This window comes from Cupressus sempervirens, unplaced genomic scaffold (genome assembly GCF_028749045.1).
Source record: "Cupressus sempervirens isolate cs-2001-9-10 unplaced genomic scaffold, ASM2874904v1 CseChr00c100012_05, whole genome shotgun sequence".
In the NCBI taxonomy this organism is placed as follows: Eukaryota; Viridiplantae; Streptophyta; class Pinopsida; order Cupressales; family Cupressaceae; genus Cupressus; species Cupressus sempervirens.
The window spans coordinates 1,025,686-1,169,864 of NW_028322204.1; the positions used below are offsets into that span (position 1 = coordinate 1,025,686).

General features: G+C 35.0%; 1 protein-coding gene across 1 annotated transcript; it reads right to left on the bottom strand.

The window, feature by feature from the left end:
• Nucleotides 1–10,508: 10,508 nt before the first annotated feature.
• On the bottom strand, nt 10,509–110,303 carry LOC149527900 (serine acetyltransferase 2-like). Its single transcript, XM_089812037.1, has 9 exons — nt 109,639–110,303; nt 58,340–58,537; nt 58,120–58,179; nt 41,271–41,366; nt 41,091–41,115; nt 40,569–40,663; nt 12,042–12,208; nt 10,964–11,037; nt 10,509–10,823 (listed from the first exon to the last, which is right to left on the bottom strand). Exons 1-9 carry the CDS (start codon nt 110,134–110,136, stop codon nt 10,759–10,761), a joined length of 1,278 nt encoding a protein of 425 aa, XP_089668163.1. The 5' UTR covers nt 110,137–110,303; the 3' UTR covers nt 10,509–10,758.
• Nucleotides 110,304–144,179: the final 33,876 nt, after the last annotated feature.

Consider the following 144,179-nt stretch of genomic DNA (forward strand, 5'->3'; position numbering starts at 1 on the left):
TCAGCATTCATGCTAACATAAGTTAGGTGAAAACTCACTTGAGACATACATTTACATGTTATGAAAATATGTGTTTCATTTTAAAAGTCCATTAAGTGGTAATTTTAAAGATGCATATGCAATGTGTTAGAAAAACCCCAAATGCATTAAGATATTTAAAATAAACTTATACATGCAACAAAATATGTAAATGGGTTAGAATTTCCCACTTATATTGATTTAATCAATTGTAAATATGCAAATACATATTGAAAAACCCGCTTAACACATTAAAATGTATTATTGCATTGAAAAAAAATCATTTAAATTAATGCTAGGACTTATATTTTATTGGAAGTGGGCTTTCATATAGTGATTTGCATATTAATGTATGCAATGACTAATAAAAACCCCACTTTTAAACATTTAAGTTGTCTTATGTAGTTAAATTTAATATTCAATTATAGTTTTCAATAAAGTAACATGAAAAATAGATCTGAAATAGGCTAATTTCATAAAACATTAAAAACTATGGTCAAATCAACTCGGAATGGGTTGAAATTCTAAAATGGATAACAAAATGCACTTTAAATATTAAATATAATTTTATATCATGCTTTCACCAATAAAAATCCCACTTTTATGAAGTTATTTAATCAAGATATATGATTGTCCTGAAAAAACTTCACTTTTTTTCCTTATAACTTGAGCTTGACAACTCCAATTTCAACCTAAGTTAGCTCGAAATGAGTAGAATTCCAAAGGTTATTCAACTAAGGATAAAACAAGACTAAAAACTATTTGCAACATAGAGAAAAATGAAGAAAGGACACAGAGGTTTGTCAAAAATTGAGCATTTACAATCAAAGAAAAAAAAAACTCTTACTAGCAAATAATTGGGATTCAACTCAACAAAAACCTTCAAAAGAAACACATAGATAGAGCAACACAAATAAGATAAGATAAGATAAAATTATTAATGTTCATGAAAAACCAAAACGGTTTATGGGACTAAGCATACAAACAGAAGAGCCAGCCAAGCAAAGGCACCAAACGGTGACTGAAAATGAACAAAGCAACAAGAAGAAAGAAAGACAAGGTAAGGACTAAGGGTCCTTCATTTTCACAAAGAAATCCGTAATAGAGAGGTACATCCGTGGACAATCCATAGTCTTCGGATATCATGAAGAACCCCTATAGGACTGATGTTGCCTGTAGAGACTAGTACAATGTCTGACAGATCTGAAATGTGAAGTAGTGGAAGGCCTTTTCAAACCCCGTGGAGGAGACAAGGGAGAGAAAAAGGTGGTAATGAGTTGATTAGAAGTCCATCTCTGATGAAAGGAATGTAGGGTACTCTCTCAAAGATGGGTGGCCTCCTGAAGATAAAGTGTTAAACACCGCTGATCAATATAATTGAAGAACATTGAGAGAGAAGAACAGTCTTTGAAAAGGCAATAGAATCTCCCTCTGATCTCATAGTAATGAGGACAACGAAATATGAAGTGAGTCTCGGTCTCAACCTCCATCAGAGTGCATAACTGGCATAATCGATCAGCCTGATCCATATGGTGATCAGTTCAAGCCCTGAGACGATGAGAACCAACCCTAAAAGAGCCCAAAAAGAACCATAATGCATGATTCCAATGCCGATAAAGATAGCTAGGGCGAACAACAATACCATCCTGAAAAAAAAGAAAATGCCCAGCATAGAAGGCCATCTTAGGTCGCAAACCACCCAGGAGATGACACCAAGTAGTGGTAATATACTGCCTATAGATAACCTGTCTGACATGCTCATTCAACTCCTAACGAGAGGGAAGAAGATGAGCCAGGGCATCCAGCGAAAATTGATAGGGAGGAAGACAATCAATCTCAATCCCGATCGAACCCAACAAAGAGGTGGCCTGAGCTTACCAACATCTTGATCTAGTAGAAGTGTCAGATCTCATAATCTCCACCAAAGAACAATATGCCAAAAAAGAGTATCTATGTCGATCAGCACCTGTCTCCATAAAACCATGAAGTCGATGAAGAAACCAAATCAAGTCAAAAATAATGGCAAGTTTGAGAGGATGAGCACCAAACTCGGCTAAAACAATGTTGTGAGGGGTGAATCTGTGACACCTAATGATACGACACAACAAGAGTGTCTGGACCCACTCAATAGAAGCCCAATCAGAAGCAATAAGAGAAGGTCCCCAAACCACAAAACCATAGAGGACTATCGGATGGACCAAGGAGTCAAAAAGTGACAACTTGGACAAAATATCCTGAAAATGATGCCTGAAGCATTGTCTCTCCAGCAAAGTCAGGGAGCCCATACCCTTACTGACTTTGGACTAAATGGCAGGTGTCAAACTGAAACGTGGTCCTGAGAACTTCACACCAAGATACATGTAAGAGGGAGTAATCTCAACCTCCTTCCCCTGGAAGAAGAAATGGAGATGAGAGGTCTTTAAACAGTTAAAGACCATAACCCGTGTCTTAGATAAATTGAAAAGTTTTCACTGAGTACAGAAAGAAGAAAGAGTATCAAGGAGTCTCTATAAGCTATTGGGAGAAGAGGCCAAGAGAATGACATCATCAACAAAGAGGAGAATAGAGATCAGAACCTAATGTAAATAACACCCATCTCCTAGTTGAGAGGATTTCATAAGGAAATCCTCCAACTCATCAATATACAAGCCAAACAGTGTAGGGGAAAGAGGACAACCCTGCTTCTTGCCAATGGTGCTCTGAATCGGATCAGAAAAATCCTCTGGAGTTCTGAGCCTACCAATAACCTTCTCATAAAGTCTCAAAATAGCAATCTGTAACATATATGAACATAACCTATAGAGCACAATTCAAGGATAACGAATTGTCTTTATTACACTTTATTGATGCATTAAAACTAAGAGGATGCACCTACGAATCCATAAGAAAATCACATAGGGTTGCCCCAATTTTGTGAAGTAGAAATTGAAGACAACTAACTAAATGATACATGCAAGAAAAACCTCAAAATTCTTAAAATTTCTAGGGTTTTCCAATTTGTCGAGTTTTTGCCCAGTTTGAATGCCAAGTCCAAGTCCATCCTTGTGGATAAACAAGAAAAGATCTTCCACTCAATCAATTTCTAATAATAAAATAAGAAGGAAAATTAAATACGCTATACAACCATAATTCAAGGTAGCCAATGATTCATATTCTATATTGAATTGCATTATAAATTATTGAAAGACAAAATGTAAGGTCCCTCCTCGTATGTACTTATCAAATATGAATTTCTTTGTTAAATCCGTTATAAGAGATTAGAATGGATATGAAGTAATGTTTTATGTTTTAGATGTCCTAATGAAAATTGAGATCAGTTGATACATTCATGTTTTAAACACTCAATGATTTGAGAACTACTACGTTATCTCAACTGTTTAAACATTAAATTTCACTAACGATGATATGAGGTGTTTCACCTTATGATGACAATATTAATTATGGTACCTTGATGATTAGTTTATATGCATATTGACTGTGTAGTACAATAAATAAATGCAACATTGGGAATATGATTAATACTTTAATTGTGCAATTTTTAATGGTTACATATATGAGCAGAAATGAGATAAAGGTTATTTAAATGAAAGATTGATGTGATTATTCAGATGAGTTTTAAATGTATACATGTGATTTTTCTCAAACTACTGATGTGTGAAATGAGTGTGCAGGATTATTAGCCAGGAAATCTAATAGAGAACCAGTAATCGACCCTATGTACTATTTTTGAAACCTAGGGTTGAGTCTAATTAAAGATGCAGACCCCGTTGTTTCATATTTTATTTGTATCATAATTGGAATGTGTGTATCATTATGTAATCAAAAAGTGTTTATTGTTACGCAACAATGATCTTATCGTGTCATTTGACACTCGTAATTCATATATGTATATTAGCATGATATTTAGGGTTAGCCAAATAACTCAATAATCTGAGATGGACTAGGTTAGTAACCTAACACTAATTAGTTGGTAATTAGGGTTTAGTGGTAAGATTGAATTCCTAAAGTTTTTAGAAAGTCTAAATATTTCAAAAAAATTAATAGGTCCTAAAATGGTCCTAGAGGTCAAATTTAATGAAAACTAAGTGCCTAGGGGGTATATGTATGTGTTGGGGGCATTTTACACCCCTCTAGATCCTTTTTTTAACTTTTGTGACCACCCAAATATCTCATTTTTCCTTTAGTGCGAAAATTTGAATTTCACCATGAGTTTGACAAGATTACACTCCACCATAAAGGTTTTCATAATGATAGGATTAAGTGAGAAAACTCTAGAAGGCCTTAGTCAAGTCTGGAGTTATTGCCATTTTTTAGGTGGTTGACTTAGGAGCCTATTTAGTTGCAAATTTGAGAGTTGAAGAGTGTTCACCCAATCTCTACTTTTAGAGAGAGTAAAGCTGAGATTGAAGGAGGAAGAAGGGATAGCTCTTCTCAAAAATTGTGTTTGTCATAACCATTTGTGAAGGTAGGAATCCTTCAAATTTGTGTCTTTATGATGTATTTTCATTGCTTAAGTAGGTTTTCTATATGTGTGTGTATTCGTATGTATGATGAACACATGTAAGGGCTAGGATTGTGATGGGTTTCTTAATTGTTTTCTTTTCATGTTTTACATTTTGTTTTATGAGGGAAACTGTAAGGGTTGTGTTAGCATTCCTCACCCTCAGATAGGGCAAAACTGGCCATGTACTGGAGGAGGGCTTCAGTTGGACTCCAGGTCATGCACGGTCTCTCCTCATAATGAGGAGAGGGAGAGAGTAAGGTGATACAGGCCCCTATTCATTAGTACAAACCATTTTGTGTTTTGGAAATTGAGAAGTGAAAGAACATATGTTCTTGAGATTATAGCCTCAGAAGGGGCATCTGTTATGGTGTTGTGACTGACTTCTCCTACCCTAGAAAAATCCATCGTCTCTCTAGTCTAGTTCGATAATGAACCTGTTGTGCAAACTTGGGATGGGAGTATTGGGTTTTATGTGTCATTGTGTTAAATTTGTTTGTCTCTTGGTCATTTTTTGGTTCTCCATGGTTACCTTGATGTAATTTGCAGATTTTGTAGTGGCTACATTAATATGGAGCCAAACAGGAATTCAGAGTTTGGTGTTTCAATTCAAATGTTTGGGAGACTTCTCCTTGGGATAATGTTCTTGTTGTAAAAAGTTATTGTTAACTTTATTTATGAAATGATTATGATATCAGATTTTCTTCCCTAGTTCTTTTTCGATGGAGTCCTTGAATCGGGTTTTTAATAAAACGATAGTTCTTTATATGAGAAAAGTTCCACTAAGTTTTATAATGTTTCAATAGTTTTGCCATTGTAACTTTGGTCTTTAAATGAAAATAAAAGACATGGTTGTTCAAATATTGATTTACATTATAGTTTTTTTTTTAAAATATCCCTTGTATAAATGATGAGAAAACCAAAGGATTTCATCTTAAGTATATGTTGTGTGAACTTTCAATATGAGTTGAAGTGTGAATTAAATCGAGAACATAGTCCTTGGATTAACCTACATTGGATATGATAAATTTCTTAATATACATGTCAATAAATCATTAGGTTTAAATATAAGTTAGAATACATTCTTTTTACCTCTCAAGTTGCCCTTAGAATTATTGAAAATGGTCCTAATATCATCACTAGGAAGTTGAGATTAAAACCATGTAACTTTTGCCTTTTAGAAAAAAAAAAATTAAAAAGTACTAAAAATGAGAATCTAGATAATACATAGGAGCATTTCAAATCTAAAAAGGTAACAAGGAATACTCCCTAGATACCTTTACCATTTAACATTTATCCTTATTCAAACAATTTATATTATTGACAAATAGAGTAAATTCATAATTCTAATGTCTTCATTCTTATCCTAAGCTCACCTATATTGCTTTACCCATAACTATTTACCCACTTCCCATGTTTGAAAAACCCTCTCACTGACATCATCTCCCCTCTTCAAGTTGGTTGTATCATGTGTCAGGGAAGAGCAAAGTGAATTTAAAACTTTAAATGAGATCCAAGAAGAAATTTTGAAATTGTCCAATCTATGCCAACATTTGTGATTTGACTTAGACATGTATGGTGATGCGTGGGCTCCACTTCACTTTCCTCCTCTCCAGTGTTGGACGCAGGCCTCCAAAAGACTAAGGGAAATCAAGTCAACTAGTTTTATGAATGGCAAATCCCATAAATCAAATATGTTTTATTTTCAAAACTCCAACTTCTTATCCACGTGTTCCCTTTTTGCAATTTGACTTTGGGCAATGTCTGGCAGGGTTAGGCCAATGTGCCTTGACCTTGGGGGCCGCCCATGACCTTGGGAAGAGGGAAAGGCAAGTGGCCAAGTGGCCAAGGGGGAGATGAGGAGTTAAGAAAGAGAGGTTAAGTTTGATTGGTCCTTGAGGATGAGGTTAGGTGTGTAGGTTTAGAGGGTAGTTAGTAATTGTAAATCAGATTTAGTAGATAGCCTTAAGATAAAGAAAGCATGTTAGTATTTAATAAAGTTAATAATAGCTAGTTAGCGGTTAGTCTTTATTTGCATATTGTTTTGAATTAGTAAATAGGATATTTATGACATTTGGTAAAGTGACTATAAATTACTCATAATTTAGTACTATTATTTGTTATAGGAAGTTTCATAAATAGTAATAAGGAATTTAGGGATATATAGACTTATAATTAGTATCATTAGGTAATGTTAGTGCTTATTAATAAAATTCATGTTATATATTTTAAATGAAGCTTAGTATATTCAATTTTTATTATTATTATAGTCTAATGGTTAGTGAGCTTGTTGTAGTATAACGAGTAATCAATGCTCCTTGGTGATTAGGATTGCTTGGTAAATTAATATATACACACATGTATAAGAGATAATGGAAAGGGTCATGTGTGAATTTATACTTGTAGTTAGGTAACTAAAATTTCCTATTAGGGGATTAGTATACTTGATAGTATATAGCACTGTCTTAGTGGTAAGTAATGAATAGGAATGAAATGATTTGATTAGAAATTTAACATTTAGTAGTTTGGTTTTGGAGTTCAGTTATTTTTGTGATGAATTTAGTATTAGAAGATACGCATCTAAATTTAATTAGAATTTATACTCGGAAGGTTGTTAGTGGAAAGTCTATAATAAAGGATAAGATGTGCCATGAGTTAGACTTGACTAGATAACTTGATAAGATGAGTCAGAATATGATAGAAGATAGAGTTAGATGTTGTAAATAGTTTAATGATAAATAATTAATGTCCTTCGTTAATCCTACATAATTTATGATGGTATTTGAAACAAAGTATTAATATGTTATGACAAATTAACTTTTAAAAATGCAGAATTAGACTCTCCTAAGATTAATCTAGTATAGTGTAATAAGGGATAGCATCATAGTCAACTTAAGATCTTGAAAACCCTAAATGCATTTTGGGCTTGATGTCATACCTTTGCAACTCCTACCTAATGTTTAATCGATCGACTCATTCGACCCGAACTAAATGTTCCTGTAGTGTTACGACTTAGGGTTTCGAACCCGTGCCATGTGTTTGAATACTGACCATATATCCCTGTGAAATGTAATCAAAAAATTCAAATGGTTTTTTAACTCTAGAGCAAAAGAATGAAGTCCCCTATGAGTACTACTACTCACCTTTATCCTAATCGAGATTATAATAAGAGAACGAAACCCTTGAGCTCTTTAAACTAATTGTGAAACCATATAACTCGAAACTAATTTTGTCGTCATCTTTTCACAACATATTCAATGTTAGCATATTTTAAATGTAGTTTTTACTACTAATAAAAAGAAATTTGATGCAGGAGCATCCAATGGTGTAAGGGCAATCCTGTATCACCCAAAAAAAAAATGCTTCGAGATAATTTCTGTTTAATGTGTTTTTATTTTTAGATACCCATTTGAGTCAAATAAAGGTTCCAACTCTCACAGTTCCACCATTAGTTTTCTGGGTTAGAGTTTTAAGCACCTTGGGATACATGTAAATGCAAAAAATGGGTTATTTTGTAATATAACCAAAATTATGATGAGTTAGAGGGTGTAATTTGAAGAGATGATTATACTTGTAATTTAAAGCACTCCAGAAAAAGAATCAGATCAAAAGACTTTACAATTAGAAAGTTATTGCAGTTTTAAGTTTCCTGGAGACCTCCTAAGAGCGCTTCAAAGTCAGATATGGGACACTAAATGGCCTTGTACGGGGCCAAAAAATGGGGGACAAGCAAAGCTCGTTCATAAGGTTGTATAGCGCTTCGAGAGCTTTCTGAAAATTTAAACGGTTCATCAATCAGAGTCTCGGTTCAAAAGTTATGCCTCCCAAAAGTTGGACTACTATTTCTGGATTCTTCTAATTTTACACTGACTTCTAGCGTGACTTCTGGAACCTTTTGTTTTGGCGATGGATGCCAACTAGCATATTCTAGAATGTATTCCTAACCCTAAATGAATTGGGGTCTATTAAGAACATTTCTAGCATTGTAAAGGCGGTTCTTAGTGGAGTTAGAGAGGTGGTGTTATGTGAAAGATTTCTTTCTACAGAATCATACTATAGTAAGCCTATAGGGCATTTATCATTGATAATAATATTTTCCTTTTCCTGTGTGTTCATTTTGGTATTTGGTTGTGTCTCCACTAAAATTGTTGGTGTGTTTTTGCCTTGATTTTTGGGCATGACACAAAAATATGTTTATTAATTGCATTATTATTCAGAGCCTGCTTAAGATGCTCAAGTCAATTCAATCTTACGGATAGATGGGCTATTGGCAAAGTACTCTCCGAGTTGCAAAAACTGGCAGAGTGTTCTGACCTGGCGAGTTTTTATGACTTTTATTGGTGCCAAAGACTTTGCATATTTTTTGGCAAGAACTTGTTGAGTACTTGCTAAGTTTTTGTTAAAAACTCGGCCGTAGTTTAATAACAGTAGCTAAAGGCAAAAAATGACCCAAATCAATTTCATTTCTCGTTTCTTCACTTGTATTTTGTTGAGAGGGGAAAAGTCTTCCAAACACTTGCAAATTGATTTCGATCGATTTGAAGCTGACTTGAGATGGGTTTGAAACACGTGCAGTGGGTTTGAAGTGGAGATTTTAAAGAGGGTGACATCAATGATGAAGAGGCGGGCTGTAGAGGAAGGCATGGTTTTGGTTTAACGCTGGATACTATTGAATTAAATGACTAGTCACTACTAGTGCCAAGAGACTCTATAGGAGGAACTATATCTAGAATTGACGATAAGCCACAACCTAAGTTGGACATACCGAGCAAGAAGGCAATCATGGCTAGTGTAGACTTCTACGATTAGATCCTCTAGGTCTACCTCTCCCTTAATTTTTATTAGAACTGCGAAGAGGAAGATGTCATTGGAATGATGTATTTAGTTTTAATTTTACATAACTTATTTACTATCTTGCTTCCAGCCACTTCCTCAAGAGAACATGATTTATTGACTCATTGGATGTATCTTCTCATTGAATTTTTCAAAAAAAATACATTTCTAATTAAATTTAGGCAATTTTTAAGTTGAGTTTTTTCTGAAAGCCGGTTGAGTTATCCTTGAATTTGTTTTTCGGACCTTGGCGAGTTTTCCAACTATGGTCCTTAGAATGACAAGGTGTTTGAGATTCAATCTTCTAAAATTCCTAAGATGCGAAGGCGAACTTGTGGATTCCCAAGATTTTATTTCAAGTGAGATCATGCTGGTGATGCCATATACATCATCATGGATTGCTGACAAATCTTCACCCAAAAATACTCCACAAGCTTACTTATTCATGGCTTCGAAATTGATGGCCCTGCTGCTTAGGAGAAACAAATCTCTGCTCTGGTAAAGCATGTCAATATCTACATTTCAGACCAATTGTTCTTTGGAGAGTCCACCACAAGAACTTTAATGTGCGCATTTCCAGATCTGTACACTATTTAACTTCTCCCATTTCCATTTCCATTAACCACTTGAAACTGAACTGTTTCATCGTCTATTTCAATTGTAATGGGTGAACATTTCTTTTTATGTTCATGGACTCTCTATCGGTACTGCCACTGTATAAACCTTTCGGAGTAATAAATAATCCTTGGGTTATAGTAAAATCTGAACAATCATCTCAATGATGAATATGGATGAACAATCATATAAACTGAACTAAAAGGTCACTTTGTTGACCAATTTGTATACTATTTTCAGTCAATAAATCCAATCTTTTAGGGATACAGTTTCTTCATTTTAACCTTTTCTATCTTAGTCCATTCCTAACCTAACACTTCGGTTATGTTTTGTAAATCCTTTTGTAGATAGCTTTCATTAGCATGTGAACACAAATGTACTTAGATAGAAGAGTATTGATTCCTCTAACAAGAAATCAATTGCTACTACCATATACTAGACAATGTGGGAATAAGATATCACTTTTCAAAACTAAAGAGTCTTCACAAGAATTAGGAATAGAAAACACAAGTTATACAGACAGATTGGATGACAAAATATGTGATAAGTAATACATGAGTTTTATTCAATGCAAATGTGGCAGCTCATACAGCAAATATTCGACTGAAGGACAATAAAAAGATTACATGTCTATATTATAGTAAATTTAGCTCGTAGCACAAAAATCACAATGGTGTGTTGTGTTACAAAGTTAATTCTTTTGTTATGAAATGGTACAAAAATGTAATCCATAAAATACAAATTTGAAAATACACTCACGTAGTCCAAAAACTACTAAGAGCTTTAAACACCTAAATTCCAGCACCACCATAAAGTGAATCCTCTGCCACAAGTTTGCAAAATCCTTTGGTTGCATCTGCAGTTAGAGAATTATTCCTATAGTGCATTAGTCTCAATGAAATAGATTCATGTTTTGAATTTTTCTATCCCCACTTACAAATCTTGTATCCATATAAATCACATTGTTTGACGAGACTTAAAAGTTTTTAAATATACCATGTTTCATTGTAAGAGATGGATTTTGTTCATCCAAGAAACCTATCACTTTTGCCGGAGTACCTGCAACCATACTGCAACCAGAACAATGTGCCAGTTAAAAGGCAAGATGACTTCCATTTCTGAATGCATATTTAGGCAAAATACAAAAATTCCCAAAAATCATATTTTAGAGATCCATTCTAAAACCTTGCAGCCTAAATAAGAAAACCAATAGTGGCAAATGCAATTAGAAGAAAATATCATCAAATAGGACAGGAAAGTTTTCCTACAAGATAAACCATTTGCCTTTTGTAAGGAGGGTCAAAATGCATTCTTAAGATCTCAAAAATTTAAAGGAATACCCCAATGAGTTTCAAACTTCTGAGTCACATCATCTAGTAAGTCATAAGAGACAATTATAATCTTGATGTGAATTAGGGCAAAGGACCCAGTAGTTGGGCAGTGTTCAATACTTGTGAGCATCAGACATTAAAGGAGCATTTCTTTTTTGACTTGAAGGCTCTTAGTTGAGATTCAAAGCTAAATGGTCCCTTTCATTGCTAATATTTAAATTAAATGTACCACAATAAAAAGAGCAGCACAATATATGATACCACGTGGATGAAAACAAAAAACAAGAGTCAATGCACAAGTTATGATCTAACATAAATTTATTTGTATTTTATGATAACTTAGCAAACATGGTGATATGGCACATCTTTACCCAAACCTTCACTTGCCAAGTATAAAAAGTGAATCATTTGAATCACCACATATTAACTTAATTATTTGAGAGGTAGAAAGTTAGCCCTAACAAATTCTGCGTCCTTGGCTCTAATTTATTTTTTCTAATGCCAAATATAACCATTCAACAAGAAAGTGAAAATTTGTTTCAAGTTCAATATAAGACAAATAAATACCACCTTCAATACAGAATATAACCAGTTGTGAAAAGGGGCATTGATCTTTCATTGGTTCAAATTAATAAGATGAAGGCCTTATTGTCTTCACATATTAGAAACATCACAACAAAAAGCAAAAAGGAAAACCACTATGTAAGCAAATGATTTATAAACAAGAGGGATGAAACTATTGCCTATGAGGGGGGACGTCCTTTAGGACCAGAGATCCAGCAGCCACCATAGCGCCATTGCCAACAGTTATATTTCCTAAAATTGTGGCACCAGCTCCAATAAGAACTCCACTTCCAATTTTGGGATGTCGATCACCAACTTCCTTTCCTGTTCCTCCCAAAGTTACACCCTAAAAATTATTGCAGATAACAAAGTTACAGAAAATCACGATATTTAAATAAATTTTGAGAGAAAACTGATCAACTAAAGGAATTGACTTAACAAAATTATTCTGCACATTCTTCCCACATAGGACCAGGCATATCCAGAGCTTCAACAAGTTTGTCTATAAAAGATCACTACTATTATCTTTAGTTATATTGCATCAAGTTACTCTGACTATATGTGCTGTTCTAGATTATTTAAGAAACGGAAGGAACCATTCTTGATAAAGAAGAGTTCATAACATGCCTTGAGGCCCATATAATCTTCAATTATCTACTCTAATTACAACCTAAATGCAAGATTAGATTCATCTATAGAATGTATAGAATCTCTCTCGGAGAAGGGTTTATTACCAAAGTTGGCATGCAAAGTACGAATGGAATTTGATAACAATCAAGTTAACAAACTAGTAGATTACTGATAGGAAGTTTTAAGAAAAAACAAGAGCATCATTGAGTCTTGACCACCAAGGAAGAGAGTACGATAATATTGAAAGTAATCGTGAGAAATATGGTAAAGTCCTATATGAAGATCAAAAAAGAATGAACCTTTTAATCTTTAACCAGTAGCAAATAAATAGCTATTTTAATTTTAAATAAAGAATCATAGATGAGACAAACAAAATGAAGTGCCAAAGTTCCTGAGTTGGGAGGAAATGGAGCCTAAGACATCAAGGGATGCTAAGAGATATGAAACCAAAATGTAATTCTATAATAAAATATTATACAAACTGTATATAGTTGAAAGTAAATCAAGCATTTTTCAGACACCTGTGACATGAAATGAATATTTGCTCAGGATGCTTTAAGTTAGAAGGCTTGACATCCACAAAAAGGAGAACGGAAAATTACCATTCTACCTGAAAAAATGTGCATTCACTTGAAGACTACATAAAAAAAAAAATGACTTCCATTATAACTAGTGGAAGGCACTACTAAAACAAATGAATAATAATCGAGATAGAAAACACCTGATATGAAATTGAATTCTTGACTCACTTGAAGTCTCTCACAATTCAGTAACTCTCTGCCGATGCATTTAAATAAGTTGAAATTTTGAGCCAGTAAAGTTCACTGCTCAACCGCTTGATCAATATTCTGACAGTCTCAAACAATAAGGAAATTCATGGAGCCCATACCACAATTTGCCTACTTCGTATGTTTGCACAATAATCATATTCTACCTAAATTTGATTTTGTTGTCCCAAGCTCATAGTTTAATGTCTCCTTTTTAAGGATAATTGGTCTATGAACAATTAGTTTGTTTACAAGTTTTCCCTTAGTCTAATTGGTGGGCAAAGGAGACTATGAAATTCTTGGAGAATGCCAACTTATTTAGAATGGAATTTCGACAATGGAAATGACTTCAAGAGGCAGAGGAGTCCAATGGTTCTTTATGGATGCAGTTTCAACATTCTGGGAGTGTTTTACAGTTCTTGGAGATTTCCAATCCTTGGAAGATCTAACATTTTCAAAAACCTTGGGATGTGTGGACAAAAATAACTAAATAAAAAAATTGGAAAAAGCATTGAAAAGGGCAAAAAGAGTTTTATCATTTTTACAAAAAGCAGTAAAAATGCCATAAAGGAGGTTGAAATTGAGAAGAAGGGTTTGATTGGATATTGTATTTGTTTTTCTCTGAACTTGAGTTCTCATATTTCTTGAGGGCAGAAACCCTCTTGGAATACAATTTCGTGGACTGAAGCTCTCCTAACTGGATTGAGTGATTTTGTCCAAAGATATTGTGTTTTAAAGAAAAAAACCCTAATAAACCATTGAAGCATTTTTATTATCAGTTGTGTTTTAATGTACAATTTTTATGTTTTCTGACAAATTTGGTGCGCAAGTTATTTTGCATACTTTGAGAGTTTCCTTTTGCAGGACATCTCCTACCTTGCTGGCCAGACCTTCCCTAGAGGGGTGTACAGCTGCTAGAAACATATTTTGACTGGGAAAACAATTTTTAACTCGATGTTATATTTTTTTGACAATGATTTATGGGAGCTGTACACTTTGGAATTTACTGCACCAAGTTCATTTTCAGACCTACATATGACTAAAAACAGGACATCTCATTCCTTGCTAGCTGTACCTTCCTCCAGGGTTGTACTGATGATATATTTTTCTGCCAGCCTAATCCACTTTCTATCAGCTATTTGGTGGTTTGCTAATGATTTATGGGAGCCGTACAGTTTGGAACTTACTGTACCAAGTTCATTTTCAGACCTATATATGACTAAAAACAGGATATCTCATTCCTTGCTGGCTGTACCTTCCTTAGAGGGTTATACTGCTGCTAGAAACATATTTTGACTCAAAAAACAATTTTTAACTTGATGTTATATATTTTTGCCAGCCTAGGTTTGCAGGTTGTATGCTTCTATCAGGTATTTGGTGGATTGATAATGATTTGTGAGAGCCATACACTTTGGAACTTACTGTATCAAATTCATTTTTTAGACCTATATGACCAAAAATCATATTAGCTTGATATTATTGGTGAATATTGATGTCTGGGTGAATTTTAATGACATTTGTATCTGCTGAATCAGCAATCATAACACTCAATTTCAGACCTGTAACTAATCTGATTTTAATCACAATACGATTTTCAATTACTTTTCTAGCATTTAGGTATATTTTGTGGATACTTGGAAATGTTTTCAGTTGGAGACCAATTGTGATGTGTTCAATGCATCAAGTGGCTACTGTTGTAAGGACGGCATTTCTTGTGAATTGTCAAAAGTGCATCAGTCTAGTTTTGCAACAGTAGTGATCTGAGCAGCAGAACAGAGAGATATCAGATCTACAACACTCTCTTATGTCATCTTCCTGAGCTAATTGATAATTTCAAGTCTTCATTTGGTGGGAAATGACTTTATAATGAGCTTCATAATTATAGAAACATGTTGTACTGACAAAAACAGCAACACAACTTACAGTTATAGTCCAGTTTTGATCTGAAATTGATTATCAAATTGTTAGGACATCTTCTACATGTTTCTTGGGTGTGCATGATGAAGTTTGATGTGCCTTTCCAATAGTTTGCAAGTGGGTGCTTTAGTATGCTTCCTTTCAGAGTGTTCTATGCATTACCACAGTGTTTCAGTTCTATTCTGTTAAAATACAGCAGCAACAAGATGATATCAGACCTCCAACATTACACTTCATCCTTTCAAGGTATTTTGTTGTTGTTTAATTGACAGGCTGATTATTTTATGTTATTATTATCAACAAGGTTTGCACTTTGCACCCTTTACCAAGCTATTAACTCAGAAACCTGTTGAAACATGGGTTGGTCTCACGGAGTGCAGGCTCTGATGTTTGAGACCAACCTTCAGAGAGAGCTGGTTCCCTCCAGTACTTCACCTAATCTACAGAAATCTGGGAAAAGTGACGAAAGTGCTTACACTAAAACTCAAAACTCTAAATAGGTGATGCACCACATACTTCTTAGGCTTGTTATCACTATTTCTTGCACACAAATAATCAAGTACTCAACTATTTTTCTACACAATTTACTTTTTTAGCATACTTTCTGCATCAATGTTTCATAAGGACTGTGTTCTCATAATTTTGTGAAGGATATGTAGTTTCTCACAAGAGTGAACTGTTTGTATTCATAACACAACTTTAACCTGCAAAGTGCACGTGTTTTCTATTTTAAGGTGCTGGGATTCGACAATATTTCAAGGACTTATGAAAATCACAAGAAATGACCATCTACAATCATAATACACAAGAAAAACAGAAAGATGAGAAGTTAGATTCACTGTTTCATTGATATGAAAGGCGCTGCAACAGAAGTACATAGTCTGAAAATGCTTGAAAAAAAAAAAAAAATGCTACTTCAGTCACAAAAATGACTGGTTGAGAGTGACAAAGTGTTGGCTAAAGATTTTATACGTCACTAACTACGACTTACAAAATTGTGACTTTAGGCAACATTTCATGAAATTTCTCTCTCCTCTCAGTAACAGGGGAGGCTGCCTTCTTACCATAGGTGGCTTTAATAGGAACTTAACTAAAAGTACAAAAAGGATGGTTCTCTTGATCAATTCCTCTTTTTTCAGGAATGATTTGCCTACAACTCTAACTTTCCAACTTAACAAAAAGTGTCTTATTGCTACGATAATACTAGTGATCCTGGAATTGACATAAGAACAACACCAAGGGCAGGAGTTTACTTTTTATATTTTGTGAAACAAAAACAGGAACCCAAAGTCTCTTGCACTTGTCTTGAATGAAGATTCAAACAGAATAACTAGTAAGGCACAAAGTCTCTTACTAGATACCCTCAAATTCAATAACAACACTTACAATTGAAGCCCAAAGTCTTCAACTCTAAGTGATTACAGCCACTGCTATCTATTACAATTTGCCCTCTGGCAGCACAAAGTCTTCAAAAGTTCAAACTGGCTTTGAATGCAATAGGCAGCGCAAAGTCTGCATGATTGAATTCAAGTCCCTCTTGATCAAAGCTCCAAAACTCACAATCAATATCCAGAAAATGTCGTCACATAACACCTTGAATCAACACAAAGTTTGAAAACAAGTTGCCTCTTTTTATTGATAGCAATTTAGATTTACATCCAAGCACAAAGTCTTAGAGTGCACAATACAAATTGGCAGAATTTTCTTACCTTGCCAAAAGATGATTATTTACAATGAGCTCTCTACTTTATATAGGAAAATAGGAGAGAGAGGTAGAGGGAAATGGGGAAATCCTCAACCACCTTGACTTATTCTCTAACAAACTTCTAAATAACTAATTTGACTTATTCAAAGTTTGCATGCCTAATGCAGTTGCAACTTGACTACATGAGTTGATTGTACAAGGACATGTTACGTGTACTTACAACATAATTGCTCTTTGACATGTAATCCTCCTCCTGCTATTCTACTTAAAGCATATGAAAATCTGATTTGAAGTGTTCACATGGTATCAACCAGCTCTCCAAACTTCTGCAGGGACTTGCGTACAACTGCAACATCTAGTTCACCATTGTGTTGCGAGATTATTGTAACCTTCCTGAGTATTAGAAATCTCCATTTGATTTTGCAGATTTTTCAATGAATACTTCCAGCTTGCAATTGTATCTAGCACACTGATGTTTAAGTCTTTCACTTCAAGCTGTAAGCAGATGACCTCTGTGAACTCTGTGAGAACATCTTCTTGATTCTTGAATTCGTTATCTTCAGTGATGATTTTGCATGATAGCCCTCTAAATGCCTCTTTGATCATGCTTTCTTGGTTAGTTATCCTGGCTATTGTTGCCTTTGCATCTTTTACAAATCTTTGTAGAACTTTCTCTTTGTTGGTCATCACATGTGCATAATCATGGTACATTTCAACAAACGTGATAACTTCATGTTACATCCCAATTTTTGACCTAGCTTGAAATATAGACGTTGAAGTTCACATGAAGTCAATTGGTAGTTTAATTTGATATAATCTGGCAAAATGGTAAGATAGTTAGTCATTATGATTTCAAGTGAAGATGATATGTTAGTTATTCGTTAATCGCAAATTCATGGAATTAAGACGAAAGGTTAACTAATATGATTATTTATGATTTATAATTTAATTACACAGAAATTCCTTGCAGGGAGCTTGTTGAAGGGGTGGAAGCATTATCAGAAAAGAATTAGGCAAGGCATCACCATCATTGGACAGACAGGTAGAGGACGAAGCGATTTGTAACAGGACTCATCTCTAGAACTGCATGAGCTGTTAATAATTAATTAAATTTAACTAATTAAGTTTAAATATAAACATATTCTTAAAAGAATTTAAATTACCTTTTGTCGTATTATTTTAATAATAGTTTATACATGTGCATTTGTATATTAAAATATTTTGGCATCTTTATATGTTAATAAATTAATAGAATGATGTTTTAAAAAATACTTATAAGATTTTTAATAAATTTTCGAATTATAATAATATTAATAAAACCTTTTCACTTTTGTTCCAACGTTTTCATATTTCCAATTGATGGAAAATTCAAATCGCGTGGAGTCTTGTAACGGCAAAAGATGTAAAGCCGATCAAATCTTTTATATTGCCTTTGTCGTTTTCGAATGGAGGCAACCATATTCCCGTCTGCTCTTGCTTTCCGCCATAGTCTCAGAGTTCAGTCTTCATTAATCCGAGTTTGACAAATCCTTGAAGGTATTCTGCCGTGAGTTATTCAGTCAACCTTTCTGCCCCAAACAACCATCACCTGCAGCACCATTCTAAATAGCCACGATACCAAATATCTGAACATACGTGAATCAATCCAGCACATCTCTGAGCGACGAAAATACTGTAGATATTAGAAGAATTTACCAGTCTAGGTGCACAGTAATCAGAGCCAAGTAAGGGTGTAATAAAATCGAATTCACTTCCTTTCACTCACGTTTTGCATCTTTTTCTCATTTTGAGTCAAGTTGATACAATTTGCATAGATTGGAGTCTTGTTGTTTCTTTTTTTGTGCTCAGAAAAAAATAGAATAATGCCAACAGAGCTTGATTACTTTACCATTTATTAGAAAGATGATCTTTTGATAGAAGCAAATTAAAGAAGTAGTGAACTTATGATTCCATCTTAAACATTGTCAGATTGTTACCAAATTCCATCACTTAATTCAATTATACCTTTCAATAAGGATTATGTTTTTAACAAACCTTGTCATTAATCTGTAGTTTGTATCATGAAATGCTCTGTTCTCGAACAAGTAAAAGCAGTAATAATGATCATGCAGAATCATAATCTTATGAATAAGATGCAACGAGTTCAGGCACCGAGGAATCACCGATCTAAAGATCTGTTAATGGTTAGTGAATGCAATGAGTTGTTCTTTTCTAATTTGCAAGTTGGATATAATATGAGTTCATCTGCTGTATCTGTGTGTATTGAGAATTTTTTTTTCAAGGATATAGATATTGAAAATTGGTTGAAGATATAAGCGTAGGAGACAAGTAAGAATGTTGCCGAATTTAGAATGGCCAATCGTGTTTTTCTCTCTAATGCAACTGTTGAATCAAGAATGTTCAATGTGTCTCTTTTTCATTAATACAATTGCAGACTGAATCGAGATGGTCAATAAAAGAATTCTTGTTCTTGGAAAACTGTCTTAAACCATAAATGTTTCTTTATTCATAAGAGAGTATTAAACATGTATAAAAGATATGGTTATTCAGTTCAGAATGTATTACAAACATATCATACCCTGCAAGAGTGAATTTATTAATATTAAACAAGCACCTGGAAATCACGAGCTTGGAGGCCTGATGAGGTTAAGGGGGCATGAGGAAAAACTCATCAACAATAAGAACCAGTAATATCAGTTATGACATTTTAATATATATCATTTAATATGAATTAATAATAGCTCATGCATATTCCTGTTATGATGATCTCCTGCTGCCAAGTCGTATGGCGTGTTATATATAATGATGCCCAGTGAATGGTAAGATGTTCCCTGTCAATTCTAGGTAGGGAGGGCCTTTCTCATTAGAGATCATGTGGGGATATATATATTGTGGTCCGAGGTTGGGTGGTAAAGCCCCTGGCAATGTTTCACCTCTCTCAAGATATGCGTCAAACAAAGATAAGCCATGAAATCGATTGTTTATCGGAAACAGGTATTATCATTTTTGTTTATGAGAAGGTAAGATTAAATTGAGGTATTTCATTGTTATCATCATTTTACTTCATATAAATGAATATTGAATATAAGTAATTATCTAATCTTGAGAAATTGTCACAGATAAGCAATCGAAAGGAAAAGAAATTTGAAACCCTAATTGATTGCGTAACAATTGGAACCTTAATTGATATGGTGGTATTGGATGCCCTAACTGAATCCGTGGTATCGAAAACCTTACTTGAATCCGTGGTTGTGAAAGCCCTAAATTAAATCCGTCATCGCGGAAACCCTAGATAAAATCCGTTGTCGCAGAAGCCCTAAATTGAATCCGTGGTCGCAAAAGCCCTAAGTGGTAAAGCAGTACCAGAAGCCCTAAATAAACCGATAGTAATTGATGCCCTAATTGGTAAGATGATATGTGATGCCCTAATTTAAGTTATATTGGTATTTAGTGGTATTCATCAAATGATTTTTTTTGAGTTAGCAGTCGATTTGAGAAATTGCTATAGTATATTTGTGGACTAACCCGGGTGGTTGCAGAAGCATACTTAGATGAATTTCAGTTTCAGTTTTTCCGAGATATGTGATTTTAATTTTTGAAGTAATTTCATTAAAAGGTATTTCAAGTATTTAGTTAAGAAATTTTGTTTAACTGACTTTAACGGTAATCTTCTTCACATGAACATGAATGATGTAATTGCCTTCTTATGAAATCGAAGTTAAAACTGTATTCTATGCTTACGATATATGTTAAATTTAGACCCGAGAAAACCGGTTGTTACACTTCATAGTCATACAAGACGTCCAAATCAATCTCCATCATGTTGTTCCAAGCACCACGATTCTGTCTAGCAACTCAAGTTGATGATTGAGTGACTTGAGAATGTCATTCAATCCAGCAGTAGTCTCTTTCCCTTTTGCTGGTGTAACTTCTCTTGACATTGCCGAACAGTGTGCCTATGCAACTATCACATGTAAGTTCCACAATGTATGAACATCGTCATATGAAAGGTCCATAGCAAATTTGGGTGTGTAAGAACACAGATTCGTGCAAGCTATGTATAGGGAAAGGACATGGAATGGTTAGAGATGGCAAATGAGCAAATGAGTCAAACTTAGAATGACTGAAAAATGACTAGAATAGCCAAAAACAGGTTTTTTTTTAGTGGATTGCATATGTGGACAGTGAGCTTTAAAATGTGCAAATGAGGAGTAAAGTGTAATGAAATGGAAACATAGAATGTTTTAATAGGCATAAGTCATGCTATGTATCCGGCAAGCATGTGGGAAATTATTTTTCAACCATAGGGCAGCCATATGAAGGTTCAAGGAATGCATATTGGTGGAACTTGCGCTTGCATTATCATGAGGGGAAAAGAAGGATTCCTTCCATATTAGAACGGGATTTTATCCCCGACTGCATATGCAAGTAAATGGGACCTTGCATATGCAACTTGAAGAAGAAGATGGAAGAAAAAGACGCAGCAATATAGATACAAAAGCATGCAAATCTGAAAATGTTAATTAAAAGACTGCAATAAGAAAAACAAGAAGACCAAAATGCCTTGAGGAAAAATAATAAGGAATCATACCCTTTTATCAAGAGGCAAGAGAAAAATTCGTTTTAAACACTTATGAAAATTTTGAAAATGCAATCAAAGAGATTTCTTGGATTTAGAAAGATTGTAAGATGAAGTGTTAATTAGACTTCGAATCTTGACTTGATCCTTGCAAGAGATGAGTCAAAATTTGTAGCTTGCCAAGTATAGGAAGTTAGAGCAAAAACTTGCATCATTTTAGCAACCGTTTTGACCAAGCAATGTGCAACATGTAAAGAATTTGGAAAATGACATCCAAAGCATATCAAGTGATTTAAGAGACTTGAATGCACGCTAGGAAGGATAGGAAATGCTATCAAACTTACCTTAACCCAAACACTTGTTCTTTTAATGGTGCAAATTGCTCAACACTAGGGCATTTTTGAGCAAAAATATGCCCTAAATTGATTGAGAAATAAAGAAAACACTCAACAAACTCCCTCTTTGAGTAGCCCAATGTGTTCTTTGAGTGATTTTAGGCAAAAACGACCCATAGATCATCAAAAGCGACCAAGAAATGCTCAAGATACGAGATTTGAACGCTGGAAAACCCCTTTTTGGAGAAAAACACCCCAAAAAGTGAAGTTTTGAGAGCCAAAAAATGTGTTTTTGAGCTAAAAATCACCACTTTAAGGTGTTTGATCAAAAAGCCTCATATTATGAAGTAAAACGCACTTTTTTGTTGCATTTACATGTTTTAAAAACATATGCAATGGCTGAAAAATCGCCCACGTGAGCTTTTGATTAATAGATTAGTGCAAAACACACTTTTGGGAGGCATTTACATGATTTAAAAGACATGTAATTGGGTTAAAAATCACCACTTTGCCTTAGTGGACTTTAAAGACACAAAAACATGTTTTAAGTTGCATGTATTTGAGCTAAAAATCGCCACCATGCTTTAGTGGAAATATGTCATTAAAAATGTATTTTTCATGACCATTTATATGTATTTTAGATATATGGAGTTGGCCTAAAAATCACCACATTAGCTTGGTGAGGTTTTTAAAACATGAAAACATGTTTTAAAATGCATGTAGTTGGGCCAAAGAATGCCTTTGGCTTAGGCTAAGTGAAATGGGTTTTTAAAAATTATATACACATGCAATTGGGTCCAAAATCACCATTTTTATCTAAGTTAAGTGAAAACTCACTTTAGACATGCATTTACATGTTATAAAAACATGCTATTTGGTTTTAGAAGTCTAGTAAGTGGTAATTTTAAAAGATGTATATGCAATGGGTTAGAAAAACCCCATTTAAATGCATTAATATAATTAAAATAAACTTATACACGCAACAATATATGTATATGGGTTAGATTTTCCCAGTTACATTAATTAAATAAGTTTAAAATATGTAAATACATATTTAAAACCCACTTAACACATTAAAATGTGTTATTGCATATAAAAAGTCCATTGAATTTAATGTTGGGACTTATAATTTATTGGGAGTGGATTTTCATGAAGTATTTTGCATGTGGATGTATGCAATATGTAATAAAAATCTCACTTTTGTGCACTTAAGTTGTCTTATGAATTTATATTTAATATTTAACTATAGTTTTTAATAAAGTAACATGAAAAATAGACTTGAAATAGGCTATTTTCATAAAACATAATAACTATTGTCAAATCAACTCACAATGAGTTGAAATTTTTAAATGGACCACATAATCCACTTTAAGTATTAAATATAATTTGATATCGTACAATTACCAACAAAAAGCCCACTTTTATGAGGTTTTTAATAAAAATATGTAGTTGACCTGAAAACTCCCACTTTTTCCCTTATAACTTGAGCTAGACAACTCCGATTTGGACCTAAGTTAGCTCGAATCGAGCGGAATTCCATAGGTTATTCACCTACAACAAAAACAAAGGCAAAAACTATTTACAACACAAAGAAAAGACGTAAAATTTTACCAAAAATTGAGAGTTTGCAGTGCGAGAAGAAAAAATCTTACCAACAAACAATTAGGGATAATCTCGACGAAAAACCTTCAAAAGAACACATAGACAAGACTACACAAAGAACAATTTGGAGATATTGAATTAATTTCATGATGCCTCATCAATGCGTTAAAACAAAGAGGACGTACCTACAAATCCATGAGAAAATTTCATAGGGTTGCCTCAATTTTGTGATGTCAAAATTGAGGACAAAACAAAGCAATATATCTACTCAAAGAGCTTCAAACGGCTACAATCTTAGCAAAAACAAGTAAGAACTCCCCTAATCCGAACCTAGGAGTCTTATTTATCCCAATCCAACATAGAAGAGAAAGTAGGGCAGAAACAAAAGAAATTAATGGCCCTAGCTTCCTTCTTGCTAACTGTTTAACTTTATTTGGCATAGGAAAAGGTCTCTATCTTGTTTGACTACTGAAAAAACTCCAAAGTGGCATTGAGGATGTCGTCCTTGACTTGTCCCAGCTCTATCCATCTTCTAGCTTCTTGTTTAGCTAATCCCCATGTTTGCAAGATGTCTAATTGTGTCTTGAAATAAGCTCTTAACTTCTCATTCAATCGTCCAACCACCCTCGCTTGGTCATTACTCTATTTGAAATTGTCAAAACCTCTTTAATCTCTGTAAGTTGTTAATATAGTTGCTACAATTGCCCTAAACTAATATTAATCACCTCAAAGAAAATTTCCTCACATAAAAATAGGACATGAGTTAATGCTTAGAAGAGGGTGTAGGAGGTCATTTAGGGCTATATTTTATCAAATGTATAATCATCAGGGTCCATCTTGACCATCATGGTTTTAATCATTACAAGTTCTAGCTGTTGGCAACATGTAGCTACCTTAAAACATCAAATTTTAGAAACTTAGGTATGATTATCTAGTTACTTCTTTAATTGATTTTACTTATGGATAGTACCTTCTCCATAGCAGTGTGACAATAAAATTCATTCTTTGATTGTGACTTGGGTTGTGCACCCTATTATGAAAAGAATTGTCATCTTATTTTCATACCTAGAACATCACTTCTGAAGAGAATTCTTTACATGCTTATAGAACTGTTCTTCATTTCAGACGATATCATTCTCTATATGGAGGTCTCTTCATACCTTTATCCACATAAGAATTGTCAATTGTCACTTTCATGATTATTTACCCATTATCATTATGCCTCTTGAACTGTGGTGTTGTGCTTTGAACTTTGTGACCTAACCATGAATGATTAACATCTTGTCTTGAATATTTGTATTTTCACTCAGCTTGATCATTATTGCTGCTTTTGGACAATCATTGTTGTGAGAATTTGCCTAAGGCAAGAGTGAAATGTCAAGATCCAGAAGCTCAAGAGATAGCACAAGAGAGACAAGATATGATCAAATGAATGGATATCAGATGACTGGATATAAGATAATTAGATATGAGATGAATACACACTAGAAGTGCCTGTATATAAAGGCCACTAGAATGACTAAGAGTCAGCAAAGAGATAAGGATTATAACTTAGCATATGTCCACGAAAGGTGGATTATCCTCCATTGAGCACAGGAGTTTGTGTGATGATGAGAGGATAAGTTTACATAGGTGTGTCTCATAAAGAGAGGTTATAGACACCATGTGCTCTAATAAGTTGCTAACTCCTATGCTGTCAACAACACAACTCATATGTCTATGCATATTCCTAAGTTTCTACATGACAACTAATATGCTAAAGCATTAACCTAAGTAAATTTAAGTAAAGTGTAATAATAATTAATTATTTAAACTAACAACTCCCTTAAGTGAAACTTAGGGGAATGCACTTAACCTCACAAAGCTAAATGCAAGATGCAATGTGGGTCCCAGCTATTAGGCCATGTTAGGTACCCATGTACAAATGCAATGCAATATAATCTCTCATAAAACAGAGAAAGAGGGAAAACCTCATGAAAAAAACCTCCTCCAAAAAGAGAGATGAAGAAATACAAGATGCATGCAAGGATGGAGTAATCAAGACCCCCCTAGTATGACATACATCATGCATGTACAAGCATATATCCCCCATAAGAAAAAATACATGATTGTATCCCCCATATTGAATAATCTCCTACAAGGATGTCATGAAGACAAAAAAGTATCCAATGCCTACAAATGACATTTCTCCCTCTAGGAAGAAGATACACCAAGTATAGGTGCAAGTATACTTCCCATTCTGGATAGGAAGATGGATGAGGAATCCATAAGTAGTATGCTATGGATGATGCCTCTGAAGTCTACTCGTATGTTGACAAGTCCTTGATGAATGTAGATGCCACAAGCCAATCTGGTGGATGCCCAAAAGAAGGTGGCAAACAAGGTAATATGTCCATGTATGGAAGTGAATCAAACTCCAAAGACAAGGAATCATCCTTATAGAAAGATATGGGAAGAGAAGCAATGTAGCCTCCCCTCAATGATGAATGCACACCCATAAAAGAAGCTCCTTGATGATTGAAGAAGCTACACCATGAAAACTCAATGATGTTCCTCCTTGTAGGAAGAAGTCGTGCCATAGGTGTAGTAGAGAATGCTCCCCAACTAGTAGGAAGAATCCTCAAAAGATATGATGTCTGAGGAAACTGAAATACAATCTCCAAAGTCTAATATGTCTCCTTTGAAGTAAAAGAGTCCTCCAACTGCTGAAAAGAAGTGTCCACAATCATGTCAATCTCAAAAGAAAGATCAAGTGGTTGAGGGTCAAAGTGTTTCCTCGTAACAAGTGAAGAAGAATTCTCTTCAACAAAGAGAAGATGGATGTCATCAATAATGTCTCCCACATCTTCAATGTAAGACTCCACAAACAACATTGCAATGTTTGGAAGGAAGTCATCCCATGAAGCTGAAATAGGAAGACAAGGTGTTTCCTACTACATTGAATTAGGAGCATCTGTGGCTAGAACTAGATCAGTAGAAGCAACAGGAACATCAGGAGGTATGAACTCAACTGGAGTTGTAGCTACCACACCTGGAGTGACTGGAGGTAGAATGTCCTCTGGTAATGAAGGGACTCGTGGATCTCCATATGCTTCCCAAAGACACATCCAAACGTCATGAGGACTACTTGCCTTACTAAGAGGAGCAAAAGATTCCTTACTCATACTGTTATACATAAAGCAAAGGAGAAGAAAAATATGTCCCCAATTAGTATTAGGTGGAAATATCTTCAAATATAGAGAAGGAAAAACTTCCTCATGTTCTCTTAGATGATCAATCATCAAAGCACTCCATTTCTAATAGTTCCTTTTTGTCAATTTGAATCTTAAACCAAAGTGACACTTTTGTCATGACTCCATGAGATCAAATAATGTATGCACCCCCAAAATGCAAAAAAAAAGAAATCAAATAAACCCCCCCAATGCATGATTTGGCACTTTATATTTAGTACGATTACAATAGCCACTCGCCAATTTAGGGCGTAAGTGGACTTTTGATTTTGATGGTTACAACAAAAAATATGAAGCTATATCGGACTCAACAAGATAAGACACAAGACCTCTCAAGGATTTAATTAATTACAAGTGCCAATAGGCCAAATGACACCAAAACTTGAAAGTACTATGTCTACTCAAAATTACTCCAAATTGATACCAGATCTGGAAAGTAGACAAAAAATCATGCACTTTCAAAAAAAATAGCACCTAAATATGTGTCCATATGAGCCCGAACAAAGCCTTTGAAGTTGTAAAAATCGGAATTGGCAATTTTCAGAAAAATTTAGGAACAGAGATCACAAACAACTTGTACCAATGTGTAGATCACAAAATTCTACCCCAAAACAAAGAAATTGCTTGAAATAAGGAGTTCGTATGAGGGAGATATCGCTATTTGAAAATCACCTCTGTAATTATTTTTCTTGAATCGCCATCGTCACACCTCCAAAAATCAAATGACTATAAATTTCACCTTAGATGTTCGATTTTGATGAAACAAAAGTCGATTTGGGGGTTTTTTGACCTTCTGAAGGTGATGCCAACATCTGATTTGCATCATCAAGCTCCAATCTTGACCTGCAAAAAAAACTCCAATGGCTATGCAATGAAACTCCTATGGCTTTCGTACCATGTAAGAATTTGCCTTAGGGCAAAATAACGCCAAGATCAAGAAACTCAAGCACTAGCACAAGAGAGACTAATGATGATCAAACGAGAATCTCAATAATGATCAAGATGATAATGGATATCAAATGATTGGATATAAGATAACTGGATATGAGATGAATACACACTAGAAGTGTCTGTATATAAAGGTAACTAGAATGACTAGGAGTCGGCAAAGAGATAAGGATTACAACTCAGCACTTGTCCACCAAAGGTAGATTATCCTCCACTAAGCACAAGAGTTTGTGCGATGATGAGAGGATAAGTTTACATAGGTGTATCTCATAAAGAGATGTTGTAGACACCATGTGCTCTGATAAGGTGCTAACTCCTGTGTTGTCAACAAGACAACTCATATGTCTATGCATATTCCTAAGTGTCTATATGACAACTAATATGCTAAAGCATTAACCTAAGTAAACTTAAGTAAAGTGTAATAATAATTAATTATTTACACTAACAATTGTCAACAAGGACTATAATTTCAATTTAGGCAAACTTCTTGTACTTGAACTTTGTGAACCATGAATAATTTATAGCTTGTCTTGAATATTTTCTCAGAATAATGTCACAATATCTTTATTATTTATTATTTGAAGGTCAATATTTCAACTTGCATAAATATTAGATAGTTTCTAATTTACGATTGTTTCTTTATAGAAACATCATCTTTGTAATCCTATAAATGATCATTTGATCATTCATTTAATTCATTCGAATATTTACCATAACATATTTGTATCTTCACTCAGCTTGATCATTATCACTTCTTTTGGATAATCCTTGTCAACATGGACTGTTATTTCAATTTGGAAAACCTCTCACAAACAGTGGAGGACCATCATCATAACTTGAAGACATTACTTGTCATCTCCCTCCTCCATGTTTGTTCGGGACTGTCATTCTCGTTGAAGAGTCTGCCTGTCCTCTCAAAACTGTGCATAGAGGTCTCCTAGTACTCTTTTACCTTTCATAATAAATGCGTCTAACCACTGTCTCACTGTCACTTTGGATGCTACTGTCACAAAGTATTCTCTACCTCTTGTCTTTTCTTATCAGTCCTTTTCATTCTGTAACTGCAATACACCTATCCTAATGTCTGCATAATTGACTCCTTATGGGCTGACTGTAATTACTCATGATGCTTGCATTTTGATAATTCTTATAACTGAACTTCTTGTTCTTAGCATATTTCTTTACAAAAATTGTCCTCTTTCACCATTACTAGCAAAGCCTTACGAATGACTTTGTCATTGTTACACTGTTCTCAATTGATCACCACTCCGTCTCAACCTAGAAAATCTGTACTTTTATGGCTTGATGCTCTTCTTCAAGGTTCCATTGTGTCACTCTTATCAATTTCCATTTAAGCTTGCAAGGACAGCAGCTGCTCTTCTTCTTTGTCCTGAAAATGACTTCCTAGATCTCAATTCTTCTGTTTTGACTCTATGCATCAAGGAAACCGATTGACAAGTTCGTTTTATCTTATAACATCTCTTATTTGCCTTGCCATCTGCCCTTTGGAACATAAAAATAATGAATGTGCCTCTAAACTCTGCTTCTTATTCTTGCTTTCTTGTGATTTTTTTCTCTCTTGTCCTCTTTAGTGGTGCAGTACTCCTCTTTGTACTGTCTCTTGTATTTATTATCATATGTGAATATCACTATCTCCAACAACAATAGCACCGTCCTTTCACTGTTACAACAGTGTTTCACATTATGGATGACTTGTATCCTTTACCTTTCTTCACAAACTAAGCATGAAGTGTGATTATTCTGTGTTTGGTGACTGTTATAAGGCCCTCATCTTCTTGTTCATGGTTATTGCTTTTCTATAAGCTATCCTTCTTTTGTCTGAGATCTGTCCTTTGATTGCCATCTATGGAACTATCCTTGCTTCCACTGTCATGCATGGTTTGTAGAGCCTACACCATCTTCCCTTTTGCTGTCCTTTTAGGAAGTGTGACCACTCCTTTGGTGCTCTTGTGGTTTTACCGTTTTCTAGAACAATGTCATAACTTAGTGATTGTCTTTTATGTGCATGATCATTGTCCTTTGGCATGCTTGTCCAAAAAATTTGCATGGACTGTCATCTTTCCTTTGCGATCTCACCAACCTATGCTCTCTTGTGACGGTCCTTATGAGGAACCTGTTTTTTTTCCCTCTGGCCCATACAAACTGTGACATAGACTGTCATCATTCCTAAGCTTGACATGTCCCACTTAGACTTGTAAAATCTGCCACTATACGTGTTTGGTTTTCCTTCTATTCACCACAGCTCTGTCCCAACCCTTATCCTTCTTGTCTGAGATTTTACTAGGACTGTCTTGTATGTCATTACACTTCACAAAATGGCCATTAGAAAAATTAACAGGAGGGCTGTCGTCCGTGAGTTCACGAGAATTTTTATGACTTTCAAAATGCCACTTGAACTGTTGAAGACCATGCTGCTTCCTCTTATCCACATCCACCCTGAATATTTTTTCATGTGACTCGTGTCTATTGCTGGCCTGAATCTTTTCTGTCAGTGAAAAAAGTTTTCAATGATTGATGGAGAATGCTCAACAAACTGAAGCATTTTTGACAGGGTTATAGATTATGAGACTGACATCTGTCAACAACATCAACATATGAAATTCAAATAAAAATGTGAACCCAGGCTCATTGTATAAGATGGAACTGATCACTATGTACTTGAAGGAAACCCTGTACTGCAATTTCACTTGTTAACTTCTGACTGTTTTCGAAGGAAACCCTATACTGCAACTTCACTTGTTTTTTTTTCAATAACCAAGGGGGTGTCTCCATTACCTGCCTAGCAGACCATTTTTGGGGCGAGCGGAGCAAAACTAGTCCCCCTTAACATTGCAACTTCACTTGTTAACTTCTGACTGTCTTCAAAAAGGCTCCAGGCTTTGGATGCTAACTTCTACTCCAAATGATGATCTGTATGATGAAAAAGCTCTCCTTGACAATGTTAAGGCATCTAGCACGATAAAATTTACCTGTTAAAATAAGAGAACCCAGGCAATGGCTGCAGTGTGGGTGCAATGAATGAAACTCTTCCAACCACATCAACGTAGATGAAATGCTAGAAAATAACAGTGTAGCCAAGCCAAAAAAAAGTCTCCAGAATCTCTTTAATCTCTGAAACATTGGCAAAACCCTTGAATCTTCTCCTCTTCCAAGCCACATGTTCTTCATGAAGCTTCCTCTAACTCTTCAACTTGGTGGATTCTCCAACAGTAAGATATTCTTCGTGCAAAAATGAGGAAAATTTAACCCCAACCCTATATTTATGCTGCAACGTGGAAGAGCTTTCTATGGAAGATAATGCCAGTTTTCCCTTTTTCATTTTTTCCCCTTTGCACCTAAACCTTGAGAAAAGCCTTTCGTGAAAGATGACTCATTAACCATTTTTTCCCTTAATACCTTTAACTCTCCTAAAATATATATTTTGGAAAGGAATGACAAAACATGTGAAAATTTACATGGATTTATTTGGGGTTGTTGTGGCAGTATTATTAATCATCAGTTCTTTAAATCGACAATCATAGTTCCTACATGATGATTGAAAATCTTTCAAGCTAACTTTGTTATACCCTGGACGGTAGCACCCCAAATTGTTTCTTTCCTTTCTTTGATGTATTTTCTCAACCCACTGAACCAGTGGATGTAATCTATTTGCTCAACCCATTGAACAAATGGAAGTGTTGTATTCACTCACCGCTGAATAAGTGGAAGTGCTAGTGTTTACTTTTCAGTGCATCCATATCACACTCCACTAAAGAAGTCAGATTGGTCAACCTGCCAGCTAGTGTGTGTTGTCCTGCATTTGTCACCACAAAATGTAGGTAACAGTACGAAAAAATTTCAACTTAGTTTTGCATTTCTCTGAGATTAGTTCATTATTTAATTGGTTAGTATTGATCATTCAATTGACTCCAATCTACATAATGAACTCTTTTACTAAAGACTTTTGTCAAGTGTTTTTCATTTTTCTTTTTCTTAAGCCTATGCTTGATTTTTGAATCCTTCAATGTCCTTTTTCTCGTTTCCAAGTGTGTTCGTTTTGGTCTTTTGGTTTGTTCAAACCCTTGCTTTCGGTTTTCCTTTCGATTCGGTATATCTTAGGGCTCAATCGGACTTGGTAGTCAAAAGATATGACCATTTAGTGCCCAAAAGGTGGACTCTCTAGATGCAATTGCATAATTTAAAATATCATGCTATATTTTAATGTTGACTTTCACTTATTGAAAAATATAACATAAATTCACTTTATGTTATGTTTTTAAGTTACTTTATCACTTATATTTATCACTTAAGTGACCATAGAGAACTTTATGTTATATTTTAATAGTGAGTTGCTCTTTTTAAAAAGATTACTTAAATGACTTTATTAACTATATAGTTTGATTTATTTTTGAATTACTTTATGTTTTATTTAAAACATCTAAGTTAAATATTGCTTTTTGAAATAATATTTGGACATGATATATTAATTATATAGTGTAATTGATATGCAACTTTCAAACCCATTTACATGTAAAGAGCCTCCAAGAGTGCGGTTTGCACTAGAAAGATACTTTAAAACACATTTTTAAAACATGTAATAGACCTCCAAGAATGCAATTTGCATAAACTTGGTCTTTTTCATGTAAATGCATGAGAGTGTGATTTTGTTTCCAAGGGTAAAATTGCTCAATGCATATTACATATTGCATTTTTTAAAACCTGCAAAAGGTCCAGAGAGTGATTTTGTTTCTTGACTTCTAAAGCAAGTTTTTAAAACATTCAAACTCTCATAGAAAGTGTGATTTGCATAAAAGAGTCATTCATATGCATTTTAAAACATGCAAAGACTTCCCTAGAGTGCGATTTGCATAAAGGGCCCAAATAGGTGCATTTTGAAACATGTAAAGCCTCCTAGAGAATGTGATTTTGCATTCCATCACATGTTATTACACTTTGAAACCACAATTTTCTTCAAGAGCAAAAACGTCCATTTTTTGTCTCTTCAAGGGAACGTTTTTGCCAAGAATGTCCAGATTTGCTCATTTCATGGCATGAAATCCATGCAATAAGGGGCGATTTTGCATTTCTATGCCTTTCCACGCATTAGGCATTTGCATTCCTTGCAAAATTGTTACATTTGATTGCTTTTGGAGACCGCGTTTTCGGAAAAAATGTCCAGATTTTGGAGTTTTGAGATCACATTTTGGGCTCAATAGGAGGCGTTTTGGCATTTTAATCCATAACATTGCTCTTGAAAGTCGCATTTTTGCATTCCCTTGCAAAAAGAATTTTATTGTTGCATCTTGAGACCATGTTTTTTATCAAAAACTTCCAAAAAACAAGGTATTTGCAAAAAGGTCTTGCATATTTAGGGATTGAAGAGCATGTTTTTGGCACCCACATCCAAAAACACCTCATATATTGCTCATACAAAGCCATCATTTACAAACTTTGAAAAGATCAAGAGAGTTGTTTGAAGATTCGAATTTGAAGGAGAACATTCTTTCAAACCTATTAGTATTCCACATTTGGCTCTTTGATCACCAAGTAAGTTAAAATTCTCATTCTTTTCTATTTCCTTGCATATTTTGGTTCATCCTTGTACATTTGTCCAAATATATGCCATGTATTTTGCAAATCCTCTTTAAATAAGATGAAAACCTTCATTTTCAAGTGCTTGGAATTTCCCCAAATTCCAGTTTCAAATTTGTATAGGAAATCAACTTGGTATTTGTCATGTTTGAGTCAAAAACCAAATGTATGTTTTTGTTTTGTGCTTGGTTTTGTTTGTTGTTTGATTGCTATATTGTTTTTCGAAGAGCTTAAGGTTCATTCCCAAGAATCCAAAATCGTTTTTCACCATTCCATTTTCCACCTTTTCATGCAAGTGCATCACACCATTTCCTATTCCACCAACACATGCCAAAGCACATTGCATCCTTTGCAAATACATTCATTTCATTTACATGTCATCTCATTCTCCATTCGCATTTACATGCAACTACCTTCATACCCACTTATATGTAATTCCATCCTCCGAACCTAATTATATGTTTACATCAAATCATGATTACATGTAATTGCATCCGAAGAATCCGACTTTGGTAGGTTACCCTTTAAATACCAAAGTCATCATTTGCACATTACTTCATTCATCTAGCTTACATCCTTGAAGCATTCGCATAACGCTTGTCCTTACCCATGTGCATTCCATCTTCCTAAGTTCCATTTTCGTCCACTGCATGTACTTTCCAGATCTCTTTCAAGTCATTGCATAAGTTCCATGAGTATTTAATGAATACTTCAAACTCACTATTCTTTAGAGAAGCATATTTGCCAATATCCTCATGGAGTCCATATCTTCTATTGATGTATTCACCCTTTGGAATTTTCATGTTGCAGCACAAGACAATTGGAAAAATAGAATTGCATATTTGAAATAGAGAAAGAAGTAACTTTCAGCTTAATTTTACCAAGTAATAGATGCAATTTTATACAATAGCTTGACCCGCTAACATTCCTAAATGACTACTAATTAGATTGACAACAAACTACTTAATGGCTGACAACACACATAAACTTGACAGCTAACTGGAACTTATGGACACCCAAGTCAAACACATCTATAACTAATTGATTCAAACTAAAACTCTATGACTCACACCTAAACTGAACTTATGTTGCCAGCAATTCAAATAAGGTTTTCTACATGTGCAACAATCATTTATTTACTACTGGAACATTACCTCCAACACCCCCACTTAATGTGACAACTAAAGAAAACATTATGTAGAAATTATACTTTGAAAATAGTTCATAGACCAATAAGACTTTCTCAAGTTGCTCCCAACACCAATCCACACATTTGTGTCTCATAACCCCAATGAGGTATAGTTTCTCTGATCCGTTAGCACCTCAAACAATTGGGCATCTTACTAGCCTCTACTACATCCTTTCCTATTTTTAGAGCATAGACTTCTTGAAAATAAAACAACTTCTTTATTTTCAATGATGTCATCATCACTAACAACGTTAGGTGATTCAACATGAACAACTATATTTGTTGATTCTTTAATTTTACCTTTAAGGTCATTTGCATGAGTTCTACAATTGATTGCAATATGCCCTACCTGTTTACAATAGAAACATCCAGGTTCATTCTTACCGTACATTCTCTTTCCCATATTGTTCTTTGAGTATAATGCATGAATGAGTTGAGAATTTTCTCTTGAATCCCCTGCAATTGTTCTCTTTTCTCCAACCAAGAGTGCTGAAAGCACATCTTCTAAAGTCTGACAAGACATTTGACTGAGAGTAAAAACAACATTGCTACATTTCGAAGGCAAACTATTTACCAAGATAGCTTTAGCATCATCTTTATCAATTACAACACCAACTTCAGCTAGTTGTTTGATTAGAGATCTCAGATTACCAATGTGGTTAGACATAGTGATTTCATTTGAAATTTTAAAATCTGAATATCTGCAACTTTAAAGAAAAATTTGCAATTGTTGCTTTTGCTCCAAACAACTTAGTTAGTCCATCCCAAATTTGTTTAGATGATTTCTCTAAATCAACATGATGTAGTTCTGAATCTGAAAGAGCAAGACCAATAATAGACTTGGCTTTCTCATCTTTGCTTTCCCAATAAATCTTCTTTTTAGCATCTATAGGTACTATTTCAGTGCCATTAACTATGTCCCACAAACTTTTATTCATCAATTGCATTTGCATTTTCACTTCACCAATTTTTTCTAGAGGCGTATCAATTTTCAGAATTTCTAAAATAAAAATATGAAGATACCTTTCAATGTTGCACAACAACAAAATCTGCAATAGCACCAGACTTACATTCTCACAGCAGCAACTTCTTTTGAGATGGAGATGACTCTGATACCAAATTGGAAAAATAGAACAACATATTTGAAACAAAGAAAGAAAGAACTTTCAGTTTAATTTTATTGGAAAATAGATGCGATTTTATAGCTTGACCCACTAACATTCCTAAATGACTGCTAATTAGATTGACAAACAAACTACTTCATGATTGACAACACACACATATAAACTTGACAACTAATTGGAACTTATGGACACCTAACTCAAACACATCTACAACTAATTATTGATTCAAACTAAAACTCTATAACTCACACCTAAACTAAACTTACATTGCTAGCAACTCAAATAACATTGGCCACATGTGCAATAGTCATTTATTTAATACTGTTGGAACATGAACTCCAACAAGGACATGCCCGCAATTACAAAATCCAAAGGAAAGATGAAGTACCAGTGTGACAAGGAGTTAGATCATGCAACTGCATCTTAGGTTTCATCACCTCTGGATCAAGTTTCTGATATAGAGATTGGACACATTGACATGGTTGATTTCTTGCAAAGGGTTGAAACTCCTTCAAATAGAGAGATGAAACACATCAAAAGAATTAACATTCATTTGGTGTCTACTTTCCCTATGGCTTCCATAGAACTAGAATTCATCTTGGGATGTGCTCGGCATTTCAGTCCTAAGTCCAAAACAATCAAGGATGCAGATGGTAACGTCGATGTCAACTTGGATCCCAAGGTTATTGAACAGATCTTTCGAGTTCCTTAGAGTGCAAAATGCGTAGATTTGTCAAAAGAGATGTCTTTGGAGTTATGGAATGAGAAGAAATCAGATTACCAAAGGTACATGAACGCATATTGGTTGGATGTTAGAAGCAATAACTTTATAAGATGGCCCAAAACAATTCATAGATCTAATTTCAAGCCACAATGTAAAGATTTGATTACTCTCAGTATAGTATGTGGTCTCAAATAGTCTAGTGACTTTAAACCATGGATGTACAAGTTCATGTTTCAAATATTTGATAATGACGAACCCATTTTTTTGGGAGATCTTATTAGTATGGCACTATGTGAGCAGTTGCTCAATGTGGCGACATCAACGCCATTTTACATGAATTCATACCTGGTCTACATTGTTGCATCTATGTGATCCTTCTCAAAACTTTCAACTAAAGAGGATCGGCTTCAAGTTCCAATTTGGAGCTATTACGATCAAATCACATTGACACAAAGAAAGTACCACTATAGGAGAGTCCAAGATGCATTTTTTGGACAATTCAGGTGTCAATTTGATAAACATCTGGTAATCAAGAGAGTATCAGATGAAGCCTGGAATAGGGTAAATCAATTTGGTGCTCTCTTTTTGCAGTTTCCAACTTTCACTTGCTAGAGAGTTGGCTATGTCAAAGGAGAACCATATATTCTGCTAAGATATGCTACTCATAAAGTCATTCTGATGGAGTTGGCCAAACAGCTGATTGAGGTGCAGACATAGCAGATTACTCAACACAGGCCAGGATTCGGCCTCACTACAGCCAAGCCCTTGGTGATTGGTCAGTATATGATTAATTCAGTTTACAAGGCGAAAAGTATGGAGGTAGAACTTCAGCTTATCACAATGAAGAAGTTCAAAGCTAGGTATGATTTTCATTACCAAGGAATGCACTCAAAGATCAAAAGAGCATTCACCCATGTTCATCATATTAAGGACATATGGATCGATTTGCGCATAGAGTTGGATATCATGAAGATGGTTTATTGCAGGCTCACATTGCAACAAATCATTGATCTTAACATAATTAAGATCCCACCCAATTTTCATGTTGAAGATGATGGCAACATTCTTAATCTAGAATATCATCAAGGTGGTTTTGACAAGCAGTGTCATTTTCCCATGCAGTGGCAACAAAAAGAAAGTGCTTATATCTTTGATAGATTTGAATCAATGTAACACCAGTACTGGGGTACGTCGGGATGAGTTTCCGAGATAGAGGGAAAATGGGCCTCATTTTCGAGATTGCAGGGAGACGGTGGCAAGGGGAAGATGGGCAGGGAGGGGTGTTGTATAGTATACATATAGAACTTGAAATGCTTGTTATGAGATGATGTTTTAGTAGAGCATACCAAATTAAAATACTTGAACATAGCAAAATTGCAACATGAACTAGGACCATTGAACATTCAACATAGTAACATACTACATACTCAATAGTAACATTCAAAAATCAAAATTCAAATAGAAATCCAAGTCCCCATTCGAGTAGCATGGTTGCGGAATGGCGGAAATGGGGGTATTCAGGTACGTGAGTACCCGGTGCGGAGACATTTCAAGGACAAGTACTCTGAGGTTTGGGAGGGGGGTGCGAGTCCTCGTGTAACACTAATTTCAATCCATCTTAGTTAATACTAACAAGTGGCTGAAAATCAATCGCCTCGAGAATATATCCTAAGCTCGGGGTAGATTGTGATAGCTTTGGACCAATTGGAAAGACAACTCTGGTAGAGATTTCAAACAAAGATGGTGCATTCCCTTAGTTCAAGCTAAATCTCTCAAGTTCAAGCTTAAAGGCAAAAATGGATTGAAATACTCAAGGTCCATCCATTCTAGAAACACCTTTTTTGGATGATATAGACAATTTCGTGGATTCATTCTCCACTGTTGTTATATCTACTATTCCCGTTTTAGAAGTGAACATGTCAACATTCCCTATCTCTTCGACGGCTCCTATTCTCACAACTGAATAGTATGAAAATTTGGGAAATGTGTTTGAAGATTTCCCAACTCTCACGGAGGATCAAGTTTCCCAACTTGATACTTCAATGGCTAATTTTGATTTGTTCACGACAGAATCTTCTCAATAGGCACCTATGAATTGAGTCGTGCATACTGAACCATGCACTGTCACAATGGAAATAAAATTAGGATGAATGTCTGTAATGGCCACTGTCCTTGTTTCATCAAAAGAAGGTTTCAGTTTTCCTGCATGGTTAGGTAAGATCACCATGAAAAGAAGAAAGGTTGGCGTACCTCTAGACAATCTTCCTGTCAAGAAAAATAAGTCTAAATCTTTGAAGGACAAGATTGTTTTAAGGATTATGGTAGCTTTTGAAAAGATTTAAGTATGCAAAGATTGTTGAACCTTTGGTAGATAAACCAACTAAAGAACTTAATCGTTCACTAAAATTGAACTTGGTAAACAATCACAACTGAGTTGTCTATAGGATGCTCAAGATGCACGCTTGCCAATGTGTCAAAAAGCAACCAGGAGGTTTGGGAGAAGAAGAATCAACTTAAGCAAGAAGTTGATCGTCTTAATGAAGTCATTCCCCAGTAGTCTTCACAACACGCAGGCACCAAATCTCAAACACCTCAAGAAAAACGAATAATTGAAGCAATAAAGACTTGGTTTGGAGAGGTTGTCTCTGAAAGAGTTCAAGCTAGTTGAGAATGAATCTGCATTCAAGAAACTATTGGGCAGTTTAATCTATCACGCCGCCACTAGAACTGATCTCAGCTTTGAAGTAAGTTGCATATCCCACTTCATGACAACTCCTTCAATTCATTGGGCTGCAATAAAGCGCATCCCGCACTATCCTAAGGGCAATTCATATTTCAGTATCCTCAATAGACGATCCGAGACTCATCGATTACACAGATTTGGATTGGGGAGGTTCTACTAATGATTGAAAGTCCACTTCTGCTATAACTTTAGTTTGGGCACAGGTGCTATCACTTGGACCAGCAAGAAGCAACAAGTTGTATTTCTCTCCTAGACGGAAGCTGAATATCGAGGAACAGTCAAAGCAGCTTGTAACATAGTTTGGCTTCAAAAGATGCTTTCAAACATTCACATGTCTCAAGTACACCCTTCACCCATCTTCTACGACAATCAAGGGGTGCTCAAACTAGCCAAAAATCAAATCTTTCATGAGCAAACCAAGCAAAATGACCTTCATTGTCATTTCATTTGCCAGCTGGTTAAAGATGTATTGTAGATTTGTAGTATGTTCCTAAAATGGACTAGACTGCAAATATTCTCACCGAGTTCCTACCTCCAGATAAGTTTGTTAAGTTCAGGGAATTCCTTGATGTAGTAGAAAGATTGACCATTAAGGGCAGGTATTAGAATAATATCTTTGTAGATGTCTTTCTATTTTCTTTCAATAGTCAATATTGTAAATCTTGTACATATTAGAATGTTTCTAATTCTTACAATTGTTTCATTATGGAAACATCGTGTCTTTGTAAACCATAAATGAACGTCTTGTTCATTCATTAATTTATCCAAAATTTTACCAATTACCTGTGTAATAGTCCTCATCTTCCCATACTTGTTTGTCAGTTAGCTCTTTCAATTTTCCATCAATAGCCTTATTTTATCTTTAAAACCCATTTTCCTTCTACCTTTCTTCTCACTACCCATTAATGACACTTTCACTACAAAGAGCTTCACATTAGAGCATAGGATATTGATTTATTAGATTAAAAAATGCTCAATTAGCACAGGTTTCTATCAAAAAATTCCAAATACCCTGTTCCATTAGAGAGATGGAACTTCAAGGTCAGACATTTATAATTTAGCTACTGATGCCAAGCTACCAAATTTTGTTAATTGTCAGATACTTTCCAAGCATGAGCCACACTCTTACTCTTCAGATTCTTTTAAGTCTCTGTCAAAGTCGGATCATGTAACTTTGGCTTTATGCATAGGATGTAGGACAGGTATGAAAGATACCTGCAAAGAAAATCACCTATCATGAATATTATCTGTGATTCTGTCCTCATTGATACGTCAATCACCAAACGAATGCTTTTTTAAATGTATTTATTGTTATACTTATAATTCCAATACTAGTTCATATAAGTATACCATAAATGAAACAAAATACACTTCAAGTTTCTGTGACTTTGTTGACTTGAATCTCATATAAGCACTTTGTGCTTAACTAATCCAAAGATTGTCAGTCTATTGCATGAAAAATGATTGACATGATCTTTATATATCATTAACTGACCTCTTAATTTAAATGCTAAAATATCCTGATTTGCAAAATACAGATAACAAGAACAGGTTCATCAACTAGAAACAAAACATTTAAAAACTAAAAGATCAAAGGAGCTATGTCTTGTAGAAAATTCACCTGCAACATTGAAACTCTGTCTCCAATAACAGCAGTTTCACCAATGACTATGCCCGTGCCATGATCGAGTAATATACCCTTGCCGATACGAGCAGCTGAACAGAAATCAAGTGATACTTCCTAAGTTATATGAATCTGCATGCATCAAATTCTCCTACCAATGTTATAAAAAATTAAAAGCTTATCAAGACAAGGACAAAGAAGAATGAACAAAGACAGGAAAAGAACCATTTATGACAATCATATCATTGTTTTTAAGTTATTTAATATTTATTATTATGAATTTAAGTGGAATTCCAATGTGGTGAAGAATTTAACAATTTGCATCAGTTCTTATTTATTTTTTCCTAGTAGGCCATCATCATGAAGGTTTTCAACTAAAAATTACATCCTGTCCATTGATTGGCACTAAAAACTAGTTCAGGTTCAACTATGTACAATCCTGAATATCATATAAAACCAGAAAAATGACTATATCCTTATTCGACTTGATCTTAAAGGGCATGTTATTTGGTAGCATACCTGGATGCATATCCACAGCAAAGACCTGGAGATCAAATGAAGAATTATTGAGATAAAAAAGGAGAAACTATTTTATTTTCTCTAAACCTACAGACCAGGAGAATAAAAATATTTGACTGCTCTCTCTCATTAAATTTCTAAAACTGTAATTATGTCTGCCTTCCTTGAACAAAGAATGACCTCACTGATGCGGCTTTGCAAAGCCAAAGCTAATACTCGTTGACCACGATTCCACAATGCATGTGCAACACGATATGATTGTAAAGCATGATAACCCTGCAAAGCAAGTACAAATCAAGAAGATTATCAACACAATGTGATTGTAAAGCATGATAACCCTGCAAAGCAAGTACAAATCAAGAAGATTATGTAATAAGTCTTTATGGAGCAAAGAAAGGTCTACATAAAGTAGTATTCATCATACATATAAGAAAAAATCAAGTTCTACTGTTGACAGGTCTACATAATGTAGTATAAAAATAAAGTTAGACTGCGAATAAAGGAATTTCTATTTGTATTCTATTGCGAAATAAAAAACATACAGTATGGTCTCTGTTAGAAGGAATCTTATATGCTCAAGAAATTAACTCTTCTCTTAGTTTCTTGAAGCATCAATTGGAAAAGTAGATCTTTGAGGACAACTCGAAATCTATGTTCCATAGTGTTTCAGGGAAGATGGGGGATGCATTTCCGGAACGTTTCCTAAAGGGCCAAACATAGGGGGACAGCAGGGGAAGACAATGTACAAATATATATAGATAGATAGATAGATAGATAGATATATAGAGAGAGAGAGAGATTGTTTTTTCTAGTGGTGGTGAAAATCGCTCTGCAACCCCGTACAGGTCTGCAAGGTTGGAGTGTGTGCGGGCTTGCTGGCCTAATTTGGGGGCATCACATGTCCTTTGGTCTTCCTTTTGTTTTTGCCTAAGTATTCTCCTTGTTTTTTGTCTGGTTTCATTGTTCATCTCCATTCTCTATGGTTTCTTTTTTCTCTTTTCTTTGCTAGTTTGTAAACGGGGTACTCAGCCTTGGCTCTGGCTCGCTCATGTGAGTCAGGGTTAATGGGTAATAATGTCGATGAAACTCCTTCCCTGCAAGGAGAGATTGAAGCACCCAATAATGTTGGAATGCAATGTGATCAGGATACTCCTTGCAATGATAAAGATGCAAGGGTCGCGGGGGTTTCTGAAAATGATGGAAAATCCAACCCTTAAAGCAGTAATGATACCAGCGAAAAGCCCTCATATAAGGCAGTGTTGGCCGAGGAATCTATACCTTTGTGCCCAGTTTCTACAAACTTTAATGGCATTTTTGAAAGAAAGTTTGTCTTTCCAAAGAAGCCATAGAATTTCACCAGTTAGCACAAACCAAAATTTGTTCTGATAGAAATCAAAAGACTCAACATAACCAGCAAGAATCTCACTCCATGACAGCCCAAGTTTTTTATTCCAATCAATAGGAAAACCAATAAAAATGGACCAGACTTTCTTGGCATAGATGCACTCAAAAAATAAATGTTCAAAATTCTCAGTTTTATTCGAAGTAACAAGACTCAGACCCAGCTTTGACTCGGCAAGGGCAATTCGACTCGTGACCCAGCTTGGACTCAGTCATGACTTGGCAGTGACTCGGCAAGTCAGGGTATATTAATAGAAATATTAAATATTTGATGACTTGGTGGGTCAAGGTCAAGGATCATTTTGACCTGGCAAGGGTAACCTAACTCACCGACCCGGGGAACTCGCGTGACTTGCGGTGAGTCTCATTACTATGGTTTTATTACACGTACCACAAGTAACAGGTTCAACATTAATGGAAGAAAGCACAAACCCAACTGCAAGTTTTTTAAGTAAAAGAAGCCATCTAAAATGAACAATTTTTTCTCTCACAAGGACTTTTTATAAAAATAATCAAAAAAGAAATCCCAGTTAGAAAAGGGACACTCAAACCCTAACACTGAGACACCCATGTGAGAACAAAGTGATCATTCTTAAGCATTCCATATATTTGTTTTATAGAAGAGTCTTTAAGCAGAGTACCATCATCACACTCAACAATTTTGCTATAATCTTCACAATTCATGATTTTACCAATTCTCTCTCTATTAATCACTTTGCATAATAGGGTAAAAGTTTATTTTTGAGAGACAAGAATGTTAAATTTGGAGGAAATCTCATCCAATGATGCAAGCTGATTATTGACAAACAAATCACAGATGGTAGAAATGCCCATTTTATCCCATTTTTTTCAAGAATAACTTTGGGTTAAACCCAGTGGCTTATTATTCAAATACAGTCCCCACCAAATAGATCTGTCAACAACAATATAATTAGGAGGGCCACCTACAACATTCCTTAAAGAGATAAATTCCCTCACTTGAGACCAAGCATTCCATATTAAAAGATGCCCCACTGAGTTTAATCTCAAACTCATCCATTTTTACATAATGTCACAAATCTCTATTTGTTTGGAGATCCCTAAAAGCAGGTTCATGAAGCTGATATATGATGGATCCGTGCTGATTCATAAGTATGATGTGAAAGCTGCCAAATATATTAACCAGTATCAGAGTTTTCTCACACAAGAGGAGATAGATGACCTTAGCAAACTAATGAAGAAGTGTCATCTCAATTCAGATAACAATAGGGGGGACTCCAGCCATCAATACCAGAACATGGCCTACCAGAATAGACTCATTAACCCAGGGGGTTCAAGTATAAATGTTGGCTCTGCAATCTGCCCAACAGAAAGAGGCTGGAAATAAAGTTAGCACACTCATACAGTTTTTTTGTGAAGGCTATAAATATCTTTTTGTAATGTAAAAACAAACGTTTTAGAATCTTTTTTAGGCCTGAAAGGCAACTGGTAATCTCTCTTGTAGTCTCCTCCCCAGTTTTGTTAGTGTTTATATCTGTGGGGGAGCTGGTTTCTTTCTTCTTGCCTTCTCTTTGGACACTCTTTCTTTGTTCCTTCTGCTTAAACTATTTTAATATAAAATATATATATATATATATAAAGATATTGTAGACAAAGAGGGAGGGAGGGAGGCAGGGAGAGAGAGAAGCATCAATAATTGATAACCAAAAGACAATATGCAAATAAATCATGAATTCAGGAGTTACAACAATACTATAACAACATAGTTGATAATAGCAGCAGTATAAATAAGATTACTAGCATTATAACAATAGTCTCAAACATCAAAACCATAGTCTATCAATACAAATCTCCAAATCAAAATGTCTCAAACATGTATCAATTTGAATTGTTTTTTACTCTAATAATTAAATATTTAAAAGACATTGAATTAATATTAACTAAAATATATTTTTATATAATATATAAGTTTTTAACATATTTTTATTTAATACATAATATTTTTTTTTTTATGGGTTATGGGCCATTAAGCTTGAGTAATCTCGAACACAAGACCTCCTAGATGAAAGGCTCACAAGTTACCATTATGTTGTAGGCTCTTGCCTAATATGTAATATGTTTACTATAATGAATCTGCAAAATATTACATTACAAATTAGATTATTTATTATCTTTTTATATTTATTATTTACTATATAAAATTTGATATATTTATTTTTATGTATATTATAAATTTAAACATATTTAATTATAAATTTTATTGCTGAATTTTTCCCATGCCAAACTTCACTTGAATTTCATCGTCTAGGAACACCAATTTGAACCTTGTAGCCTCCCCACATTTTCATTTTGGCACAAAGAATTTACAAAAAAAGAGTTTTGTATTTATTTTTAATGTCAAAAAATCATTGAATGTGTAGGGAACACTTTTTCATTTTGGGGATGGATAGGGGACACTTTGGGCATCTCTTAGGTATTTTGGGGAAGGATAGTCATCCCCAAACGTTAGGGAATATTTTTTGTCATTATCTGCATTTTATTGAAATTAGAGACAATTGGGGGATGTTTCATTTTTGTCCCACTATCCCCAAAACATTTTGGGGAAGGGGACAGGGACAAGTCCTCTAGGGATAGGAAACACATCCCCACTTAACATAAATCAAAATTAAAAAATAACAAAAATCAAATGGTTTAACACTTCAAGGTATGCATTCATTATCAAAGTAGTGAAGCATTTTACATGGGGATATGGAGACTTTTTATTTTTTGTAGATGTGACATGTATTTAATGTGCATTTTACATGAGGATATGGAGACTTTTTACTTTCAATAGATGTGACATGTATTTATTGCACAAGAGATCAGCCTACTACATACTAGTTAGTTAATCTTGTGGATCATGCAATAATGTATGTATTTTAACATATGCTCAAGAAAGAAGGTTGATGGGATGAGAAAGGAAAAAAATTGTAAGGGATTACTAAATGGGGCTAGGACAACTAACAAGAAGGAAAATAGGGCTTATAATTCACAAGTCTATGCAATGAAAATTTCCATGCATGGTTAAGCTTCCATCCACTAACTCTATTCAGTTAAAGATATAAGATTTCCACAATCCATAGAATATTGCAATTGATTCTAAGTTAGATAGTGTTGGAGTTTTTTCATTGACAATTTAGATCACAGTCCATCATCCACAATTTTTTATCTCCATGAGCTCTCAATTATCATCCTGACGATGGATCAAGGAGTACAATCCAAATTGTTGATAAAAAAACTCAAACAAAATCTATCCCAGAAACAATTGCAATATTCTATTTAGTTACTTCAAATGTTTTTATTACGAAGTAATTGGAAAATATTTGCTTGTTATTAATAGTGATCAAGAGATAAATTTATACAAGAGATTGAACGATGTTTCCTTAAGAAACAATCGTAAAGAATAGAAACATTCTATTCTAGAAACAAAAAACTAAATATTAGAAACATTCTAATATTTACAGAAGATTACAATAGATAACCATTAGATACTAAACAAAGATAATAGAAACTATCTATTATCGTAATACCCTCCCCTAATGGTTAATCTATCCAGAGCACGAAGCTGTCAACAAGCGTAAAATGCAGATTCTATCTGCTCAAGAGGCTACGTATTGTTCGATGTGTGTTGCGAACCAGGTTGTTTAAATAGGGCAGCTAAGCACTTCCGACATTCAACCTTCATGTGCCCAAACTTGTGGCAATAGTTGCATTGAATGTTTTTCTTCCAGGAGCCTTTTGAATCAGTAGTAGAGGATGTCTGTTGAGAACACTGTTGATGGTACTTTGGATAATGCTCCAAAACTTTGCAGAGGAGCATAATGCTCCAAAACAAACCACAAAAAGCCATGATTTTTAGGAGAAAATCAAAAAAATCGAACATGATTTTTGGGGTGAAAAATTAATCAAAACCCAACATGATTTTTGAGGTGAAAAATCAATCAAACCCAACATAGTTTTTTAGGTAAAAAATCAATCAAGACCCAACATGATTTTGGAGGTAAAAAATCAATCAAAACCTAACATGATTTTTGAGGTGAAAACTCAATCAAGATTCAAAACCCAACATGATTTTTGAGGTCAAAAATCAAACAAAACCTAACAATACAAAGCTTTTTTTTAGGAAAAACAGTAAAACTCAACAGATAATTTTTGAGGAAAAATTTACAAACCCAACAGAGGAATCCTACACAGCTTTGGGAATTACAGAATCATAAATTTTTAAGGGAAAATTCGAAGAAACCCTAAGGAATTTTTTTTTTAGAGAAAAAAATGAAAACCCATCAAAAAAAAAAAGAAAAATAAAAATGCAAACCCACCAAAAATTTGAAGGGAGGCAAAACAAGAGACTTTGCATGATAAAGCAGCACATGCAAACAACATGCAAGTACATGCAACCCTCAAAAGTAGAGACCCAAAAAAATTTGAAGGGTGACCCACAAGAGAGCTCGAAAAACCCAAAAAGAATATGTTGTCAATTTCTGGATCAACTGGCTTGAAAATTGACGCACCCAGAAAAAATAGACAACCCAGTTGAGATCTCAAAAAACTCACCAAGAATCTATAACAAAAATATGATCCAATACAAAAGATTAGGGTTTTGAACAAAAACAACTCTGCTGCAAAAAAAACAACAAAAAATGTGTGAAAAAATAGATAGATCTAGACAGAAATGGGTTGCAGAACCGAACCAAAAGTCGGTAGATTCAAATCTCTCAAAACAGAAACCCTAGTCAATTTATCAAGAGAGTTGGAAGCAAATATGCATGTAAATAGTTTCAAAAATAAAGGGCAGATAATTTCAACCAAGAAATTATAATTATTTTCGAAAAAATTTAGAGTATTGGCTCCAATACCATATTACAAAGTAATTGGAAAAAATTTGCTTGTTATTAACAGTGATCAAGAGATCAATTTATACAAGAGACTAAATGATGTTTCCTTAAGAAACAATCGTAAAGAATAGAAACATTCTATTCTAGAAACAAAAAACTAATTATTAGAAACATTCTAATATTTATAGAAGATTACAATAGATAACCATTAGATACAAAACAGAGATAATAGAAACTATCTATTATCGTAATAGTTTTTTGATCCCCATTACTCAATTAAGCAACTCTTGAAGCAAGCATCTTCAAAACTACCTTGCAAGAATGTGTTGATGTTTTGTAGCTTCACTCAGATAAATTACATCAAGATATGTATATATGATATATATATATATATATATATATATATATATATATATATATATATATATAAGAGTTTAATTATGATAATGAACATGTTCCACGAAGCGACGTGTCTATTTTCTCACTCTCTTATATTTAAAGGGAGGTTGCAATTGGAAAACACATACCAAACATAATGACAGTGCAAACACAATTGAAGCGATCCCAATAAAACATGGTATCAAAGCCAAGTTGAGAGATAAATAAATTGGTGGTGGAACAAAGATTATAGGACTTGCATCAAGTTCTTCAAAGTCAGTGTTGGCAAAGTTCTACATGAAATCTGATAGCTTCTATTTACCCCTTCTCTATTGCTTTTCGGTGGCTCTTTGGCATAAGAAATTCCGTAGTGGAAAATGGGAGTGGAAATATTTTTAGTAGATGTCGATATCTTAAATTGCATGGAATATTAACTTCGAGAGCTAATATTAATTTGGGGAATTTAGCTTCAATCTAAAAATATTGATATCCAATGAAGTCTCTGTTCTATTTAGTGAAGATTAATATGGATTTTGGGAATTGACTGAAATTCTGTGCGGCATCTCATAAAGAGTGGAGATTCCAAATCGGCATATTCATATATATTTGGATATACTCCATTACATCCCTGTGGTGTGTAAACACTATCACACTAGCCAATTGGGTCTGCAAATTAAGAAGACTCCTTGATTCAAACAAAATGAGAATATTTATCATTGTGAAAACCATATGTGGAGGACGGATCCATTTATAACATATTGATTCATCTATCCTTTGAGGCATCAGGTTTTGATTTATATATTGGTCGTCATATGCAATACTAAAAGAAAATATATCACAACAGCGACATTTATCGTCAATAGGAAGGATCCACAAAGATTTGTCTTATAAGTTGACAACAAGAATAAGTGAGTTGGAGGTCATCGGTTTCAACATTTGGTTCAATGTCATTACACCGGTGATGGTTATCATTGGAAGTTGACATCGAGAGTTCTTATATTTGCAAGAAATTCATATCATACATTAAATGGAGGGAACAATGATAATTGGTTATCAATAGTAATAGCGTGATAACTTTGTGGAACATGAATTTAAAGAAACACGATACATATTAAGACTCAAACATCTGAAAGTTTACATGAACACCAGTCATATCGATGGTTCTTTAGAAGCAAATTAAACTCAATGAATGAATGAAGAGGTGCATCAGGAAAAAATGGAAGAGCCACATCCTTTTACATGAATCTCATCACTCTGCTAAAGAGGAAACATTAACCACATGGAGACAGAACCCTGTGTATTTGTAGAAGTATTCGCAATTAATATATTGGTAGAAGTGTATTCGTAGTTAATATATTAACTCAAACACAAGTATGCGGTAAGTGAGCTTGGAGTACTTAGGTGCAATTTGTTCTGCAGGAGTTAATATTACGATAATAGATAGTTTCTATTATTTCTGTTTAGAATCTAATGGTTATCTATTATAATCTTCTGTAAATATTAGACTATTTCTAATATTTAGTTTTTTGTTTCTAGAATAGAATGTTTCTATTCTTTACAATTGTTTCTGAAGGAAACATCATTCAGTCTCTTGTATAAATTGATCTCTTGATCACTGTTAATAACAAGCAAATATTTTCCAATTACTTTGTAATATGATATCACAGCCAATACTCTAAATTTTTTTGAAAATAATTATAATTTCTTGGTTGAAATTATCTGCCTTTTATTTTCAAAATTAATTTTCATGCATATTTGCTTCCAACTCTCTTTATAATCTGACTAGAGTTTCCATTCTGAGAGATCTAAATCCACCAACTTCTAGTTCGGTTCTGCAACCCATTTCTATCTAGATCCATCTATTTTTTCTGCACATTTCTGCCATTTTTTGAAGTTTTTTTGCAGCAAGGTCGTTTTTGTTCAAAACCCTAATTTATTTACCAGATCAAAAAACATTTTACAGATTCATGGTGAGTTTTTTGAGATCTCAGCTGGGTTATCTATTTTTTTTGGGTGCCTCAATTTTCAAGCCAACCGATCTAGAAACCGACAATATATTATTTCTAGGTTTTTCGAGCTCTCTTTTAGGTCACGTTTCAAATTTTTTGGGTCTCTACTTTTTGAGGGTTGCATGTACTTGCATGTTTGTTGCATGTACTTGCATGTTGTTTGCTTGTGTTGCTTTACCATTCAAAGTCTTGTGTTTTGCCTCCCTTAAAAATTTTGGTGGGTTTTCATAATTTTTGTCCTCAAAAACAAATTTTTTATAGGTTTTCATATTTTTCTCCCTAAAAATATTCTTATGGGTTTCTATAAATTTTCCCTTCAAATTTTCTAACTCTGTAATTCGCAAAGTTGTGTGGGATTCTTTTGTGGGTTTGTAATTTTTGCCTCGAAATTTATTTTTTGGGTTTTACCGTTTTTCTTAAAAAAATGAAGCTTTATATTTGTCAGGTTTTGATTGTTTTCTCACCTCAAAAATCATGTTGGGTTTTGATTGATTTTTCACCTCAAAAATTATGTTGGGTTTTGATTGATTTTTAACCTCAAAAATCATGTTGGTTTTTTATTGATTTTTCACCCCAAAAATCATGTTCGGTTTTTTTTATTTTCTCCTAACAGTCATGGATTTTTGTGGTTTGTTTTGGAGCATTATGCTCATCTGCAATGTTTTGGAACATTATCCAAAGTACCATCAGCAGACATCCTCTGCTCCAAATTCAGAAGGCTCCCTAAAGAAAAACATTCAATGCAACTGTTGCCACAAGTTTGCTCACATGAAGGTAGAATGTCAGAAGCACTTTGCTGCCCTATCTAAGCAATCTAGTTCGCAGCCCACAGTGAACAATGCGGAGCACCTTGAGCATACATAATCTGTCTTTTACGCTTTTTGACAGCTTCGTGCTCTGGATAAATTAACCATTAAGAGAGGGTATTACAATAATAGAGAGTTTTTATTATCTCTGTTTAGTATCTAATGGTTATCTATTGTAATCTTCTATAAATATTAGAATGTTTCTAATATTTAGTTTTCTGATTCTAGAATAGAATGCGGAATAGAATGTTTCTAATATTTAGTTTTCCAAATTCAGAAGGCTCCCTAAAGAAAAACATTCAATGCAACTGTTGCCACAAGTTTGCTCACATGAAGGTAGAATGTCAGAAGCACTTTGCTGCCCTATCTAAGCAATCTAGTTCGCAGCCCACAGTGAACAATGCGGAGCACCTTGAGCATACATAATCTGTCTTTTACGCTTTTTGACAGCTTCGTGCTCTGGATAAATTAACCATTAAGAGAGGGTATTACAATAATAGAGAGTTTTTATTATCTCTGTTTAGTATCTAATGGTTATCTATTGTAATCTTCTATAAATATTAGAATGTTTCTAATATTTAGTTTTCTGATTCTAGAATAGAATGTTTCTATTCTTTACGATTGTTTCTTAAAGAAACATCGTTCAGTCTCTTCTATAAATTGATCTCTTGATCACTGTTAATAACAAGCAAATATTTTTCAATTACTTCATGTTAGAACCTCTACCTTGCTACTTTGCTCTCCATGTCAGATTGACCCCTTTGTTTCATTATGGGCATTCAATGTTCTTATGGTGGGTTTGTGTAAGGGACCTCCTTTGGCATATGCTAGCTCTTTGTGATTCCATTTCGGAGGCCAAACTTATATTAATTTTGACGGCTCCATGTTATACATATCAAATTAGTGGCAGGATCAATGTTTATGGTAGTATGTTAGTTCTGCCTCATTAGTATGAAGAGTACTGTCTCTTTTTCTATTTTCTATTTCAAATTAATTCTCCATTGACAGGTTACATAATTAATGAGTTACTCTTTTTAATATGAGTTTCTATACAATGTATCACATCTGAGTGCTCTGAGGTACTTATATGACTCTTCCATGAGATCCTTACAAACCGTGTGATGCACATCGAACCTATGACAGCCCGAGAAATATTGACAATTCCTAATGTCAGTGTGCAGTATTATTACAAAAGGAACCAAAAAGAAAGTGATTTGACTCCATTATTGGCGAACAACTAGGTAGAGAACCACGTGAAGAATATACAATGGAAAGGAAGAGGAATTTGATTCAATAATGAGGACAAATTATCAATAGTAAACAATTAGAGATTGGGTGCAATATCCCATACAAATTAAGTCAGTTATAAATTGAATAGCACGTTGAGTTATAAATAGAATAGCACGTTGGGTTAGTACAATAAGGTGTTAGAGGCATTGAGCACTAATCAAACAAGAGCTATTTGCCTTGATATTCCTCTCAGAATGTTATTACAGGAAAAGGGAGACTGATATCAAATTCAGAGGGGGTCTAACACTTCTTCAAAGGTAAAGGGGGCTCAAAAGATTGATTTTCAGAGGGAGTCTGACACATCCGTTTGAAGGAGTTGATAGAGGATATGCTTCAACTAATCCTTGAAGATCTTGATCATATCAGAATCAAAGGGAGTTTTGACTTCATGTAAGCTTTTGGTATCATGTGTGTGACTACATGATTTCATGGGCCTACCCCCTGTGTACATCATGAGGAAGTGACGACTTCCAAATGATCATCACTTTGTATTTGCAGAAGTTATTAAAAGGTGACAATCTTACAATAACTTAATTTTCTATTATGATGGATATCTTACGATGTCTATGCAGATCATGATAGATAATACTTTGCATGGTGGATGTTTATATGGTAAGCATTATGAGAATGCATGTGCACATACCTTATAAACATTTTGCTTTTTGCTTTTTGAGTACAGGGTGAATGTTATGCAAATTGATGTTCTAGAGGGCCATTACACAAATTACTTGGTGAATATCATGCGACTTGATGTTCTGGAAGGCCATTACTCACAGTATTTCGTGAATATCTTGCATCTCAACATTCTAGAAGATCATTTCTCAAAGAGTATTTGACGAATATCATTGATATTTTGGGAGAACAATACTCATGATATCAAAAGTGATATCAAACATTTTTGAGTAATTGGTGAATAGCATGTACTCTAGGAGACCAATATTCATGATATCAAATGTGATATCAAGAACTTTTGAGTACTTGGTGAATATTGAATGTCGATATTCTGGGAGACCAATACTCATGATATCAAAAGTGATATCAAACCTTATTAAGTAATTGGTGAATACCATATGTTGATATTCTGGAATACCAATACTCATGATTTCAAATGTGATATCAAAATGTTGATATCTACTAATCAAACATATTCTTATATTACATTGAGGTTATTATGACAATAGATAGTTTCTATTATCTTTGTCTAGTATCTAATGGTTATCTATTATAATCTCCTTAAATATTAGAATGTCTCTAATATTTAGTTTTTTGTTTCTAGAATAGAATGTTTAAATTCTTTACGATTGTTTCTTTAGGAAACATCGCTCAGTCTCTTGTATAAATTGATCTCTTGATCACTGTTAATATCAAACAAATACTTTCCAATTACTTCGTAATATGGTATTAGAGCCAATACTCTAAAGAAAATAAAAAATAATAATAATTTCTTGGTTGAAATTATCTGCCTTTTATTTTCAAAATTATTTTCATGTATATTTGCTTCCAAAACCTCTAGTTCCACTAGGGTTTTCTACCAAAAAAATTGCACCATTGTGTCTGTACCTCCCACAATTTTTTATGGTCTACAAACTCACGCCCTTCTATCTGTAACTAGCATGACTAAATCATCTAAAAATCGAGGGTTAATCTCTGTTGTTCACGTGGAGGTCTATTGGGTGCCATTCCTCTACAACTCATGCCCAAATTTTTATGCCACTCGCATCCAAATTTCTCTGAAAATGGTCTCTTTTGTGGCTCGTTTTTTCCTTCTTTTTTAAAAGTAGTCATTTTTTGCCTATATGGAGGTGTCTAGGTTTTCTACGAACCTCTGATGTTTATTCACACCCAGATTCTGCAATTTTCTATGCAAATCCATCATTTTTCTAAGTTTTTGGAAGCTTTTTTGCAGCCAAGGCCTTTTTGTTCGAAACCCTAATTTTTCAATACCAAATCTAAAATATTTTTGCATATTCTTGGTGGGTTTTTCGGAGCTCATACAAGTTGCCATCTAATTCTTCTAGGTGCCTCAATTTGCATACCTTGTTTTTTGACCTAGCAAATACAGAATTTGACAACACATTCCTTCTGGGTTTTTCGAGCGCTTGTGGGTACCTCTTCATTTTTTTAGGGTTTCAATACCAAATCTAAAATATTTTTGCATATTCTTGGTGGGTTTTTCGGAGCTCATACAAGTTGCCATCTAATTCTTCTAGGTGCCTCAATTTGCATACCTTGTTTTTTGACCTAGCAAATACAGAATTTGACAACACATTCCTTCTGGGTTTTTCGAGCGCTTGTGGGTACCTCTTCATTTTTTTAGGGTGATTTGTTTTTTGCCTCGAAGTATGTGCCTTCATAGATTATCCATTAAGGGAGGGTATTACGATAATAGATTGTTAATACTAGAATGTTTCTAATATTTTGTTTTTTGTTTCTAGAATAAAATGTTTCTATTCTTTACAATTGTTTCTTAAGGAAACATCATTCAGTCTCTTGTATAAATTGATCTCTTGATCACTGTTAATATCAAGCAAATATTTTTCAATTACTTTGTAATATGGTATCAGAGCCAATGCTCTAAAAAATTCCGAAGATAATTATAATTTCTTGGTTGAACTTATCTGCCTTTTATTTTCGAAATTATTTTCATGCATATTTGCTTCCAAAACCTATGGTTCGACTAGGGTTTTCTATCAAAACAATTGCGTCATTTTGTTTGTAACTCCCGCAAATTTTTCCGGTCTACAAACTCATGCCCTTCTATCTGCAACTAGCATGACTGAATCCTCTAAAAATCAAGGGTAATTCTCTATTATTCATGTGGAGGTCTGTTGGGTGCCATTTCTCTGCAACTCATGCCATATTTTTAAGCCACTCGCATCCAAATTTCTCTAAAAATTGTATCTTTTTTGTGGCCTGTTTTTCCCATTTTTTTAAAAACGTGATCGTTTTTTGCCTATTTAGAGGCGTCTAGGTTTCTTAGAAACCTTTGTTGTTTATTCGCGCCCAGATTTTGCAATTTTTTGTGCAAATCTGCCATTTTTCTAAGCTTTTTTTTCCAGCCAAGGTCATTTTTGTTCAAAAGCCTAATTTTTCAGTACCAGATCTAAAATATTTTTACATATTCTTGGTGGGTTTTTTGAGAGCTCATCTTTCTGATTCTTCTGGGTGCCTCAATTTTTGTGCCTTGTTTTTCGAGCTAGCAAATCCAAAATCTGACAACATATTCCTTTCGGGTTTTTCGAGCTCTCTTGTGGGTACCTCTTCATTTTTTCTAGGTCCTCTGCTTTTTGCCTCAAAGTACGCGCCTTCACAAATTTTCACACTTTTTCACTAGAAAACGTGCTATGGCATCTCTGACTAATATTTTGCTCAAGGGAAATCAGAAGTTCAATGATCACAACTATGGCATGTGGAAATAGCCGATGCTAACCATCTTCGAATATCACGACAGCGATAAGGTGATTCTGGGCATAGTTGGCAAAATCGCAGTTTAATCTACAATTAGATACAAATTGTTGAGTTTCTTTGCTGGGAAAGTTTTACTCAGAAAAAATTGCGGATTCCAAAAATCAGCCGGCCCCAAAAACTTGTCCAATAATCGCAGAGTAATCAACGAGTTTTTCCTTAAAAATGGCAATTATTCACTAAAAAACTCGGTTGCGCGTGAGTGTCAGTGATATAGGCAAAAGCATTCTTTTTTCAACACCAATTTTGTTTTGTGCATTTGGAGGCTTGAGGAGGGGAGAGAAGTAGGGTTCCAAGGCATTCTTAGGTGATTGCGAACTATTGAAGGGGAAGATGTGATTGTATTGATGTATTTACTATTTAGTATTTACTTCTAGACTTCTAGTTTGACAGAAACTATTCACTATTTTGCTTCTCGCCATCAGCATTCCTCATGAGAATGCGATTTTGTACCCACTATGCATTTATATATATCTATACTCTGCTTGTTTCTTGTGTTCTCTTTAATTAACTCATTAGATGCATCTTCTCATTGAAATTTGCAAACAAATGTATTTTGAATTAAATTTTAGCCGTTCTTTTAGGTTCCTGAGTTTTCTCGAGTTTATTTTTAAATGGCCGATTTTTTCCCGAATAAACTTTTAGGGGGCTTGGCGAGTTGTTGTCGAGTCCGAGTTTTCCAACTATGGTTTTGGGTACTACAACTCGACCTACTCTAGTTGGTCCTCATCTAAGCAATCTAGTTTGCAGCCCATAGTGAATAGTGTGAGAAGACAGAATTTTCCTTATACGCCTTTTGACAGCTTTGTGATCTAGATAGATTAACCATTAAGGGAGGATATTACAACAATAGATAGTTTCTATTATCTCTGTTTAGTATCTAATGACTATCTATATTGTAATCTTTTATAAATATTAGAATGTTTCTAATATTTCGTTTTTTGTTTTTAGAATAGAATGTTTCAATTCTTTACAATTGTTTCTTAAGGAAACATCATTCACTCTCTTGTATAAATTGATCCCTTGATCACTGTTAATATCAAGCAAAAATTATCCAATTACTTCCTAATAGAGGTAATATATGGTCATGTGTTATCAGTATCCTCCCTAGCTAAGAGGGAGTATTGATGTTTTGTAGCTTTACTTGAATAAATTACATCAAGATATGTATATGTATATATGAGTTTAATTATGAAAACGAACATGTCCCATGAAGGGGCGTGTCTATTCTCTCACTCTTATATTTAAGGGATGTTGCAATTGGAAAACACATACCAAACATAATGGCAGTGCAAATACAATTGCAGCGAACCCGGAAAAACAACAAGATGGATGTGGTACATTGTATTTTTTATGAGCCAAGTTTTTAGACCCCTCGTGCAAAGATTGTGGAGGTAAATATTTTTTTTTTTATTTACAACTTTACAATTTTTCTTGTTTTTAATCTTTTATCCACACTTGTGACTTAACTGTTTCTTTTACATTATATGCAAGTCACTAAGCCCCTCATAGTTCTACGAGTTGTTGAGGGGGAGTTCTCTATGGGCTACATATATGAGGGTATGGATAGGGCCATGGAGGCCATTAGATCTAGGTATTAGGAGTTGAGGATAAGTATGGCCCCATTAGAGAGATCACTAATAGATGGCGAAACTAGCTTCATAGACCCATCCATGCAGCAGCTTATTTCCTTAATCCGCCATTTGGTTTCCTTAATAACTTCAAGGCAGATGAGGAGGTTCTAATGGCCTATATATAATGACGCAAAGATGTCTAGCACATCTAAAGTGCAAGACATTGATTCGTATAATAATGAACAAGGGCTGATTTCTGCAAACAAGATGTGCAAAGAAGCTAGGACAGCATTGCAGCTAGGTAGAAATATATCTTAAACTTAATATTCTTAAGCTTATGGCTTATGTATTTTGATTTTATAATCCATCTTTAAAGTTGGAAATAAGACTGATTTTTTTCCTTTCCTTATTTCAAATAGATGGTGACAAATGTTTGGGCCTACAACTCCAAACATTCAAAAACTTGTCGTTTGTATTTTGAGTCAGCAATGTAGCGCTTCTAGATGTGAGACCAATTTGTCCATGTTTGAGCACATCCACTCGAAGAGGCGTAATACATCGACTCTGGAGAGGTTGAATGATCTTGTCTTCATTCATTACAACCTTCGCCTTAAGACCGGACAGGTTTTGGACACTGACTCCTCTCTGATCACTCTAAAAGAGGTCGATCCAAAGTCTGCCCACTAAGTCTATCAATATTGTTTTCAGTGAGGATTGCCATGAGTGAGTTGACCAAGTAGACAACGAGGTTGAGGCTGAGGACGAGGATAGAGCACGATCAGCTGTCCGCACAGCTGATGGTGATCATAGTGGCACCTCACAGGCAGAGACTAACACATTTGTAGGAGGCAAACAAACTACTCTGAGGCTGAGCTAGAGCCTAAGCCATAGACTTATTTTTGTTTACACATGTTTGGGAACATTTGCTGTCATGGATTTTATATACATTTGACATTATTTATAATTCTGCATATCTATGTTTTCTATTTCCTTCAGCTACAATTTACGTTTGAACTTAATGTGATGGATGGATGTGTGTTTATGTATGTGATCAAATTAGCTTCTATTTGATGATATAACAACTCTGAAAATCAAATCAAAATGCTGATATAACATGCTTCACTATGGATAAAACCATAACTGCCGCTTTAGCCTCAGCCCAATTCTTTTCTCTTAAAATTAGAACAGTTATAAACAGCTCAAGATTAAGTTTATAAAACACTCTTTTTTAGATTTTAAATACCCTGGCATACCTTCAGATACAACAAAGCCCAGCTATATGATCTACAAGAAGGATCTCTGTCCTTAACAGCCTGCCAATCATCGGAGGATAAAGTTTAAAAATGCATTTATGAAGAATTATCATGACAAATATTCATGATTTTCAAAGCGCAAATCATATATAACACAAGCTCCAAATGCTATCATAAATGGAAAAGCATTCAAATTTCATCCATGCAGATTTTTTGTAACCTGTGCATCCAATCGTATTGTCTGCTGAATATTAGCATCGTTTGTAAACACATCATCAAATATGTCCATTAACTGTGTAGCTAGGAGAGTTGGATTTTGGAGACGATTCGCAAGAACAAATCCAAGTGCTCGCTCAAAACATGAATGAGCTAAAATACTTGCATACAAATAACTGCTTAGCAGGGGCTCCTTTTCTGCCTGCCATTGATAGAACAATTTTAAATCCAGAGAATGATATTGAAAAGAAGTGAGAATTTTATTTATAAATAGCATCCAAAATATAAATGCAGAGCAACAAAAAAATTAAAGTTAACTGTAAAAGAAAATCGTAGTTATTATTCCTTTGGTATTCATGTGGTGAACAGATGTAATAAGCTATACAGTGAAATGGCTAAAAAGGCTTTTTCCTGTGCTCTGCAGTGTACGAATTGGTTTTGATGCATTGGGAAAACATCTCAGTTCAGAAATTGCAGACAGCATACATTCATGAACTTCTGCCACAAGACTTCAATATAGAAATTTTCTTACAACTAGGCAAAAAGTTATATTATTGTTTGTCACCATAAGCAGAACCACATTAAAAATAAATATGAACAACATTAAATCAAACATCTAAATATAAGAATTTTGTGAACCAATATTTTCAAGCAATAGTATAGCATTTATGATTGCTAACTATCAAAAGGAAGATCTGCATTTTGGGTACATAGACTATAAATACCTTCAAGAAGCAACTGCAAAAGCAAGAAACTGATGGAAGAATGTACTTTATTGGTTTAAAAAAACAAAATCCCTGAAGAAAGTCATTTCCATCAAACAGACCTCCAGAATTGAAAGTTCAAATACACACTCAAAAGTCATTTCAAAGCTGTAAGCTACAGACAGGTCAGGGAGTTTCTCCCTACAAAGGCACAAATATGTAGATAGATAACCAGATGCAGCTTTTGGCTGAGCCTCGCACAAAGAAAATCTGTTAAGTTTTTGAGTTGCCATTTGAGTGCATATGATTAGCAAAACTGTACATGTGGAAGAATTAAATAAAAGCCAGACTCCCAAGAGAAAGACAACAGAAAGCAAGGTAAAGTGTATAGCAAAGACTCCCAAGGGTATAGTAAAGTGTCATTTCGGTACTTTCTTTAACTTGTGACAAGAGAAAGACACTTTCTCATGGCTACTGAAAAAATACCATCAGCAAATAAGTTGAGATTTTTGTAAGGATGTAGAATAGGAAGACATTTCCCTACTGCACTAATATCTTTCTCATAAGGCTCACTTGTGGTCAGCTTTGGACCAACTGTTGTATTCAGGGAGAAAAATGATGAAGCATGAAGCTAAGCTTTGATTTAGAGCAATCATTTGGGAGGGGGATATCTCTGACAGCACCAATCACAATTGTTCAGAAGATTTCTCAGAAAGAATATAAGAATTATAAAGAAAATACAACAAATCAGTCATTAAGCTACCACTATTGCTTATTCCACTTCAATCATTTAAGGGATGGATGATGCAAGAGCATCCAGGGGTGTAGGGCCATCCTGCATCTTCCAAAAATATTGTATTTTTTTCATATTCTACTTAGGTTGTTAAAAATAAATAACCATATGTAGGTTTCCATCTACCTAAGAAAGTGCCAAAGAGGACATAAGAAGTTAAAATTATTTATTATTTAGGACCTATGTTCAATGGAAATTGTAATTTTCAAGAAAAGACCCTTTCCTATCATTTAGAATGTTAGAACTTAGAACCACAAATATACCCTTCTTCACATGGGAACAAGGATGGGGGAAAGACACCTTTTCATATCTATTAAATGGTTACATAAAAAATGAGAAAAGACACCTTTTCAGGCACCCACTTTGGAAAATTGAAAATACATCTTTTAGAAGACCTCTTGGGGAAGTTCAAAGGTGATCTATTGACTATGTGTTGCTTTTCATAATAGCCCTATGGTGTTCAACAAGAGGAGTAAGATTTCCAAGAGGCACAAGAATGAGAGTTGATCCAAGGATGAGCAGATCATCTAGAGTGGTGTGGATCATTCAAAGTAGAGTGAAAATTTGAAGTTGAGAAGAATTCTCCTTCAATTGAGAGTTGAGCTGTAGTTTTGTTTGCAATATTGGTAAAGCTCATAAGGCTAAGCATTGTAATTTCTGAATATTTCTGTTTCTTTATATTTAAGTAATAGAAAATCAATTAGTTGTATTCTTGCAATTTTGTTTGCTATGCTATGCATTAATCTTGAGTGGAAACCCTCATATAGTGTAAAAGAGCATGTGTTTTGGAAGTTTTAGGGGAGTTACCTATATCAAATTGTACCAAAGCTAGAGATCTTGAGTGTGTAAATAGATTGTCAAATGTGAGGGAATCTACACCAAGACCTTGGGTTGGGTGAAATGTGTATGCAAGCATGTTGGCTGTCCTCCAATAGGGATTGGAGTTGGCTAGAAGATGCATGTATTTCCTCCGCTAATAAAGAAAGGGTAGAGGAAATGAGGTGTGTCTTCTAGAAATCTTTGTTAGGTAGAGGATAGAAAGTGATTTCTGTTTTAGGTTGGAAATTGTATGTGAAGATGAGAATGAGGAAGAGTTTGGGGTTGGTTGTGGACAAACCCTTAGAATTTCAGTCCTTTTCAGGAAAGATAGAATGTACACGGCTAGAATAAATGAGATGAGGGATATGGTGAGAGGTTCAAAGAAGACCTACATAGCAATAGAGAAGAGAAGTTTTTTAAGAACTTATTTTATATATATATATATATATATATATATATATATATGAGTTTTTTAAACTTATTTTATCTATATATGCTTTCTGTTAAAGCATATTTAATATACAGCCTTTTGAATTGATTTAATTTATATATGTGACCTTTTTTAATTTATTTTATATAGATGGTCCTTATAGGTTTTATTTTTTTGTAAAATATATCATTAGATGTATAATTAATCAGTGATTACATGTATTTTGAAATCATTATTTTAAATTGGGTAATAGTATGTATAGTTATCAGTTCATATATTTGTAAATCATTGTTAAATTTATTATGTTCTATAATTAGGTTTACTTTATCAAATGAACTCAATACTCTTTTACTTTGACAATTGTGTGTGGGGATCGGGAAGGTGTTAAGTGTGCTTTGCGTGCAAATCATATGTCGGGGTGTTTTAAAGTTGGTGATATATGAATTCGGGTAGTATATGCCTAGAATGGGGTTTGACATACTAGAGGCTTGGGATCTTTTTGTATTGCATATTTTATTATTTGTAATCTATATTTTTTATGATTTCTCTTTAAAACCTTGATTTCAATTTGAATTCCCATGTTGCATATAAATGTACCTTAAAGGGTTTTGATAGAGTGTCGATATGTTCCTAGTATGAGAAGGAACCAGATTGTAATTGTTTTCACATTATGATTTTTATTTGATCTATGAATTTAGGGTAGATTATCAAGGAGCGTAAGAGGGAAGTGGCTTGCAATGAGAGGTGGGGCCCTCAAGTGGTTGTCCAAAGTAACCCATTTTGGGTAGCTTAATAAAGTGATAACTTAGTAAATAGATTGGGCTAAACATTAATAAGATAATAATTGTTCCTTGCCTATGCCTTGAGTGCTAATATAGGTTGAGGATGGGAATGGGAGAAGTTTCCATGTCTTCGTGAAAGGAGTATTGATAACGCAAATGATCTGGTCCAAAGAGACCCTCAAAGGTAATCCAAGGGGTAGACTTATGTGATGACACTTTCTTACATGTGTTTGTAATGTCCGTTGCTGATACTTTACTTAATTCATCTTATATTTCTCTATTAGGGTTTGCAATGTAATGCCAATGATAGGACTAGTTGATCATCTTATTACATTTAAGTTATCTTTAAACTCATATCCAACCTTATTACATAATTCAGCTTGAAGATGGAAGGAGTAGATGTTATCCAAGTTGCCTACACACCAACTTGCAATGGATTTTACAAATCCAAGCCCTTAAGCCTTTTTTGGGTCGTTGCCCGCAAGGTGTTCAGGGTCATTGATCCCCATCATATCTTGGGAAAAAGATCCATTACTTGGAATTTATACAAGAAGATCCATTACTTGGAATTTATACAAGCGTCTCCTTCATCTAGAATTCCCTTATTAAATCATATAGTATATAAGATTAAACATGGTCTCAATATGTATATAATTATAAATATTTATTTATACATTTAAACATGATTATTTATATTTAAATATAGTCATCACTTATTTATCATGGTTTCAGGCTTCAACATGTGCCTGATATTGTATTGAATGAATTTCACAGTATAATTTTTATTACTACGAGTGCTACTGCTATGTATTCCTTTTTGAATACCAAATAATATTTTTTCTGATCTCAATCTATAATTCCAGCTCTTTTATTGATCCTCTAATCATTTCCACAATGTCTTATTTATTGTATATTTCTTCTCCAATGATTCTGGAATGATCAGAGAATTGATTATATATGTGTGTGTATACATATATGTATACGTATGTGTGTGTATATGTATAAATATATGTATATATACATCTAAATAAATATATATATTTGTTCCCAGATTTCCAGTGCATCCCTCTTAAGATTCTAGCTTGGTGTGTTTTCAATGCAATTAGGTTCATGTCCTTGTCTAGATAGCCCCTAGGTGGCTCTCTTCTCATTACACATCCTTAAGGCTTTCTATTTACCGTACTGGGTAAAGAAATCAACGCACAGACAATAGATATGAATAGCAGAACTTATTATTATTCGCATATGCCAAACAGTACATTATGCTCGCTGATATCTGATGATTACAATGCTTCCCAAAGGGGGTATAAATATTTTTTGAAGAACCTTCCCGAAGGGGTCCGTCAGCTACATGACAATTACCGGAGGGCCCATCGGCTACATAACAAGAACCTTCCCGAAAGGGTCTGTCGGCTGCATAACAAGAACCTTCCCGAAGGGACCCGTCGGCTACCCAATATTTACCTACAACATCATCCCCCCCCAAAAGAAAAAGTCATCTCCGGATGACAATTACAAAACAAAATACATTAACTGACTAACTTCAACAAGATAAATCTACTTCTATCACATCACTTTCACATTCGTTTCGTGCCTGCAACAAACTGGTCTCCAACCCATATGCATCTATAGCCTCTGCTAACACAAGACTGTCCCTTAATCAAGCTGACCTTGATAGCCACTCGTGTTGCTTTCTCTGCTTCCAACTCCTGGGTACCCTGACCCAAGTGTCGCTATACTGCCTTCAACTGGATGATCAACTCCTCCCGAGCTCTCCCTGCATCCACTAAGACAGCTTCACGGCCAACACCTACTCCAAGTGTAACACCCCTCTCGAAATGCTTGTTTCGTAGATCTTTTCACGTCTAGCACACTATGCTTGCAGCAGCTCCAGATCTCATCAACTGGTCACACTTCCCACGATTGATATCCGCAACGACTGGGGGTCGAGGGGGCAATGCCCCCAACGGGATCGAGGGGTAGCACCCCAAGTGCCAAGACCAAATTAGCACTCCGAAATGATGCAGAGCCACACCTTGGAAAGCTCAGGAGGAGAACTCACTCAACTGAGTTACATCAAGGGGCATCTACAACAGCAAGGATCGAACTCGAACCAAACTAAATGCAAATCTTCACATGCACACCAAGATCTTTAACCCGGAATGTCCTTCCAAATCAAATTGTTAAGGCTGAGACTCAAAGAAAATGTATTCCATCTTCGTGCCGCCTACACTTCAATGTGATCAGACTCGGCAAAGGTTTGCATGAAGAATAAAATGGAGTGATAGAACATGCAGAAGATCCACCAGAAAATAGACTGTAAAAGAATGTTATAACGTCTCATACTGATCCTCCTGCAACATCATTCGGAAATCTACACCTTTCTGCTTTCGCACGGACTCACCACAATCTTTCCTCACCTTTCGTATTCCTGTCTTAGAAAATCGGGTGCAACTGAATCATAAATGCCATGCTTGAAACAACAATCTCAAAACCGTATATCTCTGCTGAAAAACATCAAAAACACCATAGAAAACCGAAACTTTGCATAATGGAAATCATTTCATATTTGCCAGATGGAAAACCGAAAAATCTCAGCGGTTTTTGGAGAGTTTTGAGAAAAAAACGACAACTTCAATGAGACTTGCACAAGAAAACCAAAACGCATTTCATACTAAAAATTGAACCATGCACCAGGAAAATCAGAAGAAACGTTCTATTCTCTCCAAAATTCGATCTTCCAAAGCTGAAGAGACACGAAAAAACTGCAACTTTTCTATTTTACTCGAACTCGAATGAATCTCTTACATAGCTGAATGGCTTATTTAAAACTGACTTCTCCTTTTCTAATAATAGGATCTGAAACGTTTTTTCGTCTTTTATCCAAGAAAAGAATAAGAATCCGAAACTGCCTACTACCTATTATTGGAATCTGACAATCATTATCTACGAATTAAAACTATTCTAATTTAAAGAACCTACACCTGGTCCTAGGTGGCTATATCTGGAGAGCTCATCGAACTGCTGCTCTAGGTATGCCACCACATGTAGGACGTTTATTGAAAACATTAAATTTAAAATACACACACAAAACATAAACCTTTCTTATTCTATTTCCCGCTCTGCTACTGCAGCACGAAACCCACACAAAACTACATGGAACACACTATTTCTGCGGTTTACTTCTGATTCTACACTCTTTCTAGCAACTACTAATGCTTCCCCTTTCCTTTGGCATCATCCATCACTCATTTTGAGCATTCTTGATTTGTGGACTTTTTTTTCTTTTTTTTTTAAAGATGTCTACAAACCCTCAGCGAAAATCAACCTCTATCAGTGCATGCCTGTACAGCAGCCTCTACAATCCTGAACAAACAAATTCCTTCCGTTGTGCTCCCTGAGCATATGGCCTTTTCTTACCAGTGTATGGTGTTTGACTGTTCCACTAACTTCCTTGAAGAAGCCGTATGGTGTATTCATGTACAGTTGAGCCCTTCAATTGCCTCATGTCTGTACGCCAGTTTCGTACGCAATATCCTATAACGTCCTTCAAAATTCGTACGCTAAATCACCATAGTATGCAAGGTTTGTACGGCAACCTCAAAAGCATACAAATCCATATGGCAATTTAAGTTCATGGAATCTGTACGGCATCAACAAGTATACAATTAAAACTTTAAAACCCGTACACCCAACCTTGTTTGAGAAATTTGTACGCCTGTGGAATTCGTACGCAAGTTCTTAATTCATCACAAATCCATACGCCAATCTAGGAGTTCAATCCATACGCTGACTCTTGCAAAATCCGTATGGTGGAGGTCAAGATTGATGTCGTTTCAAGTCCGTACACTGTTTATGGAATCCGTATGCTGCTCAATCATCCAAAAATGCGTATGCGATTCATTACACTTGGCCTTATAAGCCTTTTTTTTAAAACCATACAGTGACATTCCTATAAAAATCCGTACGGTGGCATCCATTAAAAAGTCATACGATACCTGCCCAAGACTGTACGGTGCTTTCTTACTTTCTTTCTTTTTTTCTTTTTTTTTAATAATATAAAATATACAGTAGACTTAATTTTCCACCCGAACTTTGTTTACCGTACAGGTAAAATAAATGAACACATACAGACAATGGAACACGAACAGCAGAATTCCTTAGATTATTCGCATATGCCAGAAACATTACATTATGCTTGATAAGATTAATGATAGAAGATGATTAACGATAGTAGAAGATAATTTACAATGATCCCAGACGGGATATAAATACTATCCGCCGAACCTTCCCGAAGGAGTCCGTTGGCCATAAACATTATATTCGCTACAAATTATTTACCTATCAACTACAGAATACAGAAACACCGACGACAATCATTCTATCGGCTACAGAAACACCGACGGGACCATCCAGTCGGCTGACACCATTCCCCCCAAAAAGAAAAGTCGTCTCCTGACGAGTAACAAAATATCTGAGACAAATTAATAACCAAAATACATTAATGGAAAAATTACAAAAAGATAAATCTGCTTCTGACACATCACTGTCACCTTCGTCCCATGCCTGTAGCCTCTGCTAACACAACACTGCCTCCTCAATGAAGCTGACCTTGATAGCCACCTGTGCTGCTTTCTCTATTTTCAACTCTTCGGTACCCTAAGCCAATTGTCGCTGCACTACCTCCAATTGGATGATCAGCTCCTCCCGAGCTCTCTACGCATCCACCAAGACAGTCTCTCGGCCAACACCTACTCCCAATGCCTCTGGTACACAGACAGTCCATGCCTACAGCAACTTCAACTCTTCTCAACTGGTCAGACACCCACCACTGATATCCGCCACGACTGGGGGTCGGCGGGGTCAAGGGGTAGCGCCCCCGCAGGGTCCTAGGGCTAAGACCAAATTAGCACTCCAAAACCCACACAAAACTGCACGGAACACACCATTTCTGTCATTTTCTGCCGATTCTACACTCTTTTTGGCAACGACTGATGCTTCCCCTTCCCTTTGGCATCATCTGCTACTCATTTCAAACAACTTGAATCTGTCATTTTTTTTTCTTTTTTTTTATAAGAAAGCTTCCTGCCACCTTCCCCTGCCGAAATCAAGACACCTCCGAAGCAGGTTCATGGAATCAACCACCGCGGAAAGACTGTGACGGGAATGATCTGCAGGGACAACTAATGCCCGCAGAAGGAAAGACGCCCACATAAGGAAAGACGCCCGCGGTAGGGTGAAGAGAACATAACGCCTGCAGGAACCCTGGCCTTCTCCAAACACGCTCACGAAAGACTTCCCACGGAATGCAAGACCAATGTACAACAACAATCTTGTCCGCGGACGGTCAAAAGCATCCACGGAAAATAGAGAAAAAACCCTCTGCGGAAAGATGAAAAACATCCACGGGAACCCAGCTACTCTGTGGGAAAAACTCATAACTCATCCGTGGAAAGAAGGAAAGACTGCGCGAAAAACCGAAATGGCTCCGCGAAAGACCTCCCGCGGACAGCTGCCCGTCGGACATGCGCCCGCGTGACACAGTCCGCGGAAGACCACCCGTGGACAACTGCCCACCGGACATGCACCCACGAGACATAGTCCACGGAAGACCTCCCACAGACAACTGCCCGCCAAACATGCGTCCGCAGACAAGCTGCCCGCGAGACACAGTCCGCAAAAGACCTGCTGCGGACAGCTACCCACCGGACATGCGCCCGCGGACAGGCTGCCCGCGGGACACAGTCCGCGTAAGATCTCCCACGGACAGCTGCCAAACAGGCTGCCCGTCGAACATGCGTCCATGGACAGGCTGCCCGCGGGACTCAGTCTGCGAGCTCTCTCTTTTTTTCTTTTTTCTTTTTCAAACTTCTTTTTTTTCCAATTTTTTTTTTTTTCAAAAATAAAAATAGAGGTACCTCAGTTTTGCCTCCAGGCGTCACCATTCTGCAACGACGACGACGAAGGAGCCCTCAGAGCATTTGGCGACAACTTCTTCAGCGACGGCGACAGCGTCAAATCATTCTGCAAAGATTTCTTCGACAGCAACAACGGTGATGGAATCTTCCGGGCGCGGTATGTTTTCAATTTGGACCCGTTGACCGCCTGAGGGATCTCTTCCCTATCCAAGGTTGACAATTTAATTGCTCCATTGTCGCCGACTTCTCGAATCTGGTATGGTCCGACCCATCTGACTTTGAACTTCCCCGACTTGATTTCATTTCGCTCGTCATACTTGAGTACCAACTGCCCCGGCTGAAACCTGTTGAGTTTGTCATGCCACGCCTTATGTCTGTTCTGTGTCACCTCTGTCGCCCACTATGCCTACGGTCGTCGCGCATCTAGCTTATTTCCTTGTTGTCAATACCCTTCAAGTAATTTTATGGTGCGATGCATTCTTCTCTTCCTGTGCAGTCCGTTCACCATGTACTGAATGGTGGGATCTTTCTTTTTTCTGGGTTTGGACTGTATGTTCTTCCCCTCAGCTTCAGGCGTAACCGCCTTTCCTTCTTCCGCTGCTCTATATTCCTTCAAACACTTATTTTTCTCTTTTTTCTCACCTTTGTCGACCCTTAGCATATTACAACTCGGAAAGAGTTCATAGTCTTCTATTTGCCAGTGGTAAAGGCCATTCACCGAATCTAGGTCGTCATCATTTGACCCTCCTAGTGTCAATACTCTGTCATTCGGTTCCATTCTCCTCTTTCCTTCAACGTCATTTCTTTCGTTGTCACTATTGCCTTCACCTTCTGAGTCTGACGATGCTGCCCCCTCACCTACCATTTGTGTGTGCAGGTCAATTATGAATCTTTTGCCTCCGCGCTCCATTGATAGGATATTTCATTTCCAATCATGTCTTACTTTTGCTTGCACCAACCAAGTCCATCCGAGAATAGCATCATATCCTTTTCTTTTCAATGGAATGACCACAAAATCCAATAAAAATGGTTGCGTACCAATGGTTACCAATTTTTCCCTTAAGGTTCCCAACAGTTTGATCCCGTGCTGGTCTGCCGTGAGCAACTAAAATGCAGGTGGCCACAGCGTCGGCTTTCCCAACTTTTTCCAAGTATCCTCCGGCAACACATTCACGCCGAACCCTCCGTCAACAATTGTGTCTGTCAGAACGTTTCCCAAAATCCCCATCTCGACGACCGTCGGATGCCTTCCTGTCGTGAGCGCCAGAATCATTGGGTCTGTTGTCATCACTTCCCTACTGTCCCTTCCTATGTCCTCCGTTGCTTTCAAAAACGGTGTATGATTCAGAATGGCCATCCGTAACTGGGGCATTGTGAGGTCACTTATCTTGACCGGTATCTCCGTTTGTAAGATCTATCGTACAATGTTTTGTTCTGCAAAGTTTTTTGCCAAGGTGCCGGTGATTTCCTTCAACTGAGATGTCCCTGCCGACGATGCCTTTCCAATTTCCGCCTGCATTTCCCCCAATTTTCTTTTTTCCTCCACGTGCCTCCGTGTAATTGCCAAAACCTCCTCTACATCCGTGCCGACAGTGATCAAGTTTACTCCAGACTTTGAACACTTGGAATCTTCGTGATCACCGGGTCCGCACCATCTGCATAATAATTTCAACGTGTTTGCCACTATACAATCCTGCGCAAAATGACCCCGCAAATTACATGCTCGGCATCGAACAATCGACCGTCTGTTTGCATCATATTGGGTTCAACTTCAGCTCCCATTATTATTGTTATTGTTCGCATTGTTGTTATTTTGCCCTCTGTTATGATTCCTATACCCTCCGGGTGTGGCACCTACGCTATTCGTATTTTCGCTACTACCCGACGGGGAAGCCTCTTGTGTGAGAAGCACCTGCGGAGATCCTCTTGTCTTCATGTTAAAGGGGCACTCTTTTGTCGAATGGCCCATGATCTGACAAATGTCACAGAATTGGTTCTTTGGACACGATCCTTTAGTATGAACGTCGGTCTTACACTCCGTGCACCACAGCTCACTGCCTTTTGGCTCCTTCTGCATGTTTTTAAACTCCTTCATCATGCGGATCATGTCCTTCTGTAGGGCACAAACCTTCTTACTGTTGCCTTCATCGTCACTGCTATCACCTCCGACAGGCTCGTCATCATCCAAATCAGATGAGCTAGTCTTCGTCTTCTTCTTTGTCTTCAGCTCACTTTCGAGGTCCAATGCTCTGTTATAAGCTTCCATGTATGACGACGATGGCACAATTTTCATTTTCCTCCGCAACTTCGAGCGTAGACCTTCCACGAACCATCTTTTCTAAAGTCCGTCCGCCGGCTTACTTTCCATTTTGTTTATCAAGTCTTTTAATTTCTTGGCGTAAACGCAAATGGTTTCGTTCTTCCCCTGCTTAGTTTAAATTCTGCCAGAAACTCCTTTTTAATGTTATCCCAACTGTTTAGCTTTTGTGGATCTGTACTAGTAAACCAGTCAATTGCCACGCCCCGTAAGGTTGTCGAAAATTGTCTCATCCAGTCGTCTAACATCAGTTATGCCATTTGCTCTCCAGATCGTTTCACATGTTTTACAGTGTCGGATGGGATCGGTCGTACCATCGCCATCAAACTTCAGCAATTTCTCTTTTGGTAACGCCATCACGATTGGTGTCTGTAAACAAGCATTGCTCGGTCCTGCGACACTAGCGGACTGCACTCCCACACTGGCAGACTGCACTCCCACACTGGCGGACTATACTTCTACACCGGCGGACTGGTCTCCCACACCGACGTACTGCACTTCTACACCGGCAGACTGGTATCCCACACCGACAGACTCAACCGCTGCGAACCTTGGTGAAGAAGGGTTTTCTGAAGTTGTTCCCTGCGGAAGTATATCTCGGACGAAGAGTTCAGTCCTACGACACTAGCGGACTGCACTCTCACACCGGCGGACTGCACTCCCACACTGGCGGACTATACTTCTACACCAGCGGACTAGTCTCCCACACCGGCGGACTGGTATCCCACACCGACGGACTCAACCGCTACAAACCTTGGTGAAGAAAGGTTTTCTGAAGTTGTCCCCTGCGGAAATATATCTCGGACGAAGAGTTCACTCCACGCTCTTGCTCCGTCGGCACTCCGAGCCGTGCAAATCAATGCTCTTCCGTCTAGATTCTCTTCCCTCAACGAACAGAAATTCAAAAACTCCTCCCGTGCTTCTTCCACCAATTCCACCCTTTGTCGAGTCTCCAACAATGCCTCTACACTCCTGTTTCTGTCAGCAATCTTCTGGAATCTTCGTCAGCGGTCTACCTGCTATGCCAGAATTAAATGTTCTTGTGCAGTACGGATTCCATCTTTTCCCTTGGCCTTATTTCGATCCTTGTTAAGCTGATTTGGCATTAATCTTCATTCCTCCCACCTTCCAGATTCATAAGGCAACGGCGCCAAATGTTTACCATAGAGGTAAAATAAATGAACGCATACAGACAATGGAACACGAACAGCAGAATTCCTTAGATTATTCGCATATGCCAAAAACATTACATTATGCTTGATAAGATTAATGATAGAAGATGATTAACGATAGTAGAAGATAATTTACAATGAGCCCAGACGGGATATAAATACTATCCGCCGAACCTTCCCAAAGGAGTCCGTCGACCACAAACATTATATCCGCTACAAAATATTTACCCGTCAGCTACAGAATACAAAAACACCGACGACAATCATTCCGTCGGCTACAGAAACATCGACGGGACCATCCAGTCGGCTGATAAACTTCGCCATCCTGCAATGACGAAGGGGTCTTTCAAACTTCATTCTGCGACGAGGGAGTCTTCGAGCCATGGTAAATCTTCATCTTCGAGCCATTCACTGCCTGAGGCACTTCTTGTCCATCCAAAGTCCATAATTTTATTGCTCCATTGTCCCCTACCTCACGGCTCTGATATGGCCCAACCCATCTGACTTTGAATTTGCCTAGTTTAAATTCATTCCTTCTATCATATTTCAACACCCACTGACTTGGTTGGAACCTATTCAATTTCAGGTGTTTATCGTGCCATGCCTTACGCCTGTTCTGTGTTACCTCTGTGGCCCCTTGTGCTTGCAATTGTCGCTCATCAAGTTTATTTAAAGTACACGATCTCTCCAACCAGTTTTCCATATCGCCAGTTTATTCCCGAAGCTCGGTACCATGGACTCCGTTAGCTGCCCCTTCTTGCCATCAATAACACCTCCACTCCGTACTGCTGCAACTTTTATTAAATTCCTCCTGTTTGAAACCTTCCTCTTTGTATCATGTGCAAACCGTATGATGTGTCTTCCTTACTGTCGGCACCTTTCTGCTATATCTGTGGTTTGACGTAACATTTCCTTTCTCTGCGGTCATACGGTGGAATCTTTCCTTCTTTTGGGTTCATACTGTATGTTCTTCCCTTCACCTTCAGCCGTAACCACATTTCCTTCTTCGGCTTCTCTATGTTGCTTCAGACATTCATTTCCTCTTCCTTTCTTATCTTCATCAACCCTTAACATATTATAGCTCAAAAAGAGTTCGTAGTCCTCTATCTGCTAGTGGTAAAGTCCGTTCACTGAATCCAGATCGTTGTCTGTCAATCCTCCTTCCAACCGCAGGACTCCCTCTTGATCTGGTTCCATATTCTGCCTCCTTTCATCCTCTTCTTCTTCGGAATCTGACGATAGAGCTTCTTCCCCGACCATTTGAGTGTGTAGATCGATGACGTACTTTTGCCCTTTGCTTTCAAGCATAGTTCCAAGAATCACGGCGATTCAAGCGATTCACACGATTCAGCGATTCGATTCAAGCCAACCGATTTTTTGTGAATCGGTGAATCGAATCAGCGATAAAGGGTTTATGAAATAAGTTACTCACTAAATTTCAAGGGTTTTTTAAATTTTCCGATTCATGGCCGATTCGATTCTGATTCATGGCCGATTCACGATTTGATTCGGCCTTGCCGATTTCGATCCGATTTCGATTCTTGTTACTTTGCTTTCAAGTGATAAAGTATTTTTCTTCCAATCGTGCTTCGCCTTGGCTTGTATCAGCCATCCCTGGCCCAGAATGGCATCATATCCTCTCCGCTTCAGTAGGATCACGACGAAATCCAACAAGAATGGTTGTGTTCCAATCATCACTGGTTGTGCTATCAGGACTCCCAATGGCTTGATTCCATGTTGATCGGCCGTTAGCAGCTGGAATGTAGGCGGCCATAATGTCGGTTGTCCCAACCTTTTCCAAGTGTCTTCAAGCAACACATTGACACCGTACCCTCCGTCCACAATCGTTTTCGTCAATACAGTCCCAAGAATTCCCATTTCGACAACTGTCAGATAGCGTCCAGATGAGAGGGCTAACAGCATCGGATCTTCTGCACTTGCGCCACTTTCCTTCTCCTTTTTGTCCGCTATACTTGCTCCACTTTCCTACTCCCTTCCATGTTCTCCTGGTAGTTTAGCAACGGGAACGATGTTTGTGAGTGTCGATCGGAGCTGAGGCATAGTGAGCAACAGATCATTTATCTTGACGCGTATCTCGGCTTGCAATATTTGTCGTACGATGTTCTATTTTGTGTAGTTCCATACGGAGGTACCAGGCGTGTCCTTCAAGTGTGTCGTTTCTATCTGCGTTGCTCTCTAGATCTTTGCCCGTGCTTCCTCTAGTCTCTTCTTTTCCTCCGTCGGATCGGGGTATAGCTTCGCTTGCTTCCGAGTGATTGCCAGAACTTCTTCTTCATCCATCCCAACAATAATCAAGTTTACTCCGGACTTCGGGCACTTAGCATCGTCATGATCACTAGGTCTACACCATCGGCATTGCAACTTCGGTGTGTTCGTCGTTGTGCACTCTCGGGCAAAGTGACCCCACAGATTGCATGCGCGGCATTGAACTATTGGCCGACCATTCGCATCATACTGAATTCGACTCCTTCCGCGATTATTGTTGTTGCCACTATTGTTGTTGTTTTGCCCTCTACTATTACTCCTATACCCACCCGAAGTGGCACCATCAATGTTTGCATTTCCGTTCCCTCCTGACATGGAAGCTGCCTGTGTAAGAAGGACCTACGGAGATCCTCTAGTTTTCGTGTTAAAGGGGCATTCCTTTGTCGAATGGCCCATGATCTGACAAATGTCGTAGAATTAGTTCTTTGGACAGGATCCTTTAGTATGATCGTCGGTTTTACACTCTATGCATCACAACTCACTGCTCTGTCTCCTTCTGCATATTTTTAAACTCCATCATGCGAATCATGTCCTTCTATAGGGCGTGAACCTTCTTGCTACTGCCTTCATCATCGCTACTATCTTCTCCGAAAGGCTCATCATCATCCAAATCAGATGAGCTAGTCTTCTTCTTCTTCTTTGTCTTCTACTCACTTTCGAGGTTCAATGCTCTGTTATAAGCTTCCGTGTATGACGACGGTGGCACAATTTTCATTTTCTTCCGCAAGTTTGGGCGTAGACCTTCCACGAACCACCTTTTCTAAAGTCCATCCGCCGGCTTATTTTCCATTTTGTTTATCAAATCTTTTAATTTCCTGGCATAGACGCAGACAGTTTCGTTCTTCCCTTGCTTAGTATTGAAGATCTCCGCTACAATTTCATTATTGTCACGCAACAGTTGAAATTCGGCCAGAAACTCCTTTTTAATGTTATTCCAACTATCCAGCTTCTGCGGATCTGTACTAGTAAACTAGTCAATTGCCATGCCCCGTAGGGTGGCCGAAAATTGTCTCATCCAGTGGTCTTCATCAGTTATCCCATTTGCCCTCCAGATCATTTCACATGTTTTGCAATGTCAAATGGGATCGGTGATACCATCGCCATCGAACTTCGGCAGTTTCTCTTTTGGTCCTGCCATCATTACTAGATGTTGTGGGTTTTGTTGTGTACCTGCGCTATTTTGCACTCCCGCGTTGTTCTGAATACCCGCAATGTTTTGTATCACACCTGCACTGTTCTGCACACCCGCGCTTTTTCGCACAGTTGCGTTGTTCTGCATACCCGCGCTATTTCCAACACCCACGCTGTTTTGTGAAAAAGGGTTTTCGTCAACTGAAGCTGTCTGTTTCGGAAGTATATCTCAAACAAAGAGTTCACTCCATGCTCGTGCTCCCTCGGCACTCTGAGCCGTGCAAGTCGATCCCCTTTCGTCTGGATTCTCTTCCCTTGGCATACACAAGTTCAGAAACTCCTCCCTTACTTCTTCCACCAAATCGAGCCGCTGTCGGGTCTCTTCCAACAATTTTTCAGTGCTTCTGTGGCCATCGGTAACTTGCTAAAATCTCCGTCTGCGTTCAGCCTGTTGTGCCAAAATTAAAGTTTCCTACGCTGCGTGTAATTCATCCTTTTCCTTCAACTTATTCTTATTCTTGTTCAACTGATTCGGCATTTAATCTTCATTTTCCTGTCATCGTACCAGGTCCATTAGGCAACAGCGCCAAATGTTTACCATACTGGGTAAAGAAATCAACGCACAGACAATAGATATGAATAACAAAACTTCTTATTATTATTCGCATATGCCAAACAGTACATTATGCTCGCTGATATCTGATGATTACAATGCTTCCCAAAGGGGGTAAAATATTTTCCGAAGAACCTTCCCGAAGGGGTCCGTCGGCTACATGACAATTACCAAAGGGCCCATCAGCTACATAACAAGAACCTTCCCAAAAGGGTCCGTTGGCTACATAACAAAAACCTTCCCGAAGGGACCTATCAGCTACCCAATATTTACCTATGACACTTTTCTTATGCGTTCTTTTCGGGTTTCTCTTGCTCCACTTCCCCTACACCTCTATGCGGGATTCTCAGTTTTTCTCTGCATCAAGGTCTTAGGTGATCTAAGGTTTGGGTGGGTTTCTATCTAAGTGTCTTCTCGATGAGAAGAAAGTCTATTTTGGTTCTGCAATGTGCTCCTATATCTGGCAAGGTGTTTCTACCGGATACTGGCCCTTGCTATTGGACTTTTGTCGCTGGCGTGCTTCATCAGGTGAGATCTTGAGGAACAAATAAACTTTGACATCTCCATGCGTGTTTGAAATTGATTCATGATGAGAAGATCAGAAGAACAAAGATCTAAAGCTATGGAACTCTCAAAGTAAAAATCCAAAGTCAGAAACCAATTTTGTGTAGAGAAATGGAGTTCCATCTATCTGGATGCTTCCCCTACAGAAGCAAACGTCTTCAAGTTCATTTTTGAATCAAAGCTAGGAATTGATGAGGAAAAGCGACCAAACCAATGAGAGATATTTCTAGTTGTTTATTTCTTCGGGAAACATGTCTCAATGGTGCTTTTCCGTTTATGACGAAAACATGAAGCTTCTATTCCAGAAGATATACGAGATGAAGATAGTTGAAGCCGGATGTGAAGACATTCTGTGGAGATGCCAGCAAGAAGTTTCTAATGGAGTAATTTGTTGAGTGCGAACCCGATACAAGGAAATGAAGGTTCAATTGCTTAAGGTGGAAAGTTCATTTCGCGGTTTCTCCAAGTTAAGTGATTAAAAGAAGAAAAGCCTTCTGTGGAAAAGGAAGGGATAAAGTACTCAAGGCACTGAAGGAGTAGAATTCACGATGCGCTCCCGAATCAAAGGAAATAAAAGTAAAGGTCATTATGGAAAAACAAGATAATGCCTCCTTCCCCGCACTTTAAGAATTATAGTGCAAGTCGTTTTGCCGAATTCTGAAGTTAAAAGGGTAGCTTCTAGTAAGCCTAAGCTAAAGCGATTATGAAAGGAAATGATCCCGCTATTATAGGAGATTAAAGTAAGTTTTATGTTAGTCAGATTTATGGGCTATCATATGGGTAGAAGTAAAATGTTTTAAAGAGTTGTTAATCTTCCTAATTTATTACAAATCCGACCGTTATGAACATTAGTTGTGAGTTATTTCATTCGTGTGGCGCCAATGTTTGAAATTCAAAGTCTATATGATCAGATTTCTACCAAACGAAGTTCCTCATTTCGTAATGGCTATTTTGTTAAAGTAATTGCCTTCTCTGTGTGAAATTTTAAGCGAATGGCAATCAGAGCTGCTGGGTACGATCATCTAGTTGGATTAGAGAGCGACTAAAAAAACTTTTTTGATACTTTTTTCCAATTTTTTGACCTAGGTGATCTGCACAGAAGACTAAACACCCAGCCCACCCATCCAATCACACAAAAATTGAAGGAGAGCAGATTGGTTGAAGCTATCAGTTTCCCCATGGCTATGCAAGCACTAGAGTTGATGAAGGAATGCATTGATAGATACAATCCGGAGACAAAGCAAATTGTGTTGCCCGACCAATCTATTCTGCTTTCTGTGAATAAGGAGTTGATGCAGTCTGCCTTCAAGATTCTAGTAAAGGAAGAATATTGTGGCATTGATTTTTCATCATCCACATCATTGCATAAGTATTCTTAGTAAGTCTGTCTGAGGCTTCACTAAAATAACTCTAATCTAGGCACTCATCCATTTGTTTGAGTCATATCTATTGACCCATGAGGAAAAACGATACTTCCTCATGAAGGTCAAATCCTAGTAATACAACCCAACCATGGTTTCCAAGATGAACAAGAAAACATAATTAACCAATTGAATACACTCACCTAGAAAGTAGAATATCCATAAACGTGTACAGAAAAGTCAGTTTTGTACTAGAACGAGAAGAAGCCAACGTTGAGTACTGGGAAGGTGTGCTTCAGCAGAGAAGGTTGAGGCAATCCCAAAAGCACCTATCTCTGAACAAGCTAGTTCATCCTGGATCCCAAATATACCAGGAGTGTTCGTGATTGTGGTCAAATTGATCCAGTGTTTGAAGAGCTCAAGAAAGTTGATTTTCCCATATTAGAAGACCCCCTAAGAAGAGGGAGAGCTTGCTCAAGAGACCCTGTGCTAGAAGGTATCCATGGGGCTTTGTTTCCACCACCCCGTCTTGTTTTCCAAAGACACAATAAGTCCTCTTCCCCACCTATTTTTCGAACACAAACTCTGTCATTGTGCAACGCTCTCACCTTACATGGAGTTGTAGCCCCAACCACTCTCAATCCCAATTATTCTACCTGCATCAATGGCAGTACCCTGGGGTAATGTTATTGGTCCTTTGCGCCTTGCTGCTAATAACGACCTACCAAGAGCCTCCCAGAAGAACTTCCCCAAGTTTTATGGTGATGGGAAGGTCTCTGTAGATGAACATATTGCTACTTTCTTTGCAGCCTATAGTGTTGTGTCCCCTCAAACCAAAGATCACGACTTAGGATGATATGTAAAATCGATTTGAAGCCCACTACAAAAGCACAGAAGATGAGCATACATTGTTGTCTCAGCTCACTCAAGTCAAGAAGGAACCAAGTATTCCTATGAGGGATTTTGTTGCAAAGTTCAACAAATTACTTAACAGAATTCCTGCTGCAAGTAGGCCAACTGCAGATAATCAAAAGATGTTCTTCATTAATTCTATGCCTCCAAATATTAGTTTTCAAAGCTAAAGAGCGCATGTGGCAAATCTCCAAGCTACCCAGACTTTGGCTGTAGAATTAGAAGATGATTTAATAGCAGCTGGTATATGGAAGAGGGAGATTCAGAGTGGGACTTCCATAGGCACTACTACTAACACTACCAACAACACATAAGTGATACTTCAGAAATTGTCAAATGAGATGTGATGGAGCCCAAAAATTTTGGGCATCCACTTGAAACATATTTGCTAATCTTTATATCTTATATATTTCTCTCATAATTTTATCATTGAAAACTAAATATAGCATATATTCCCTATATTCCTTAGTCAAATGGTTCATACTAGGTTTTTACAATCCTATTGTCAATACTATTTTTGGACAGATTAGTGGATCAATTTACTCCGAATACTTATTTTGTGTTTTTGTCCTACAGACAATCATGCTGGAAATTCATTATAATTAAGAGTATTCATTTCAAGAGCAACAAAAGTGGCTTAATCAAGCTATGAAGTAGAAAGTAATCTTGTACTGAAGATCGTGGAAAGTGATTCATCCATTATACAGGAAAGGAATGTAGTCATTTCTAAAGTCCCTACTAGATTATATTTGCCCAGAACAGGAGTATATAAGGAAGTTGCTCATTAATTGGATTTCAAATGATTAGCAAGGGCTTGCATGCATTATTCTGTAATCTGGAAAAGCAAGCACTAGTTTGTCACACAATCATGAAGGAGAAATATCCACCTTGCATATATTCAAGATCGATACATTGAAAATTCTTGTACCCATGTAGCAGAGTTGTTGGTGTCTTGTAAGTGAATCTCTCCAGACCTGTGTGCATAGTTTTGCATAACTAATCATCGTGATGGATCAATATTGCCAAGGAGATGAACTACAACTTTGTCAAGCTTGTCGATGATCTTCAATACATCTGAAATACTAATCTTCAATACATCTGAAATACTGTGACAAACAAAGAAGTATTGAAGGTCTTTGACCCTTGACGTCATTCCTATGATTATAAACAATAGCAACCAAGCCACCATTTTTATAGAGTGACGGCTTCAGAAGTTTACGCTTGGAATAGCAATGTCCAAGGAAGACTCAATCCATGCATCCGGAAATATATTAGGGGTCAGCATGGACGTTTGCGGAAGAAAACATGTGTTTATTGGTCACAGAAATAGTTCCCCTTATTGGGGATATCGAAATGAGAAATATATTTATATATATAATCATTTTAACTCTTTATTTTTGTGGCAGGGGTGTACGTTCGGATGCAGGAGTCCATCGTTCGCATTTCATGAAAATTCCATGCGTTGGAGTCACTACGGGAGAAGCAAGGCCTAGGACCCATGATTCTGAAGGATACTTGTCATCTAGATGTGCGAAGGTGGATTGGACATTCATGCCAATCGTATGTTGATGCTAAGAAAGGAATCCTTATTGCAGAGGTCTAACCTGTTGGCAAACATAATAATATCGAGCAAGGAAGATAAATTTGTAAATGCCAAAGTATGAAGGGATCCTTGTGTTTGGTTTGCCCAATATTTAAACACAAGAATTATAACCGATGACCACTTTGTTTAAAAGTTTTATTAACATTCATTGTTTAGTTTTTTTTTTTGAAAGGTTGTGGTGTTTTGAAAATAATCAACACCTTTCAGGTTTTTATAAATATGTGATAAGAAATCAAACAAGACAACATTCATTATTTTCAAAAAACTCTCTGCATTCCTGAAACTTATATGATTTTTATATTCTTCCTTGAAGAAGATTGAAGTTTGAACCAAGCTATTGGATTTTGAATTATTGGGCATACATTTCGATATCGTGGGAGATAAAATTGTGTTGAGTGGAGCATCAGCATTTGAGTGTCTTCAATACGATTTTTCCTATAATATAATCAGTAAGATTTTTATTTGCTTTAGAGTTAAATTACTATATAGTTAGTCCTTTGTGATCATTTTTATTTTCTATTAATAATCTATTATTAGGATAAGTGAATCAAATTGTTCGTTGCTATTTAAACCTGACAAATACAAATATTGTGAAATATTGTTATTGTTTTCTTTATTTGTATCTATTTTGTCCATATAAGGGTTAAAACATCATAAACTGGTTTAAATACGCATAAAGCGAAATAATTTGATGCATCTTGATAATTGAATTGTTTATAAATTTAATATACATAATATCATAAAGTTGTATGTGAAAACACATAGTTTTGACTCTATCGCCCTTTTAAATTTCCGCACTGATCATTAACTCGCTTGCATTTCTCAATCTATATGCTGGCAATATTTTAATCTTTTTCTTTTAAGGGTTTGATATCTATTTGTTTTAGTAATTTACTTTTAATCTTATTTCATCATTCACAAGTTTATTAAAGTAATCGTATTTCGAAGATTAATACTCACCATTGGCAATCCAGAGGTTTCCTTAAAATCTTGCCATTTAGGAAAATTGTCTTTGCATTGAATCTATCTGCTATAAATGTCTTAGATCCAAGTTTGTTGTCCAGGATCAAGTGTATAGGCCTTGGTTTTACAGAGCCAAAAATGTAGAGGATCTAAATCGAATTGATTGATCCTATCAAGTTGGCCACAACCAATTAGATATCCCAGCATCAAGCAGGCAAGGCTCGTAGGATTCTAATCTACAATTTTGAGAACCAACAGATTGGCGACTCTACTAGGGAAATTGCAAGCTAGCTTTGCATACTTACTCCATCATACCAGTGTAGAGACTCATTAAAACAAGATTTTCTGGTAAGATTCAAAATTTGTTTTTTAAAACATTTGCCAAGATCGTGAATAAGTTATTAAGTTTAATTTCAACATTTATCATTTTCTGTTTTATACTTTTCAGATTTTATAAATTAGTTTTTTATCAACATTTAAAGCATAAGTACATAAAGTTCTTCCTGAAGTTGAAATTTCTGGCTATGTTCAAAGTTTTGATTCTCGCTTAATATGAAGTTTTTATTCTATCTCACACAATCTTTGAAAGCAACTAAATCTAAAGTTTTATTGATATTTTCAGAAAATCACTTTTCAAGTTATTATTGGCATTTACTCTGCTGGGAAAGCCCCTAGACATTTCTTTCTTTCTTTCTTTTAAGAAAGTGGCAACTCTATTGTGTATCATTAACATATTTTATTGAAGAACTAATCTCTGCTTTTGAGGTGTATGTGGGGAAGAATGTCAATGAATCCCAGACCTAAAAGGCTTGAGCAACTAACTTTAGAGAAAAAATAAAGAAAGAAGAAAGGTAAGAATCAGAAATCAAAGATGCTCTACACAAGACACAGAAGTTTTCAGGAAAGGACCAACAAGCAAAATAAGAGGGATAATTCAAGTCATATCAGCCCTCAAAAAGACGAAGAGAACTGTAATCCATTTTCCCATATTCCTAGGGTGGATGAAGAGCCAGATTGCAAGATAACTCAAATTGAGGATGACAAAGAGCATGAACAGATAATGCAATGGGATATGATTATAAAGAAGATGGCTGAAACAACAAATAGTAGCAATGCAATATTAGCGAAAACATAAAAAATGCAGCCAAATCATATCTTTGAAAAAATAGGGATATCAAAGGATCTTATTGTTTCCCCACGTAGAAATGAAGAGAAGTCAGATAGGTGGAGAGAAGAAAGAGCTTATCACGTTCAAAATGAAGTAAATACATCATTAAAATATAATCCACCTCATTGAAAGAATATGGAATCGCAACTCGCCACTAGCCATGTTAATCCACTATATGAGAACAAAAAGGATAAGAATCAAAATAACAATCTTAATAGGCATTTCAACAATAATCAACGGGCTTGGAATGTTGGACAACACACCACAGGAGTTCCGCAAAACAATGGAAACATCAGACAACCTTATGGTATGAATCAAAATAATAACAATCAAAATAATCAATGTTATATGATACAAAATCAGGGGACTAGGAATCAAGCAATAAGGCAGCCGATGACAATCGAAAGATATAGACAGCTTGATTTTGGTGGGATAAGAGGATATCCCAATCTAGTCTCTAACGATTTAAGGAATGCTATTCCAAAATTTTCAGAAAATGGGACAGAATCTGTTGAGCAATATGTGATTAATTTGAAAAACATAATTGAAGATTCTGAAGAAGATCATGAGGATGTGTTCATGAAACTTTCCGTGCAATCATTAACTGAAGATGCTACAAAATGGTATGTGATCCATTTCTGGATGGTACAATTTTGCTGATCAATTTATTGAGCAATTTGGTGACCACAATGACACATCTTTTGCGTCACATGAATTGACAAGTATTAAGAAGAATACAAATGAATCAGTGTCAAAATTTAATAAAAGATTTAACAAGGTTTTAAACAGGATCCCTAGAGAGACTACACCAGTGGATTCTTTCTTGATTGATTTCTACTTAAGTGCATTCGCTAGCAAAACTCATAATGAGATAAGATCTCAGAGACCCTCTTTGCTGCCACAAGCTTTCAAAGATTCTAATACGATTGAGAATGACAGGAAAGCAATAGGTAGAATCAACAAATGGGATGATCCAAAATTATATAATCCTAAAAGCCCTAAGAAGGATGAATTAAAAGAGATTATGGACATGCTCAAAAGATATGAAGACTAAGCAAAATAGAAATAAAAGGTCGTCATTCCACAGAAATGACAGATTAAGACTTCAAGACATGCCATACACTACAAACTAGAAGGATGGAAAACCATAAAAACCGAATTATGTCAAAGATACCCCTGATCCTTTAAAGAAAATCAACATTGTTGATGATGGGCCATGGTGTGATGTATGTAGGTTTCCATATGATCCTAAGTATTGCACTGTTGCACAATCTGTTTTTGATGAGGAAGACCAAGAAGGTGAAGAACAACCTGTTGTTAAAGCAATATCATCAGAACCATTATGGGGAAGAGATGAGGAAGACCAAAATTCTGATTATCACTACAGGAGGTTGAACCAGCAATGTTGTATCCAGTAGGTGCTTTCAGATGAGGAAGATATACCTACTTTATGGAAATTGACCGCTAAGGAAAGGAAGGCTTATACTATCATAGTTGTAGAACATTCCAAAAACACCTATCAATGTAGAAATAGAGAAAACACAGCTGATCAAGGTAATCTTGCTGGTATATTTGCAAAAAAATCAGCAACAGGTAGAAACATCTAAAAAAATGTAGAAATCAAGTTCAAGCTAAACAAAGGGAAAGTAACCAGTCTCCTAAACTAACGAAATAGTCGGTCAAGCACAATGGTGGTAAGCAAATATTTGACTGTCATAATTTTATTAATCATGCATTGTCTCAATTAAAAATTATTGTTCCTCTAATGGAAATGATGAAATTTTCTGATTACAAGGAGGAAACGTTGAAGCTATTATCTAGCATAGAGGATATTAATAATAAAAATGATGCAAGAAATAATGAAGAACCACCTGTTGTGTATCTAGGGATAGCATTGAATAAAAATTCAAATCAAGTAGACCCGTTTTATTTAACATTGCTGATTAATAACAAATTGGTAAAGAATTGTATGATTGATTATGGCGCAACAGTTAATATCATGTATGCTGATGTAATGAAAGAAATGGGTCTCGAAGTAGATACTCCTTATGGCAAGTGCTATGCTACGAATAACAAATCTGTCCCAGTAGTTGGTATTATTAAAAATGTTGAATTTCGTTTTCCACCATTTCCACATATATCATATAGGACTGACATCACTGTAGTTGAGATTTCAGCTAGTTACGGCATGTTATCTAGAGAGTGGTTGAATTTGGTTGGTGGTCATGTATAGCTGGATTTGTCCTACGCTACCATACCTGTAGGGGGCAAAGAAACCAGAATTGAGAGGGAACCCCAATCATATTACCTGGTTGAGAATTACAGTCCAGATCTTGAAGTCAACTTTTGCCATTCTAAGATGGATAATTTCTAGGTAAGTATAACTAAATCTGTTTTTTAGGTTATTAACCCAATTTCAATACATGCAAAAGAAGATTGTGATAACATTTGGCAAATTTTCTTTGATAGTGCTTGTAGTAAGGAAGGAAATGGGGCCGGTGTTATATTTATTTCACCGTCAAGTAAGATTTTTAAATTTTCCTTCCTATTAAATTTTGAGTGTACTAACAATATTGTTGAATATGAGGCTTTGATTATTGGTCTTGATATTGCTAAGATTTATGGGATTAAATTACTCGCTGTTTTAGGGGACTCAGATTTGCTTGTGTCTCAAATTAGGCATAAGTTTTCAACTAGGAAGCCAAGATTGAAACAATATCGTAACCACGTATGGGATTTGTTAGAATTTTTTGATACTTTTTCTATAAAGTGGATTGATAGGTCAAATAACTACTTGGCTGATATAATGGCCAACCTCGCTATCAAACAAATTGATCTTCCATTTGATAAGGTTATTCAAGTACAAATGAAAAATAGACCTTCAATACCAGATAACGTGCAAAACTAGCAAGTCTTTGAAGATGACAGAGTTTGCATTAGGTTTTTAACTTGTGAGGAGGATTATGAAAATCAGTTCATTGATTGGAACGGATGTGTGGAAGAAGAGGATGGCAAGGAAAGGTTATTTGGAAAAGAAATAGTTCAATTAAAGACAAACAAAATACCTAAAGATCTTGTGGCCTTAGAAAGAATCTTTGATGAAAGAGAAAGTACAAAACCTAGCAAATCCAATAAAATCCAAAACAATATCAAGGAGATAAACTTAGGAAGTGAAAATTCTCCTAAAAATTGTTTATATAGGGAAGAAATTATCATCTAAGATTAGGGCTGAATTGATCTCTTTGTTGAGGAAATATAGACATGTTTTTGCTTGGAGTTACGATGAACTCAAAACTTATAGGGAAGACTTATTTCAACATGTGATACCATTAAAGCCTGATGCTAAACCTTTTAGGCAGAGACAACGCCCAATCAATCCGACTCTAGTCCCAAATATGAAAGATGAACTAATTAAGCTGAGAGATGTTGAAATCATTAAGCCTATTAGGCACTCCACATGGGTTTCAAATTTAGTGCCAGTTAGAAAAAAGAACAGCGATATTTGATTGTGTATAGATTTCAGGAACTTGAACATATCTTCTCTAAAGGATAATTATACATTACATAATATGGAGATTTTACTACAAAAGGTGACAGGAAATGAATTGTTATCTATGATGGATGGATTTTTGGACTATAATCAGGTTAAGGTCAAAGAGTCCGAACAGTATAAGACTACTTTCACGACTCCTTGGGGTACTTACGTATATGCTAGGATGCCTTTCGGGTTAACAAATGTTGGAGTTACTTTCCAAAGGGCAATAGATGTCGCCTTTGATGGACCAATTGATCTAATTATGGTAGTTTGTGAGGATGACCTCACTGCTTATTCTAAGAGAGCAGAAGATCATTGTAAACATTTAGAGAAAATTTTCATAAGAGCTCTTGAGTTTGGAATTTCTTTAGACCCTAAAAAGTGTCATTTTGGAGTTACTGAAGGCAAATTATTAGGGCATATTGTCTCTAAGGAAGGGGTAAGGATAGATCCGGAAAGAGTAGCAGCCATAGATAATATTCAGATTCCTAAAACAACTAAGGGTATCCAATCATTCTTTGGGCAAATTAATTTCATAAGGAAATTTGTTTCTAATTTTGCTAAGATTATTAAACCTATCGCTAAAATGCTTAAAAAGGGTGCAAAGATAGCATGGGATAATGAAGCTATAGGAACATTTACAAAGATAAAGAAAGCTATAAACAAAGCTCCAGTTTTTAAATCTCTCAACTTTAAGAAACTTTTTCAAATCTTCTTGTTTGCCTCTTATCATACTATAGCCATTGTTATGTTGCAAAAGAACAATGAAGGACATGAGCAGCCGATTGCATTCTTTAGTAAGAGTTTACAAGCTGCTGAACTTAATTACGATATAAATGAAAAAAAAGCTTAAGCCCTTTTTAAAGTAGTTAAGTCTTTTCGACCCTATTTGGTCGGAGCCGAAGGCATTGCTAATGTGCCTAACGCTGCCATTAAAGATATATTTAGGCAGTCTGAAACTACCAGAAGACGATATTGTTGGATAAATCAGATTCAGGAATTTAATACAGATGTTCAAATCACAAAATTAGTCAGAGGGCAAGGATTGGCTAAACTTATGGCGAAATCAAATTTGGAAGCTGTGCAAGTCAATCAAATTTCTAACGATCATACTAAGGTTAGTATTGTAAGATGCCCTTGGTATACTGATATAGTTTACTATTTAAAACATACAAAATGTAGAGATAATTTAAGTGATAATCATAAAAGAACTACTAAGTTACAGGCCGCTAAGTATGTCATTATTTAGGGAGATCTATATTGGGAAAACCAAGATGGAATTTTACTTTTCAGTTTGGATATTTCTCAATCTGCAGTTATTCTTAGAGAAATGCATGAAGGAGATGTGCGGCAATCATTTTTCAGCTAGGACCACAGCACATAAAATATTGTGAGCAGGTTATTACTGACCCCATCTTTTCAAAGATTGTCATACTTATTTGCGAAAGTGTGAGGCTTGTCAGAAATTCTCAGTTAAGTTAAAATATGATGGTGCCCTCCCACTAAGAACATTACAAGCAGAAGAGCCTTTCCAAATGTGGGGAATTGATTTTAAAGGGGAGATTAGTGATAAATCAAGCGGAGGACTCAGTTGGATTCTAGTGGCTACTAATTACTTTACCAAGTGGGTAGAGGCTATAACCACTCGGCAATCTATGAGTGAGGTAGTGATTAAGTTTCTTGCTGAGAATATACTAACTAGACTCAGAGTCCCTAAAAGATCATAGCAAATAATGGTATGTGTTTTAGATCTAACGAGTTTGCTGATTTTTGTAGGAAATATGGCATAACTATGTCATACTCATCTCCATATCATCCTCAAGGCAATGGACAAGCTGAGTCTAGTAACAAAAACATCTTGAAGATTATCAGAAGGATGCTGGATAATAACAAGTGCGCTTGGGATTCAAAGCTGAATTTAGCATTGTGCGCAGATAGAATCACGATGAGAAAGCCTACCGGTTTCTCTCCTTTTAACTAAGTTTATGGCAAGGAAGCAAAGCTTCCTTTAAGCAATTTATTGCCTGTTTACAAATTTGTTACTGAGGAGCAATTAGAGGATATTAATTTCATGGAAAATAGATTAAACATGCTAATTGAGCTGGATGAAATAAGGAGGCTTGCGCAAGAACAGAATATTAATAAACAACAAGAAGTTAAATTTCTTTAAACCGATCTCTTAAGGTAAGTGACTGGGTCCTGAAATGGAATGCAAAAGATCAAGACAAAGGGAAACATGGTAAGTTTGAGGCTTTATGGTTTGGATCATTTATCATCTTTGAAAAGGCTGGGGAACACTCTTATTTTTTGCAAGATACAGAGGGTTGCATGCAAGATTTTCTAGTTCGTGGACAGTATCTTAAGCGCCATTTTTTCAATGAGCATATGAAGGGGAGTTCTTTTTTTTTTCTTTCCCCATTTTTTTTTATTTATTTTTTTATCTATATTATTTCATGAACTGATTACTCCCTATGTTTTGGCAGGTCTGCTCCTCCAGAGATAGCTAGAATTCTCACTATGCTCATAGGGATCATATGTCCCCAATAAGAGCCACTAATGGAGCCCAAATATTTTGGGCATCCACTTGAAACGCATTTTCTAATCTTTATATCTGATATATTTCTCTCATAATTTTATCATTGAAAACTAAATATAGCATATATTCCCTATATTCCTTAATCAAATGTACTAGGTTTTTACAATCCTATAGTCAATACTATCTTTGGTCAAATTAGTGGATCAATTTACTCTGAATACTTATTTTGTGTTTTTGTCCTACAGATAATCATGTTGGAAATTCATTATAATTAAGAGTATTCATTTCAAGAGCAACAGAAGTGGCTTAATCAAGCTATGAAGCAGAAAGTAATGTTGTATTGAAGATCGTGGACTGTGATGCATCCATTATATAGGGAAGGAATGTAGTTATTTCTAAAGTCCCTACTAGATTATATTTTCCCAGAACAGGAGTATATAAGGAAGTTGCTCATTAATTGGATTTCAGATGATTAGCAGGGGCTTGCATGCATTATTTTGCAATCTAAAAAAGCGAGCACTAGTTTGTCACGCAGTCATGAAGGAGAAATATCCACCTCGCATATATTCAGGATTGATATATTTGAAAATTCTTGTACCCATGTAGCAGAGTTGTTGGTGCCTTGTAAGCGAATCTCTCCAGACCTGTGTGCACAGTTTTGCATAATTAATCATCGTGATGGGTCAATATTGCCAAGGAGATGAATTACAACTTTGTCAAGCTTGTCAATGATCTTCAATACATTTGAAATACTGTGACAAACAAAGAAGTATTGAAGGACTTTAACCCTCAACGTCATTCCTATGATTATAAACAATAGCAACCAAGCCACCATTTTTATAAAGTGACAGCTTCAAAAGTTAATGCTTGGAGTAGCTGTGTCCAGGGAAGACTCAATCCATGCATCTGGAAATATATCAAGGTCACTATGGACGTTTGTGGAAGAAAACATGTGTTTATTGGTCACGGAAATAGTTCCCCTTATTGGGGATATCAAAATGAGAAATATATTTATATATATAATCATTTTAACTTTTTATTTTTGTGGCAAGGGTGTACGTTTGGATGCAGGAGTCCATCGTTCGCATTTCATGAAAATTCCATGCATTGGAGTCACTGCAGGAGAAGCAAGGCTTGGGACCCACGATTTTGAAGGATACCTATCATCTAGATGTGTAAAGGTGGATTGGACATTCATGCCAATCGTATGTTAATGCTAAGCAAGGAATCCTTATCGCAAAGGTCTAACCTATTGCCAAACATAATAATATCGAGCAAGAAGGATAAATCTGTAGACCTTTGGGCATTATTACTCTATGGATGCAAAACAAGTTCCCCTAATAGGTCAAATAAAGGATGCCCAAGTAGCCTTAGCTACACACCCAACAAAAAGAATGAAATTGACCATTCTTGTGGCTAACATCCCTGCTACTTATGGCATGCTACTAAATAGGAGTTTTTGCAGGGATATGGGAGGTGAAATTAAACTAGATTGGTCTCATGCTATTATCCCTGTTGGCAACAAAAAGATCAAACTTGAACCTGAAGAAAAAGCTAATTTTACTATAATGAAATCTGATGATCCTAAAGCTCAAATCTTATATCAAGAGACAGAGTGTGGGAACTACATGATGTTTGCTAATTTTGGTACCCTAGAAGAAGAGACAAACCCTCCTAATGATCAAAGAATCTAGACCTTAGAATTTGATGGCAGTTGTGCAACTACCGGATCAGGAGCAAGTGTGGTGCTCATTTCCCCGATGGGAGATCTAACACAAACTAGCATACAAGTTGCAGTTCAAGAACACAGAGAACACTGTAGAGTATGAAGCATTACTTTTTAGGCATTACTTCAGAACCAGTCCTACCTATACTATTCAATGAGGAAGATTCTTCAATCCTAGCTACCTCCCCTGGCCAAAAACCCGATCCCTTTTATATATCCCTGTATGTCAATGGTCATAAACTAGGTAATTGCAACAAACGGTTTTTCATAACGAAAACAAAGATGGTCTAAACAAAGAATTTCCAATGTTCATAAATATACAATTGAATCCTTTTCACATGACATTAACTGCTTTTAACAATTAACTGTAATAACCTTATCCAAGTTCATCTGATAATAACTATTTTAACGGTTAACTAAAAATAACTGTATTCATGACCATCTGAAATAACTAGATTAACGACTAACTAATCATAACTATATTCATAATCAACTGAAATAACTAGATTAACGTTTAACTATTCATAACTGTATTCATGATCAATTGAAATAACTAAATTAACGATTAACTATCCTTTCTTCATACAAGTAAAGTAAATGCTTAACAAGAAGAGAAGGAATGGAACATACAAGTATCATCCAGAGGATCTTTAGCTGGTTGTGCAAGCCTCGGCTTTGGTGAGAGGAGAAGCATTGACATAGGCTTAACCTCCCAACCTCAGACCATACTTATTTCCACACATTTTATTATATTAGAAAGGCCCTCCCTACCTCGGGATCGAGTTTGGGATGTTTTTTAGTCCAGCCACTTGAGCATCCTAGTGTTTTGAATGTCTGCTCAGTTATGAAACGGACATGCTCACATAACTAGCGCTACTAACATCAAGTGATCATTAGATGGCAAACATGCCTATAAATTACCTAGGCCAATGATTTCCGATGGGTTCAACGACCCAATCACCACCGCTTGACTTGACAACAGGTTTCATTACAAGGATGAGCATGAGCTATTAAGTATATTTCATTTAATTTATTCATATCCAATTTCTCTTCTGTTTTCTTGCGGATTTATTCCACCTCTTCACCATACATGGCTACATAGCTGGTGATTCCCAGGTGCTTTGAAAGATTATGAGCACTCTGCCCTTTTACGCCTCTTCACCATTTCATGGCTACATTGCTAGTGAATCCCAGGTGTTTTGGAAAAGTTATGAGCATTCTGCTCTTGATATCTTTTATCATGAATTGAAACAAAGTAAAACTTATTCCTGAGGTCAGCAACATTCATACAGGTTCTTATTACATATAGAAACTCTTCTTTAAGAGATACTACTCAACTTTTATGATGATTCTGGATACAACGAAAGTAAAAAAGTAGTTCATTATAGCTCACAGGGATTATTCAGCAAGTTAAATAACGTGATCACAGTCATAGAGAAAAGAGATTCCTAAGCTTAGCCGGCTGCTATAGAAAATGTATTTAAAAACATTGAAAGGTAACTCATGACCTGATAAGTATTGCTTTAAGAACTTGCAATCTGATCGATTCCCTCTCACTGCTTAAGACGTCACCTTCAGCGCATATACCTCCGATTCCTAGCCGGAAATACTTGCACGGCAAAGGGTCAAATTGTACTGTCTGAATCAAGGTTATAATTTGATAATTGCAAGGGTATGGGCGGAAGTAAATACTGGCAACGAGATAGAGTTCAGTGTTATAGAGGCAAGGAGATTTGAAAACAACAGCAGAAAGAATCCGGAAATGTAGAAAAAGGTGTCTAACTCCTCTCACGGCTTCCATTTTTAAAGGTCTAGCCATGACTTCTTGGCTTCCACCAGTTAAAAGATTATATGCAAATTCATATTGCCAAGTGTTTAAATCAATTGTAAAAGAGAGGGAAAGAAAAACAAAAGATTGGAAGAAAGAGTTGGAAAGATTATAATTTCAACTATTATTATAATATATATTTATATACGTTCATGCAAGTATATCAATGGGGTGACATCATTTTATTAAGTTATTATAATATAATGGTGTTATTTCATTTTTATATTTATATGTCCGTATATAAATATATATATAATAATAATATGATGAAAGATCAATTAAAATCCCTTGAGGTATGTTTTATATTTTAACTAGATTATTTTATGTTTTCTTAGATTATTTTCTTAATAGCTCATGCGGGTCCCACAAATGTATCATGTGTTCAAGTTGTTGCGTCCTTTCCAAAGAAGGTTAAGGTCATACCTACCGATCTTGATGACTAAACTAAGTGAGCATCCCATTCCGATGATCCCATTTAGCAATGCTTCCCCCCTCTTCATCTTCCCCTGCAATCACCCATGAAAACTCTTTTGCCATAATAACAATTCTATAATAATTTCATATAAACATTTCAAAAGACCTTAAATTATTAATCATAATTTTAAATCAAGCAACTACTAATCATCTAATAACAGTTAATGGTTAATGACCATCTTCATTAACAGTTAATACAACGTATATAAATAACTACCTATTTCATATGACCATGAAAGAATAATCCGTTAAATCCAACGGTTATGAACAAGTTTACAATTAGGTCAAAATTTTGGGATGTAACAATAATTGCATAATTGACTCAGGTGCCTCAGACAATGTCATGCATTCTATTGTTGCTTGTGTCTTAGGCTTGCCTTTAACTAAGACCTTTGGGCGTTGTTACTCTATGGATGCAAAACAAGTTCCCCTAATAGGTCAAATAAAGGATGCCCAAGTAGCCTAAGCTACACACCCAACAAAAAGAATGAAATTGACCATTCTTATGGCTTCCATCCTTGCTAGTTATGGCATGCTACTAAGTAGGAGTTTTTGCAGGGATATGGGAGGTGAAATTAAACTAGATTGGTCTCATGCTATTATCCCTGTTGGCAACAAAGGATCAAACTTGAACCTGAAAAAAAAGCTAATTTTACTGTAATGAAATCTGATGATCCTAAAGCTCAAGTCTTATATCAAGAGATGGAGTGTGGGAACTACATGATGTTTGCTAATTTCGGTACCCTAGAAGATGAGATAGACCCTCCTAATGATCAAAGAATCTGGACCTTAGAATTTGATGGCAGTTGTGCAACTGCGGGATCAGGAGCAAGTGTGGTGCTCATTTCCCCTAAGGGAGATCTGACACAAACTAGCATACAAGCTGCAATTCAAGAACACAGACAACACTCCAGAATATGAAGCATTACTTTTAAGCATTATTGTTGCAAAGCAAAGAGGAGTGAAGATTCTAAGAGACCAAGGTGATGCAGAACTAATAGTGAAACAAGTCTGAAGTCAGTATATTGTAAAGAACCCAAGACTTCAGAAGTATAGGAACAAAGTCTGGGGTGAGATAGAAGACCTTGATGCTTTTTCTATACAATGTTCCAAGGGAACAAAATCTAAGGACTGATACGTTAGTTGCTTCTTCATCCCTTTTTTTACCTCATTCAAAATTCAGAGACAAAGAATACAAGATTGAAGTCCTCTTCAGACCTAATGTACCTGATAATGTTGAATCATGGCAAGTCTTTAATGATGATAAGCAGATCCAATGCTTTCTAGAAGGAGTCGAGCCTTTCACTGACCAATACTTCGAGGGAAGTGAAAGCCCCTGCCAAGAGTTCTCTCCTGATGACAAGAAAGATTTAGAGCTAGATGCAAAGCAATTAAAAGGTAACAAAATGCCTAGACACCTAATCTCTTTAAAAAAATTGTTTAATAGACATGATGCATATATCAAAAGAGAAAGAGGTAGAAAAAGTAGAACCTCTGATGATTATGAGAGAATGAATGTCGGCACAGAGTTTGAGCCTAAAATGAATAACATTGGTAATAGTTGTTCAACTAAAGAAAGAACTAGAGCTAAAGCGTTGCTTTCTGGATATCAAGATGTTTTTGCATGGGGTTATGAAGATTTAAAAACTTCCAGGAATGGTGAGTTTAAGCATAAGATTCCCCTTAAGCCTGATGCAGTTCCTTTTAGCCAAAGCAACACAACTACAACCCAATGATCTCGGATGCCATCTTCAGAGAAATTCATAAAATATTAGAAGCTAGGATCATTTATCCTATACACCATTCAACATGGATAGCTAATGTAATTCCTATCAGGAAGTAGAGTGGGGAGATTAGGATCTGTGTGGATTTTAGAAATCGAAATCAAGCATCTCACAAAGACAACTATGCTCTCCCTAACATGGATCACTTACTACAAACAATGGCATGATCTGAAATGATGTCTATGTTGGATGGTTTCTTAGGCTTTAACCAAATTGAAGTAGATTCAAAGGATTAGTTTAAGACAGCGTTCACCACTCCATGGAGGATATTTGCTTACAACATAATGCCCTTTAGGTTAATTAATGATGGGGCTACTTTTCAGAGAGCCATGAATACATCCTTTGCGGATTTAAAGGACAAAATCATTGTCCTCTATTTGGATGACTTGACACTATTCTCTAAGAGAAGAGAAGATCATTTGAAGGACTTGGAGAAAGTGTTGAAGAGATGTAGGGAACATGGAATTTCCCTTAACCCCAAGAAGTTTGTCTTCTATGTTACAGAGGGAAAGTTGCTAGGTCACATAGTGTCTCAAGAAGGCATTAAGATTGATCCTGAACGAGTCAAAGCTATCCAACAACTCAACCTACCAACAAGCAAAACTAGAGTTTAATCTTTTTTTGGCCAGGTAAATTTCTTAAGGCGCTTTGTTCCTAATTTCTCTGAAATTACAAAGTGTATAATTGACATGATGAAAGGCAGTCACATTTTAACTGGAGTGACTCTGGAAGAAAGGCTTTTGATGAAATCAAAACTGCCATAGCCCATGCTCCTTTCTTAGTTCATCGAGATTATACCAAAGAGTTTATTTTATATTGTTATGCATCAGGCCATACATTGTCTACCATACTCATGCAAGAAAACAAGGAAGGCATCCAAGCACCTATTGCTTTTATAAGCACCCCTCTCAAGGAGCATGAACTGAAGTACTCCCAAATAGAAAAGCATGCCCATGTTGTGGTCAAACCCCTTAAGAACTTCAGATTTTATATTCTGCATTCACATTCAATTGTTTATGTTCCTGATTCAGCAGTCAAAAGTATCTTAGCAAGATATAGGATGCAACACAAGAGGAGCTTGGATAGCCAAAGTCCAAGAGTATGACATTGAATTAAAACCTACCAAGCTGGTCTGTGGCAATGGTTTGTGCGGAACTATTGCAAAAAACTAGGAGGTAAGTGAAGAAGAAGAAATCTCAAAAGTTCTAATGGTGAGCCTCCAAGATCCTTGGTTTTCAAATATTGCCTATTTCCTTACTAATGGGGAGTGTCCCAATGGATTGACCTATAAGCTGAGAAGAGATCTTAGAGCCAAGTCAAGCAAGTATGTCATCTATGATGATCAGTTGTTTAAAAGGGCAATTGATGGCACATTCCTAAGATGTGCAGATAAGTCTCAGGGGGAGAGACTGCTCAAAGCATTTCATGATGATGCTTGTGGGGGGCACTACTCTTCCATAATGAGTGCATATAAAATTCTCAGGCAGTGTTATTACTGGCCAGGTATGTTTAGAGATGCCTATAAATGGGTAGCCCAATCTGAAAAGTGCAAAATGTTTGTTGATAAACCTCAATTGGTTGCCTTCCCATTAAAGCCAGTAGTAATAGAAGGCCTCTTTCAGCAGTGGGGAATTGATTTTATTGGCCCAATTAACCCCTCTTCTTCTGTTGGACATTCATATATCATTACTGCTACAGACTGCTTTACTAAGTGGGTGGAAGCAAAGTCCACTAAGAGAACCACCTCTGAAATTATCTATAAATTTATAAAGAAAATATCCTTGTAAGATTTGGTGTCCCACTGAAGTTGGTTATGGACAATGCTACCTATTTTCCTTCAGTAGAAATTGTTGAATTCTACTATGATAATAATATCCATCTGAGTCATTCTTCAAACAATTTCCCTCAGGGCCCATTTGGTTGTTGGAATATGATGGGAATGGTCATTGAGAATTAGAATATATTTTCGAATTCTTTGTTTGGTGTTCGAAATGGGAATGGGGAATAGGAATACGTATTCCCATTTTAGCCCAAAATGAGCATAAGTCCATTCCCAAAAATATCAGTTATTGGAATGGAGAATAGGATTACTTATTTTTTGGCCAAGAGAATGATAAACAACGAAGAAAATTTCACAGCAGGATCGCAGTTGAAAACGAGAGGCGGGAATATTTCGGGACAGCCCTCCCCAGGGCGTCTTTTGTGTTTATATGCAAGCACTGAACTAATAAATCCTGATTGTAAAAACTTAGATGAGGCCACCGCAAATCAAATGGCTTTGCTTATACATAGTCCTCTTCTGTTTTGTTCTCTTCAGCAGCATACATATGAATGCTTAATGTGGTGGGGGTAGCTTTTAGGATGAGTAAGTGCAAGCGGCTAGTAGAATACAAGAGAGAGCTGTTCAAATGGTTGATTAGGTTTAGGTAATGTTTTGTATCTATAGTCGTACACAAAGAACTAATAAGAGAATGCTCCCACATTGCTTGATGTGGGTGCATTTATGTGTGAAGCCATGATAAAAATTCTTCTATCTCAGAAGGAAAATGGCAGCAACGCATAGATAGCTATTTCAAAAAAATTGTCTGTAACTCTTGCTGGGAGTTTTTTATGTGCCTAATGTGAATCTTCAAGTTCTTGTATATATGTTTTGGGATTTTGATGAATTACGTGGGTTTTTGGAATTTTGATATTTTGATGATGTAAACTGCAGTATTTTACATGGTAGATGAGTTGTATTATTCATTAATTTTTGCTTTTGTTATCTTTGACTGACGAATTGGGCAGCAAGGGAGCAGAGTATTAACTCTGATGTCCAATATAGAAACTGCTCTACATCCACTGTACAAGTCCATTGTTTAAATTAACTGGATAAGCCTACATCATAAATGTGGTGCAGTATTTGAAAAAGCCATGAGTGATCTGATCTTTAGAAAAGCCCTACAAAAAATTTTGATTGCAAGAAGTGGTAAAGAGAAGCCATAGATCTGGAGGAGCTATTGCTCACTGATTTGTTGAGTAGGAAAGAAGAAATTTGTGTAACATTGTAGCAAAGAGAAGTCAGAGAAGCCATTGCCTGCCTGACGGATTTACAGAATAAACCAGTGTAACACAGGGACGCGTCCCCCCCCCAAAAATGGGTCGTTTTTGGAGACGGGGACGTCCCCGGGACAGGGGGACGGCGTCTCAACGTTTCGGGCGGCGCCGCTTAGAGCGCCACCACCGCCGGAGACGGTGAGATGTCTCTGAGACAGCTAGAGGTCTCCGAGATGGGGGAGACGTCTCCGAGTGTGGGGGTGCGGGGGGGCGCCAAGGAGTCTCCTTCATTGTGGGGGGACGCCAAGGAGTCTCCATTGATTTGACATTTTGATTTGGACTCTTGGAGACTTGTAGTTTTTGTTTGCATTATATACTTATCTTGATATCATGATTCATGGCACATGATACTTATTGTAATCATCTTTATGTCATGACTCATATGATCATTGATTACTATTATATAGTAGAATCTAGACACTCATACTATTGATTTGAAGGCTGATATATAGAATCTAAACTAATATTTATTATTTGCTGATGTTCAATGTTCAATGTTCATTGTTTGTTTGTTATTTGATCATGAATCATGATGTTCCAGTTGATATGGTATATGCTATACCATATGTATATTATATACACCCCTGCTCCTTCCGCCACCGTCCCCCCACCATCCCCCTGCCATCCCCAAATCAAGGCCCCTTTGTCCCCCCGTCTCGGAAACTTGTCCCCTCGTCTCCCAGGGCAGTGTAACTATGGAATAAACAGAAGGATTGTCAAACAAATTCTCAAATAGATTTTAGGTGAACCAAACAGGAATGGGATTCTCATTTTCCATTCCCATTCCCTACTTTGACTCTCATTCCTATTTCCTATTCTAATTTTCTATTCCTATGCTTGTCACCAAGCGGGCCCTCAAGGAAATGGTCACGCGGAATCAAGCTTGTCTCTGACAACTAGAAGAATTGGCACAAGAAATTACACGAAGCCCTTTGGGCAGACAAGGTAACACCTAAGAAGGTCATTGGTATTTCCCTATTCGAGCTAGTATATGGAGTTGAGGCTAGTCTTCCCCTTCCGTTGGAGCTGAATCTACAAGTTGCAGCAGACAATTGAAGATCCTGTATTTTAGAATGGTCTGGAAAAGCGAATAATGTACCTAACCAAGCTGGAAGAGGAGTGTGAAGACTTGGTTGACCACATTATAGAGCATCAGAAGCATGCAAAGAGCTTATTTGACAATTTGACAAAAGAGCAAGGCAAAGAAGGTTCATGAAAGATGATTTAGTCTTGTTGTGGGGTTAAGAGACGTGAACCCAAAGGTATGCACCACAAATTCGATTCTCCCTTCAAAATTGTGCAAGTAAATCAAAATAACTCTTTCATACTTTCCTATCCCAGTAGTGAGGTTCTGTCATTTTCCTACAATGGCCAAGACCTGAAATTGTATTAGTTACACAGTTGAAAGCAACCCCTGCAGTTAGACTTAGTCTAGGTAGCTTTCTTTCCTGATGTGTGCTTTAGTTTAGCTTTTTGTTTTCCTAGTTTGGTTTCCTTTCTGTTGTGTGTTTGGTTTAGTTGTTGTCCCTTGAATTTTTTTGTTCCGGTTGTGCGAAACCACAGATGCTAGGCCCCTTCTTAGGCACTTGCATGTCTAAGTCCCCAATCAAAGCCAGCTATTGCCAGATTTTCAGTCCATCCCTCTTAAGGTTCTAGCTTGGTGTGTTTTCAAAGTAATTAGGTTTGTGTCCTCATCTAGATAGCCCCTAGGTGGCTCTCTTCCCATCAAGCATCCTTAAGGCTTGCCTTTTGCGTTCTTTCCAAGTTTCTCTTGCTCGGCTTCTGCTACACCTCTATGCGGGATTCTCAGTTTTTCTCTGCATCAAGGTCTTAGGCGATCTAAGGTTTGGGTGGGTTTCTGTCTAAGTGTCTTCACGAATAAGAAGAAAGTCTATTTTGGTTCTACAATGTGCTCTATATCTAGCAAGGTGTTTCTACCGGATTCTAGCCCTTGCTATTGGACTTCCATCGCTAGCGTGCTTCATCAGGTCAGATCCCGAGGAACAAAGAAACTCTGACATCTCCATGTGTGTCTGAAATTGATTCATGATGAGAAGATCAGAAGAACAAAGATCTACAGCTATGGAACTCTCAGAGTAAAAATCCGAAGTCAAAATCCAATTCTGTGCAGAGAAACAGAGTTCCATGTATCTAAATGCTTCCCTTACGAAAGCGAACATCTTCAAGTTCATTTCCAAAGCAAAGCTGGGAAGTGATGAGGAAAAGTGACCAAACCAATGAGAGATATTTCTAGTTGATTATTTCTCCAGAAAACATGTCTCAATGGTGCTTTTCCATTTAGAAGGAAAACATGAAGCTTGTATTCTGAAAGATATAAGAGATGAAGAAAGCTAAAGCCGACTGCGAAGACATTCTCTGGAGATGCCAGAAAGATGTTTCTGATGGAGTAATTTGTTGAGTATGAACCCAATACAAGGAAATGAAGGTCCATCACTTGAGGCGGAAAGTTCATTTTGTGGTTTCTCCAAGTTAAGTGATTAAAAGAAGAAAAGCCTTATGTGAAAAAGGAAGGGATAAAGTACTCAAGGCACTGAAGGAGTAGTCGTCATGAGGCGCTCTTGAATCAAAGGAAATAAAGGTAAGGGCCAACTTATGGAAAAACAAGATAATGCCTCCTTCCCCGCACTTAAAGAATTATAGTGCAAGCCCTTTAGTCGAATTCTGAAGTTAAACGGGTAGCTTACAGTAAGCTTAAGCTAAAGCGATTATGAAAGGAAATGATCCCACTATTATAGGAGATTAAAGTAAGTTTTATGTTAGCTGGATTTATGGGCCATCACATGGGTAGAAGTAAAATGTTTTAAAGAGTCGTTAATCTGCCTAATTTATTGCAAATCTGACCATTGCAACCGTTAGTTGTGAGTTATATCATTTGTGTGGTGCCAACGTTCGAAACTTTGAGTCTATATGATCGGATTTCTGCCAAACGAAGTTCCTCAGTTCGTAACGGCTATTTTGTTAAAGTAATTGCCTTCTCTATGTGAAATTTTAAGTAAATGGCGATCAGAGCTACTAGGTAAGATCGTTTGGTTGGATTAGAGAGCGACTTAAAGAACTTTTCTAATACATCTTTCAAGTTTTTCGACCTAGGTGATCCAAAAGACTAAACACTCAGCCCATCCATCCAATCACACAGAAATTGAAGGAGAACGGATTGTTTGAAGCTATCGGTTTCCCCATGGCTGCGCAAGTACCAAAGTTGGTGAAGGACTGCATTGATAGATACAATCTGGAGACAAAGCAAATTTTGTTGCCCAACCAATCTATTCTACTTTCTGTGAATAAGGAGTTGACGTGATCTGCCTTCGGGATTCCAGTAAAGGAAGAATATTGTGACATTGAATTTTGATCATCCTCATCAATGTTTAATGAGAAAAAGACCCTAAGGAGAGAAGATATGCAAAAAAACTTGGTTTCAAATTCCTTGAGGGGAAAAGAGCAAAATGCCTAGGAATCTCTTCGGAACCAATCTGAAGAAGGAAATCGTGGATATCTTCGCTTTGTTGCTGAGACTAGAGGGTAAGGAAGAGATCTTGAATTTCATTGAGCATCACTTCTACTTGGTCCAGGTCGACTGTGCTGAAAGACTACAAATTGATTGGGCTCAAATTACATGTGAAGAGCTTGCCTCTTGGCTGAATTCAGCGAAGGCATTCAAACGGTTTTTTATGTCATCATATTTGATATATGCCTTAGCCACACATCATCTGTGGCCTGGTCTACCCAGTATTGAAGACTTTGATGAGAACACCAAGGTATAAATTTTCTATCCTCACCTACAATTGCAAAGGAGCTCTGAAGAATACCTAAGGGTTAATGGTGCCTTTACAATGAGGCTATGCCAGGAATTGCAAGGGTGCCCTGAGTAGAGGTTTTCACCAGAAGCCATTTCAGCAGCCAACCAGTTCAAATGTTGTTTCATCCAATTTCCATCTTTCTCCACCTGAGGATTGGTCCATTCAATGGCTTCCCGAAGAGACTCCCTAGATATCCCGAAGATAAGGTAGTTCTTGTTGAGTTGTGTAGACAAATATTGAAAGTGAACACCTTATGTTCTAATGTGAAGAAGATAGTCGGGATTCCATTTCCAATTGTGTAGGACCTTATTCTTGTGCCTCAAGATTTGATGCCTGGAATTTAGTCAAGGCCTTTGACAACAGAATTAAGTTTATCAATTACGAAGTTATAAGACCCCAGTATGATCCTGTTAGCTTTGTCAAAGACCACTGAAGCTTGTCTATGCTTATAGGTATGATTCGGATATTGAAGATTATTGGGCCGGATGTCATAATGAGTACCAAACCAGAGAGAGGTACCGGTCTAGGTTGACACTTGATAAGATAAAGTTGTATAATGACACTGTTGATGTTAGTAATCTTGCAGATGATGGCTCTTATATGAGACCCTCAACTTATGCGCAAATCAAGGACGCTCCTATAGTGTCAATTCCGCCTAATGATCCTATTATTGATACAATGAAGGTCGTCATGAGTGGTATCATCAAGAGGACAAACAAATGGGTAGAATGGACCAGAGCCAAAAGAAAGAGAACTAGAGCCACAAGTTCTACTAGTGGAATAGCATCCGGAACAGCTCAATCTACAGCTGCTACTTCCACTACTGCTGCTACATCAACATCAACTGGACTGGCACAATCTGTTGGTGGAGGGGGAGACCAACCTCCTAAGAAGAATATACAAGTCCCTCCAACCTATGGAGGAGGCTATATGCCAAATACCAAGAAAGTTGGAGAAAAAGAGGCAAAGAAAGATAAAGAAAAGGAGAAGGAGAAATCAGTAGTCAAGGACTCCTCCCCTATGCCAATCATCAACCTTGATGGTGACAATAACCCTCTGGATGGTCAAGAGTAGGAAGCATCTCAGCAAGGTGATACTCTAGCCCTCTCTGTTACTAAAGCAACTGCCTTTCCATTTGCTAGCCAGAGCAAGGTGACACCCCCAATTGCAAGGAAGCTCTTTGATCCAATAGCTTTGCAATCAGCACTCAATGTCCTTTCAACTCAGTCTTGGTTGGAAGAAACCATTGATAGAAAGAAGAGATGTGAGGAAGGTACTCCATCTAAAGACCTCATTGTATAGGCAACTCAATCTCAGTTAGTGTCAAAGAAGGCAAAGAAGCAAAAGACTCTAGCAGCATTGGCAATGGATTCTTCTACTGGTCACATGCTAGTGGAGATTGCAGAACCTTAGGAGGGAAATTTTCATGAGTTAACTCCTAATGATTTTTAGATCACAACGGTTGACATGGGCATTCCAGTGCATGATTCTATGGTCAACATCTGGAAATCAACAAATGTAAAGATTGAAGACAAATTGGAGGAGTTAAGGTCAGAAAAGGAGGTACTAAAAGCCTCAAATAGAGAATTAATGGATTACATCAGAGCTGCACTTGGAAACATATCTACAACTACATTTGACCCAAGTGCAAGAGAGAGCAAGAATTTATTGCTTAAGCTACAACAAGAGAGGCAATTTGGTCAAGTTCGTCGTGTCTAGATAGATGAATTGAAGGTCCAAGGTCCCCCTCTCATTGAGAACCTTGGAAATCTATTGCTGGACACAGATAAATTGAGAGAAGCACTGTCAAATCACAAGACCTCAATGAAAAAAGTATCAAAAAGCCTAACAGAGCAATTGGCCTTGTTACAAGAGGTGATTGACATGAAGACAAATGTTGTTGTGACTCATGGAATACTTAAGTCAGGCCAAGAATCATTGCTTCATTGGAAGCAATCGTTGGAATTCAAAATTGAGAGCTCAGAGAAGTCTGAGCATGAACTAAAATGTGTCTATGATTTAGTGAAGAAAGTAACGGATAAGATATTTGAATATTTAAAGGTTTTGCACACTAAATCATATGTCACCAACAATGGCCAGCTGATAGATATTGAACAAATGAAGACTAAGTTTTTGGCATTCATTGAAGAAGCTACTAACCCTGCAAACTTCCAAGTGGCAAAGATTTATGAACTCACAACAGTGGATTGTGTTCTGAAGCGTGCAGCGAAGAAGCTCCAATCAAGGATCTCCAGAGTTGAAGAACTGACAAAAATGCATGACTATTGGATGATCAGAGTTGACAATATCCTCATTCCAAGTGTCATGGAGCTGAAGACTATAATTGGTGCAATGAAGGCCTATAGAGCTAAATCCATAACTCCAAAGAAAAATTGATGCTCTATCAAAAGTGTTACATTCTCCCTGCAAGATGTGACAACTCACTCTCTCTCTCTCTCTCTCTCTCCCTCTCTCTCTCTCTCTCTCTCTCTCTCTCACCTTCTAATATTGTAGCCATATTTGGCATTCTCCTCATAGGCTGAGGCTTTGTAACGGATGACTGACCAGTCAATCCTAATTTTATAATACATCTGTTCAAAGATGCTCTGTGTGGTAATGATGAAATGTAACTAGCCAGTTCTAAAGGGCCTATAAATGTAACCTTTTGAGAAGTAAATAACATCGGCAAATTATTATGTGGGCAAACCCCTATAGCTGGGACTATTGTGTGACTCTACATCTACATTTTGATTATGTCGTTCATGTTAGTGTAGTTTTAACTCTTGCATGGTCTTTGGAATGAAATGTGTTGTTAATGAAAGCTTTGGGATTGAAAATAAACAGGGTTTTGTTGCTTTCCTTTAGTGGTTGTATGACATATTACCGTCATTAATAGTGTTTCCTCATTTCCTTTGTTCTATGCAAGCTAGTTTCATGTGCATTTTGTAACTGTATGAGAAGTTTGGAACTTGGTTCATATAAGATGTTGAGTGGGAGGCAAACAGTTGTTGTGGAATCTCAGTAACTTGGGCAATTTGGGTATTGTCTAGTTAATCACACTTTCTTTCTTATACAATATGCATTAGTAGGTAGTCTTTTTTTTTACATCTCGCATTCAATGTATAGAATAGACTACATTATATATATATATTAGAAGAGCTTAAAAGTGACTCATTTGCATTCATAGTTGTGGAAGTTGTGAGTCATCTTCTGAAATCCGCCTAGATTGCTTTAAGTGTTGGGCAATCTGGTTATACCTCTTCTGCTCTCTAGTCAAGAGCATACCCCTAAACCTACTGATTTACCAAAGACAATATTCATTGCAAATCTTTGCACACGAGGGAGTTGTACCTTTCAATTCAAGGGTCCTTGATAGAACACCTACATTGACCCATTCCATTGCTAACAACTTTGTCTCTCACCACATTGGGCACATTAAGGGTCAGGGTATAAACCAAAATCCAAGGAAGACAAACTGTTAACCAACAATATCTTTGCAAGGGAATGATGAGTTGCATTCCAAGAGATGTGTCTGATGTCTCTACATGGTTGCATATTTCCTCTTAGGGACTACTATCATTAATGATTAGTCCTTAGGTTTACAAATCGATGTCTTCATGATTGACTTATTGTTATATTCTAATCACATAGTTACATAATAGGACCAATTTGATCAATGCACTCATTGTTATTCTAGCGCTCTCCATTCAACAAATATCATTATCCACTTGTCATGACAGAGTTCCCATTATTTGTTTCAGTAGAAGGATGATGGTGAGTATTATAAAATTTATGCTACATGAGTCAGTATTCCTTTTCAATCACCATGTTAAATAGTACAATTGGTTGTAATGTTCATTCCCTCGTTTTGCGATCATCCCCCACTTTGCCTATTTCATCCATGATTTTATTGTGAAGTATCACATTTTTGCTATAAAAGTATTAATCATTGCCTCCCCTAATTATTGGCCATAAACTATTAATCTCTATTGATTTGATATCTTACTCGCAATTTTGTCATATTGTAATCCCATTATTTATCCTTGATTAAACATATGCCCACCTTACTAATATGGACATGATCTGATCCTCAATCATTGCTCATATGATATCCCTTTGTTGGTATGATTAGTGTATTGATTTGGCTTAATACTTTTGCAGCGACTATTATAGTAGCTGTTTAAGATATAAATCACCATCCTTTAATGTGTTTCTAGCTGACAGCATTATCTATTACTGATTACTATATTTTTAATTTAGAAATTGCATGATATTGTTTTTGAGGCATCCCTATTGATAATTGCATTTTAGTGTCCAAGGGGTTTAGCTTAGTTGGTTGAAGCGATGAGTTATCATTGTGGATACCCTAGTTCAAATCCCAAGAGGGACATCTTTGTGGAATTCTAGGTTGTGACTCTTGGTCTTCTATTGGTTGTATTTGTCTCATTGTAAAAGGTAGATTCTAAGTTGTGACTCTTGGTCTTCCAAATGTTGTTTCTAGTGTGGTTGCTAAAAAGAAGCTTGAATAAGATTGTAATTCTCATGTTGTTGCTTGCATGAGCACAAGATTTGTGAACAATTTCAGTATATAATTGCATTTTAGTCCAAGAAAGCCCCTGATATTTGATGACTAATGAAGAATGAATCAAAGTCTCAAGTCATTGCTCATATAATTAGATAGTATATTATTAATCTCCCGAAGTTTTATGTTTCCTGTTATGTCCTCAGTTGATAGCTAGATACAAAATGGGTGTCAACAAGTATAATAGTTGATTAACCATATCACATATGATATTTATTGTTTATTTATTTAATATTATATTTTTATGTTTTAATCTTATTATTTGTTTATTAAAATATTATTTTTATATCAAATTGGGTATATCACAATGTTCTAGATTTCCTACGAATGTTTGGTGCCTCTGGTAGTGGATCTCAATTATACCTATTTGATAACCTTGCAACCTTTGAATTCAATGCACCTTTGCAGTAGCCTTCTTTTTAATTTTGATTATCTGTTTGAGTGGGGCTTGGTATTTATCTCCTCAATACAATGAGGTGGACCTCCTCCAAGTTCAACGTGGTCCGGTGGTAGTGATTTTATTTACCATTGAGATCCAGTGTTTGTGTTCTTGTACCTAGATGATCCTAGTTTCTATTACCATGTTCTCTAATTGGGGAGTTCACTTTTGTAATCATGAGATGTTATCATGTATTTGATCGTGATTTGATTTGAGATTTTCATTTGGGAGATATATATGTAATTGTCAATGTATTGTGAGTCACATTATGATCTTTATAATATGTGCAGAGAGAATGTATTATTATGTATGTCATTATATATCATTTGTATCACATGGATTGTACCATTTCTTATATAGATATGATGGATGTATCTTGTTATTCAGATGTAATATATATGTTAGTTTACCTTTTGATTTGTGTTCATCTCATTACAATTAATTAAGGAACTAGAAACACTTTTTTGGGTTTTGAAAATGGACATAAGCTACATCATGTGACTATGTCCTGGTTGAACTTAGTAAGGTAGTTAGTGTTGTTTAAAGTAACGTCATCTTGTAACCCTTGGGATTGTTAACTAGATTTAGCTACATTATTTTAAAATCTTATCATATGTTAATAATGTTACTTAAACACAAGTTTGTATATGGCTTCCCCATTCGTATTGTATTACGTATCTTTAAAAAAAACCATTGCATTAGATTTATGTCTAGTAAGGTTAATTTCTCATGGGTTCTCGGACAGGGCATTACAGATATGGTGATAGGTTTGAGAAAGACCAAAGTAGCAATAGAGAAGAGAAGAAGAAAATATGGGTATGAGGGAGTCCCATTAGTTTTCTAACAAAGATGCATTTGTAAATGAATTTGTATATGTAGGTGAAGGGTAAAGAAGAATGATTACAAAAGTATGCCTTAATCATGGCATTAAAAAACACATAAAAGGTGAAGATATAGAGGTTGAGAATGAGATCTTGGAGGTGTAATAAAGACGAAGATGGTGGACTTTAAAGATCCTCTGTTTGATAACCAATTCAACACAGATGAGGATGCCATCTTAAAAAAGATTCAAAGAATCAGCACCTTCTTAGAAGCTAAATCAAAGAAGAATATGAAGATATTGCAGCCGAGGAAAGTCATGTGAAGGCTTCGAAATATTGATAGCAAAAAAGGAAGGTGAAGATAAAGTTGCAGCAGTGGTTGGTATTGTGCCAAATGAAGATGTACCATAACATAAAGGAGCATGTCTTTGGGTGGCATAAAAAACGGCAAGGTTGCTGCTATGGATAGTGTTGCAAGAGACAAAGATTTAATACAAGTTAAAGAAATGTCCTTTGAAGGGCATGAGGATAATGGAGAGCATGGAGTAGCCAAGCTAAAAGAGGTTGGTTGTAAAGAAAGAGGATGCTAGAGAGGTGTATGTTGAGGTGGGTAGTGCAGAGGAGGTTGCATAATGCATTTGGTGGAGTTGGCTAGACTTGGGTGGGCTAAAACCCACAATGAAGAGAAGAGGAATTATGAGCGTATGAGGGGAAATGTTGAGTGAAGCAACATTTGGAGGAGTTCAGATTATGGTGGAACGAATTCCACATTGAGGGAGAAGATTCCACCCCAAATATGGTGGATGAGGTCGGGTTATAGTGGATGGAGTTCACTAAAGATTGTTGGCAATCTTAAACAGTGGCTTTACCATCCAACTACATTCTGTAAGGACCAAGATCACAAAAATTTCCTACCCCAAGTGTCTAAGGCAAGAGCATATAGGGTTGTAAGGCAATCCTACATCCCTCAACATTTGGAGGAGGTCAGATTATGGTGGAACAAATTCCACATTGAGAGAGAAGGTTCCAAACCAAATATGGTGGACAAGTTTGGGTAATAGTGGATGCAGTTTGCTAAAGATTGTTGGCAATCTGAAATGGTGGCTTTACCATCCAACTACATTCTATGAGACCAAGCTCACAAAACTTTCCTACCCCAAGTGTCTAATGCAAGAGCATCTAGGGTTGTAAGGCAATCCTACTTCCCCCAAATATTTTTTATTTTATTTTCTATTTGGTTAGGTGGTTAAACTAGATGCAAGCATATATAGGTCTCCATGTACCTAGGAAAGTTCCCAAGAGGATGTAGAAGGTTAAAATTGTCTATGGCCAATGTTCAATGGAAATTATAATTTCCAAGAAGGGATATTGTTTTCTATCATTTATAATGCTCAAATCATAAAAAATACCCTTTTTCATGTGGGGACAAGGAAGGGGAAGAGTCAAGTACTCATAATTATTGAATGGTTACACATAAAATGAGAAAAGATGCCTTTCCAAGCACCCACTTTGGCAAGTTGGAAATACACATTTTAGGAGCTCTCCTAGAGAAGATGAAAGGTCATATATCGGTTGTGTTTCTTTTCTTGATAGCCATGTGGTATTCAAAAAGCGGGGGAGTAAGACTTCCAAGAGGTACAAGAATGCTATAAAAGGGAAGTTTGGGCTAGTTGTTTAATAATCTAAAGTTGAGTGGATCATTGACAATTAATCTAAGGTTATGCTGGGATCATCTACAGTGGTGTGGATCATTCAAAGCGGAGTGATAATTTGAAGTTGAGTAGAATTCTCCTTCATTTGAGAGTTGAATGCTAAGTGTTCCATTTATTCTCATGAGAGATGGACTCATGTTGAATCACTACTCATGAAATATGGGTCAATGAGTTTGACTCAAAAACTACACAGTTAAATCCTGATAGCAATATCACAATTTGAATTGCTGTGGCAATTATCTCCTACTTATCAGTTGAATTGTAGTTATGAGTGCAAAATTGGTAATGCCCATGAGGCTAAGCATTGTAGTTTCTAAATATTTCTGTTCTTTATATTTAAGTAATAGAAAATCAGTTACTTGTATTCTTGCAATTCCTAAGCAATTTTAAATGTTATGCAATGCATTAATCTTGGGTGGAAACCCTCATATAGTGTAAAAGAGCTGTGTTTTGGGTGTGTTAAGAGAGTCCCATGCATCAGTAGAGGTGTCTCTATGGTTGACCAGCTGACAAATTGTAGTGAAAGATGGAGAAGCAAAACAGAAATTAAAGGAAGCAATTGGTCAACTCATTAAAAGACTAAGTCTGGTATGTGTATTATTCTTGAAATTTTTGTATATTTTGATTGATAGGGGGCATACAAGTAACAGTCTCGCTAAAGAGGAGTATTGGAAGGGTAAATAAAATTAAAAAATCTTATGACCCAGATTGCAAGAAAATCGTCATTTTGGTAAAAGTTTACTTTATTGTTGCTTATTGCATTTAGTCACTAATCTGTTATAAATCATATAACTATTTAACATATAAGAAATTTAAATAACTTTTAAATGAAACGACAAGTGGTGAAAACGAATAATTCACAAGGAGTCTATGTAGAGATCAAGTCAATAAAAAATGAGATCCAGATCATGTCATGGTTGAATTTGGTGTAATGGATACATTTCAGTTCTTAGCAGTAAGCCCAAGGAGATCAAGAGGGGATAAAGTCCACCGTGCCCATTATACCCCCAAGAGGATTTGGTCAATGAATACCTCTTGTCCTTAACACCAAAACCAGAGAACTCAATTATTTTCATCAATATACGCTTTTGTACAGGCTGATAAAAGTGCTGTGCTCTAGATTTTTTTATCTTCAATTATATTTTTATGGACATCATTAACTAGATTATTTGGGCATCTCATAAGGGAGCATGAGCCTGTGCTAATACTCTTGAACTAAGGATTAAGAGGTATCCAAATGTTAGGAAAGATGATCCAGTCTCTTCTTAGGTGAATCTAATATGAAAAAAGAGTAAAACCCAATGAATGCCCAGGGATAGGAAATATAAAAAGGGAAAATTCTCCTCAATTTTTATCAAAGAAAAACGTTTTTATCCTTATGAAAAGAAACTGAGAGTGCAGTATAGTGAGGCACACCTCTAAGCGCGCTTCGGCTCGCATGGCAGCCCAAATGGGATCAGCAGACATCAATTCAGATATATTTGTGGCACCTTCCGAGGGAGGCTTAGCCGTGGAGCCAGGAGGCGCCGACAGCGCTGACGAATTGCCAGCACCATTTACACGGCATTCCAATTCCTTTGCAGAGGCAGCTGCTGCCGCCGCGGCCCTAGACGCTGTCGCCTCCCCCGACCTGCTTTGCATATATGCAGGGAACATGTTTTCCAATTCCCCTCCTTTCTTCTCCGGCAATATGTGACCATTGTTCAACTCGCCATCTCCTACTGTGGACTCCTCCATTTCGGGCTTAGACCACACAATAGTAGTTTGTGAACGTTTGAAAGACCCACTAAGAGACAAATTCACGATTTTCCTTGTGATGTTGCAGCGACTGAGCGTTTTGTGGATGTCCAAATGTTTAAGTTGATACGTGTGATTGCAGTTTAAGGCTGGCACACGTGTGAGAGACAAATCCATTTGCTCTAAAACCAAAGCGGAGGTGAAAACTACGCATAGAACGAGGCCAAAGCCCCATTTCTTACACTACCGTTGTCATCGATAGCTGCTGTTCTGCACCGTGGTAAGGTGTATTGTTTTCAACTGGAAAAGGCGAAATTGCCTTTAAAGGAAATATAATAGAGTGTATGGGTCGAGATAACCATGGAACGGATGTTTTTATTAGTTCCTGCCTATGCAGGTAATTTATGGAATCTTTAGTTTTTGATTAATTTGACAAATCAATGGGAATAAAGAATTTATTTCTATTGAAAAACTTTAAAGTTAATTATTATATTTATTGTATTCTTCTTGTCCTGCCATTGCTTAATATAGTTTAAGTTTTTAGTTAAGTTTTTTGTTGGAGCATTATATTATTATTTTTGTTTCATATGCTAATCTTTATTATATCTTTTAATTTGTAATAAAATTGTCAACATTAGATTATTTTAATGATTTGATTCTTATATTTGAATTTTGAACACATATTATGTTTCAATCTATCCACAAATCTATATTTCATTTACATTCAATGATTTGATTCTTATATTTGAGTTTTGAACATGTAGTATGTGTCAAGTACATGATTTTTTAGTGTTTAAGCAATTTTTTTTTTTTTTTTAATTGTGCTTCTGTTTTATCTTTTTGTTTTTCCTCAAATAAAATGGAATGAAATATAGCTTTTAATGACATCTACAAATGGAACAAATAAAATGATAAACGTGGTGCCTCTTAATTGTTTGTGCTCAAATTAAGACACTTGGACTGTTTTTTTTCTATATAATCTAAATGTATTTTTCTTATATTACTATCTTTTTTAAATTTGAACAAAATTAAGAGAATTAATTATTTACTTAAAGTTAAATAACAAATAGAATGGTCAATTTTGCTTTACTTGTTGTTTTTACTAATTACTCTAATGCCACGTAACATTGTGCATCTCTTGTTATTTTTGTTGTTGTTTACATATCCAACACATTTTACTTCTCCCACCACATTGAGCTTTGTGAGAAGCAATCTTAGATAATTCTTTTGATAGAGTAACAATCACTATGCTCAAAGGTTCTTGAACATCAACTATCTCCTCCACCATATAGGTTCTTTAAGATATGTAGTGCTTGTAAAGTTAAGTATGGTGATTCTACTATTATTATCATGTATATTGTATATGTATCTATTAATACAACATATATAGTTATATAATCAAACATTTTGAAATGTTTATTGTAATCATTTTATTTTAGATAGAAGATGATGAAATTAACCATTAGAAATAAAATTTATTTGAATTTTTTTTTTAAAAATGTCAATTCCAAACATTGTTAAATAGACACAATAATAAAATAATAAAACCAAGGCTATGTCATAAACATTAAGCATAACTATTAATATATCTAATTTTTGGTTTGTTGCTTAGAAGAATCTACAATCACTCCATTAAGCCATAATAGATAATTTCTTAAAATTTGAATGCACTTTATGATCAAGAGAATTTATAGACTATCCAAACTCCTTAATCACTTTGATAAATTATAAATTTACATAATTTCAAAATGATTTGTAGATTTATGCACAAAAAAATATATATAATATTAAATATAAAAGCAAACTCATTGTAGAAATATATTTTTATTAAATATATCAATTTATTACCGTATATTAAAATTACATTTTATATATATGAATAATTAATCATTTTTAGTTGTGCCCATCAAACTATCCCAGTTCTTTCCATAATGTTCCTTTTTCAACATTATTATATTAAAATTGTATATTTTGTAACTTAATATTAGTATTGAATATTTTAATTATATGTGGTTGTCAAATGCATTCGCAAATTCTAAAAAAAGGGAAAGCATGAATATTGAAGTTGAGGATCGTCTAAATAAGCACAAGGGCTCCTGTCATTGTTACACACAAGCGAATATTTGGACAATTGGCTACTTGGGTTTCACATATATTCTACCTTTTCATTGCACTTGGCATGTAGCAACAGCTGCTTGTGAGGAACTTGACAAGTGGTCTTTATGGACAGACCAAACATTTGTCCTAGTAAACATAGATGAACCTAGAGGGAAAAGGATATTGGACCTTTCTTGATGAAAATAAATCAGAATTGGGAGATTCTATTGAGTCTTCCATAAAGGATGCAATATGTTCTTCTAAAGTGTCTCCATGGTGTCTAGATCATCTGCTTTTCTTGTTGAAGACCAAGGCTCACTTTATTCCTGTATTTTGTGATGTTGAGCCTTTTGAACTTGGCTACCCTAACAAGGAATGCTATATAGCTACATTCGCAAAATATGAAGGAAAGGAGAGATTAAGGACAAGCTTGACCACTAGAAAGCAACTCTTAAGTCGTGTGGAAATAAATGTGGCTGTATCTTCAGTACATCTAATGGATAAGGCTTAGATTGTTTTGCAATTTAGTTTTTCCCATTTTGTTAAGTTTGTTTGCTTCCAAGCTATCATGATTCAATATTGTTATTTTACCTTTATACCCTCTCCATGTTGAATGCTTATGAATTCTCATTGACTTGAAACTGTCTTCAAATGGCAACCATTCCCATTGCCTTTACCACTGTCTGAATTAGGAGTGAATAATTTTGCACAAATGTTCTTGTGGGAATTTGAGGTATAAGATGAACCACACATAATCTATGGAGAAAAGACAAGCACTATTCTGAAGATTGATAATTTATCAAAATTGAATGGAACATATTTAAAACAACTATTTCAGAGATCACATAATTAACTACATCTAGAATTGGTCCAGATAGAGGTAGATACATTGACATTCATATTTCCATGCAAATGTCTAACTTTTTCAAAATTAGACATTCTCTATAACCATTGCATTCCCTCCAAAAACTTGATTCCGAGAAGGTATTTTCTCACGAAACTTAATAGTATTCTTTGTATGTTTCCATTATTTATTACTTATAGATCATCCCACTCGTATAGTCCATGAGACGACATCTTTCACACAACTATTTGATAAGGAATTGATGTGCATCCTTCATACCCCTACATTTAAAATACACAAATTCTTGCTTAGACAATCAATCCTCATTTATGTTACATGCATACAATATCATTACTGACATAAATAGCTAGTAAATGGAGGACATATTTACTTACATTGTCATGAACAACTTTTCCCATTCTTCAAAGCTTTCAAACTACACAACATGGTGAAATACAATCAAAATTGAGCACATTTGGCTTAAAACCTAGTTAATTAAATTTTAAAAAACTCGGTCAAGATTTGTTATCGTTAGCTATAATAATTATTTGAGTAAAATGAGAAAAACTTGTAACCTAATTAATATTAGAGGTAAATTAAGCTGGAATTATTTGAGTTTGAATTTGTTTATCTTTTGCATGAGCTTTGAACTGGAGGCGACTCTGCAATAGAAAATTTTACTGGGACTAATTAAAATGGTTAAGATACTTAGTGTGAAGGGGCTATTTCAATATACTCTTCCTGGACAGTGTTCTAGTATTCTCAATAATGAACTTAGTAACATTTTTTATCTCAATGAGCAGAAGGAATAGTCTGGCAGAGAGGAGCCTCTCCAACAACACAAATTTTGCAGGCATGAACAAATCTTTGAGGCTCTCCGCCATTGATGTTCTCCAAATTAGAAGGCCAAAAGGATGGCCCTTCACACACAGGCCACACGTAATTCTCAGAAACGAATCCATTAAATTCTTTGCTTGGCCAATTGCAGAATTCATTCTGAAACTACAGTTCGATCATATTTGGAGATCCCTAGAGACCATCTTGAATCTCCCCATTCAGGTGATTTTCTTTGAGTGGAGCATACTGGATAGACTTGTTGCTATTTAGAGAGGAAGACGAGCTTCCATTAAGCCTATTTGAAGAAAATAAGCCCATAAAGAGTCCCACAACTACACAGATTTTCTGGCAGAGGGCCTTCAAAAGATTTGTCCACAATGTCAATCTGAAATATGTCAGAATGGGTGCCCAAACTCTGGGGCAGTAATACGGTGAGACTCTTATTCAAACATAGTCAATTTTGTCAGAAATCGAAGTTGATCAATGCCCGCAGGAATGGGGCATGTCAGTTGATTTTGCATCAAATGCAAAGGATCTAGATATCATCATGGATTATCTATCTACAATTTATTAAAGCTATGAAGTACGGAAATCATAATGGGCATTGTGTTTGAAGGTTATCTGTTTGTCTATCGAGCTGAGCTGAACTGTAAATTTCAATCAATTAACTCGTTATCATAATTAATAGGTCAAATGTGCATGGAGTAAGTTCAATAACATTATGGTTGGATGCCCCCTTTAAAAGCATCTGCTTCTTTTAAAGTTTGGGGATGAAAAGGAGCTACGTTAGGAAAACAACAAAGGGCAATATCAATTTTTTGATTCCATTATTAAGCACCTTCAAGGAAAGATTATATTTGAAAGTTCTTGCAATGGCTGCTATGGTATGCCTCACACCAGAGCTGCAAACAACAATCTTATCAGTAATACTCTTAATTATTGTCATTTCACCAAAGTCAAGCTATTAGATTTCTACTAAGAAATTTTGTAGCAGAATGCATGCAACATTAAGTTGCTAGAGGTAAGTCACCACATGATCAAGAAGATTCAATTCTTCGACTACACAAAGTGCATTAAAGAGATTAAATGATTATGTTAACAATAGTTGTGCTATTTGTATGAAGTTAGGAGTTCCATTCCCACTAATCCTAGTGAAAGTCCATGTCAACTGCCTAGGTATAAAAATGTAGTTGGACAAATAGAAAAGTTAGTGGATACCTTGGTGGAGGCTAAGGTTTGATCTTTTGATTAAGAAATTGTTTTCGTGAAAAAAAATCGTATATATTCTACTTTACAGATTAAGGTAGCCATTTTCAGTCACCTGACATACCCTAACCAAAATAAACTGATGCAATCCATATCTGAAAACCCAAGCCCTCTCAGAGCTTGATCATATCAAAGTTCCCATTACTTGAAATCAATAGAAAAAAATTTGATCAGTATAAAGTAATTCTACCCACCTTTGATCTTAATCCTATGCACATACAAAGTTCAAAGCCACATAGTACCTGAATGACAACTTTATATTCGATTAATTTAAGAAAATGAATTGCAACATAAAGTGTGGAGATCTTACATTACCTTGATAATGCCAAAAAGAAAATTGGATGGGCCCCTAATAATAAACTGATTAGAATTATGAACATTGTGCAAAGTAGCAGAAAATAAGCAGTAGTGTAGTATACTGAAGTATTTTCTTCTTAGTAATAAGTGGAATAAAAGTGCAATTTGAAATATATTATACAATGCATATGATGACATTTATGATATTACATCAAAACTTAAACATACTATTTTAAGAAATATATGATAAGTTCAGAGCTTAGATGCTCCACCACAAAGAGAGTTATGTTACAGTTAGTACATTGTCTGCATATTTTTTGGGTAACTGGAGATATATATATATATATATATATATATATATATATATATATATATATATATATATATATATATATATATATATATATATATATATATATATATATATATATATATATATATATATATATATATATACATCAAGACTTAAACATACTATTTTAAGAAATATATGATAAGTTCAGAGCTTAGATGCTCCACCACAAAGAGAGTTATGTTATAGTTAGTACATTGTCTGCATATTTTTTGGGTAACTGGATATATATATATATATATATATATATCACACTATATGCATATTGTGATCTGGTACAATGTTTACCAAGCAAAAAGTAATGTTATGCAGACTAATTTGATGATTGCCTTTTTTATGATACGATCATTTCAGCTGGTTGCTGTTGGTTATGGTCCTGCAATATGTTAGACAAATTAAGTTGTGTTAGTAAATGGGGGGCAGATGATGTCAAACCCTTTTTTTAAATTTTTTTTTTAAAATGTGTATGTATAATACAACTGAGTTTGAAGCATACTACCTTTTATACATGTTCATGATGAGGGAGGAGAGTGGCATTTGTGACAACATTGTTTTGGGTCAATGTGAACTTTGCTTTTATTGATACTTCATGCAAAGTGAAGAAAAATTTGGATTTGTTGTCTATTTAGTCTTCATATTTTGTTTCTACAATTTGTGGGACCAACTCCTTTATTATGGAATGGTCAATTGAACAGTTTATAGTCTACTTGTTTTCAATAGCCAAGACCATTTTCAAGTGGATCTTCTATACATACCTAACATTTTTATTACACTTGATGCAATGCCCAGATCCTTTCTCAAGAATACCGAAGCCATCAAACTTGTAATTGCATTGTGAGCATAAGGCAGTAAAAGGATTGGAGAATGGATTGACGACTCTCAGAATGCCAGGGACTTGTTTCACACTTAATGAATGTTAGCCAGAGGAGTTTCTTTTAATTTTAAGTAACTTAATTTGTCATAAAAGTTGTCATTTGTTTTGTTTTTTTTTTTTGGATTTACCTCATATGTTTGTTGTAACAATTCATTCAGTAATTTCAAGAGTTCTTGAGTCATTTAACTTGCAAATGTATGTAGACATTCTTATACGCAATGTATTTTTTTTTGTCCACCTTTGTTACAATGTTGCGGAAGAGAAGTGTTGGAGTTTCATTACTACACAACATTTCATCTACCAGAGCATGATGATGAGCCAAGTTCGGATGTAGTTCAAGTTGCAATACAATGTTAATGTTAGCTTTCAACAAAGTTGGAGGAGAAGGTTTATTTCATTTACCATATGCATTATTATATTATTTTTTGTTCATAATAGTTGTAGTACAACAATTACCTATGCTCTATCCTTGTCACCATGATTGTCTTTGAGCTCAAATGTTATCAGTGATCCTTTTTTTTTTGCTCCAACTACCAGTGCTCCAACAATTCCTATTGGATAATCATTAGGACTGTTTAGGAGTTGACGAATTGTACTGCTAGAAATGAAGTTGTATTCATTGCAAATGCGAGGAATTGTTTCAATGCTGGTGGTCTCTTACAACACAATTATATAATCACAATCCCACGGTCGTAGTCAGATTTTGCCCCCAACTGAAAATCAGAAAGGTGAATGCACATCCCTAGAATTAGTTTATCTTCAAATTGGTGGACCAAATTATCCTTCACATTAATTGTTATTGTTATTTTTGCATTTATATCTATGACATGAGTACGGAGCACCTCACATGTCTTGTTGATCTTGTCAAGGATTTATTTGTACACAATCAATACATCCCCTTCAAATGTCTTGCTAGTTTTTCTTTCATTAAGTTCTTCAATAGAAGTGGTACCAGTTGTTTTTACGTTTGACCTGCGTATTGCCATTGTGTTCCTATTAGCTATTGTTAATTTTGTAAAAAATGAAAATTACAAAATTTTCATACATCAACTTTATACCTTTTTGCATTCTGATCTTGTTTGACCATTGTATTTTTCCTAATTCTTTTAGCTGCTTCCATTTTAACTTGAGCAATGGTTGCATCCTTTTTTTGCATATTGTTTGCTTCCATTTTACCCTACAAATTGGAAAACCATGATTGAATAGCTATAGTTTTGTAGTTAAAAAGAATGCATCAAGATAATAATTCTTGTCAAATTGTACTTTTGTGTTGTTAATATTGTGGTTGTTAGAGAGAAGATGTCTAGAGGTTTGACCCAATCGAAATTGAATTGCATGTTTCTTTTCAATGCATTGTTGTTTACACTAGGTTGGATACAAATGTTGAGTGAATTGTGAGTAAAGTTGAAAAGTGGTCAGTCTAGTACACTTCTTATTTGAAAATTTTGCATATGTTTGAGGTAAGGTTAAACCATATATGGTCAATAAGTGGACGACCAATGCAATGTGTAGTATTTGGAAGGAATTTGAGCTTATGGTTCTTCATATATAATGTCAGACCTCTGCTTCTGTTGTTTTTTGTATGCATGTTGATGTTGAAATATCCTACTATGTACAATATCTCTTTTGGTTCAATGCCTTTGACTCCATTATGTAGAGCTCTTTCTATCTCCTCTAAGTAAGTGTTTGGTCTTGCGTAAATATTAGTTATATATATTATTCATTTTGTATTGCTATTTTCATCTTAGGGTTTCGACATTTGTGGAGATGTGGTGATGAATTTTGGTAGTAGATATGATTTTTTTTTGTTAAAGTCATTATACCATGGATGCCAGTAATTGAGAATTGATTATGCAATTTGCTGAAAGGGATAGGTTCTTTCTCTTTTGTGTTGAGTTCTTGCAAGCATATAATATCTGAAGATATTATGTGATAGTCACTAGTTAGGTCATATATATGTGGATGATATGCACGAGTGTTTAGTGTGCACAAGGTTAAGTGTGATGAGGATGTTAAACATATTTTTTTGCAATCAAGCTTCCATGATGAAGTTGTCTGTAGCTGCTCCATTTCTAGAATAATGTTCTTCTTGACATTAAAATTATTTTGCGTAAGAGGCTTGACCAAGTATAGGTTCTCAATTATTTGTGTTCATGAGAGGGTTGTATATGCCAGACCATGTTGTTTTACTCCTATTGGATCAAAAGCTAGTGCTTCCATAGTAAGGCCTTAGGATCAATGAATGGTACAAGCACATGTGAGTTGTATGGGGAATTGTTTCCGTATAGTTAGTTTTTTATTTGACATAATTCGTAATATTGGTCTTGCAATTCGCAATATGGGTACCCATTCATGTTCAATTTCATTGGTGTATAATGATGTATACTTTATTCATTGTTGTTGCCCTATTTTTGCATCATTAAATTTGATCCAAATAATGTTGTTGTTTTCCTTTTTAGTATATAATTTGAAGATACCATATCAGCCATTGACAATACCTTCTTCGGTGCTATAGTTACCTGAGTATATTTCTACTAAGACGCCTAGCTTGATGTGTATTTCACTTGGGAGTGATGTCATATGGGTGTAAAGGCATATGGCATGACATTGTTCTTCAAATTCATCAATAGCTTTCAATGTGATTTTAAGACCAAGCATGTCTGAGAGCATTTTATTTTTATGTGCATCTACGTCTGCTCTATGAAAGAAGAGAAATGGAAGTGTAGGGTCAACTGGTATAACTTTTAGATAGCAGTCATTAAGGTATTCTGTGTCTTCTAATGTTTGAGTACCTACACATATTCTATTCAAAATAAAAATAAATGTTGGATCGTTTTGTCTCATTGTTGTTGTCAATGAGTAACACTTTATATTGTCTTTCTAGAAATTGTAAGGCATTAGTTCTTTAGTATTTGGTTTGTTTGCAAAAACATTGGAATCTAAAATGGGCAATGCTTGGTATAGATCACTACAGAAGATTGTGTCCAAACCTCCAAAATAGGATGTTGGTTTTTGCATGATATCACGTATGCATAAGTCAATATATCTTAGGAAGCTAGACCCCACTAAGGATATCTCATTGATGAGTAGGACACGTAGTTGAGAATAATGTTTGCACATTTTTTCAAGAGTCTCGCTGCTTAATGAGATGAATTCTAACTTGTTGAATGGAATGTGCAATGCTGAATGTATTGTAGCGCCGCTAATATTATATGTTGTCTTCCCTATGTATGTAACTATCATCCCCTTTGGTTTTCCAGGGTCATCATTGATTTCATTACTATTTAGACACTGTAAATGTTTTACCTTTTCCAGCTCCACCTGTAAGGAATAGATGAATTGGGGTTACTATATTTTGTTCTTTTCTTAATAGAATATCTTTCACTATCATTTGTTGTTCAGTGTTAAGTACCCAATGTAATTTGAAGTAGTCATTGTTATCTATTATTTGAGGGTGTTTGACTATTTCAAAACCAAAATGTAATTGATGGCATATTTTGTTGTTTGGGAGTTTTGGAATGTCTTTTACAATATCATACTCTTCATTCATTGAATTGATTTTGTTTTGTGGATTTGATTCTTGATTACTCCAAACTCTACCATGTAGCTCGTTTTCCTCTTTGTCAATGTCTCCCCATTTCGTATTGATACTGTAGCAAAATTTGGCACGATCTTTTTTTACTATCTCCTCGTGGTGCTCATATGCAAATTGCCAAGTACCAAAGTTATGTAGGAGTGTGTCAATAGTTACCACAGTTGGGACATATAGGAGAACTTGTTCTCTGTAATAGTTAATTGGATCAGTATGCTTGTTGTAATTTATGTAACATATTATGTTTGATTTTATTTTCTTTTTAATTATATGTTTTCTTTTGTGATATTGTGAGACAATTTCAGCAAAGTATATATGGTTTAGACTTTTTGAATGTTGACATAATATTCTATAAATAATTTTACCGTCACATTTTCGATATCATCTGGCTCACTATTCAAATGTTTTACAGATTTAAGCACAAATACTTGCTCATCATGAACTCTTTTATCAATAAATGTACACTTTCATGAACTTTGACTAAGTGGTATTGAGAGCACTAGATGTCTTGCTTGTTGTGTTGACATTTGTTGTAAGTTTAGGAAAGCATTCCCAAGTTTTCTTATCATGTCAACTGTGTCTATACTATTTTCTTGGTGGTCATTTCTTATTTTTTGAAATGCATTGTCATTGATTTGTAAACTTTTGCCATATATAAACTACAATACATTGCTGCAGCATATGCATTAAGTACAAATTGTGCATCTACGTTTGCTTTCCATAATGTAGGCATTGCACTTGCAAAACTATTATTCCAAATTTCACAAGGCCTTCTTCTCAAAAATAGAGTAGGCCTGTCTAATGTAGATCTTATTGAGTCAATATATTATGAGTTTTTTAACTGCAACTTTTTAATAAACATGTCATATGTCCATGAAATATCATAGCTCTCTTTTTCCAAGTTCGACAAAATATATTTTTCTTGTATTAACAGTTATTCTATTTTCTCCATTATAGGTTCTAGTATCATTGTTTCTAGAAATGGAGGTATTGGGAAGTTGAAACGACATTTTCTTTTTGATGTCTTCTTACAATGTTTTGGGTGATGATGCTTGTGTAATTTTTCTAAAGATGGATCTAAGTGGCCAACACTACAAGTTATGTAGTTGTCAACGAATTTAACTATTTCGATGTTCTTTTCTCTATCATAAATCAGGGCATTTTCAACCCAAATCAAGATATGGTCATGTTCATCCCCCCTATTCTGAAATTTAATGACTAAGAAGAAGTCATTAATTTTACCAAAAAACAAGTGATTGGTGAATATTAATTTTTGCAATTGTTGTACTCTATGTCAGTAGTATTGTGCACATGTGATAGGGTCTTTACATACAAGGTGGTCTATGTCACAAGTAGCATAAGCATTTTTGTTAGTATTGTCTATTTCATTCTCGGTTGTTTTATAGAATTTAAGTAGAGTGTTTCTTAATGGTTGCCAATTTTGCTCAGCACTTGTAAAAGTGAGAAAAAAGGTGGGAGGACCTAATTGTCGTATCATAGCAAAAAAAAATTTCTTCAATAGTTGGGAATAGTCTAGAGATATTCTAATTCTCTTGAAATCTACATATCCAATTTCTAATTTTGAAATCTTTTCCAAGTTAGGTTTGTTCTTCACATCTTTGGCAACTAGTTTCTTACCTTTCAATTGACCTTTTCTGATTCTCACGCACATTGTCGAAAGGACTTGGTGGATCAATATTTTAATTGTTTTAAAAAATAGGTTTGTTGTGTGTATTGCAAATTCATGAGATGAGTTTAGAAGCTCCCATTCTGCAACTCTTTGATAACTTAACTTTTCAGAGGTATGACTACTACGAGGCTCTCCATAAAATAAGGTTGGAAAATTCATTTCCTCAGAATGTTTGTCTTTGAAAATTCCTACTGGATAAAATTATTGCGAAGGTGATAAATCAATGATTTTATCATTCATGTTGTGTATGCTTCTAACATCTGTAAATCCATGTATCAATGTGTTTGTCTGGTTTCCATTCTCTCTATCGCTAAGTGAGTCAGTTTCACTTGAAGTACTATCACTCATTGATTGAGGTCTTGTTCTAGCTCATGCAATTGTAACCATGGATAATTTATTCTTACATTTTCTACTTTATACAATGATGTTTCTATCAATTCATGTAAAGCTTGCATTATGATAGTGGGTCGTACCATTCCTTTTTGGAAGACATTCTTATATTCAAGACGTCTCGTTAGAGAAACTGCAATAGATGATGTGTCGTATATTGTTTGGGGAAGAGATTTTTAAACAATGTTCAAATTTGCAGGGACATTTATTATAGACCCAATCGAGTCCATTTGTGATTTTTTATGTCCTAGTTCCATATTTGTGCAAAGGCAATTCTCAAGGATACAAGCCTTTCCTCTAATTGAGTTAGCATTCTTACATGTCGCAAAGGTTTATTTCTAGAAATATTTTGAGGGGTTGCAAATTTTAGAAGGCTAGATTGTTTTAGAGCTTTATAACATATTTTGCATATGTTGGTTGTTTGAGATAGCCATTTACATTTTGTAAGGATTGTATATACATCTTTCATTGATTTTGTTGGATATCTCATATCTTTCTTGAATTGCAAAGTGTCACAAACTTGACAACAATGTTCTAGTGTGTCTTGTATTGCAAGTTCATATCTTTATATTGTTGTCATTTGTGTTTGTCTTCATTTTCTCTTTTCTTTTCATTTTTTTGATTTTCTTCAACTGCATTGAGGTTTCCGTTGCTTTCATAATTATTAAATGTAGTTTTAGTTGATTGTACATTGTATTTGTTACAAGATATTGCTTCTTTATGTATGTATTTTTTGATCAGTCTTAAACTTTTCATGCTACATTTTTGAGAACTTTCACTATGTTCTCCTAGTTCTTCTTTATTATGTAGTGGATTTTGTACGTCATGTTTATTCTCCCTTATTATTCTTTTCAATCTATGTAGTTTAAGAGTATGGCAATTGCATTGCAACCTTCATGTTTCAATCAAAGGTTCAAAATGTCCATTTCGTGGATTTGAATCATGGAAGAGCAAACAATATCATTTTCCACTCAAATTTTGATTGAAGTCAAGGTATACCTTGCCTATTGTCAATGAAAAAATAGAAATATGAATATTTAACCACTTTGACATCCAGTGTATACAAAATATGTCTCCCCATAGGCCATTTTCATTTCTTGTGTTTGTTTCTTCAGCAAGGAGACACATTCTCCTCAAATAAGTATTTACATCATTGACATTATGGAGTTCTTTTATAGTGAAAGGATGCAATTCATGACTATATGCATAAAGTGCCTTTGGATATTGTTTTTCAAGACATTCACAAAGTAATCTATTGTCCCATTTTGCAATTGACTACAAGTTTTTGTGAAATCAAGTAGAAATACAAGTGAGTCAAATAAGCAATCACTGACATTGTATTTGAACTCTTTGAATCTTGATAGTCCTTGCTTTGTGAGCTCTTCATCAATTTTGTAAGGTTGGTTTTTATATTGCATTTTGAGACTTATAACATCTACTAATTTAACATTCATAGTAAAATAGCATGTCTTTTTTATTTAATGTTTCTCCTGTGTTTTCCTATAAGGCAACCATAATTTTTTCCAAATTGGGATGCATTGCTTCCAAGTTTAATGTTTTTGAGTATTGATGACTACTTTAATATTTTTCCATAACTTAGTTGCATTGTTATATTTTCTTAATGAAAATCTTTTAACTAAATTAAAAATCATATCAACATATTATGACAAATTGAAAACATAGAAGACTAGAGACAACAATAGTAGCATTTTATGTCATAGATATGAATATGCAATCATTGCATTGTCATATTGTTAATGTGTTTTTATTCATAGTATATTTCTATTTTAACATATTGGCTAGTACATCTCTTATAGATTATGATGTATCATATTTTTTAATGAATACTATCTATTGCAACTATAGAAATGTGGAATGTAAATATAAATGTTTGTGAAGAATTAACTATTATTATTAAGCAATGTTGGAAGAGCAATAGTACAAATGTATACAAAGATATTTGTAAAAGTCCAATATAGTTGCTTACACTATCAACTAGTTTTTTAAAACAACTGTAAATGTATTACCCCCAAGGCTAAAGAAATTCTTTCAATGTGTCAATATGGAGGTAATTCTTCCACATGCTTTAACTTTCTTATGGTTACATAATGGTTTTCTTTTAATAAGTCAGCTCTTTAGGGGAAAAAAATGATTTCATATGCTTGCTCTTTTGTATATCTACAACTCTGGGCTTCTGTGTAAAACAATGCTTCAAGTATGTCAATATGGAACTAATACTTTTATATTTTTCCTTCTAATGACTTTGGGATATTTTCTAGGATTAGATCAGTTGTTTGTGAAAAAAATCTCCCAATATGTCAATATAGAGTTAATTGATCCATTTCTTTGCTTATAAATGATTTTTTTGTATTTGTATTCACACATACCAGGGGATAGAGGGAATTTCTCTATATATTTAGAAGTTCCAAATTTTAGCCATTTTGATGTTATCAGTAGGCCTCACACTTGTGACTTTAAATAGTAATGAAATATTAAAAAATATTTTGGATAATTGCACATTTTAGTTTCTTTTTTGAAATTTTTAGTTTGTGTGGCAGGCAGATATTATAATAGTATAGCATCCATGTGATGCTTATTTTGAAATTTAATTTAGCCGATGAAATCTTTGCATTTTTACATCTTCCTATTCAAATATAATGTTTCTTTATACTAATTATGTTATTCATTTTGCTAAAACTATATTTATTTTTAATTCTATTTGTTTGTACAATGAACAGTCAGTGTTCAAGCTCTTTTATAAACTTTTAGTTCATCAAGTAACCAAATTGAGTAGTCATAGTGTTAACGTTTAATGTCTGTGTTGAACCTGGGTCAGCCATTGGGATTGTGAATTAAAAAATCTAGAATCTGGAACATCAATGTATTGTATAGGATTTTATTTAGGATCTCAAAGCTACTATGATTACAGTTACTAAGTGTTGTGAGGGAAGCCAAAAAAACCAAAGCATTGTTATTATTATTTGTTGGTACAATAGTCTCTATATCAAAAAAAATTATTTAGCTAGTTGATGTGATCCATGTCATCCAAAACGGTGAAGGCCCATGGCTTCTCAAATGATTTTCAATAATGAAATTTTCTTCATCTACATCGTGGAATTGTAAATTAGCCACACCAAGGTCTTTTACAAGATTTTCCTACTTGTTAGGTAGGGCAATCTTGAATGAGGACACTGTTGTGTAGTTAAAATGACCACACTATTTATGATTAGGATGTACTCTAAAACCAATGATAGCAACATGGGAAAGCATGGCCATCATCATTGCCATGCTTTTTAATCTGCAATATCACCATACTAAAAATGAATAAAGAGTAGGTGGAGTACGAAACACAGTGAATAGTAGATTTTTGAGCATATTTTACTTTCATCTTATACCGTTGCCATTGAATTCATCTGTAATGACTGCAAATGTTTCTTTCATCTTATACCATTGACATTGAATTCGTCTATCATGGCTGCAAATCCTTTCATTTTTCTATAAGCCATTTGTTGACTTAATGCTTCAAAATTCACACACTTGTTATCACTAACTTTTTAATTTCCAATTTCAAATGCACCAAGTATTACATAAGAAAGCCCCAAACTTGAGTTCTTAAACAACGACTACAAACATCCCATCCTTTGATGTGAACTTAATAAATCTCTGCCCAATTCACAAGAAATGAGTATAATCACTCAATTGTTAAATTTAAAATTGTATTTTCTTTAAATTATCCTTACAGTTGATAGATAGTTGTACAACATTTGATACTATATATTAAAAAAGGGAATACATAGTTAGTTCTCTAATAGGAAACAATTTAACAACACTCAGTATTGATTTTTGTTCTTGGCTACAAACATTACATATATTTTTCTAATACATAGAGAATTGCATAGAAAATCATTATATTCAAGCTAACAACAAAATAAAAGTAGGTGTTTCATTTACAATGAAAAAGAGAACCAAGAGAGAGAAAAATTCATTTTCCAATACTATTTCAACAAGTTCCATACTCTTTTGAAAATTAACCACAGTGAGTTGTGATCAACTTGACTGGCTTTCGATGTGAAACTGAAATTTAAAGAGAACAGATGTCTCCCTCAAGTCTTTCAACCTTGCCACATGAATATATTGACTTCAACTTGCCATTGAAATATAGATTATGGCTCAATGTGAAAAGGAAGAACAAATTTATGTTATATATTCAGTCCTATATTTTGCTCTACAAATTCTCCTTGTCGATCAATAAAGGAGGCATTTTTAAAACTAGTATAAATAAAACTATCAATTCACATAAGCTGGAAGAAATAAATGTGATTTCATGTATACAAATATGCAAGAGTAGGCATGGACAAGATTATATCTCTATATACAAGGGAAATTTGCATGCTTTTGCTTCAATAATAAACAAGACACTGTTGTAGGTATCTTGTATTAGAAAATTGGAATTATATCTATCACAAGTCTTTATATAACAATTGACCTTGTCAATGCATTCATAATTTCCATATGATCCTCAAAGCTAGATTATGCAATAGATAGTGTAATATTCATAAACTGTGATGTATTAACGTAGAAAATTTTTTTGTATTGAAAAAATTTCATTGCCTTTGAAACTTAGATATGCAGACATTGTTGAGATGCAAATGACCAAGATACATAGTGTGCTAGATTTTTCCTATCCATGCAAATGGAGCCTAATTGTATATGTCATAACTATTACATCTGCTAATTTGCATGTGTTAACAGTTAATTCATCCATTGAGAATGAGCCATCTTCCAATATTTGCTACAAGATGAATGCTAGGTGACATGTCACTATTTTCAAATAGAAAAAAAACAATGGTATGAGTAATGGTGCTCTATGGTTTTAGTTGATAGGGCTCCTGTATCATTGTCATACCATTGTCCTGCAAGCTCTACATTGTTATGTCTTATTATCCATTCAAGTGTAAGAGCTGGATATGACATGACAAGGTTTATCATGCACAAAAGTGTCTCATCTTCAACTATAGCCCTAAATGGTGATCGCTAACAAAATAATGTTTTGCATGCTGGATTGAAAATGGCAGTCAATTCTTCTGCGGTGTGATTTTTGTGAGGGAAATGGATTATAATATATTGACAATGAAAAATGATATGAGCTTCCCTATATACCCGCACCAAATATTTAAAGTAAATCAATTCTCCTTTTGTCATGAATGGAGATTGAACACGAATTTGATTGGTCTTTGGTATCAACTGAATGTTTCCCCATCCATTGTATGAAAACATGACAACATGGTTGTCATAAAATTATCTTTCCAATATTTTTCTTTGGCATTCACTTGGAAGTTGTAGGATTTTTTCAAGGACACTACATTGTGGACTTTTAAATAGATGATCTGTTGGTTGGTTTACTGTAGCAAATGCATTCATGGTATTCGTACTTGTGCAATGTGGAAAGAGAAAACCTGTTGACAACAAGCAACATATCTTAGATTTTCCTAACCATGATTGAATTTTAAGATATAGCTTAACTTCATTGTTATTCCTTTTTGTGGAAATATTATTGTTGGGAAAGTAATATATGTCTAATTAATGTGCATGTTTGTATACATATATGGCACAACTATCTATCAAATGTACAGAAAGGTTGAGATGATGCACGAGGGGGTTGTGCATTATTATTATTTAGATACGTTTAGTAGTAGAATGGATTGTGAAAAGAATGTGATAGGTACATATAATGGAACTACAATGGGACATATGTGCTTTTGGAGGAATATCAATGCTAAAAAAATCTAAGAATCCATAAACTATAAATGCATTTGAATTCTATCACATCATATAAAAAATAAGGACTATCCTATTTTATACCAAGCATAAAAGAATAAGAATATTGTCTACAACATTATAGTTTCTAATTAACAAGGAGTATAATAGTACACACTACTTGGATAATGTTGCCTAAATCAACATCTAACTTTAATAGTTCACCTTTTCAATGCATTGATAATTTCCATATGGTCCTCAAATATGGGTAATGTAATTTACAATGTTTTATTCATAAACTATACGATTTCTATATAGATTAAATTATTGTACTTAAAAAAGATCACTATGTGGTCTCATATGATTGGATTAACAACATATGAGACATAATGTATTATACATTACTAGTTGTTCTAAACAATTTTTCACAACATACAGTAGACATAAACAACATGTAGATGTCTTCATAGAGTTTCAACAACTATTTATCCATCATTTTTTCCTCTTGTCTAAAATGGCATGTATTGAATAATGTTGGCATCATATTGCTTATGTCAGTCTTCATAATGTTTAATAATGGTTCTTTTCAATTGCTTTACAACTTTATTATATTTTAAAGTGTAATGATGTTGATCAGTTACCTCAAAAAGATTTTATATATTGCGCATGTGTGAAAAATCATTTTCAAATGGATTCACCCTAAACAAACAACATAGATCTATTAGTTAAATTTGTATCTAAGGTGATATAATTTAGAATGATATAAACTAATGGATTCATAGTGTGCTTTCTCAATGTCAAAGTGGTCGTCATTGTTGATAAGCAAATAAGTTTGTAAACATCATTTAATTTTTCTCCACACAACTATAGTTTATCTTTGTAATTTATTTTTCCACTATATTTGGTGTGGTGTAAACAATGTCAAATAAAATCCTAAAATTCTTGATATATCTCATAAATTATATAAACATCCACTAAGCAAAAAATGACTGGAGAAAAGATTACAAATCAAAAACGTAAATGTGTAGAAAAATGAAGAGCATTACAAGTGAAATGTAGGTTTCTTTTTAAAGATGTAGTAATCACAACTTTATCAGTATATTTGGAGGAAAAAAGTTGATATTATATTTGGAAATAATGGCATGGAAACATACCGGATTATTGCAATTGATGTTGTTAGATATATATAAAATTGTTAAGTACTCCTAATAGACTCCAATAGCCCCTGAAACTAAAAACATAGAAAATGATGAGCCATGTAAGATTTCTACAATATCAATATATGAATCATTTAATGCATTTGCAATATGGAAATAACCATCTGTTCAGAGAATAGAGTACAAGTTACAAAAATACATAGCAAACATTCAAGTAAGCATGAAAACTACATTTTCTAGGTAATCAGACATTGCTTATGAAAGAATAGATACATTCATTAATGTCTTCCTTTCTTCTTTCAAAGTTTTCAAATTGTTTAAACAACAATTTGTTAATTTATCATTGCTTTCATGCAATAAGCCTTCATTTAAATTTAAATGTTCATTTTTTACTACCATTTAGTATAATTATGAATGAAGACAGTTTGAAGTAGAAAAATACTAACTTAAAACATCTAAATTCTTACAAAAAGATGCAATACATAGTTTAAATATCATTACATCTGTTTACAAGATTTTTTTAGTATTCAACTAAACTCTACATAGAGTTCTCTATCAAGTGTTCATCAACGACAAACAACTTTCCCATATAACTAAAAGCTCAAACCCATTATGTAGTATGTGTTAACGGCATGAACTAAAGGATAAATGATAAGGTCCAACAACAAGAGAAGACATATTCATTTGTAGGAATATCATTGCATCACATACATTTGCAATCCTCAATGCATCTTGCTCAAAAAATAGGGAATTATGTGCTTGCAATTCATAATCTACAACAGACTTCCACTTAGTTTTGATATCAATTTTGAGGGAATTATACACATAGGTCATAAAAGCATAAGAGCTTAGATTTTCAAGGGAGAACAAGCCACCTATGGGTGCAATACTCATCTCTATTACATATGCATTAATAAATGCATTGTAGTCTTCAACAGGTCTAAAGTGATTCTTCACATATCTATTTGCTAGTTGATTTATAATTTCCTCATTTTCAAAAAGATTCATGCAATTCGTAAGGAATTTTGAAACAATGTCTAAATAATGTATTCTTCCATATTTATTTTCCAAAAAATCTTCACCAAGAGTAATGTGCAATGATTTCTCAACATTTGGGCAATCTATAACAAATATATTTTCCAAATGTGTTGATTCATTTGCACCAATCAAGGGACAATCCTAATCACCACTTGGACTTGGAATATATACATGATCACACATTGTCAATAGCCAAACTCTGCCATAGTTGGCTTCAAAATTAGATAGGGAATTAAAGTGTTCAATCAATTTTAGATAGTTAAATATTTTCAAATGGACATCGATGTTAACGTTCCCCATTCAAATGTCAAATGACATCAAAACATATACAATTTTGAATAACTCTTTTAGTCAATTCAGACTCTTAACCATTAATTTTTCCATGTTTCTAATTACATGTTTTAAATATTTCATGTAAACAACAAAGAAAACTAATGTGGAACAATGTAAGGCACATAAAAAAGTCTAACTGACAAGCTTCTTCACAATGTTGGCTTCTATGACATTTTAAATAGAATAATATAATGTCTCAACAACTACTAATACATTTATGTTACAAATAATGCAATACTATGATGTTTGGTATCCTCATAGGCCCACAATTTGATGACATCTGCATATTTAACATGGCACAAGAAAGAAACAATTTTCACATTTACATTTTTTCAATAATAATTTAACAAACAATGATGACAAACTTTTTTTTAAAAAAATGAGATTAATATATTTGTAACTAGTTTTTGCTGATACCATTGGTTTAGAGAAATTCATTTGTAGAAAATTTTGATTAAATACCATATTTGTAAAATGAACGGTCCATGAAAATTTAAAAACATTGTTGCATTTACACAGATAATTAAAACTGACACACATTCCAATTTAAAAAGACTTCTAAAAAAGAAAGATGGAAAAATCGTGAATACTCTTTAAGTTAACTATTTTAAAAAATTATAAGAACATAACTATTACAATAAGAACATAACTTACATCTTTTTAAAAAATCAGTACATAAATCAAATTTTAAATCTTTTAAAGAAAATATAAACAACACCAATTCCTAAATCTTTTTAAAAATAAATAAGCAAAATTGAAATATTTTTCAGAACCAATTCATAATATAAAACCTAAATTCTTTATATGAACATATAAATAAAACTAATTTAAATCATTTTTAAAAAGATATAAAAAAGCTAAATCTTTTTCATACAAATAAACAAAATTTAAACATTTTTTCAAAGTCAATTTTATACAAAACCTAAATCTTCTTTCCAAATCAATTATGATACAAACCTAAATCCTTCCTTAAAAAAATAATTAGAAAAAAAAAACCTTATTAAAACCTACACCCTCTCTATCATCTTATAAAAGTGTCTCCATAAACTCCTAATTAGACATTTATCTTTCTCCCTTGCCAACTTTAGGGCATACCCTAAATTTTAAGATAAAATTGTGTTATAAACTCAAAATAAAATTGTGCCTAAATTTGCATTGTTGTCTGATGAATAATTGGATGAAATATTTTAATAATGTCCTTAACGCCAAAACAAAGACTATGACTCCTTCTGTAGTCTTTCTAAGGAGGAGGCTTAAATTGGCTTGAAACAGGGCAATCCTAAAGGAAGCATAAGCAAAGATCTTTGATTAGGATTATCAATGTAAATATTACCAAGTATCTTATAGTTATTTCAATAAGCAAATGCTACTCATTTTAAGGTTCTTTTTTTTCTTCACAACTTATTTTTATGATAAAAAAATATTTTCTACTATCTCTTAGCAATTTTAAAATTATAGATAAGAAATTTATAAGCACGTTAGATGAAATAAATTAAAAGATCCAAATACACATCGATCATTGAAGATATGGGATTTGTCGGAGAAAAGAATTAAGAGAGAGGAAGAATGGTAATTCTACTTCATACCTACAACTAATTGCGCCATAATAGAAATGATTGATTCAGAGTGTTTTACTTTTAGTCACTATAAACCAAGAGTTAAAACCCTACTACCATGCCACTCAATTCAATACTATGTTTGCTAAATGTTCAAAATAAATTGGACAGATAAGAGAGATATACTGAATCAGAGGAATTTCTTAAGTTTATAATACCACTTCATACATTAAACACAGTTTTAAAATTAGCCAATTTGCTTCTATAAATTCATGTTCTTATTTCCCCCCCTCTAAAATCAAGGACCTACTTTTTGTCTAACCAATTGTTGACTAGCGAAAACCTATCTCAAAAACCATGACCTACTTTTCTATCTACTCAAATGCCAACTAGCAAAAATCGAGAATTGGAATTGGATGAAAACGTCTAGTGCATCTGTACCCCAAATTACTTAAGCCTTAATGTGTACCTCACATTTGTCTGAAATCCTAGGTTTTATTGCAAATCATGACTTGCACTAATCTAATTTGATAATAAAAATTTCTGAATATCCTAATTGAGAACAGACCATATCTTGCTACAGATCATCAACACACAAATATAGAGAAAAAATGAAACACACACCAAGCAGATCTTGTCAAAATTCATTGAGCAACACACATATACAAACCCTGACATACCAATCCCACTCACATAACAAGGCAATATAAAAAGCTATAGGATCTATCAAAAAATAGCCTTTATTTTTCAATTTGACAATGACTGTATTCCATATCAAGCCTTGGAAAACCTTCAAATTCTAAAATCATAGAACACAAATCCTGAATCATTGCAAATCAATAGCTATAAAGCCTTCAAATCTCATGGCCTCAAAAAATGATAGCAAAGCAAATGAAGAACACTAGTGCCAGTCTTGCAATCTTATAGCCCTACATAATTTTAGATATATAAATTATAAATCAAGGAAAGATCATCATCACCATCAAAGAACCACTGTAATATCTTCAACATCAATAAATCATTTGTATAATGGATTACTGAATAGAGCTCGATTAAACAGTTTCAAAATTAAAACCTAGAAATGGTCACAAATTTTGAGGCTAGAAGAATAATCGTAAACTTAAAGAAAACAAAATGCAAGATTTGTACATCTATCTAGACTAAGAGACTATTTAGATCTAGATCTACTTGGGCTAAAAGGTATCCGAAAGACTTGAAGTGTCAAAGCCTATTCTTCAACACCTTGTGTGCAATGTTGATGTTAGCTCACTCACGTTTTGATTGACATAGTCAACATCCCCATTTAAGAATAGAGCAAATAAATGTACCAAAAATAGCTTTATGTTATGCTTTAGAATGCTTGACTGTATGAATGTGAGTTCATCCTAGTTGCCAATCATAGCATCATAGTAACTTGACTAATAATGCGTGCTATCTACCCTAAAGATAACTAGGTTACATTACTAGCTAACATGAAAACAATTCAACTAGCATTGTCAACAAACATGGGACCAACAAACAATTATTAAAAGTACTTATTAAACCTCAATTCAAGCATAAAAGAACCCTACAAGCAAGAGATTCACAACCTAAATGAAAGTAGAATTTCAAAACACCAAGACACAGATATCTATGGCAGAAAATCATGGGACTCTGACTTAGATCTTTGCGCTCCTCTTATCTTTCTTAGCTCAAGGAAACGAAAATGGCGAGAGCTTTGGGAGGGGCTGGAGCGTGGGTTGAGGAAGCCAAGCGTGAAGAAGCAGAACAGAAAAAATAGCAAGCAGAAGTAGAAGCCTTGCGAAAAAAACAAAAAGTTGAAGCAGAAGCTGCTGTAGCAGCTGGTAAATCGAGGAGAAAAAATAACCCAACATTGAGCGATTCTAAGTTTCCAACAAGGTAGTATGTTGGGTCCGGGGCCAGGGTTCGATCCCGGGCCCTCCTAGATGCTAGGGTTTTTCTATTTTCTAACATAAATAGGGTCACTAATCAGGCTTTTAGTGGAAGGACTGGGGCAGGGTTTGATCCCAGGTCTTAGGACTTTGACAGAAAGCAGGAGCTGGTGCTTGTTCTGCCATCCTGTGTCGATCAGCTGGATGATTGAGGCTTTGTGAAAAGAGCCACAACTGTCACTTCAAGCAATGAGCACCATGATATTCTACCACAAGACAGAAAGCAGAGTGTGGAATTTTCTACTCTTCTTGCGCCCGAGGAGACTAGAGTGGCAGAGTTAGTGCAGAAACTCGGGTTGGATAGGGCTAGAAGTGACCCGTTTGTAGGCGCCCGAACACTGGAACAAGTTCTTACAGAGAAGCAGAAAGAGGGGTTGCTTTCCAAAGATAAGGTAATTGAGAACGAGAAAATGGAGGCTGGAGGTAGTGGTACAGAAAAGACTAGTAATGTCGTCGAGAAAGATGTTATGGGAAGGAGCTCAACGTCAAGTAGGCCCCCAACTCTTAGAGTTCCAGAGCTTGAGCCTAAGGGCATGGTGTAGAAGAAGAAAGTGAATCCAATTGGTGAAGCTTTTGATTTTGAAAGGTATTGTGAAACTTTTGACCATAAAATCTAAAAAAATAAAAAATAAAAAAAAATCATTCTGAAACACTGTCTATTCATTGAGAAGCTTATAAGTAAAGGAAAATAAATATAGTACATAAACAATAAAAAATTAAATGTTCCAACTACAAACATTATATAAAAAAAGTTCAACCACAAAATTCTATTATTTGATCGGCTCCCTCAATCAAGATAAAGAGAAAAAAGCGGCATCTCTTGGATGCTATAGTTACCTGCCTACGGCAGGAACTAATAAGCATGTATAAAATAGATGTAAAATTTTAATTCAAGAATGCAATAATGTATTCTATTAGATTTTGTAATAGAAGTCTTTAATGGTTGGAAAATTCTATATGTCAACATTATTGTTATTTTACTAATATTGATATCATATTATTACAATGAGAAATATCCAAATAATAAAGTAGCTTTAGTTTAGCCGATAGGCTATTTCTGAGAATTTTATTCCCAAAATTTGATTTTTTGATAAAAAAATTGTCTGTTGGTCGTGTCAGCTGGCTGGAAAAGTTGTCAATTTGGCTGGAAAATTATAAATTCTTCCCTTTAATTATTTACAGGGCAATTTTTATCTAACTCCACTCTTAATTATTATTTTTATATTTAAGTTTTAGTTTTTAAATTATTTAAATTATCCACTCTTAATTATTATTTTTATATTTAAGTTTTAGTTTTTAAATTATTTAAATTAATTTTTTTTTATGTTAGTTTAGTTTTTTCTTTAAATATTTTTCCTAGCTTCTACAATTTATTTAGTCAATAAAATTTATATTTGTTAGAGATGTTATATTTTATATTATTTTTCTCTTATTAATTTTTCATAATAGATTGTTTGATTGAGTTTTTTAAATGATTATTATTTTTATTTGATAAAATGAATTTAAATAAATAATATTTATTAATCTATTTAAAATATTTAAGTAAATATTATGTTATTTAAATTGAAAATTATTAATAATCTAATTTGTTAACATAAGATTATATTTTAAATCTCAACTTTTAGCTTTTTTTTTCTTTCCTATTTATTTAAAAAATAATTACTTGTGATCTTGACATTTTTTATTTATTTATTATTAGTAAACAGCCGAAGCCTTTGATTATATTAGTTTAATAAAAAATAAAAAATACATCAAAGTATCCCCAATTTGTGATCTCGACATTAGCTCATGTTGTGATCTCTATTTATTTAACTTTTGATTTTTTAAATTGGTTTAGGTTTTAGTTTTTAAATTATTTTTATATTTGTTTAGTTTTTTCTTTAAATATTATTTTTTAGTTTTTATAATTTATTTAATCAATAGAATATTTGTTAGAGATGTCATTATTTTTTCATATTATTTTTTGGTATTTCTCTTATTAATTTTTCATAATAGACTTTTTGATGAAGTTTTTTAATGATTTTATATATATATTTTTGATAAAGTAAAATTAAATAAATAACATTTATTAATCTATTTAAAAAAATTTACTAAACATTATGTTATTTAAATTGAAAATTATTAATAATCTAATCTATTCACATAATATTATATTTTAAATAATTATTTTATTATCGAGCACCTATCGACTTATTATTGCAAGCACAAAAGCATGCAACTGCTAGTGTTAAATAAATATTTGAAACAAATGATATACTGATTTAAAAAAAAAAAAAACTAAATATTTGAAACCATTATACATACAACTACTTATAAATAAGATTTCTACAAAATTGAATTAAATAAATTAATAAATTGTCAATCTTAGAGAAGTGAAAATGGAACATATACAAAGCAAAGGGATAAGGTTATGGGTAAGGACAACAAAAAAGGTTCAGATCCAAAGATGGGAAAGCAATCAAGCCTAATAAATCAAATGTTAAGAGAATTGGAAAACGAGGATATAGAAAGGAAAGACAGCAACAAGCTGACTGTTGCTCAAAATGCAGAAAAAACATGGAGCAGTTTGGTATTCAAATGAATTAGGAAGGTTTAAACTCACCTACGTGTGACAAAGTTAAAGGTAAAAGAGAAAGAAAATATTTGAACGAACTCAGGGAAGCAGATGGTCAGAATAGAGAACAACAAAAGATAGATCAAATATTTAACAACGGGAAGGGGAAGTGCCTTCCGAAGGATTCATGAAGATCACAACATGGAATGTTAGGGGTTTGAATGCCCCTAGCAAGAAAAGACTACTCAAGCAAAACCTAAAATTATTTGAATCCGAAATAATTTTATTACAGGAAACAAAATTAAATAATCTAAAAGGAATTAAATTATGAAAGAAGTTAGGTTTTTGGAGTATCTCTCTCCAAGAGTCTTTAGGTGCATCAGGGGGATTAGGATTCATTTGGAATCCTAGGAAAGTAACATTAAATATTTTAAATAGAAATAATAACTGGATTAGTGGTATAGTCCAGAGTCTAAAATCTAATCTCAAGTTTATTTTAATTAATATTTACAGTCCAATAAGTAATTTAGAGAAAAAAATAATTTGGGAAGAAATCAGTTTATTTATAAACAAATATAAGAATAGTCTGATCTTACTAGGTGGAGATTTTAATACTATTCTAGCCTTAAATGAAAAAGTAGGTGGAGTTCAACAAATCACACAAGCATCTAAAGAATTCAAAATATGGTGTGACTCCCACAAGTTGATTGATATTCCACTCACTAATGGGAGTTTTACATGGAATAATAGACGGAAGGATTTTGCTTATATTGCTGAGAAATTAGATAGGTTCTTCATTAAAGGAGATTTAAATGTAGATAATTTGAATGTCCAAGCTTCCATTTTGCCAATTGCAGGGGTAGACCATTTCCCAATTAGAATTGAATTCTCCGAGCCACATAAACCTGCAAGGAACCCGTTTAAATGTGAAAAAATGTGGTTTTTAGATCATAGCTTTTTATGAAATATTAAAGAATGGTGGTCGCAAGGTAATTTTGAAGGATCTAAGATGTTTATTTTTGTTTCCAAAATGAAGATGCTTAAGGAGAAGATTTTTAAATGGAATAAAGAACACTTTAATAACATTTTTAAAGAGAAAATTGATATTGAAGGAAGGTTAAAGGGATTAAATTCTAAAGTAATTAAGAATGACATGAATAATGATAACTACTTATTAGAAAAAGAATTACTCGCCAAACAAGAGGACATTTTATCCAAAGAAGAAATTTTTTGGAGGCAAAAATCTCGGGAGAGATGGTTAGATGAGGGGGATCAAAACACAATTTTTTTTCACAACTCTACCCTCTATAATAGAGCTAAGAGTAAAATATGTAGCATTAAAAACCATTTGGGTATCTCAACTGAAGATTCGAACAAAATTGCAGAAACTTTTGTGGATCATTTCCATAAAACTTTAAATAATTTTGAAGGGTCAAATAGAGAAGCTCAATCTAATCTACTCAAAATTATCCCCAAAATTGTCACAGTTGAAGATAACAAAGTTTTAAATAAACCTATCACATTGGAAGAAGTTAGATTGGTGGTATTTCATATGAATCCAGATAAATCTCCAAGTCTAGATGGTTTTTAGGCCTTCTTTTTCTAGAAATGTTGGGATATCATTGGTCTAGATTTCAGACCGATTGCGTTGTGTAATACTATTTACAAAAAAAATTCCAAGATACTAGCTAATAGAATAAAGAGTATCCTCTTGAAAATCATATCTGAGGAACAAACAAACTTTGTCCTGGGTAGATATATTCTTGATGGCATCCTCATCATCCAAGAAACTACTCACTCTACTTTCAAGAATAAAGAGGCATGCATGTTGATAAAGCTTGACATCCAAAAATCCTATGATAAGGTTGATTGGTGATTTCTCTATAAGACCCTAGAAGCTTTCAGTTTCTCTAATCAATGGATCAACCTTATTTTTAAATGCATATCATCTATTAAATTTTTAGTTCTTATTAATGGGTCCTCGAAAGGTTTTTTCGAAACCTCGAGAGGGATTAGACAAGGAGATTCTTTATCTCCTTCCTTCTACATAATTATGGCTAAAGCCTTCGGGAGAGCACTCATTAAGGCCTATAATAATCAGCAGATTAGAGGCATTACTGTCACTAGGGATATTTCTAATATCACCCTTCAACAATATGTAGATGATACGATTTTTCTTGGCAATAACTCTGTAAAAGAGGCACGTGAGTTAAAATCCATCATAGAGCGTTACATGAAAGCATCCAGATAGAAAGTTACTGAGTTGAAATTTGAGATTTACTTTCTAAACATGGATCCAAAAATAGAAAATCAGATTTACCACATCATGGGTTACAAAAAAGGTTTGTTCCCATGTAAGTACCTAGGCATTGAGTTAGAGAAAGGCGTAAAATCCAGTAAGGTATGGGAGAGTACTTTGGAAAAAATGGATGCTAGGATTGGTTGTTGGAAAGACAAATGGCTCTCAAAAGCTAGTAAGAGCATTAAGATAAGCTTTGTTTTCTCAACCATCTCGACTTACCCTCTTTCCTGTTTACCTTTATCCTCACATCTTCTACATAAATTTGAGGCTAAACTCATAAATTTTCTTTGGAATGATTGTGAGGAACACAAAAAATTGGCTCTTATTAAATGGGATAATATTTGCAAACCTAAGGAGATGGGAGGATTAGGGATTAAGAATTTGCAATGGCAAAATGAAGCATTAGGGGCTAAATTAATTTGGCGCCTCTATGAGGAGAAAGAATGTAAGTGGGAAAAGATTATGTATAACAAGTATCTTAATGCTGATGATCCCCTATCAATATTTAGAATGAAGACCCTACCTAAAGGGTCAGAGAGCTAGAAATTTATGATTAAGTGTTAATATCTCATCAGCAAATATCTAACTTGGGATGTTAATAAGAGTGATGAGGCCCTATTTTGGGAGGACTCTTGGGATCGACACCCTCCATTAGACAATAATCTCATCCTCGTGGAACTCAAAGAAAAATTAGTCAATCTGAGGGGCAGCAAAATCAGTAATTACAAGACAAAGATAATTAAGGAAGGATCTTCAAGATGGATATGGAAACCTTTGGAGGACATATAATTGGACCCAACTGTAGTTAAGGCTTATGAAGAGATTATACAAGTTAGGAAAGTTAAACAACTTGAGAGAAATGATAAGCTTATTTGGGCGGCTTTGAATAATAGCCACTATAACATGAAAAATGGATACACTCACAAAGATGGGATGAAGTGGAAATTCCACTTAAACTCTACTGGGAACCTACTTGTTTGCTAAAGGTGAGAATTTTTTTATGGCTGGAAATCCAAAATAGGATTCTGACGGTAGATAGATTCTGTAAATTAGGCTTTGGAGTCCCTTCTAGGTGTGTTTTATGTAAGCTAAACAGTGAGGATTTTGATCACCTATTATACAACTGTCAATTTTCCCAATCATGTTGGGAATGGCTCAGACATATGTTAGGCTAGTCTACACCATTGCCTAAATCATTTATTGATCTCCTCAAGGGTTGGCCTTCCAGCCTATGTAAAGGCATTTACATTAAACTTTGGAATATTAGTCCTTCTATTTTGGTATGGGAAGTTTGGAAAGAAATGAATAGAAGAATTTTGTGTGATTCAGAGTTAAAGCCAAAAGAGTTAATACTAAAAATAGAAGCTAACATAGTTGAAATAACTAACTCCCATCTTAGAAAGTCCAGAAAAGAAGAAGGCTCCTTTTCTATTTGGGATGGTTACGTGAAGAAGAATTGGCCAAATCTGATTAACACTCCACTTGTCTATTTTAAGAAAAGCAAGGAGGCAAGGGAAACATGTAAATGGCCCCAAGGGTAAAACTTAATTTTGATGGGGCAGCTAGAGGCAACCCAGGAATAGCAGGTATTGGTTGTATCATTAATGATGATACAGGTAAATGGATTGCCAAAAAATCCATGTCTATTCATCCTACTTCTACCAAAGCATTAGAAAAAGGTCTGCAACTATGTCAAAAGATAGGATTTCAAATATAGTCATTGAAGGTGACTCACAAATATTCTTAAATGCGATAAGGAAATGAGCAACCCCCAACTGGATCCTTAACTCTAAGTTAGAAGAAGTTCTTGGGCTCCTAGATTGGTTTGCAGAGATTCAAATATGTCACATTTATCAAGAAGGCAATCAGAAGGTAGAATATTTAGCAAATGAGGGAGCTAATGGTGTTAACTCCTTGGTTTTTAGAGATATGGTATAAACATCTCCAATTATAGTTTTTATTTTTATTTTAGTTTCCATTCTTTAAGTTTGACCCTTTTAAAATAATGGAATTTTTAGAACAGATAGTTAGTAGTATTGAGTCAATCCAATAACAAATGCAACAAAAGGAAGTATAACACAATATAGTGAGCATAAATAGCCACCAGCAATGGTATTTTGTTAGGTTAGCAATTACAAGTTAAGTTGTGAAGCCCTTAGATATATTCACTTATCATATACAGTGGGATCTCTTAATCCAATCCTGGTTATATAGTGCATGTTATGTTTAACTTTTAGATCAACTCTTCATCATTAATAATATAAGATTGGTCTTTTTATTACTCTAGGTGTTATGACCCCTTTTGAATGGCGGTCTATGGTATGATTGCATTTGAGTGATGTCAAGTCATGAATACATTGGAGGAAGTATCAAGGTGTTTCTAGAGGCTTTGAGGGAATTTTGTTTTGTTCTTTTGTTTTGACTTTGCTCTATCTTTTTCACTATGTATGTTGTTGTCATAAGATGGATACATTCATATGTGTCTTCCATACCTCATAAGTCCACACCATGGCATTTTGAGGCAATATTAAACCAAAAAGATGGAACAAGGTGCTAAGGCCGGTTGATAGGGTGACACATATTGTAGTTAGTAGGGCAATAGGAGAGGGTTTCTTCAAATATGATTTTACATGGAGGATGAATAGAAACATCATCAAGATCTTCATTGGGTGTATGACGAGAGTCGAGATAAACAAATGGGAAATAGTGAAACTTTGTTTGAATATCTTTGATCCCATTTGGTGCCATGGCTTTATAAAAGCAGTTATGAGCTTGGACGAGATGCTAATGATGCCCCTTCCTGAAATGTACATGAACCACCCACTAGGGAGCCTTATCATGGCAAATATACTAAGGCGGCCTGCATTGGTAGTAAGGGACCAAGTAGCCTTCAATGAGGTATGACCAAAAATGGAATCTTGCTTTCAATTCCTTCTTAGGTGGAGAAAAAATAGGATGGATAATGAAATTGACTAGCTCAACAACTATCTTGGTTTGTTTAATGCATACATTCACCTGGGGGTTGGATTTGGTAACTTGGAGGCATTGGAATTTTGTACTCCCAATATTGAGAAGTCTAGCAGGGAGAAGTCAACCTTTGAATTTCCCCACCATTTCAAGTCAGAAAACCCTAATGACGTTGCAGAAGTCATTATGGTGTTTAGGAAGAAATAAGGTGTGTTTGGTTTATAGTAAGACAACTATGGTTTTCGTGTGAGTCAATCTGTTGATTATGTACTGTGATGTTGGTCGAATGCTGGCCTTATGATTTTTCTCCATAAATGAATTTTGATGGTATCCTGTTATTATATTGGGTGTACCTTTTAGTATGGTAAGTAGCTCATATAGTTTTCATTGGGTTTCTACCTACCCATTAGGGATTTTGATTCAGTAGAAGTATTTTATAGCATGATCTTCATATTGTAAAAAGAGGGGGGACAGAGTAGTGGACTTATGCTATATAGAAGATTCTGCAATTATGTAGATAACTCTAATCCTAATATATAAAGTGGATGTTATTAGTAATTGTGGCATCCTCAAATTACTGATACATGGCAAGGTTTTTACATTTTTTAGTTAATTTTATGGTCTTTATGAGATCTGGTTCTTTCTGAATGTAGTATGGGAAGACACTTAGAAATTTATGATTGGCATCACTTGGTTTTATAGGAGATTAGTTAAATTATTTGAATTATTATCTTAACTTCCATGGGTGGCGTAGCAAGGAACTTTGTTTCCAAATGAATCAGTTATGTAGGCTCATTTTAGTTTTTGCAAAGTGATTGATTTTCACGAGTTTTAGAGTGTCAAGTCTGGCTTCTCTCTTAAGCATGTAAGGGTAATACTTTGATTGATTTGGTAACTGTAATCTCCTACAGATTTTCCATTCAAGTTAGTCTATTGCTTCTAATCTTTTTTTCAGCATGCTTAGATGGGCCTTATAGAACTACTGTTTGCAAAATTTGACGTTAGGCTTTTTAGTTTCAATGGAGGATGTTAGCAGCATATGGCTCTCTTTAAGTATAGAGTTGTTTGTTTAAATTTTTTTTTGATTGGTAGTAGAGTTATATGTATTAAGAAGAATATTAGAAGATCTTTGTTGTCTTTGTAAGGATTTTGTTAGTTTTGATTTTAATAATGGTTTAATGTATTGACTTAATCATACAAGGTTTGAATTTTCCACATATGTCAATGTTGATTTATATTGACAATATGCTTTATAAATCTATTAAGTAGGAAATGATAAAGCTTCTTGAAATGAATGAGGGGGATGATTATGAGTAAATTTGGATGGATAAAGAAGAAACAATCTATTTGATCAATCCTAGGTCATTTGATTGTTTGTCTAAGCATGAAGCTATTGAATACATTACTACTAACCATTCTGGTTGATCAAACCTGTAAGGAATCTATGTATATAACACTCAGCCATGAATGGAGCATACAATATCGGTTGGTATGGTCCTCAGGCAATAGTTCGTCATATGACATACGAGGAAATAGATGTAGTGATATCATGGATTTTATCTATTTTGTTGTAACAATAACAATTATGTAATATTTCTAGTGGGATATGCCCCTTTCATGTTGTAATAATAAAGGACCATGGTCCTAGGCAAGACTGGAGGTTTTCTTCTCTGTTCTTTCCTACTAGTGTTCATTTGAACGAAGACATTATGTTGTATGTTATTTATTTTAATTAATATAATCAAGGCTTTGACTGTTTATCGATCAAACAAATTAAAAAATCATTTTGCATACATGAAATTGGTTTTATTTTAGATTAATATGGTATAAAATAATGAATTCGTTATAATGTTCTATGAGATTGGTTTCCATGCAAATTTGTTAAATGTCATTCTTTAAAGAAAAGACTAAAATAAAGAAAAGGCTAAAACAATATTTAAAGACTAAAGATTTTTAGAAACAAGAGTAAGAATCATGGTTTCCATGCAAATTTTTAAAATGCTAATCTTTAAACAAAAGACTAAAATAATAACTTAGATAAATATTTTTAGAAACAAGAGTTTTAAATGTCAAATTTTAATCAAAAGACTAAGATAATATTTTAAAAGATTTTTATAAACAAGAGTATGAATAATAAATTTCTAAATTAGTTGGTTTTATTATTTTTGAAATTTTTGATAATAGAGTTTTTTCCTACTTAATTTTTTGAGATGATAATCACTTAAATATAAAATAAATATTATTTCTTAGTCTATTTAAAATAAATTTATTACATTATTTTATTTTAAATAAAAATTAAATTAATAATAATTAAACTTTTAAATAATTTCCCATTGATAAATGGAAGTGAGGGATTTAAAACATG

What these genes read in the sequence shown, in the direction of transcription:
- LOC149527900 (XM_089812037.1), bottom strand. Translation starts at nt 110,136, where the DNA reads ATGGATTTGTCTCTCACACGTGTGCCAGCCTTAAACTGCAATCACACG. An exon ending in GGGCTTTGTTGTATCTGAAG is followed by an intron (nt 41,367 to 58,119) that starts GTATGCCAGGGT and finishes CTTGCTTTGCAG; the next exon opens with GGTTATCATGCTTTACAATC. An exon ending in AAGGACGTCCCCCCTCATAG is followed by an intron (nt 11,038 to 12,041) that starts GCAATAGTTTCA and finishes TTCTGGTTGCAG; the next exon opens with TATGGTTGCAGGTACTCCGG.